Source organism: Dasypus novemcinctus, chromosome 25, assembly GCF_030445035.2.
Source record: "Dasypus novemcinctus isolate mDasNov1 chromosome 25, mDasNov1.1.hap2, whole genome shotgun sequence".
Lineage (NCBI taxonomy): Eukaryota > Metazoa > Chordata > Mammalia > Cingulata > Dasypodidae > Dasypus > Dasypus novemcinctus.
Window position 1 is genome coordinate 46,100,742 of NC_080697.1, and position 144,179 is coordinate 46,244,920.

General features: G+C 36.5%; 1 long non-coding RNA gene across 1 annotated transcript; it reads right to left on the reverse strand.

Moving 5' to 3' along the window:
- Positions 1-29,939: 29,939 nt before the first annotated feature.
- LOC111764822 (uncharacterized) lies at positions 29,940-111,284 on the reverse strand. Its single transcript, XR_009183481.1, has 6 exons — positions 111,178-111,284; positions 102,779-102,937; positions 44,172-44,273; positions 36,339-36,498; positions 34,283-34,346; positions 29,940-30,926 (listed from the first exon to the last, which is right to left on the reverse strand). It is a non-coding gene; the product is annotated as an uncharacterized lncRNA (long non-coding RNA).
- Positions 111,285-144,179: the final 32,895 nt, after the last annotated feature.

Consider the following 144,179-nt stretch of genomic DNA (forward strand, 5'->3'; position numbering starts at 1 on the left):
ACTATTTGCTCAAAGATGACTTGAAAATAATAATGTAATTATATTGCTTGGGCTTCCACAATGAAAAGTTTCTCTCTGTTGTTTCTATCATTATATTAGAGACAAGCTCTCAAAGCAATAATTGGTTGTAAATACAGATTACATTTCCATATTCTTTCTACTCTAGACTTTGTTTCCAATATTACTTTAAAGATACAACAGAAATCCACACAGAATAAAATTGTGCATTATTCTTCCAGTCTCTCAAAAATAAGAACTTCATTTAAACAAATATTCCTCAGAAAAAAAAATGAATTTAAGCATTGAGTCTAGGTTCTCTGAACCAGAAAGAGAAAGATCTTGATGTTAAAAATAGTAGAATATCCTTGGCAAATTTTCCACTCTAGAGCTTGTGAAACAAATTTTCAATGGAGCTATAATTTTGCTCTATTCATTAACACATCCTCTCTTTTTTCTGCATTCTCCCTCCAAATGGACAAATGATTGAGGAATATTCAACTTTTCGAAACTTTTATCTGTTCTAAATACAATCTCAGGAAAAGGTAAAGTAAAAAACATTGAGCAAATTAACAGATATTGAGGAGAGCCTTCCCTGACATAATTCTGGATGTTCCCAAAGTTGGCTGAGATTTAGTTGCAAAGCTAGAGACCATATGTTGTGAATCTTTCGTTTCAAGAGTTGAAAAGAGAAATAAAAGTGATGCACTTAGTATTTTATGCTCCTTAGACTTCCATTTGCATGCTCTTTATTCTTTATTATGCTACCAGGTTCTGTAACAGATTTTGCACAATTGTCGAGTCAATTTCCATCAGACCTTATGTCCTTTCTTGACTTAGTGTCATTTCTGGTCTTAAAGAATATTCCACATGGCATCCCCTCTAATTCACCTCAAGGTTTCCTTGTATTTTACTATATTTTATGTTGTATGTAACATTTTTCATAAATTTATTTCTGTATAGTATTCCATTGTGAGAATACAATGTAATTTATTTAAGAAATCTACTGTTGATGGACATTTGTATTGTTTTCACTTGGGGACTTTTAAATCTTACATGAATATATGTGTGCAAATATTTTGATGCACATATGTATGCAATTCTGGTAGGTTCACATTATACCTGGGAATTGAGTTCCTTGGTTATAGGGTATGGTATTTTCAACTTTAGTGAAAAATGCTAAACAGTTTTCCCACGTGATTTTGCCAATTTAGTCTCCCAGTAGCAGTGCATGATACTTCACATCCTCTCCATCAGTACGTATTTATTTATTTAGCTAGTTTTGTCACCTTTGTGGTACTAGGACTTTATGATTTTACTTAGTATTTTCTTGATAAATAACGAGGTTTTGTGCATTTTCATATAATAATTTGTTACTTGGTTGACTTGTTATTTATGTGTTAATATGTTATTTTGATATTCTTTTGTATGAAGAACCATCATGACTTTTGGGTTTTTATTTTAAATTAGGTTGTCTGTCTTTTTCTTACTGATTTGTAGTTCTCTTTATATTCTTCTTAAAAATCCTTTGTTGGTTACATGTATTGTAAGTACAATCTTGCATTTTAGTGCTCTTGGTGATATATTTGGAATGAAGTTTCTAATTTTATTTATTTTTGTTTTTTAAATTTTTTTATTGTACTTATTTAATTTTTTCTTTTTTTCCTTTCTTTTAAAGATTTATTTTTTTAAATTTATTTCTCTCTGCTCCTCCCCCCTCCCCCCCCCCATTGTCTGCTCTCTGTGTCCATTAGCTGTGTGTTCTTCTGTGCCCACTTGTATTCTTGTCAGTGGCACCAGGAATCTGTGTCTCTTTTTATTGCATTGTCTTGCTGAGTCAGCTCTCTCTGTGTGTGGTGTCACTCCTGGGCAGGCTGCACTTTCTTCATGTGGAGTGGCTCTCCTCACAGGGCGCACTCCTTGCACGTGGAGATCTGGTACGCGGGGGACACCCCTGCATGGCACAGCACTCCTTGCGTGCATCAGCACTGCGCTTGGGCCAGCTCACCACATGAGCCAGGAGTCCCTGAATTTGAACCCTGGACTTCCCATGTGGTAGGCAGATGCTCTATCAGTTGAGTCAAATCCACTTCCCTAATTTTATTTTTAACTTACAAATATTTACCTTAATTATAAATAGTGTTTGTATGCTATACCAATGTATGAAAACCTTCTCTTATTATAGTTTACATTGTAGTTTACACTCTCTGCCAGTACATTCAGTGGATTATGGCAGGATATATAATGTCCAGCATCTGTCCCTGCATCTATATCATATAGGACAACTCCAAGTCCCTAAAATGCCCCCATATCTCATTTCTACTTCCCTCTCCCTGCCCTCAGCAACTACCTTGGCCAATCTTTCCAGATGAATGTTACAGTTTCTTCCATTACTAGTCACAATAGTTCTACAGTAGAATACCAGTAAATTCACTCTAATCCATATTTTATTCCTCCATCCTGTGAACCCTAGGTTGGTGATGTCCTCTCCACCTCTATTGAGAGATGGCTTAGATCCATAGTTTTTTTTATCTGAATCTCTTCTTCTTTTTCCTTATATCCACTATTTTAGAGTTATCCCATAAGTTTTACTTTACTGTTTTTGCTATTATTCATCCCGAAGTGTTTCTAATTTCCTTTGCATTTTCTTCTTAGGCCCATTGGCTATTTATGAGTATATTGTTTAATGTCCACAAATTTGTAAATTTCCCAGTTTTTTTCTGTTATTGATTTCTAATTTCATTTCATTCTGGAGGGAATCTATACTTAGCATTATTTCAATCCTTTAAAATGTATTGAGGTTTGTTTGGAAGATAGCATATGGTATATCCTGTAGAATGCTCTATTTGTACTTGAGAAGAATGTATATTCATCTGGTGTTGGATGAGATGTTCTATAGATACCTGTGAGTACTCATTTGTTTATGGTTTTGCCCAAGGCTTCTATTTCCTAAATAATCTCTCTAGTTTTGCTAAAGGTTTAGATTGAACCCTTTTATCAGTAAAACTTTTAAGCATTGAATTAAACTAATCTAATCCAGTGTACGTGAGCTACTGTGTCAATAAATTGTATATATTATAAAAGCATTATAAAAACCCATAAATATATACTCTTAAGAAAGGGTAAGATACTAAATAAATATAATATATAGAGATGCCCTGATATTTTCTTCCCTATCCCCATGGACTCCATAAAAGACATCCCCTGGCATGATTCATCTTTGTATTATCCACAACCTGAAGTATATCACAAAAAATAGAAGGAAACTAATATTTGGTGAATGAGTTCCTGGATAGAACAACAATTTTGATTTGGGCTGGTGTTTCCTGGCGGGAATTAGAATAAAGGCATTCACAGATTTCAGACTGGATGTAACATTCATATACCAACAAAAAGTGGGGAGTGTCACATACTACACTCTGGGAGTTAGCAGTTAACCCTAGAGTCAGAACTGTGTAATCATAGTGCAGCCAGATGAAGATAATAGGGATTGTTTTTTGTCCCAGTGAGGTAGGGTTGGGAAGGAGCTCATGAAGGCTGCAGATTACCAAGAAATTCTTGTGGATTTGTGTCCACCAGGTTTTCATTACAGAACAATAATCTGGTCATTTTGAAAAATGTCCATTTGTTCTAACAAATAAATATTTGGTTCTAACAAATATAAAAGTTCCTTTTAATCAACCTTTGCTCTTTTCCTTCTCCCCTTAGCTGTCCATAATCCTTAGTTTCTGAACCAATACGAAGCAGCACCAATATCTAAATACCTGGAAAAGAAGTCTGGCCATCAATAGCACCAGGATGGGTGTCAAGGAGGAGCCTTGGTCTGCCCAGCGAACTTCTGAGTCATCACCTCCATCATATCTCTTTGTGTAGACATTCGTATTCTGTCACAGTATCATAAGTTCATTGACACAGCTCATTAAAAACCTGAAATTTAATCTAAAATTTAGGATGCTTCCTCTACAAACAATATACCACCACACCAACATGGCGTCAGTACAATAACATCTTTAAGACTGGCAAGATACAGGCCGTCTCTGAGGAGGAATATATAAGGAAGTCCAAAACAACAGGGAAGGTAAAATGAGAAACCAGAGGAGATTGAAGTTTCTGACACCTACATCCACAGCAAATATTAAACACAGCCCAACTACTCACCAAATTAACATAAAACCTTACACTGACATCCTAATTACTTCGGTTTCCTATTACCTGATACATTATGTTGGACTTTCAACAAAAATTTACAAAGTATAATAAAAGGTGAGAAAAAAATACAGTTTGAAGAGACAAAGTATGCATCAGAACCAAATTCATATATGACAAAGATTTTGAAGTTATCAGATAAGGAATTTAAAATAACTCTGATTAATATGCAATGGACTCTAATGAAAAAAGTAGACAACATGCAAGAGCTGAGAGGTAAAGTAATTATATAATGGGAACTCTAAGAAATAATTAAAATGAAATGCTAGAAAAATAAAACAAAGACCAAAAAATTAAAAAAAAAAAGAAACTCAAAATGCTAGAAATAAAAAACACTGTAATAGAAATTAAGAATATCTTTGATGGGCTCAGCAATAAACTACTGCATCAAGGAAATAATCAGAGAACTTGAAGATAAGACAGTAGAAACTTTCCAAACTGAAGTAAAATTTAAAAAGAAGGAACTATGACTTTGACCAAAAGAGAAAACGTTAAATAAAAAGTATTTTTATGGCTGAGAGATTTCAAAGTGAGGTGGGAGGTCATTCTGGAGGTCACACTTATGAAGGTCTCAGATAGATTTCACTAACCGTCACAGCAAACAAAGCTTCAAACAAGAGGGCCCTGAAGGCTCTGGGGACATCCAAACACAGGGGCAAGGCACAGTCTCATAAAATCAACAGCCCTCCCATCCAGCAGGGCATATTTGGGAAGATATAATAATCTATTTTCCCAATATAATATACTTATGCTCATTTATAATTCTCCTACTTATGATTCTTCTACTTCTTTTACTCGAACCTGTAATTTTCAACTTACTTGCTAAGTATATTTCTCAGACATTTTAAGTCTTCCGATTGTTCATCTGCTGGTTAAGCCCTGGAACCCAATAGGGTTGCAGCCAACTCCTACTCTCCAGTTCTTCAGGCGTGCCCTGGACAACTAACAAAATGATGACGATGGATCAGCCCCATCCCAAAAGCAAGAAGTATCTTCAACTGCAATAGAACAATTCCATTCCTCTGCCCCATGATATCTACGTTCCTTCTCAGCCTGAAGCAGTCTGAGCTGACATCATCCCAGATCCCTCAAGACTGAGAAATGAGCAAAAATAAAGGGTGTAACCACTGACTAAAGTGGATTTATTGTTATTGTAGTTAATAGATTGTGTTAACTGAGTACCTTGTAACATGGATATAAAAAATTTAATAAGAAAAGCATATGACAAAAACCAACATCATTCATGGTAACAACACTCAACAAACTAGGAAAAGAGAGGAATTACCTCAGTTTGATATAGAACTTCTACAAAAACCTGGTGCTAGCATCATACTCAATGGGGACAACCTGGATATATAGATTCAATACAATCCCAACAAGCTATTTTGTGATTGTTGACAAACTGATTGTACAGCTTATATGAAGGGCAAAATATCCAGAATAGCCAACACAGTATTGAAGAGCCCAGAAGTAGAACCTACAAAGAACACAGCTAGTGCACCTTGACCTAGTCTTTGTCTTCTGTAATTCACATTTTACTAGTTGTTCTGGTTCTTTGCTCCCATAAAGAAGCTTCTTACATCCCTACCTTCATGCCAATTCCCCAAGGCTCATTTCACCCCTTACTTCCTTGACTTGATAATTCTAGGTTATTCTTTGAGATTCAATTCAGATGTCTTTTCCTGAAAACCTTACTATTTGTCTCTTGTGGACTGAGAAAGCTATGCTCTCCACAGTGACTCAATAGTATACTGGACATATTTATATTATTGTACTTAATATGTTGTAATGTTTTTAGTTTTGATGACTACCTCATTACAAAAGCCTTGAGAACAAGAACTAAATCATATTTTCTCTGTATCTGCAGTGCTAAACAGACTGTCTAGCAGGCAGTAGGCCCTCACTCAACTAGCTGAATAACACTCTGCAATTATGCTCTTTAAATGGTTCCTTACTTTGCCTTATGTTTTGGATATTGTTTGTTTTGGTTTGTTTTGCATTGTTTTGTTTTGTTTGAGTAGCCTATTGCTTCTCTGGGGTTCTGCCTGTATCCAAATAGAACTTTAATTACAATACTATGTTTTGATCCATATACTCTATACAAATATCCCTCTTCTCTTAAGCTAAGTTCTATTGAAACAAATAAGTTCCACTTATTTGCAAGTAGTTTTAATCTTGAATTTAAAAGAAAATTTTAAAAAAATACTGCCCCTAAAACACATCCTGTGTCTAGCCAAACATGTTAACTTAGGTCCCTTTCTGGAAGCTTTTTGTTGAGTGTATGATTAATGAGCTGTTAGTAGTAAATTGCAAGCATATTCACACCTTTAGGTCAGATTATTTAACTTTCATTTTATTGACCTGGAAAAACTTAGAAAACAAAAACTGTAATTTCATATGTCAGATAGATATTGTTAACTCAGGAATGCAAACCTGAAAAAAAAGTGCTTCAGATTTCTATTCATCAAACATTTAAATTGAAGTAATAGCAACTTCACTTATGCTTCTTAGTTTTCATAAGGTGAGATTAAATGATTATTTTCAGTCCCTCAACCTATCATCTGTTTTTCCAAACCAAACTATTAGCCAAATCAGATAAATTAAGGCAATGTTGCAATGAGCTGCCAGCTGGCATTTGGAAGATTCATGGACCAAAGCCACCAATGGGTCATCTACAAAACTCCAAGTCAAATACAATTCCATCTTCCCTTGAAATGAGAAACGGAAGCTGGAACAACATGTGGTGGGAGTTTAGTGAGAAAGGAAGACTTGAGCTTAGGTACCTAAGAGCTTGTGTAGATGCTATCTTTGGACTCTAATTGAAAACAGATTCAAATTGAGGCCCTTGTTCTTCCCTCTTTATGACTTTAGGGGAAAGTTTCAGTTAAACCTTCAGGGAAAGAGTTTACACTTATACATCTTGGTCAATACAAGCAAATGCAAACACTGAGTGAGGCTGTACTCTCTGATGGAGGTGCTAGATAAATACTTCTTGAAATGACGCGTATGGGCTGGTTTGTATTTTAGACAATCTCTCAGTAAAATTTTAAATTTGATGAAGTCACCTATAATTATCAGTTACACTACTTAAACATCTTTCATCTAAACAAATCAAAATAAAACAGAAATAACTCCATCTCTCCATCCCTACTGTGATTGACTTAGTTGGAGGTCTTATTACTTTTTGCCTATATTTCTGCCAAAACCTACTAATTGGTCTTATTTCTTTTTGCCTTGCTATGCCAACCTTACCCATTAAAAAAAGAAAAAAAATCTGTTCTCTCTGCCCTCAGAATGATCTTCCTAAAAATAACACTTAGTCATTGCAATCCTTCTACATGTAAGCCTTTAAACTACATTCCCTGTCCCCAGCAGAACTTACCTGTGGCAGTCTGAGATGGTTTTATGAATCACAAGAAGAGAAAGGTAATGTTTTTAAATGGATCTATTCCTGTGGGTGTGATACCATTTGATTGCATCAAATTCAGTAGAGGGGACTTTGATTAGATTACTTGATAAGATCATTTTTGGGCTTTTGCTTAGACTATGTCAGTGGGGCATAATCCATGTTGAGTCTCTGTCCTCTTGCTGGGTCTGATGAAAATGGAAACAGAAAAAAAGACACCAGGCACAGGAAAAGGAAGCTGCCATTTTTATACTGCTTTGTGAGAGAGGACTAGAGGATAGCTTAAGCATGAAGCCCCCAAGAGGCTGAGCCCATGGAGCAGCTGAGACTGATAAAGGAGGCCCAGAAAGAGAAAAACCCTATGCCTAGCTCTCCACAGCTGAGCTCCAGGAGGTGACTATAGATTTTGGAGAGGAAGGTAGAGAACTCAACAGAAATCGGTGGCCATCATGCTTTGCCACATGCTGGGACAATAGGATCAACAGTAGCTGACTTTGGTGACAAAGTCTCTCTTATAAAACTCAACCCATTTCCGGTACTTTGCATTTGGAAAACTAAAACAAACCCAAATTTGTTAATATGAGCACCGATGCTGTTTCCTATCAGGCTGCAACCACCTGTAGGATGTACCTCCTCCCTCTTTTCTACTTGCTTGCTGACTTCTGAACCAGTTGCAATTCTCCAATGATGCCATGGCTTCACAGGTCTCCAAGTCTGTATCTACGTGTCACTGTTCTTATTCCTCAGATGTTTTGCTCACCCCTCTGTACCTGGTGAGTGCCTGCTAATCCTTCAAGGTCCAACTTGTGAGGTCTGAAACAGCTCCTCTAGAATGTCAATGTCAATCACACTGTACTTGTTCATATTCTGCTACTTCTATAGAGAATGAGACACTGGAAGGTGGGGACTGCATCCTACACATCCTTATATTTGCAACACTGACACACAACAGGACACGTATTTTTCTTTCAACAAATCTCTATAAACTACTGACAAGTCCAGATGCTGGCACCTGTCCTCTCCTCTGACAGTACAGTGTCCTCAAGGCTCACTTTCAAGAAAGTCTTCCATAAGATAGAGGAATTCCAAAATGAATTATTATTTTAATGAGAATCTTTAATAGACACAAAAAAGTTCAAGAAAGGATTTGCCATCGAAAACAACAGGGCCCACTTGATGGAATGGGGGAGAGTATGGGCCATGATGTGGACCATTGACCATGAGGTGCAGAGGTGCCCAAAGATGTACTTGCCAAATGCAATGGATGTGTCATGATGATGGGAAGGAGTGTTGCTGGGGGGGGGAGAGGTGGGGTGGGGGTGGTGGGGTTGAATGGGACCTCATATATATATATTTTTTTAATGTAATATTATTACAAAGTCAATAAAAAAATAAAAATAAAAATAAAAAAATAAAAAAAAAAGAAAACAACAGAAGCTGAATAACCTGAGTCTACCTTCTTGAACCTTAAGAGTCAAAATTATTCCACTCACCCCTAGTCATTAGGCTGTCACTGTTTGTCTCAGCAGCAGATGAACTGTCCCCTCCTTTCTAAAAGATGTTGTCCAATATTAAAAACAGTAGAGTTATTTATATCTGGCACGGGTCTGCAGAGAAATAAGGAGTTTCATTTTGCAAAATGAATCATGTATAGGCTCCAAACTGCTGTAACTTTAAAATCTCCTTAATTAAACAATCAGCTCAATTACATGCTTCTTGGCCTAATGCTTGGGAGACTGGGAACTGGAAGCCTCCCTGTGACCTCAGGCTGAACTTGACCTGCAGTGGCCAATGCCGTCCACGCTGTTTTTGGCTAAATGGATACGCTTATTTGCCTTTTATTTTTCATTTAAACTTACACATACTAAACCTGCCTGCAGAGATCTCTGATATGATCTATATATCCTATTTTTTTCCCTCAACCCACTCCCACACCAACAAACCACACACACACTTTTACCATTAGAAACAAGAAAATTAAACATTTAATGTTAGGGTGTTGGCAAAGTATTTAGGAAGATGAAGTTTTTAGATAAGAGCTAAATATAAATCCATAGTAGACCATGGGTTAGAGTCTTCTCTGACTTTATTTAAAATTGGCATAAGAGTAAAAGAAAATGGGGTTTCTGTCATCATTTGTTTTCATTAGGAAAATCTTATATCATGAACAGTTTTATCTGTTACTCACTGAATTTACATTTAATCTTTGGCAAAGGTGGTCAGACACATCCTATAGGTTGGAGAGGAGCTCAATATTCAGGAATAAGTTGATAATAAGTGACAGAAATTCAAAGTGCACATTTTCTAAGCAACTGGATAGGTAATACAAGGATGCTTTTTAATGGCACCTGGTTTCTCCTTTTATTTAAACCTGCTAAAGACTACAGTTGTGATATTATATTTCACAAATATATCAACATATATTAATATTTTATAAATTTATAGTTTATGAATTATTCGTATAATTATATATTTATAAAATATTTATAGTTTATATTTTATTAACATAAGCAAAAGTCATGATATTATACTATACATATCTACTAACATTTTATTTCATCTCCTCCAAACCACTTTGTGGAATCGATTATTTTACAGGAGAGGAAACTGAGGCTCAAATCTTGCCTTGCCCCTTGTTATGTAGACAATAAGAGCAAACTGGGACTTGAACCCCATGTTTTCTGATCCCGATTACCTCTCTTCTCTCACCACAGACTTGTTTTTCCCATTTGGTTTTTGTTGGTTTGTTTTACCTTCCCTTCTAAATTTAAGTACTGGACCACTGTTGGGGAAGCAGACTTCATTCCTTGAAAGAATAGATAATTTGTTTTGGTTACAGCTAACACACAATGATTATTTTGTTGTATTCCTGGTTTTGGAGAAACACAGTGTTATGGAGTAATTATGGCATATGTACAGGATGCCAAATCTGCACAAAATTTTGGCTGCATGCTTAGAAAATGTAGGCAAACTGGCTGTTTACACTTTACAAAGACGCCTGTTGGGATTCTTCCCTTTGAAAGAGGCAGGGTCATCTCAGTGCAGACCAGCCTCAAGCCAACCAAAGCCCTGACGGATTCAGAAGTCTGTAGAGAAGGAATTTGTAATTGCCTTGGAAGTGGCGTTAAACTCAGGTGACAACAGTGGCTTTATTTTGATTACCGAGTCAAAACCAAGGCCAGAGGAGGAGCTGGGCATGTCCACACTGAGGAGCTGCCAGACAGGACTTTGGATTGTCCTAGGGAAGGGGGCACAGGCCACGTTACAAAGAAGGCATCACGTGATTTGGCAAAGGCATGTGTCTTGAGGGTGGGAAAGCTGGGGTGACTGTAAGATAATGCCATGGTTCTTGGTCCATATCTGCTTTCAATTATGCTGATTTTGTCCATAAAATTATTCACAGCATCTAAGTATCAAACTCTATCCAGTTGTCTTCAATCGCAAAGAATACAATCTTGAGCCAGCTCCTGTTTTCCATTTCTAAAGGAATGAAAATACGTTTGGCCTCCATTTATGCAGGTCACCCAGATGTAGCAAAAGTCTATGAATCATGTAATTGCTCAGCATATGGCAAATGTATGCTGAGAATCTGAACAGCAACGGAGCTCTGCCCACGCAGCAAAGGAAAGGTTGATCCATTGAAGTGTGCAGCCTTGGTATCTGACCTTGAGTGTGGGAGGGAGATAAAGGTGTGTTCCTCTGTGGCAATTGTTTCATGACCTATCAAATGGGAAAAAGTACAGAGTTTAAAGCACCCAGTGGTGATTCTGGTAAGGTCATTGAAATAGGTGTTTACATATTCAATTAGCTATGTTAACTGATAGGAAAATCGCAACAGAACCCCAACAAAGTGTGGATTACAAATACAGGGAAGGTTTCCTCCAGGTGGAATTTCAGCCCAAAGGCTAAAATCCTAAACTCCCCATGCAGCTAATTCCAGTGAGTAGACTTCTTTAGCAAAGCATTTTTCTGTACACTGTGTGCTGGTAGCTTATGTGTAACAAAGAAAAAGAAAACATGTATGAAGAAGAAATAGTAATTCTTAGCAGGAACTTTTAGAAGGGAAGAAATATTTGTCTTTCTCTTCTGGCATTAATTTTCCACTTTAATGTTTTAAGAAGGATGTTTTTTATATAATATGATTTTTGGTCATATTATATCATAAATATAAATATTTCATATTTTCATAATATGAATATGATCAAAACATATGGATCTCTAGGTTATACAAGTTGAAGGATAAAAAGTGAATCAGTGGCTACACTATGCTTGACTTCCCTCAGTAACTTTCACTCTCTGTGAACCTCCCATGTGTGCTCATCCACACCTGAGGTTGGTAAACTGATGCCATTTTTTGAACAGCCCTGTTAAAACTAATTATCCTTTATCTTTTACCCATCAGTCCTATTTTTGCAACAAGTCTTACCCACTTTCTACATGGCAGCCCTCTTGTATTTGAAAGCAGCATCTTGCTCTGACCCCCACTCTGCCCCTCAAGCTTTCTTTGCTTCAAATCAAAACAATCTCCATTGCTTAGAGAAAATTCTAAGGCCTTTCATCATCCTGGTTGCTTTTCAGAACACATTCCAGTTTTACACTTCCTTTTTGAAATGTGTTGCTCCAAACTAAGCAAAATGCCACAGGTCTAATTTACTTCTGTTATAGCAGGTTAATACCAAATTAGATGTTTTTGTTGTCACATCACTGGTGACTCATAATAAATTAACTGTTGCTAAGCTATACCTCCACCTTTCTGTACTTGATGTTTGTCTTCTATGAGTAAGGCTTTGGCAAATTGCTGGGATTTTCCTTCTCTTATGGTAGCATACAACCCATTCTTTTCCATCCTGAGTATTACGAAATCTAATATTAAATGACTTTTATAGTCCAGGAAGATTATAGCACTAATACTTCTGTCTAATTCAGAATGATACCTAAGGTAGTTCTGACGTGACTTGTTTTTAGTGTTCTAAGGCCAGGTCCAAAGGATCACTCTTCCTTTTGGAAATTCTCACAATTATTGTGTGTCCAAGATCAAAGTCAAGTTCAAAAGTTTTTTTTTTAAATTGATCTTCTTTTCCTTTTTGAAAATCAAAAGAGAATTTATCAATTTCTAATTTTATTATCTAAAATACCTCAAAATAACTGATAATGGTCCAACATATTTGTTATCATCCAGACCATTGTGTGAAATTTTCTCTTTCCCAAGACTGGGTCCTAGGCAACAGATGGCACCCTTAAGCCAGATGGTTCAGAATGTTTAACAAAAAGTATGGTTGGGTGGAAAAAATATAATAAAGGGTGGTGTAGTACCCCAGGAAGAGTGGGGAGCCATTACTTCATCTGGGTAAGGAGGGTCAGGTGAAGGAAGCAATTTCTAGAACGCAAAGAGAAAGCTGATTGGAGCGGTGTTTCTGACAAGAACGGTGGCCTTTGGAAGAGAGATCCAGCCAACCACAGTAAAACTCAGCAGTGAGGGAGGGAGTTGAGGCCTCAATGCCCTAACCACAGTCTTCTCCTTCATCATGTCCATTCAGGGCCACTCACTGGATGAAACCCACCAGAAACCAGAGAGCAAAGTGGCCTGTTGTAGGCTGCACGGGCTAGCCTCCTCGGGCACAGAGCAGGGTGGAAAAGATAAGAAATGACCCCTGAGGAGGAAATGGATGATATATGGCAGACCCTCATAATTTGCCTTTCATTGTAAGAACCCATCATTTCAGACTCACAAAAATAGTTTGTTATTATCAACCATATAGACTCTTAGACTCTGGCATGTAAAGCCTCAATAATCAATTGAAAGAAATAATGCAAACATTCCCTGTGCTTGCAAGATTTTTCAGATACCTTCTATATAGTCTCCAAACATCCTTGTAAAACTTGCCTGCAAGTGCTATATGGAATGTGAATGTGCCAGCTCAGTAAATTTCAGCAAGTACCCCAAAATATAGAAAGGTAGTGTGAATTTGAATTAGCCACATATTTGTTCCTTCATCACATTTTTCCATTCTTCCTCACATCTCTGGTTTTTATCCTCCCTAGCATCCCTTTATGAATAAAAAACACAGTTCTCTTAAGCTAGAAGTCTATGGAGGGTCTTTTCCTTTTCTTCCATGTCACATTCTTTTAGATTTTGAAGACTTGCTACCATATTGTAATCTTACACTGTTTTTTGTCTTATCTTGCATATTTTCTTAAGAAATTTTCTTGCCTCTAAAACCCTCAAGCCACTACAATGCTTCCTTAAATATGCTTCCTTTATTTCTTTGTTGGTACAAGTTATACTGATTTCTGTCAGCAAAACACTTTAGCAAACATTGCTTGGATGTCTGAAATAGAGTTAGGTTGATGTGAGGATCCAAAGTGGAATCACCTTGTGGAATAAACATGTAAAAACAGTGAGCAAAGTTCTGGGGGAACCGAAATAAGTAATGTGGGATAATTTTTTACAATATATTAAAGAGTACTTAAAAAGCTATAATAAAAGAAAGGCTAGTGGTAAAGTCAGAGTGCATGAAGAGATTCATTCATTTATATGCTTGTGAAGCAAATATTTACTTCCTACAATGTGCTAAGGTCCTATATAAGATATTAGGACTATAATAGCAAGTAAAACACATACAAATCTCTGCCCTCATGGAATTTATGTTCTGATAAATAAGATGTGGATAAATGTTAAGGAGAAAATTAAAGCAGGGAAGTCACCAGAAGTGACAAGGACCTCTTCTAAATAAGACGATCGGGTGAAGTTCCCTTGAAAAAATAATGGTTGAGCAAAATTCTGTGGGTGGTGAGGGGGTTTGCAACAAAGAAAACTGGCAGACATTCCAGCAGCAGGAGTAGCAAGTTCAAATGTTCTAAGCAGGAGCTAGTCTGGTGCATTCCCAGTGGCCAAGAGGCTAGCGTGGCTCTAATGGAGTGCCCAAAAGTGGGGGGTGAAAGAGAGAGGACATTGGAGAAGCAATGGAAGACCAGGTCTTGTGAGCTAAATAGGGCTTCGTGAAGATTTTGGTCTTTACTCTGAGTGAGGTGGGACACTCTGAGAGGGTTTGGAAATGAGGGGCAACATAATCAAACTTGGATTTATAATCTCTCACTTTGGCTACTGAATTAAGAATAGATTGCATGGGGTTGTAGACAAGGACAGAAGTGATGAGAACCATTAGGAGGCAAAAGCAACATTCTGTATGAGAATGATGGTGGCTTGGGCCAGAGTGATAGAGGTGGAGGTGGTGAACGAAAGATTCTGGATACATTTTGAAAGTAAATCCAGTGAAATTTGATGTATGGGGAAAAGAAAATCAAGGATGACTCCAAAGTTTTGAAGGCATGGAGCTGCTATTTAATGAGATGATAAGGACTGTCAGGGGACAGTTTGGAAGGGAAGATCCATTTCAGAAACGTTTAATTTGAGTTTTGAGGTTCCTAACAGATACTGAAGATGTTGAGTAGCTAGGTACATACAAAAATATATGGTGATTATCTCTAATTATTGGGATTCATGGTATTTTTTTGTCTTTATTTTTATCTACATTTTCTGTTTTTTTCTACAATTACGTTTTATTAGTTGTGTCATTTAATAACATTTTAGAGCTGTTTTTACATCCCTGTAGAGTGTAATCTGTATGAGGGCCAGCCTAAAGTCTATTAATTTGATATCCTCAGTACCTGGGCCTCAAGATATATTTATGAATTTTTTTGAAAAATGAAAGTATTAAGTAAGCAAGGCAGGAAACACATTTGTTATTATATGATAGAGTGATTTTGTATAACAGTTGCCTAGTCCCAATAGACTAATCATGGTTTCATATTAATGCTCAAAAGAAAATAAATTTTGCCACTCAAAAAGTGAGTTAAACTTGGAGAGATCATCTTGTCAACCATTTAGTAGTTATATCTGGTGTTGGGACAGGATGAGACAAGGGGAATTAAAGAAGTCAGGATCAATTTTTCACATATCTGTCAACAAGATAAGCATCTTTTTCATCAATTTTAATTATTTGGGTTCTGAGTATTTCACTCTTTCAAAATTGATAATTGCTTCCATAGATAATGGATATTTTGAAGGTATCAGAGAAGTCTATTATTAAGGAGGAGACTAGAATATAGCATTTTTAAAGTAAAAACTAATATTATCTAACTTAAGGAATATAAAACTTCTTCAACCTTGAGAAATGGCATTTTTGAATTTTTCAAGATTAATTCTTTTTTTTTTTTTGCACTTGACACCTTTATTTCTTTAATATTTTCTGGGCATTTTTTAATATCCTAGACACAGTACTATACATTTTAAATACATCAATAGATATACTCCTCAAATTATTTTTATTAAGTATGTATTATTATTAGTTGTATTGCAAACAGTAATAAATCAACAACAGCAAAGTCCAGAGAAGTAAAGTGATTTATCTAAAGACATGTGGTGTGTACTTGGCAAAGCAGAAATTCACACCAACCCACGAGACCTTCAAGCCATGCTCTTAACCACATAATGATTCTCTCTCTCTGAACAACTCAAAGGCTATGTCCTCTAAGATCTCTTTACTAATTTTTCCAGGCAGAGCTTAGTTCTGATTTCCCATAGCACTCTCTGTACTCATTTGGGCATATACCATATTTTAACATGTGCAATAGTTATTAGAGTACATGCTTAAATCCCTAATAACTCTGTAAGTTCTTCAAGAGCATCAATATCCTCACATTCAATCTTGAATCTCCTCAAGCATGTTCTAATTAATTAATGTTTTTGCTTCTCTGGGTCATGTACTTACTAGTAAACTCTAACCTCTTTTTTGTAATTGTGTAAGTTTACTTGTATCTTATAGATGCTCTCTAAATGTAGACTTTGAGACAAATTTGGACTGAGATGGGTCATAAACAGTGGATTAAGTCTTCATGTTAGAAACCTATTCGACACTAGGGAAATTCCTTATAATTTTTCTCTTTTATTCTTAAAGTACTTTAGTAACTTCATCATGATTACAATAAAGGGTTTTTTTGGTTTGACAAATCCTGGACATGTTACTTAACATCTGTGTCGTCACCTGGAAAATAGAGATATAATAACAAAAAAATGTCTATTGCAGAAGATGATTGTGAGGATCTATCAGATTAAAACCTTAACATGCTTAGAACAATGCATAGTGCATATTGGTGGTCAATAAATATTTGACTAATGAATACATTAGTGAATGAAATATATTCAAATATGAGGAAATGCTCTTTTAAAGAACAAAGAAAAACAGAAGTGATAGTGTTTGTAGCAGCCATTTACCTTCTTACTTTGCCAAAAACATGAGACTAATGATTATAACAGAAATCATGCATGCTTGGGAATATATTATTAAACTTAAAAATCTAGTTGTAGAGTATTATATAGATGGGATAAAAATAGAGAGAGAGAAACTAGAAGCTAAATATAATATACATTTGCTACCACATTAAGTTTTCTCTTTGTCCTTAAAAAATGACTTAGTCATTTCTTTAAAAAAAATTTTTTAAGGAGGTACAGGACCTTGTACACAGGAAGCAGGTGTTCAGTCACTGAGCTATATATGCTCCCCAGTGAGAGCTGGTTTTTTTGTTTGTTTGTTTTTAGGAATTACCGAGGATCAAACCCGGGACCTTGTACATGGGGAGCAGGTGCTCAACCACTTGAGCTACATCGGCATCCCGGTCAGTTCTTTTTGATTGGTAAATTTCACATTTTATGCTAGCAGTTTCAGTCTATCGTGCTAGCCTTCACTCCTGAAACTTTAAGCAAACCTTTTCTAGATACACACATCTGATTTCTAAGGGACAAGAAGCTGTTTTTGCAGTTCCAATGATGTCAATGGTAATGGCTCCGTTATTTCTCACTTGATACACAACATCCAGCTGCTCGCACTTGGCTTTGGCCTCCTATCTCCAGTCTGCCACTGTTCCTTGGAACTGGTTTCCATATTTGGTTCTCTAGGATTTGTTTCCCTGGGTTTCCCAACAGCCTCCTGTGTGTCTCTGGCTTCTTTTGGCTGCCTATTAGGACATTTGCCTCTACACTGTCTGCCCGAAGTCCAGCACCAGCTCTTCTGAGTTTTCCTCAGTTCCCTAAAAGGTTGTTGGTGGTGTTTATAGTTGTGAGGTTAAGAGACCATGTGTTTTAGAAATACCAATTCCCCTCGGTCCTAATTCTTTCCTTTAACATTTAATGAGAGTTTTCAAGCATCAAACACCACTTTTACCCTGGTCAACTCTGCTACGTGGGAGTACATGGAAATGCCTTCAAGTTGAAGAAGATGCACTTTGATGTTAGTTCAGCATTTACCTGAGTGTTTTAACTTTTTATTCAATATATTATGATACTGAGTATCATCATAAAATTTAATTTTTTAAATTAAATTTCTACTTGTTTACCAGCTGAATCTTCAAGGAAAACTTTATCGCTTATTTCTGGCAAAAGAAGAACTTGCCTGTGGAGAAGACAGGTGTGAGCCTGGGAAATCCCACTTGACTGAGAATTAGTTATAGTTGGAGATTTATGTTTCTAGACCAGCTCTTGTCCCTAAATTCAATTTGGGTTACAATGGGATTATGTGTTTTGGAATTTCTCCAAAAAGAAATAAGATAAGAAGTGGGGGGACAGAGTGGAAGGGGTTGTTGAGTAACTTTAATTAACAAGGTACAATCTTACAATCTTAGCTGTACTGGCAAAACCTCTTTGAATACAACTGTTAACAAAACTCACTCCCTTCCCTCTTTTCTTTCTTTTTTATAAACTGCATAATTTTTGGAAGGTTGTAAATGATGAACATAACAAGTAAGAAAACTGTAAAAGAATATATTAATATTCAATCTATATTAATCATTTTTGCATGTACAGGTGGGAGTGAATCATTGGAAAAAAATACAGTTTCTGAGTAAGACAGATCTGGGAGTAAAAACTCATCCTGTTACCTAATAGCTGCTATAATCTTAGACGAATTTATTAAGCTTTATTATTAGCCAGTATCTGTAACTGTGAAGTAGAAATAACATTTACTTTGTTGGAAGAAGAAGGTTAGAAATTAAATAATGTATGCAAATATATTTTTCAATTTGTAGCTATTATTATTACCACATTTTAAGTCTGTACATTGTTGTTCCTTCAAATATGCTCCAATACAGGTGAAATATATTCTGGAGAACACTAAGCCAGGAGTAGATGCTTTCAGCAGAAGAAGAAATAAAGGAGAGAAAGAGTTTTTCTTTTTCTTTTTTTGAATTTCACTCTCTTTTGCTCTTTCGGTCACAATGAGCCATGTCTGGAGTTGCTTCCACTTGGTAAGATACCTCCTCCTTTAGAATCCAAATAAAGACCTGGGACGACTTGTAGAAAGGAAACATTATTGAGAGTAGGGCTGGTCTCTAATGTAGATCTTAAGGGAAAGGGTAGAAATAGCATATAGGTCACCAGAACATAGAAGGAGGATAGAGAATAGAAAGCTGAGGGTTAATCTCTGCAGAATTGTTAAAAGGTTGTTTGTAAAACTTTGGAAATGAATACAAATGATGAAAGCATATCATGGTGATGGTAACTAACAAAGCTATTAGATGCATGTAACAGTGGTTAAAAGAGAAAGTCTAGAAAGGAAGCTCAAAACGGAAACATGGGAATGTATAAGGTAGTAAAACCTCACATAAAGTACGGATATGGGTGATATTGCATATATAAGACTGTTTTTACAAAATATAAACACAAACGAACTAGAGAGCAAGAAACAGATTAGCAGCAATGTACGGCAGGATAAGCATACAGAGATCGAGAAGTGTTGAGTTTTCTTTGTTTTTTGTTTATTGTTATTATTGGAATAATGAAAATGCTCTAAGAATGAATGAAGTGATGAATGCACAAATATGTGATTATATTAAATACCATTTATTTTACACTTTGGATGGATTTAAGCTTTATTTTTTTGCAGTTTTAATTTTTTATTTTTCAAAAGATGTTTAGATTACATAAATGTTACATAAAAAGTGTAGGAGATTCCCATATGCCCTGCTCCTCATACCTCCCACATTTACTCACATTAGCAACATCCTTCATTAGTGTGGTATTTTCATTGCACTTGATGAACACATTTTGGAGCATTGCCACTAAGCTTTGATTATAGTTTACATTGTAGTTTACACTCTCTCTCACACAATTCTGTAGGTTATGGAAAGATATATAATGGCCTGTGTCTGTCATTGCAATGTCATTCAGGACAATTCCCATATCCCAAAAATGTCCCTGTATTATACCTATTTTCCCTCTCCCTGACCTCAGAACCTCCAGTGGCCACAACTTCAACATCAATGATATAATTTCTTTCACTGCTAGAATCACAATAAGTCTATAGTAGAATACCAGTAAGTCCACTTTAGTCCATAGTTCATTCCCTAATCCTGAGGATTCTGGGATGGTGATGCCCACTCCACCTCTAACTGAGAGGGGGCTTCAGTCCCATAGGGCGATGGATGGGACTCTATTGCTTGTAGTTGTAGACTCTCTAGGTTCCTTGGTATGGTGGTTGTCCATCATTACCTCCTTGTTCATTGTCCTGGGTGAGTCTAATGAACTGGAGAGTAGGTGCTGCAACTCTGTTGAGGCTCAGGGTCCAGCTGGCACATGGACAGTCCAAAGATTCAAGTATCTTGGATGTACTCCTACCAACTCCAATATACTATAGGTTCAAATAGAAGGGACTGAAGAACCATGTATAGGGAAACCAAAACTGGATCCAATTCTGTCACACTGGGAAGCACAAATCTCAAAGTAGGGCCCACTGGCAAGTCATCAAACTCAAACTATCTGCACTGACCATAGTGTATGGGTGTCACCAGAGCCCTGAGCCCTGCTATTTGGGGTAGTATCCAATCTGGCAGTCAATGAGATCCTGCTGAGACATGCAGAAGGAAAACCTCTGCAATGGTGTCTCAAATCACTTTGAAGTCTCTTAACCACATAAACTCACTTATATTTACATTTTTCTCTTTTTGGTCAAGGTCTTTTTCCAGTGACATTGCTACTTGGTGCTTGGTAGTAATCTCTTGGTGCCAGGGAGGCTCATCTTTGGGAGTCATGTCCAATGCTGGGGGGAAGTTATTACATTTATATATCAGCTTAGAGAGAGGCCACATTTGAACAACAAAGAGGCTCTCAGAAGGTAATACTTAGGCACCCCATAATACTATGCTAAGCTTCAATTTCAAAAGTAAAGGTTCATAAGCACAGTAATCAATATCAAGGGCCCATCAATGGACCATCCTACTTCACTAGCCATTGCCTCTATACTTGAGGAATTCTTGCTGATCCACTAGAGAATGTGACAGAACTCCCTAGGATGGGAATTTAACATTCGATCAGTTATTGTGTGAATCTCCACCCACTGCGACAATGTCCCATGAACATTTGAACAATTTTATATGCCTTATATGTATGCCCAGATGAACCTCCTCCCAGTGTCCCCCATCACTGACATCCCACACAAATGGTCCACCCCTGCCACAGTTGTAACCCTTCTGTGATCCAAAACTTCTTCAAAAATGAAGCCAATAAAATACCCAAATATAATTAATAATAAAATACAATAATAATGATAATTTTAAAATAGGAAATAAAATGCAAAAAAGATAAGAAATGAAAAAATAATTTTAAAATTTGGGGTAATAGAAAATGAAAATATATAAGTTGTTAAAAATATTTTGCCTTTCATCACTGTAAGATCTATTGTTCTGTATGTATAGTGACATTTTCTTTCATTTATTCCCTCAATGCCTTACTTCTAAAATTTTGTCTTCAAAGAAGTTTTAGGTCACAGCAAAGGCATGCACAGACTATAGGGACTCCCATGTATCCCTCACCCTCTCCCTTTCCCCCCTTCCCTATTAATAGCATTCTATATGTGGATGGTATATTTGTTACAACTGATGTACAAATATTGAAACATAGCTACCAACCAAACCATACACTTATGTAAATTTTAATGAAACTTAACCTGGCCTGTATCCATCATTGCAAGATCTTGTTGAACACTTCCATTACTCCCAAAATGCTGCCTGTTACATCTATTCTATTCCTACCTTCCCCTCCCCTCAGGACCCAAACAATCACCAGACTTCATTCTTTGCAGGACCAGATCATATTTACTTGCAAAAACACTGAGGGCTTGACTCACTGGTCTGTCCACCCCTACTGGGCACTGCCTATGCTCCCTAGAGACTCCTACCCCTCTGTTTGAGAACATATCAGGCCACCCCAGGATGGGAGTCCAACACCGTCCTGCTCATTATGTGGGTCTCCACCCACTGATATAACATACTATGTCAAAATGAACACTCACACAATCCCTAGAAGCCTTCCCCTGGTGCGCCCTGTCCCGAATGTCCCCCACATCCAATGCCTTATTGACAAAAGAGCAAAAGAGCATTCCTAACATTGTAGTTTCAACCATGTACCTACAAATCACCACTTTTCACCTGGCCCCTCCCATAACCCTCTTCCCCAGTTCCATGGACAGTCCAGCTCCACCTCTAAACCCTATCCTCCTGACATACCTGCACTGCCTAACCCAACAGTATCACTGCACCACAGTCATGACCCTACACTGCATAACTACACACTTTCACCTTATCATAGATTTTGCCTGTATGAGCACTGGCTTACAGCCTTCTTCTCCCTTTCTATTTCCTGAAAACCTATCTCCTAGATAGCTCTGTGATTCTGATCAATTTGCTTAAGACAAATCGGTGAGGTCATGTAATATTCATTCATTAGTACCTGGCTTGCTTCACGCAACATAAGGTGCTCGAGATTCATCCATGTTATCCAGTGTGTTAGTAATGTATTCTTCTTAAAATTGATTAATATTCCATTGTATGTGTATACCACATTTTATTTATCCATTCATCTGTTGAAGGGCATTTGGGTTGATTCCAGCTTTTGGCAATAGTAAATAATGCCACTGTGAACATTGGTGTACATATATTTGTTCATGTCCTTGCTTTCAATTCCTCTGGGTATATACCTAGCAATAGAATTCCTGGATATTATGGTAGTTCAATAGTTAGTTTTGTGAGGAAATGCCATACTGTCTTCCACAATGGTTGCAACCTTCTACATTCCCACTAGCAATAGATGAGGGTTCCCATTCCTTTACATCCTCTCAAACACTTGTAGTTCTGTTTTTTTTTTCAATAGCTGCCAGTCTAATGGGTATAAGATGGTATCACATTATAGTTGAATTTGCATTTCCTCAATAGCTATTGAAGTTGAACATCTTTTCATGTGCTTTTTAGCCATTTGTATTTCTTCTTTGGAGAAGTGTCTATTCAAATCACTTGCCTATTTTTAAAATGGGTTGGGCGGCGGACTTGGCCCAGTGGTTAGGGCATCTGTCTCCCATATGGGAGGTCCGCAGTTCAAACCCCCGGCCTCCTTGACCCGTGTGCAGCTGTCCCATGCACAGTGCTGATGCATGCAACGAGTGCTGTGCCACGCAGGGGTGTCCCCCTCATAGGGGAGCCCCATGCACAAGGAGTGCACCCTGTAAGGAGAGCCACACACAAGGAGTGCACCCCGTAAGGAGAGCTGCCCAGCGCGAAAGAAAGTGCAGCCTGCCCAGGAATGGTGCTGCACACACGGAGAGCTAACACAACAAGATGACGCAACCAAAAGAAACACAGATTCCCATGCCGCTGACAACAGAAGTGGACAAAGAAGACACAGCAAATAGACACAGAGAACAGACAACCGGGGTGGGGGGGAAGGGGGGAGAAATAAATAAATAAATAAAAATAAAATGGGTTGTCTGTCTTTTTATTTTTGAGGTGTAAGATTTATTTATATATGCTGGATATTAAGCCCCTATCAGATACATGGTTACCAAATATTTTGTCTCATTAAGTAGGTTGCCTTTTCACTTTCTTGACAAACTCCTTTGAGGTGCAAAAGTTTTTAATTTTGAGGAGGTCCCATTTATATATTTTTTCTTTCATTGCTCATGCTTTGGGTTTGAAGTTCACGAAGCCATTTCCTATTACAAGGTCTTGTAGATGCTTGTCTTCCAAGGTCTTTATAGTCTTGTCTCTTATATTTAGGTCTTGATCCATCCTGAATTGATTTTTGTGTAAGGTGTGTGATGATGATCCTCTCTCATTCTTTTGGATAAGGATATCCAATTGTCTAAGCACCATTTGTTAAAGAGGTCATTCTCACCCAATTGAATGGGCTTGGTGGCCTTGTTGAATATCAGTTGACTGTATGTGTGAGGAGCTATATCAGAAGTCTCAATTCAGTTCCACTGGTCAGTATGTATATCCTTGTGCCAATTCCATGCAGCTTTGATCACTGTAGCTTTGTAGTATGTTTTGAAGTCAGGTAGTGTGATTCCTCTGATTTCATTTTTCTTTTTCAATATGTCTTTGGCTATTTGGGGCCTCTTGCCTTTCCAGACAAATTTCATAGCTAGTTTTTCCAATTCAGTTAAAAATGCTGTGGTGATTTTTATTGGGATTGCATTAAATATTTAGATTATTTTAAGTAGGATAGATACCTTAATGATGTTTAGTCTTTCTATCCATGAACAGGGAATAGTCCTCCATTTATTTAAATCTTTTTTGACTTCCTCTAACTGTGCTGTGCAGTTTTCTGTGTAGAAGTCATTTACATCTTTAGTTACATTTATTCCTAGGTATTTGATTTTTTTAGTTGCTTTTTTAAATGGGATTTTTTTTCTTGATTTCCCACTCATATTGCTCATTGTTGGTGTACAGAAATGCTACTGATTTTTGCACCTTGATCTTATAACCTGTGACTTTACTGAACTCATTTATAAGCTTTAGAAGCTTTGTTGTATTTTTCACAGGGCTTTCTATGTATAGGATCATGTTTTCTGCAAATAGTGAAATTTTGACATCTTCCTTTCTCATTTGGATGCCTTTTATATCGTTTTTCTTGCCTTGGTGACTGAGCAAGTATTTCTAATACAGTGTTAAATAGGAACTGTGATAGTGGGCATCCTTGTCTTTTTCCCAGTCTTAGAGGGAAAGCTTTTAGAATTTCACCTTTGTATATCATATTAGCTGTGTGTTTTTCATGTATACCCTCTATCATGCTTAGAAAGTTTCATTCTCTTCCTATCTTTTGCAGTGTTTTGATTAGGAAAGGGTACTATATTTTGTTGAATGCTTTTTCTGTGTCTATAGAGATTATCATGTGATTTTTCTCTTTCAATCTCTTTATGTTGTATGTTGCACTGATTGATTCTCTTATGTTGAACCATCCTTGCATACCAGGATGAAGTCCACTTGGTCATGGTGTATAATTCATTTGATGTTTTGTTGAATATGATTAGCAAGTATTTTGTTGAGTATTTTAGCACCTCAGTTCAAGGGAATGGTTGGTCTATAGTTTTCTTGTGGTGTCTTTGTTTGATTTTGTTATTAAGGTAATGTTGGCATCATAGAATGAGTTAGGCAATGTTCCTTCTACTTCTGTTTTTTGGAAGATTTTAAACAGGATTGGTATTAGTTCTTTCCAGAATGTTTGGTAGAATTCACCTCTGAAGCCATCTGATCCTGGGTTCTTATTAGGGAGGATTTTGATGACTGATTCTCTCTCTTTACTTGTGATTGGTCTGTTGAGTTCATCAGTTGCTTCTTTCATTAATGTAGGTTGCTTGTGTGTTTCTAGAAATTTGTCCAATTCCTCTACATTACCCTTCTTGTTGGCATATAATTTTTCAACATATCCTTTTATGATACTCTTTATTTCTGTGGGGTCAGTGGTGATATCCCCTTCCTCTTTCTTATTGTGTATTTGCATCTTTTCTTTTGTTTTCTTTGTTAGTCCTGCTAAAAGTTTGTCAATTTTATTGACCTTTTTGAAGAACTAACTTTTGGTTTTATTTTTTCTAGTTCTTTCTTATTTTCTATTTCATTTAGTTCTGCTCTAATCTTTGTTATTTCCTTCTTTCTACTTCCTTTAGAGTTAGTTTATTGTTCTTTTTCTAATTCCTCCAAATGTGCTGTTGGGTTGCAGGTTTTGAAGCATCTGTTAGCAAGTAATCTAAGTTAATTTTTTAAAACAAATTTTAAAACAAATTTTTGGAAAAAGAAGAGACCCAAGAGAAACTAATACAAAAATAATGTCTAAATTTTCCATGTTCTAAAATATCATCTAGATGTTTGAGAGCTCAGTGGATCACTACTCTAAGAGGAGCTGGAACCAAACTAGAGACTTTGTACATTCAAGGTAGAAACTCCTCCACTGAGCTAAACTTTCTCATTGGGTCAGTTAGCGCTTCAGAAATCTCTCCAGTCACTTTCCCTTGGCAGGCTTGACTCTTTGCAGTTGGGTAGATTCCTGCTGGTTAGAAGACTGTCCCTGCCACCTTTCTATTCTTGTTGCCTTCTCTCCCAGGGCAGCAGAAACCAAAAGTCTGTGTGAGTGAAATCCCCCTCACCTCTCTTGGTCAACTTGAGTTCCCTTCTGAAATTCAAATGGGACCCTGGCTACTGAACTCACCACAGAAAAATGACTCTCAACCCTCTTCCAGACAATCCCTTCCTCCCAGGGAGCCCTAAATAGGTTCTTGGAAGCTTAGTGAGTGCTTCCCACTGCCTGCCTCCCTTAGGGTAGTTGATATTTTGATAGTTTTTAGCACCAGACTAATCAATTGCCTGACTCTGCCCTCTCCCAGGCCAAGTTCTCTATCCCAGGACAGTTAGGTAAATCAGACTGCCTCAGCAGATTCACCTCTCCCTTCTTCCTCATGCCACCTCCAGCCAGCTAGTATGCTACCCAAAGCACAAAGGGGGGGGCAGGCAACCAAACCCCCAGAAAGGAAACCACCCTCCATCCTTTGCCAGAACCTTCCCACTCTCACAGAAGGCTCCCTCCTGCTGGGTGGCCAGTGGGGAGTCAGGTCTGGTAGTAGCTTTTTGCCTTAGGGGTAGCTGTCCACAGGGGTAAAAATTCATGGTTTTACCTTGAGCAATTTATCTCTTTGTTCCGTTCCCTCCGGATAGATGACCTGAAGGCTTCTGCTCTGTGCATTCCTGAAATAGCTCACTCAGGCAGGATCTTGCCCTCAGTCAATCATTTTTTTGTGAGGGACATGGTGAGTGCCCATTTAAACTAACGCCATGCTGCCTCCTCTCCTCTCCTTCTGTTTTTCAGTCAGTTCATTGGACTGGGCCATGTCTTCCTGTTTCTTAGTATGGGTTGTAATTTTTGTTGGTGTCTAAGCAGTTTATTTTGATGGGTTTGTTCAGTCGATTAGCTTCTCTTTGTAATCTAGGGTTTTATTTTGTTTTTGTTTTTTTTTGGTGTATATGTATGGTAGGTTTTCAATTTGACACTTCCTTTCTCTCTTTCTATTTCTTTGTTTTGTCTATGCTTCCTTGGGAAAAAAATTAGCTCAGAGAAAAGGAAAGAGGTAAGAAGAGAAAAAGTATAATAGTAATAATAATAGTAAAAGGAATAAGAGGAACCAAAAAAGACCTAGGAAAATGAATAATTAACTTGAGTAAGAGGAGCAGATGAATAAGAATAAAAAAGTGGAGTACAAACAATGAGATGAGAAATTGAATAGAGAACAATATCTAGGATCAATTAAAAGGCCAGAATTTTGAGAAAAGAGGGAAAAAGAAAAGACAAATAGAAAAAAATTCAAAAATGAAAAAAAAAAACAGAAAAAAGGAGAGAGAAATAAAGACAAGGAAAATTGAAGACCAAACAAAAAGAGATGGAATGTAAGAACAACAGAAAATAAGATAGAAAAATGAAGGAAGGAAAAGAAATAGTGTAGGTAGACAAAATTGGCAAACAACAAAAAAAAGGGGGGGAAACAAAAAAAAGAAGAAAAAAAGCAACAGTACCTGATTAAAAAGGGGGGGGGGAGGGGGAAAAGAGGATAAAAAAGAAAAAAAGAACAACAAACAAACAAGCAAACAAAAGCCATGGAAAAACATCCTTCCCTTTTAGGCCCCTAAGGAGCTTCTCAGGCTGCTGGTGGTCATCAAGCAGTTACCTTGCAGCCTGCCCTCTGCAGATTTTGAATCAGGTTTTAGTGAGTAAACTAAGTTAAATTTTTTTTAAAGGATTTTTTTTTTTTTAAGAAAAATAAGAAATCCAAGAAAAGCTAATACGAAAAAAAAATGTCTATATGCTTCCTGTCCTAAAGTATCAGCTGGATGGCTGATAACCCAGTGGATCACTTCTCTAAGGAGAGCTGGAAATCAAACCAGGGACCTTGTGTATTCAGGGGAAGAACTCCTCCACTGAGCTAAACTTTCTTCTTAGTCAGTTAATCTTTCAGAAAGCTATCCATCCCCTTTCCCTTGTGCAGGTTAGAATCATTGCAAGTGGCCAGAGTCCTGCTGCTTATGTGCTTGTCTTCCCTCACCCCACCAACCCCCTTTCTATTATTTTTTAAAATAAAGATTTATTTATTTATTTTTATTTATCCCCCTCCCCCCATTGTCTGCTCCCTGTGTCCATTTGCTGTGTGTTCTTCTGTGTCCACTTGTATTCTTGTCAGCAGCACCAGGAATCTGTGCCTCTTTTTGTTGCATCATCTTGCGGCATCAGCTCTCCATGTGTGTGGTGCCACTCCTGGGCCAGCTGCACTTTTTTTTTTTTGCATGGGGCAGCTCTCCGTGGGGCTCCCCTACATGAGGGACACCCTGCATGGCACAGCACTCCTTGCCTGCATCAGCACTGTGCATGGACCAGCTCACCACATGGTGAGCTCCCAGGGCAGCTAGGAGTGACGATCTGTGTTAGTGGACCCCCTCCCCTCTCCTGGTCAGGTGAAGGTCCCTTCTGAAATTCAAAGGGGACCTTGGTGACCGTGACCAGACTCACTATAAAGAAACCATTCTCGACCCTCTTCCAGACCCTTCCTCCTCCCAGGGGACTCAAATCCTCCCTGGAAAGTTTACTGACGGTTTCTACATCCTGCCTCCCTTAGGGGAGTTGGAATTTTGACGGTTTTCAGTGCTGGACTAGTCAATTGCCTGTCTCCGCCCTCTCCCCACCCAAGTTCCTCTCTCCCAGGGTGGCTGAGTGCATCAGGTTGCCTGAGCAGCTTCCCCTCTCCCTTCTTCCTGGTGCCACCTCAGTGCTAGCAGGTATGCTCCCTGAAGTTCAAAGAGGGCCCAGGTAGTCAAACCACAGAAGGGCAACCCCTCTCCACCCTTCACCAGAGCCCTCTTCCTACCAGAGAATGTCCCTCCCACTCAGTGGCTGGTGGGAGTCAGGGGGTTTATGGAAGCTTTTTGCCTTGAGGGAGGGGGTTAGCCATCCACCATTTCCAGCCACAAGAAACTAATGGTTGTAACTTGGGCTTTTTATCTCTTTGTCCAGTTCCCTCCAGATTGATGCTCAGAAGCCTCCTGCTCTGTGGGTTCCCAAAACAACTCACTCGAGTAGGATTTTGCCCCTTGTCAGCTGTTTTATGTGAGAGAACTGGGGGAGTTCATATCTAAGCTGACAACATCTTGCTGGAACTCCTCTCAGATATGCTTTATTAATATGGATAAAAAAAATTGACTTATTTAAAAAAATCGCCTGCTAGACCTGAGAATTTACCGAATATTTTAAACCCAATGTTGAGAACTATGGGTCAGAAAAATATGTATGTATTTTAAACTATTACTGCTCATTGACAATGAACCTGATCACCCAAACTCTGATGAAGGTATACAATGACATGAATGTTGTTTTCAAGCCTGCTAACACAATATTCTTTCTGCAGCCCATAGATCAAGGAGTAATTTAGACTTTCAAGTCTTATTACTTAAGAAATACATTTTATACAGCTATAGCTGCATTGACAATGATTCCTCTGATGGATCTGGGCAAAGTATATTGAAAACCTTCTGGAAAGGATTTACCATTGCAGATGCTATTAAGGACATTTGTGATTCATGGGAGGAGGTCAAAATATCAACATGAACAGGAGTTTGGAAGAAGTTGATTCCAACCCTCATGGGTGACTTTGAGGCATTCAAGACTTCTGTGGAGGGAGTAGAAGTAAATGTAGTAGAAATAGCAAGAGAACTACAATTAGAAGTGGTGTCTGAAGATGTGACTGAATTGCTGCTCTCCCATGATAAAACTTGAATGAGTAAGGAGATGCTTCTTATGGCAGAGCAAAGAAAGTGTTTTATTTTTTTACAGGTATTTTAATTTATTGTATACATATTAGGTACACAATTAAAAAGAAATAAAAGTCCTAATTTCCAGAACATAAAACAAACAGAACAAAGATATTTGCTATTATAAATGGAATGGATAAATATAAATAAAATAAAATATGTGGTCTTCAATAACATTCAATTTATATAATAGTTTTAAAACTGATCTTTTACAATGGAAAATCACTGATTTGAAACTGTGTAGAATTAATAGTTTATGTATGCCATTTAAGCATTACTTCAGGACTTTAAAAAACAATTTTATTACTGGTATTTCTATGTGGGGAGAAGAGAAATGTTTACTTATCTAATGGCCATATTTCAGGAGACAGGATTTAACAGTAAAGTTTTTATATCATGTGGAAGAAAACAAGTTTAACTATAAGTTATTTTAGAAATGCTACCTAAACTAGAATATTTATTAAGTATTATACATTCCAACCCTAACACCATTCCAGTCATCTATAACTATATCAAATGAAGCTACGGAAGTTAAAAAAATTTTTTTTAGTTCATATTGGAGTTTATTTATTTTTTTGTCTTTATTCATTTTTTTAATATTACATTCAAAAAATATGAGGTCCCCATATACCCCCCACCTCCCTCACCCCACTACTCCCCCCATAGCAACATTTTCCTCCATCAACATGAGACATTCATTGCCCTTGGTGAATACAGTTCTGAGCACTGCTGCACCTCATGGTCAATGGTTCACATCATAGCCCACACTCTCCCATGTTCCATTCAGTGGGCCATGGGAAGACCCACAATGTCCAGTAATTCTTACTGCAGCACCACCCAGGATAACTCCAAGTCCCAAAAATACCTCCACATCTCATCTCTTCCTCCCATTCCCCACACGCAGCAGCCACTATGGCCACTTTCTCCACACCAATGCCACATTTTCTTCGACTACTAATCACAATAGTTCATGAATAGAATATCAGTAAGTCCACTCGAATCCATATTCTATTCCTCCATCCTGTGGCCCTTGGATTGGTTGTGTCCATTCCACATCTATGTCAAGCAGGGGCTTAGATTCCACATGGGTGCTGGATGCAATCCTCCTGCTTTCAGTTGTAGGCACTCTTGGCTCCATGGTGTGGTGGTTGACATTCTTCATGGAAGTTAAAATTTTAATTGATAAAAGAAATTCAAATTAATTAAAATTTTAATATACACTCTGCCACCATTTCTTACCACAAAGTACCTTCTTTTGTATAGATACAAATTTTACCTAGAATATCTCACTATTTGGCAATGCAGCATTACTGCATTTATATTAGTGACATTATCTGTGATTTAGAATTCTTTTAAAAAGTAGAGTGAAAAAGCTAACATTTAAAGAAACCTGTTTATACTCATAGAACATAGTAAACTAGCTGACAAAATTTCCTTACCTTAAAGAAAACCTCAATTTGTTGAGATTGACAAGGTAGGATTAGCTTTCTTAGATCTAGAAGGCCACTCCTGCTATAATGTGAAAGTAAGTTAAAGAGCTTACTGCCATGAATATTTAGAGTACTTGGGTACTTGGCTAACTCCAGACCTAAAAGAAATGCCTAGCCACTGCAAAATGAAACAAAATCCCCAGGCATGAGCCCCCATTCCTTATCCTAGCTTTATTTTTCTTCTACTTTCTCAGTATCTGAGTGCTGCATTAGAACGGCATACTAAAGCATCTGTTTTACAACTCTAACCGTTCCAATGAAGATATACGAGGATCAGCGTCTTTCCACATATCTTGCAGGTTGGAATTGTTCTCTTGAAGACATCCAGAACCTCTCACAGTGTTAGAAATTTCAACTCTTTTAAGGTAAAATTTGTTTCATCAAACTGCAACTTCTTTTATATACTTTGCAAGTATGGTGCTGTAGATATTATATTTAATTAAGCAATTCACTCTAGTTTCTCTTTTAAGGGATTTAATATCATTGATGAGTTCTTTTGGTTTGTCCTCTTATTCTTTTTCACAGTCCTGAAATATTACAGACCTATGTTGTTTATTTTCCATTTCCAGCTTTCCTGGCTCTAGGTTAACACCTATAATTCCAGTGTTGACTTCTTGGATTTGTTCCATGGCTGCACAAACCTCAATAGTTTCTCCCAAATTGACTTTTTATTGACTCTTCAGCTTTATAATATCTATAATTTCATGTTGCATCTCTTCAGTAGACTGAGCCTGTGGCAGAATGGTTTTCTCATATACTGTGATAATATATTCAATAGGACTCATGATTTCAAGAGATGCAAGGTATACCCAATATTTAACAAGTTTTTTGGCATCAGAAATATTTTTATCCAGGTCATTCAGTACAGTCAATGTTTCTTCTTTTGGGCATCATCATTTATTAATTAGATTCAGGAATTCAGAAAATGACTTGGTGCTTTTTAAGTAAATAGTCCTTGCTCATCTCCTGCCTTGGTAGTTCAAAAGCACCCAACTGTTTTTCATTTTGTCTTTCAGCTCCAGCTTGGTAAATATCAAGCAAGGAGACCTTTCCAGCACTCTTCCTTTGCTAGTTTTCCACTCAGTCAGATGCATTTTGCTCTCTTCTGTAGTTTCTTTGGGCTGAGTTAATCTACCAAGGTTTGCTCTTGCTGAAGTAGGTATTCACTGGCCAATGGCTTTCGACTTTTCTATCAGTTTGGTATTAGAAGACAAAGCAAACCTGGTAATAATTTCAGAAGCATGTTTCCTGAAAATGTCCTATTTCTTTTTGTGTCTTGAGAAGAGTTGATTTGGACACTAGCTAAACCTGTTTGTAATTGTAGTAATCTTTTTTGGTAAGTCCTATCTGGATTGCAACACTGGCAAAGGTTCTATTGATGCCCCTTTTACCCTACCCTGGTATTATAATGGTGTCTGTCCTGACATGTGCTCACAAATTTAGTTATTTGAGACTCTATCCCTTTTTTTTTAAAGGTTTATTTATTTATTTATTTCTCTTCCCTTCTAACCCCTGCCCCAGTTGTCTGTTCTCTGTGTCTATTTGCTGCGTGTTCTTGTCTTTGTCCACTTCTGTTGCTGTCAGCAGCACGGGAATCTGTGTTTCTTTTTTTGTTGCATCATCTTGCTGTGTCAGCTCTCCATGTGTGCCACGCCAATACTGGGCAGGCTACACTTTCTTTCTTGTTGGGTGGCTCTCCTTACGGGGTACACTCCTTGCGCGTGGGGCTCCTCTATGCGGGGACACCCCTACGTGGCACGGCACTCCTTGTGCATATCAGCACTGTGCGTGGGCCAGCTCCACACGGGTCAAGGAAGCCCCGGGTTTGAACTGCAGACCTCCCATGTGGTAGACTGACGCCCTAACCACTGGGCCAAGTCTGCTTCCCTCTATCACTTTTCACTCTCACAATACTGGTGTTTATAGTCTGAGGTTCTGTAGTTTTAGAGATTGTTCCAGGTTGAACTTGTAGGTTTTCTAAATGAATTAAACTTAGACTGAACGTTTTGGCTACAATAAGATCCAAGCATAGTTTTCTTGGGAACTTTAGCATCTTGCTTTGGTTTTCCTGTAGTCTTTTGTTTTCTTTTACTATTTTAAAAGTGAAATGCCTGGCTAAATGCCATACATTGATTTTGGGGATCATCTTTAATGGTAACAATGGAAGAGTTAGATTATTATTCTCAAAATTATGTGTATCCACTGCTATAATTTTTTCCATTCTTATATTATTTTTGCTTTCTGTAGGTCTATTGGAATTTTTGTTTTAAGTTTCAGAACCTTTGCTCCTTCTTGGACTTGATTCAGATGTCAACATTCTCCTGTCTCTACTGGATAATATCTGATCTTCCTCTTTATATACTAAAAGTATTTTTCTTTCTAAACTCAGGATGTTGCTTGAGTTTTTGTTTTCTTTGCTGCATCTCACAGACAACTGGAGCAAGACTTGGAGGGTATCACACAACTAGTTAGGTGTGAAGCTGGTGGGTCTGCAGGCCAATCAAAAGTAGTCTCTTGAAATGGCCTCTAAACCTGGTGAATATTCTTTAACATTATTGAAATATTAGCAAAGCATTTAGAATATTCCATAAAGGTAGTTGATAAAGAAATGGCAGGGTTTGAGAGGGTTGACTTCAATTATTGAAAGAAGTTCTTCTGTGGGTAAAATGCTGTCAGACAGCCTCCCATGCTACAAAGAAATCTTTCATTAAGGGAAGAGTCAATCACTGCAGCAACTTCATTGTTGTCTTATTTTAAGAAATTGCCACAGCTATCCCAACCTTCAGCAACCACCAACCTGATCAGTAAGCAGCCATCAACACTGAGACAAGACCCTCCATCAGCAATAAGACACATTGAATACTCAGATGATGGTTAGCACTTCTTAACAATAAAGTATTTTAATTAAGGTATGTACATTGTTTTTAGAAATAGTGCTATTGCACACTTGATAGACTACAGTATAGTATAAACATAACTTTTATACGCACTGGGAAACCAAAAAAAAATATGTATAACTCACTTTATCACAATAATTGCCTTATGCAATGGTCTGGAACCCAACTTGCAATATCTCCAAGGTATGCCTGTATCATGGAAAATAGTAATAAAAAAATGATAGTAGGTACATAAATTGCATACTAGGTAGACGACAAGAAAAATAAATGTTACCAGAATTAAAAAGGGGGAAGCGGATATGGCTCAACTGATAGAGCACCCACCTACCATATAGGAGGTCCAAGGTTCAAACCCAGGGCCTCCTGGCCCATGTGGTGAACTGGCCCATATGCAGTTCTGCCACACACAAGGAATGCCATGCCATGCTGGTGTGTCCCCGACGTAAAGAAATGCCACGTGCAAGGAATGTGCCCTGCAAGGAGCCACCCCACACGAGAAACAGTGCAGCCTGCCCAGGAGTGGCGCCTCACACACCGAGAGCTGACACAGCAAGATGATGCAACAAAAAAAGAGGTATAGGTTCCCAGTGCTACCGAGAATGCAAGTGGACACAGACCACGCAGCGAATGGACACAAAGGGAGCAGACAACCGGGGGGGTGGGGGAGGATGGAGGGAGAAGGGCAGAGAAATAAATGAAATAAATCTTTAAAACAAACCAAAAAAAGGAACATTTCCTAATAATAAAATATAAATTTACTAAGAAAATATAACCACCATAAGCATGCCTTCATCTACTAATAGATACAAAAATATGAAGCAAAACTTGATGTAATTAAAATGATAAATCACAGATCCACAATTATAGTTGAAGATTCTAATATCCATCTCTCAGTAATTGATAGAGCAATTAGACAAAGGAATCATCCATTATACAAAAAAAAAAAACCTAGGCAGCACTATCAGCCAATCTGACCTAATTAACATTTATAGATAATTACCTATATTTGAAAAAGCACCATTCAAACTGTATAAATAATTCTTAAATCAAAATAATAAAAAGTCACACAGTCTAACTAAAAATAGGCAAAGACTTGAAGAGATACTTCAATAAAAAATATATACAAATGATCAATAAACACATTAAAAGATGTTCAATTTTGTTAGTGATCAGGGAAATGCAAACTCACACTATCACCTGATTCTTGTACCAAGCCAAAAAAGTGAGCATAAAATCTAATATAGAGCTGATGCAACATGTAGGACCCCAACAGAGACAAATGCAAAATACCCTGTAGAAATTTTGTAAACAAGGGGCCATAGGACTCACCAAAGATACTCTCATACTGTACAATTAATTACAAACTTCAGAGGGAAATGATCACTAGAAAGAGAGTTGGTATTGAAATAAAGAGCTTAAATTTCTAAGAAAGCTACTAAAACATGGACTATATTTAAAAATAAGTACATAAAAGTGTTCAAAGAGGTTAAAAGTAATAAAATTCCTTTAACTTAAATAGGTAATTATAGGTGACAGACCATAAAGGAAGGAATCTAAAATATATTTTTAGGAAAAAAATGTTCATTTTTATTTTTAAAATGCATGAAAACTGTTGCTTTGCTTTAGAAATAACCAAAGAGAGAATTATTGATTTGGAAGGCAGTTGTGAGAAGAGCTATCAAAATGTAACATACAGACAGAGATACGGTATATGAAAGAGATGTTAAGAGTTATTGAAGATGAAATATCAGGTTCCATATACATCAAATAAGATTCCAGAAAGGAATATAAAAAGGAGAAATAGTGGTTAGAATTTTCTAGAATGAAGGAAGACATGATTAAAGGAGTACATGTAATTATATGTGTGAGCATAGTTATATAAAACACTTCTTTTCCTTCAATACATCAGTCTATTTTTAAAAAAGATTTATTTATTTACTTTCTCCCTTCCCTTCCTCCTGCCCTGCTGTTTTTTCTATCTGTGTTGTCTTCTCATTTTCTCTCTTCTAGGATTCACCAGGATTTGATCCTGGAGACCTCTGTTGGTGAAAGAGGTTCCCTGTCAATTGTGCCATGTCAGTTCCTGGTTTCTGCTGCACTTCACATTGACTCTTTCCCTGTCTCTCTTTTGATGCATCATCGTCTTGCTGCATAACTCACTTGCATGGAGCACTGACTCACCATGTGGGCACTCATGCAGGCACTGGTTCTCCATATGGGCACTGACTTGCTGCATGAACACACTTTCTCTTCTTCTTTTTCACCAGGAGGCCCCAGGGATTGGATCCAGATCCTTCCATATGGTAGGCAGAAGCTTTATCACTTGAGCCACATCTGCTTCCTATAAAATACTTTTATACATAAATATACTGCAAGAAAATTTTAGAATATCAAAAGAAAAGTGAAAATCTCGAATGGTGCCAGAGAATTAAAGAGATTATTTATGAAGAAATGAGTTAGGATAACAGTAGAATTCATATTGCCAATAATAGATACTAGAAGGTAATGTAATGATATTTTTAAAATTAAGAAGGGGGAAAAATAACATGTGATTGTTGTTTAGATGGTATAATTTTATACCCAACTAAATTATCATTAATTACCATCGATAATATCAAAATAAACTTAAACATTATAAGAGGGACAGCTAATTAAACATCCATTAATACTGCCCAAAGAATTATAGAAGGATGTACTTCACAAAAAATGAATTTAGGAAGATATTCTTGGCATGCAAGAGCTAATAAACACCTTAATAAATTGAAAGTATAGAGTAAAAATAATAAGTGGTAACTTTCAGGGATTAAAAAAGAAAGTAAAGATACTATATAAAAATATATAAGACAGGATGGAAGATTTTAATTAAAGCTTTGGAAAAAGAAAGGAGATACTGCTTAAATTTATTATTTGGTAATTCAAGAATTCTTGTTAATATTTATAACACTAAAGAAAGGTTAGTGTAAAGAAAGAAAAGTTGTTTGGCTACAGACCTAAAGCCAATTTAGAGATAAAATGGAAATAAAGAAAAATCATTTGAAAAGAAGCCCAGAAAGAGAAAAAGAAGTAAAATTTGAGAGTAAAATTTGTCAAAAACAAGTCCAAAATATTGTAGATAGAATTAAGTTCAAATACATCAATTTTACTAATAGGCAAATTAATCTATTAAAATAAAAAATACATATATAGCAGAAGAGCAGTCAAGTTTTGCTTTACTTTTTTTTAAAGAATGGTGGTGAATACTAATTAAATATTCACAAAAAGAAAGCTAGTATAGAAAGATTAATATTACATCAAATAGAATTTAAGGAATAAATAATAAACTGTAGCAAATATAGACACTGCCCATTGATGAAAAGAACAATATGGAGGTAAAACAACATACACTTCAATGCACCTAATAAATCACCTTAGATACATAAAATAAAATCTAAAAAACTCAACAAATCTATAGAGTAAGAATTGATTCATACTCTATGACCTTGAATGTTGAAATAGAGCTAAATGTCATAAGTTTATTGAAGACTTGAATATCATAAAAATAATTTATATATATTATTTTCTAGTATAGAGAAAATTTACCAAAATGTGAGCTATACTAGGTTGCTAAAAAAAACACAAAAAGGGGTGAGGTAAGAGTAGGAATCAAAGGATCAGTATGACAGAAGAAAACAAAAATTTCCATGCATTTGGAAACAAACAAAAAATAAATGGCTTTGGAATTAAATACGAAACCATTATAGAAATTATCAAATATTAGAATTGCATGACTTTAGAGGTACAGCATACCAAAGAGAGCAAACCCTATGAAATGAAGCTGGAATGGAGATGAGACGTCAATGTTTAAGGTCACAACTTCTATCAGCATGGATTTCTAAAGGACCTCACGGGAACTCACTTAATAAGATTCTGCAGGTTTTTTTACCTAACAGTGAGGAAAGTGATTGGGAGGAAGAGGAGTGCAACTTTACTTGGAATTTTTTGGTTTTTTTTTTCTTTTCAATCTGTATTCTATAAATTCCAGTCTTTTGGTTTTTTGTTTTGTTTTGTTTTGTTTTTTAAGGAGATACAGGGGATCGAACCCAGGATCTTGGACATGGGAAACAGGCACTAAACCACTTGAGTTACATTCACTATCCAAATTCTAGGTTTTATTCTATGAAAGGAAATATCAGATATAAATATGTCATAACAAAGTATTATATTTTTGAGTCATGGTAAATACTCTATTATCCACTATACTTTTCTATATTTAAAAACTTTCCTAAATTAAAAACAAAAACAAGAGTTTATCCTTGATGGAGAGTTTAAAGAAAATGTGACTACTAATTAAATTATTACATTTTGTGGTCTCATTTGCAGGGATTATGCTCTTCAAAATAATGTTCATTGAACCATTACTGCAATCTCCATCTTAGAGACAGGGAATAAGAAAATAGTCTATTTTATTAAAACTAGTTATGAATATTTAAAAATGATCTCATATCTCAATATGTGGACCCAGTGATAGATTATTCCACTTAATTCTCCACTAACTTTATTTCTCATTTCTAAATGTATTTTTTGCCTACTTTACTTCCTGAAATCCCCAAAATAACTGTTATTTTTTTCTTCCATAAATATTCTCCATTTCTTTTTTACTGCCTGATATTATTTTTTGGATAACTCTGCAGGAATCGTGTTTTGACTTTATTAGAAATACTCCATCACACCAACTCCTTGTGTAACTAAAACCACAGCAAAGAGATTGTCAGGAATTCAGTGAGCCTCTGCTAATTTAGACTTAAATCTCCTAAAGCTACATTTGAATTATGGATTTTTCAGTTAAGAAAAACGAAAGCCTGATAGCAAAAGATTTTTAAAACTTCTCATTAAAATACATTAAAAACAAGCCTCTCCTGTTACTTTTACCAGAACTGTAGTTGGTGTTGGGGTTTAATGTATACCCAGGGGACCTGAATCTCTGAACTGACCATGCGATAGCCAGGCCCTGAGCCTCAACAGACTTCAGCTCCTACACTCTGATTTATTGCACTTACCCCACTCAGCTAACATGGAGGTGAAGAAGGTCAACCACCACACCATGGAGCCAAGAGTTCCTACAACTGAAAGCAGGGGGATTGCATCCAGCATCCATGTGGAATCTAAGCCCCCTCTTGATATAGATGTGGAGTGGACACAACCATTCCAAGGTCCACAGGATGGAGGAATAGAATATGGATGAGAGTGGACTTACTGATATTCTATTCATGAACTATTGTGATTAGTAGTCGAAGAAAATGTGGCATTGGTGTGGAGAAAGTGGCCATAGTGGCTGCTGCGTGTGGGGAATGGGAGGAAGAGATGAGATGTGGAGGTATTTTTGGGACTTGGAGTTATCCTGGGTGGTGCTGCAGTAAGAATTACTGGACATTGTAGGTCTTCCCATGGCCCACTGAGTGGAACATGGGAGAGTGTGGGCTATGATGTGGACCATTGACCATGAGGTGCAGCAGTGCTTAGAGATGTATTCACCAAATGCAATGAATGTCTCATGATGATGGAAATTGTTGTTACAGGGGAAGGAATGGGGTGAGGGTGGTGGGGGGTATATGGGGACCTCATATTTTTTAATGTAATACTAAAAAAATAAATAAAGATGACAAAAAAATAAAAAATAAATTAAAAAATAAAAATAAAAATAAACTTTTATGACCATTTCTTTGCAGTTTCCAAACTGTTGCCTAATGATTGTCTTTAGGGAAACTCATATTCCTTATTTTACTTTTACTCCATACATTCTAAATTACAAAACCTGGCATTCTTTGGACACAAAACTTGTAAGCATTAAGCCCCAAATGGCAAAGATTGTAATGGTAAAACAAAGAATAGAAGGAAAAAAATATATCCCTGTTATACTGTGGGTGCATTTGTGTTTTTTCTTTTCTTTCCTTGTCATGGGTTGAACATCCAAGTCCAAACTAATGCCTTACATCCTCAGAGAAACACTTTATTATTATTACCTTCAATTTTTCAAGTGAACAAATAGTATTATCTTGGGCTAAGTAAGTTCCGTAAGTTTACTCGAATAGTAAATTGCAGGGCTGGGAATCAAGCAGGTTCTTTCTGCCTCTGAAGTTGATGCTTTCAAATGCAATCCTGCGCTGCCTACCTGTTACCAGGCCATTATGTGTCTAAAATTATGAGATTCAAAATGTATCCATTACATTTACGTAATATATGTGCTCTCTGATCCCTTGGGTCTTGATAAGAGGCAGAGCTATTCTTTCTTGTTTAATATGGTGGAGACTTTAACATTGGAAATAGATAAAGAAGATACCTTTCCCAGTGCATTTCTGAAACTATAAGGACAGTGGGTGCAGCACACTGATGGCGAGGTTGTGGGTAGTGGAACGTCATGGGGGAGATATAATTAGGGAGGTGGGAAACAACCAGTTTGTGTGCTACGTTACATTTCATACTAAGTCCATTTTATGCTAATGGAACCATAGGAAAAGAAAGATCAGACTTAAGAGTTTTAGGAAGGCACTATGGTATTTTTGTGACAGGGTGAGAGCAGGAGAAATATTCTAATTAGAAGAATATTATCTGTCATCTATGCTTGGAAAGGATGGGTTTTGGTTAATGATATAGTGTTAAGGACAGAAAGAAGGTGGCAATTTTAGGCTGCCTTTGGGAAGGCTAATAAATAGAATTGGTAGCTGAATAGATTATTAGAGAGAGAGAGAGATCAGAGAAATCCGATTTTTGCAAAATGGGTGGCTAAAGTGGCATTTGCTAAGAAGACATAGTAGATGTCCATTCTTACAATTCCTTGAATGACCAAGTCCTGGCTATTTTACCTGTCTTTGGCACAGCTGATAAGACAATTTCAGGGAATGATGAAACAGACAGACAAATGGACTGCCCGCAGTGGGAGTCAGCCAGGGTTTTGGTATTATATTATTTATGATTCCAAAAAGAAATATAGATCATATCTGTAAACTGGTCTGTTCCTGTTGTGTGAGAACCCTTTGATTGTATTAGATTCAGCTGAGACGTCTGATTAAATTAAGATTAGGACAATCCAATCACGTCATGATAGTGTGACTCAAGCATCAAATGCCAGCCAGCCTCCTTGGGATGATAAAATAGACTTTCACATGGAAGTAGACACACAGGAGGAGAGAATGATCCATAGACATGGCCCCAGGAGAGAAATGAGCCTGATAGTCTACAGCTGACCTTGTGGAGAGACCAAAGCACCTGAGACGGGAAAGAAATGAGCCCTGGGGAGAGTGCCAGTCTACAGCTGAGATCAGAAGAAGCTGGGACCACAGAGCCTTAATAGGAAGGAGGAACGCTGAACCCTCACAGACATGGCCCGCCATCTTGCATCAGCACGTGGCAACAGAGTGGGTGAGAAAGTACCTCTTATGGTACCTTGAGGTGGACCCTTTAAGGCCTGGTAGCTGTAAGCTTCTACCCCAAATAAATACCCTTTATAAAAGTTCTGGTACTTTCCATTAACACCCCTTTGGCAAACACAGAGAGAAGCAAAGTAGTTGTTTCCTGAATTATTCCTAGAACAAAACATGCAAAGCTGGACAAAATACTTGTGTAGTTCTAATGACATAGCTGTGAACCTGAAGTCATCATTTCAAGGGTTGTCCAATAATATCACTGTGACTATGGTGGAATATTGGCTAATAACAAAATATAGGGATAATGTAGTCTAACTCCTAATAATTTAAGTACAGCAATCAAACTGAAATGATCTAGTGTTTAAGCAAATAAATATAATTGGAAATTATTCTCCAATAAATGGTTTGCCAGATTGCTACCAAAAGAGAAAACAAAGAATTGAGAAGGTAATTTTTCCGTGGCATGTATATTTTTGCGAGATAATTTTTGGTTGTTCTACAATATCATCCAATGGCTCTGCAGCAAACTGTATTTAAACATGTTTAGGAGGTATTCTAAAATGTAAAATCAAAGACAATTTACATAGATGAATTTATAAGCCAGCATAATTTTAAGGAAAACAAAAAGAGGGAAAGAAAAGAACTGGATATTTATTTTAAACATTGGTCAACGGAGACTTGAAGGGGAGAAAACAGGTGAAAGCATCTCTCTATTTCAAGTCTCCACATATTCTGGCTATTATTAAATCTTTTTCTACTTTAATTATTTAAACTGACTTTTAATTTCAGCCTATGCCTTAGTGGGGTTTGGAGGCTGGAAGAAAGCCACAGCACAAAAGAGCTGTAGGCTATTTCCAATAATGTTGTTCTTTTGCCAAATCATTGTTTTTAAAATACAGTTTTTGGCAAAATCTATGCAAGTGTTGTTTTCCATTTTCCTTATAAATAGCCCTTGATGCTGCTTAAAACAAGTTCCAGCAGATTCTCTATGAGGTCTTTTTTCTAATTTGTTGTATGGCAATCTTCATTATTTATTAAAATATTTTGAAACAATGCGGATTTTCACTATGTTACATGACCCTGTAGACACATATGCCATCACAGTTTTTCAGAACATCTGTGGGCCTACTCCAGACCCTGTAGACTATTATATAATAGGGGATTCTGGGTAACTGAACTGGAACGTTGAAGGACTAAAGAGCTATTAGGCGAGTGTCACCTGACCCCTAACAGTGTCAATCCTGTTTCAATCCAGTGCTGTTGTCACTACACAGTAGGTTCAACACAGTCTTAATTAAATGCCGATATTGCTCATAAATCCATTTTGAAAACTGGGTTAAAACAAAGATCAGTTAATTCACTTTCACTTGCTGCAATGATCCATTTACTCAACAACTATACTTGTGGCTGTCATTGTTTAAGGTGTGGGGTATAGGGCAGAAAATAATTGAATATAATTTCTGCCTTCTTGGAACACACACTAAGTGGGGAAGATGGGCATTAAATAAGTAAACAAATAAGAGAAAAAATATTTTTAAGTGGTCATATGTGCTAGCAAGAGAAAGAATGGGTGCTATGAGGGATAGTAACAGGGGAGGCCACAATTTAATACCATCCCTGCTGTGCAAACACGTATTTAAATAAGTCAGAAACAACTACACACGAACCACGGCCTCTTCCCCCGCCACCATCAAGAAGGTCTCTAGCTGATCATTTAAGTTGTAGTCATGGCTGAATGGTAAAGGGCAGGGTAAAGGAAGTACACATAGGCTATTGAAGGTAAACAGAGAAAAGAAACAGATGGCTAGAGCTGGAGACTCAAAACACAATTATGAAAAGAATTAAGAGTCTCAGAGATCGAAAGAAAAAAACCCCAAAATAACAAAAACCATACTCCCTCCTTTCTGTCACCTTTGTGTAAGAGACAGAAAGATTGCAAAATACAGATTTAGAAGATCCTGTGGTCTTAAAACCTAGCCTTCAGGAATAATACTCATAGATTTTCTATTAATTGAGATCATCTCTGCAATGGGGCTTAAGAACATCTTTAAGATGGTGGAGGAGGTGCTTGACCTCAGTTTTTGAAATAATAGATACTCCTAATAGTATCTATTTAGATATTAATAGGTAAACAATTATTGATTTAGGTCCTTAAAGACAAAGCAGACAACTATCAAAAGTTAACTTGGGAAGTGGATTTGGTTCAATTGATAGAGCATCTGTCTACCACATGGGAGGTCCGTGGTTCAAACCCCGGGCCTCCTGTCCCGTGTGGTGAACTGGCCCCCTCACAGTGCTGATGCGCGCAAGGAGTGCCGTGCCACGCAGGAGTGTCCCCGGCATAGGGGAACCCCACGCGCAAGGAGTGCGCCCCGTAAGGAGAACCGCCCTGTGCAAAAAAAGTGCAGCCTGCCCAGGATTGGCACAGCACATATGGAAAGCTGAGGCAACAAGATGTCGCAACAAAGAGACACAGTTTCCTGGTGCTACTTACAAGAATATAAGTGGACTCAAAAGAACACACAGTGAATGGATACAGAGAGCAGACACCTGGGCAGGGGAGGGGAAGGGAGAGAAATAAATAAAAAAATAAATCTTTAAAAAAAACCCTTACCTTTTAAATGACCAAGTAAGATTCAAAGGGAACAAAGCCATTTCAGTGTTAAATGATGAAGGGTAATAGCACGCTTATAAAGTTAGGCATGACAATCCAGGCCTGAAAAGAATTAAGGTATATCTTAAAAAAACTTACATGTAAAAACAATTTTATTATTAAAAAGATGAAAACATAAAACTACATGCCTCATAATACAATAATACATTTTTCCAGTGATGGAAAAAATGATTTATTGGTCCTTCTATGTTTTTTTTTTCAAATGAAAACTTTGAAATATAACATGCATCATTTGTATTTAATATTATATTTCTAAATTTTACTTTTTTACCAGTATCCTGGAAAAATACATAAAATACTAGAACCAATAGAGAAATGCCATATTATTTTTGGAACTGAAAGAGATTAACAAGTGACATTATGAACTTACAAGGCCAATCAAGTTAGAAACTGTAAACTGCCAGCAAGTGGGACAAATACCTTAAAGAGCTATTTCCTATACTATTTGAAACCCAACCATATTTTCCCATTTCTGGTGGGGTGAAAAGATGTGCATCCCAGATTCAAATCATGGTTCCATTACTTGCCAGATAAGGTTTAAGTCATTCTATCTTTTCAAATTTTACTTACCAAGTGGAAATAGAAAGCTTATCTCTGTGATAAACAAATGATATGAGTTTTATAACTCACTTTAAGATGCCCACACATGCCCAGAGCAACTCAGCAACACGTAATTTGTTCTAAACACTCAGATCTTCCTTGAAATAAAACATTTCAGCAGGAAACCATAGAATATTTGGATTGCGATGATACATTTTTAGAACCAGTTGTGTGTAGCTTCAAAGTAATCTCAGTGTTTATGAATTAGGGACTGGGGAGGAGTAAGATAAATGAATCCACACTTATAGGCAAAATTTGGCCCAGGATTTACTAGGTTCAAATGCTATATACCACTTACTAGCTCTTTGACTTTGGCCTAGTTGCTTCATTTTGTAAAAGTGGAAATAACAGTAGCACTTCTCTCATAGTGTTGTTATGAGAATTGGTATGAATTAATATGTGGAAGAGACTTTGAACTGTGCCTATCTTTAAATAAACCTTATGTAGCCTTATATAAATGCTAACAACTAGCAATACTGTTAATTACTGTTAATTGTATTCTCTCTTTGAGGTAAAACAGAGGATTTAATACACATGTAAGTTCTGGTTCCTGCCTTTGAGTTAAAGTTAACAGGAGGGAGCAGATGCTGCTCAAGCTGTTGGGCGCCTGCTTCCCACATGGGAGGTCCTGGGATCTGCCCTGGTTTCCCCTAAAAACAAGGAAACATAACAGCAAGCAAACAAAGAAAAAGGCCAACTCAGTGGAGCTGATGTGGCTCAGTGATGGCGCGCCGGCTTCCCACATTAGAGGTCCTGGCGTCAATCCCTGGCCCGTACCTCAAAGAAAAAAAAAAGTTAAACAGGAAGAAGAAGCCATTTAAACTTGACAAAGTGACCAACATCAAATATCAACTGTCACGTGATAGAGAATTGTGAGGAGTCAGAAAACGTGCGCCACAATCCTGGCCCTGCCGTTAATCAGCTGTTTGGTCTTTGACTTATCATTTATGTCTCTGAATTTCTACTCCATAACATGCTAGGTTTGAACTAGAAAGCTTTTAAGGCTACTCCCAACCCAAGCAGTTTGATTTAAAATACAAAGGGAAAAAACTCAAAATGAAAAGGAACAATTACCATAGCTGGAGAGCAGAAGACTCTTTGGCATACTAGAGGAGATGGAGAGAAGGTGAGCTACTCTCTGGCCTAATTCTTTTTCCAGTCCTCCAACCAAGACTGTGTCAAAGGTTTAGAATAATTATTCCACCAGATACCAGAAAGAGTAACTACATGGAAAGAAAATCCTGTGCATGCCCTAACATGCTGCATTGTCTAATAGTGTCTCTCCCGAAGTTTGGCTATTTTGCACTTGGAATTCCACTGGATAGCAAAGAGACATGCCAATTCTCCAACGGCATATTGACTCAGGGTTGCCAAGAAATAGAAATTTATGATGATATGTATATTAGTCAGCCAAAGGGGTGCTGATGCAAAATACCAGAAATCTGTTGGCTTTTATAAAGGGTATTTATTTGGGATAGAAGCTTACAGTCACAAAGCCCTAAAGAGTCCAACTTAAGGTACCATAGGAGGTACTTTTTCTTCCAAAGTCTGTTGCCATGTGTTGATGCAAGATGGTGGTCTATGTCTATGAGGGCTCAGCCTTCCTTCTTCCCTCTTAAGGCCCTGTGGTCCCAGCTTCTTCTGATCTCAGCTGTGGGCTGGCATTAGGCTCATCTCTCTTCCTGGGGCTCATTTCTCTCTGGGCTCAGCTTTTCAGCTCTCTTCACAAGGCCAGTTGTAGACTATCAGGCTCATCTCTCTTCCTGGGCCTCTGCCATGTCTAATGAGCTGTCTCTCTTCCTCTGTGTTCTTCTTCTCTATGTATCAACTTTCATGTGAGAGTTTGTTTTATAAGACCAAGGGGGCTGGGACTTGATGCTCAGTCACTCTTATAATGTGGTCGAATACAATCCTAATTGTAACATAAATTAATCAGACGGCTAGGCTGAATCTAATATAATCAAAGGGTTACCAAGCCAGTGGAACAGACCGGTTTACAAACATAATAATCTGTATTTCTTTTTGGAATTCATAAATAATGTCAAACTGCCACGATGTGTAAGAGAGTCTGGGCAGCTGGGAGTGATTGCTATGAGGACCTTCAGCTCAGGGTTAGATATGAACAGCTGGAACAGAGCCCTCCAGCTAGGAGGTTGGTCACCATGAAGAAAGAGTGGTATCCTCATGAAGACATTAGTGAAGGAAGTGTTTTAATTGATGTGGAATGCATTGGAAACCTTCAATGTGGCATATGGGTGCAAAATACATTGGAGTCTGAAGATTCTATTCCTCACCTGGACTTCCATTCTCTTGATTCACAGACTGTCCCAACTTCCAATTTTGCCATCATTTCCCCTACCCCTCCTTCCAGGACCATATAATGTTCCTTATAGGAAAATCTTGCTGATTTCTAATAGGTGAAAAGAAAAAAATTCATAGAAATACTTCCCAGAATATAATGCAGCCAGGTACAGCATCAATCCAAAGTGATTTAGAAATTTCCCCTTTTTCCTGGAAAAGGAACCAAACACTGCCAACATTCCAACACTCCAACCAAGATTATTCTCTTTGTGAGTAGCCCTATAAACTTGTGTGTGCAGATGAAAATTGCACTTGGCAGACATTCCCAATACAGAACATTGTGTTGCTGCAATAAGCCTGCTATTTGGTATGTTGAGAAAGATGTGATTTGTTGTAATTATTTATGCTTTTGAATTGTAATGGTTCTGCTTTATTATTCTTGGCATTTACTAGGTTTGGGGTGTATATGATTCCATGCACACATCCAAATGTTTGTAAATGTTTGGTTCAATGTTGTTTCGGGAACTGGAAGAGAGGACTCATTTTTATAAAGGACAAAGGGAAAATAAATTGGTCTAAAAAATGTGTACACAGATATGCCTTTTTACTGGGCAGCCACCCATAAACCAGTGCTTATTAAGATGGACAGCTCTGAAAATGCTAGATGTGGGAACACAATAGGAACTGATAGTAAAAAACTGATTAAATGATAGATGCCAAAGATAAAGTATAAATGGAAACTTTATATCCTTCTATTAATGAATAGAAAAAAGAAAATGAAATGCAACATGAAGGACTATAGCCTATTTCTTGCCTAGTATTTTCACATTTTGTCTTAATAAAAATATTTTTTCAGGAAACAAATAGAATTGCCAAAAAAATCCTAAAATCAAAATTTTAAAAATTCAAAAATTTATGCAAACACAAGTTTTATAACATAAAACATTAAGCCAGAGTCCATAAGAAAGAAAAAATAATAATTTCATTATCTTAAAAATACAGTAGGCATAATATATTAAGCAATTTTAAGCAGTGGGTAACATTTAAAATTTGACCCATGTGTTAATATTTTTTACTTCATATATATTCAAAGACAAGTTTTTTTTTTTACACCTCTAAAGTTCTTAGTTATGGAGCTAATCAAAAACTACATATCACAATATTAAAGTTTTTTGTTGTTGTTTGTTTTTGATTTATCATTTTTAAAATTAGAGAAGTTGCAGATTTACAGAAAGATCTTGCACAAAATACAGATTTTCCAAACATTTGCCCTCATTTTAACATTAATATACTATTAGTTATGATCCAAAGTTTTAAGTTAGGGGTCACTTTTTGAGTTGTACAGTTCTATGGATGTTTTCTCCATTAACTTTTTGTTCTAGCAACATATCTACCATGTGAAATTTCTCCCTTTTAACCACATTCAGATATATAATTCAGTGGTATTAATTACATTCACAATGTTGCATTACCTTCACCTCTGTACATTACTAAAACTTTTCAATCAACCCAAACAGAAACCGTACCAATTAAGAATTAACTCTTTATTCTCTTCCCCCACCCCAGTTCCTGATAACCTGTATTTTAGTTCCTGACTCTATGAATTTGCTCTGTTATTTTATTTTATACTGACCATAGCTAAACTCCAGAGTAATTTGATCATGAATTATTATCTATAATTAATCATTAAATATTAATTATAAGTAACCAACCATCAACTAGTTATTAAGTGCTTAATATATTCTATACTCATTATGGAATGTGTGCATTATTTATGTATATATAATATTTAGACAATAAGTGCAATAAAGCAGATGACCAAAGACCAATTAAGAGCCTCATAAAGAAAAAATAATTGACCATTTAATTTAGTTTTATATATTTTTGTATTGATAACACAATGCTGTTTGATGAAGAGTACACTTCAGCTCTCCTTGTTGTTCATGCTATTAAGTAATAGTGCTAATAGTTACTCTCTGCTAAAGATTTATCATGTATCTGGTGCTATGGTAAATGTTTTATGTACATAATTTAATTTTCACAACTTCTATATTAAGCAAGTATACTAGGCAGTTAAAAAGGGATCCTTTTGTATTGAAAGGCAGAAGTTCCTAAAGGCTGAGAAGAGTCCAAGTTGTCCCTTATTTAAAGTGAATTTATAGACCCCTTATCAAGTGATTTTACACATGGTTCTGCTAGCATTGGTTATCTTCACTTAAAAGTTATATAAACAATTGAGAAATTCCCAGGATTGAATTCTTTGGAGAGACTCATCAGTGGAGACACAGTAACCCCATATCCGCCCACCCCAAGTTGTCAGTGAGAAGAACTTTTAAAAGAGAATCCAATGGTCATGACTCTGCATGATCTCTAAATGTTTTGAGGCAATGCTCTACCTCTGCCTGATGATTGGAAGGATTGCATTGCTGGTGAAGACATCTCTATGTATGGTGGAACAAAGACCCAGAGAACTTGGATGAATTCTGTGCAAGGAGCCAGCCTGGCACTCTCTTAAAAGGTGATTCTGGAGGTGCATATCCCCAGAGACCCAAGCCCTTACAAGGCCACAAGCATCAGCAGCAAGAAAGCATTACTTCTTTCCAAGGAGCTGGAGATCCTAACCGGGTGAGGACGTCTTGGAGAACCCCGTGAAGGTGACTCATAACAGTAATTAGGGAAAACGTCTTGGGTAAAACTACGATTCCTGCAAGAGCTGCATTGTGGAGCAAGGAATATTAGATCCACAAAGCTACGGAAAATGGGAAGAGGGGTAAGATTGTCCTCTGTTCACAGCCTGAAGAGTTTATTCAGAATGTTCAATAGATCAAGGACAACTTAGTTCATCAGTTTTAATGGAAGTATCTGCCCTCTCAGGCCCATAAGATTTTCCTATCACATGTACATGACAGTTTTGTCAAGAGAAAATGCCACAGAAATATAGAAATTTCCTGCATTAAGTAACATTGCTTTAATTAAAGTCGTTAATATCCAATAATACATTGAAAAGAGTTTGAACTCCTTGAATTAGGGCTGTAGAAATAATATACCACAAACTGAATGGTTAAGACAATAGAAATTAATTACCTTGCAGAGGAAGAGGCTAGCAGTCCAAAATCAAGGTGCCGGCAGGCCAGGCTCCTTCTGAAGCTGCAGGGAGAATGCGCCCTTGCCTTTTCTAGTTTCTGGTGGTTTGCTGACAAGCCTTGGCTCTCCTTGGCTTGCAGCTGCAGAATTTCAGTCTCTGTCCCCCCCATCACATGTCATTCTCCTTTCTGTCTGTCTGTCTGTTCAAATTTCCCCTTCTTATAATAGATTAGGGTCCACCCTAATACAGCTTCATCTCAACTAACCACATCTTCCAAGACTCTCTTTTCAAATAAGATCACAAGCATAAGACTGGTGATTAGAACTTGAACGTGTCTTTTCATGGAATATAATTCATCCCAAAGCACTACCCTGTAAGTGCATTTAATTTTACATGCTTTACTATTGCAGCAAGATGCAAGCAAAATCACCATACTTTCTCCCTGATAAATCATATAACCTTAATTCTTTTTTAAAAAAACTATGTTTATGGTAAAATGGAAATAAAAGTCATAATAATTTTCTTATTTTTCCTGTTACATTTTGCTTCGTTTCTGAATCCTGTGCTGCAAGAGGATAGGGACACTGAGCGTCTTGCTTCATATTAAATCTTTTCTCCCCAGTGTCTAGAATAGTGTTTGGGCCAAGAAATAGGTTTAGATATAGTCGTTTATTAAAAATTTACAATTATTTATTATTTCTTTCAAAGTGAATTTAGGTGAAGGAATGAGAGCTTGAAAGAGAGAAAGAAGAGGGGATTGTGAAAGAGACTGTACCAACCCTAGAACGCCTTCATTATTTCAACAAGAGAATTTGAAGTTTTCAGAAGGAATGAAGAGATGGCCACCATGCTGTAGGAAACAACCCCTGTGCTTGTTAATGAACAATAGACCTTGTGATCTTGCTGCTGAAGTCTTCATAGGTATTGAAAAATAATGCCTCTTTCCTGTAGAAGCAGAAAACATTACCAGTTTCTTCTAGGAACATAGACCTTCAATGAGTTTTTGCCAAATTAGACTGAAATACAGAATAAATTCTCAAAAAGTTTTTAATCAGATCCCACCAGGGGGCGCCAGCAAGCCTCCCAGGAGAATCTGGAATCTGAGATAAGAGAGTTGGCAACTCCTTGGCAAGGCTGGGCAAATAAGGAACGGTACAAAAGATTCTGAGAGTGAACCTACATTTGCTAAAACTCAGGACTGGCCAACCCACTGGGACAACTCCTGAGAATTATACAAGTAATAAATCACAGGGAAATTTACATCAGGTAAACTTACCCAGCAAGAAAAAGAAATTCTTCTGGGTGACACTCCTATGTTCCCATCCCACCCAATGAAATGCCAATCTTCTATTTCAGGGCAAAGGCTCAGAACTCTGCAGAAGAATCAGGAACAATGAAGAGAGTTTATATTCCAGAGTAAGGAAACCCAGCAATTCTGGGCGGGAAAGTACTAGCCCACTATATTCCAGATAGGATGAAATAAATATCACCTAAAGGTACATGAGAAAACTGAATACTGAAGTATAAAATAAGCAAAGTTATCCACAGTCAAAAATCATAGCTGGTTTGTGTGAAACCTAAAATGTGTATTCTGAAGAGACAGTCTCTTAAATCCAGCTACACATATTCTCATGAATTTGAAGCTTTGTTGGTATTATTGTAGCAATATAGTACACATGTGGAGGTAATCTTTTTAAAGCTTTCTTGGGTTATAATCATCAGCACAGGAGTCAAGGGTTGGAGAGCTGGGGCCCTGATTTGGACAGCAGTACTTTTTAGACTGAAAAATGAATTATACACTACCATCTGGAATAAAATAAAAAAAAAAAATCTTTGTGGGGATTAATTTTTTGAAACAAGACCTATGTGACATATAGTTACATTCTCATATCCTGAAGCATTTCATGGGAAATGCCTAATATATTGATGTGGAAATAAGATACTGCCAACACTCAATGATCCATATGCATGAAGAACAGGGGACAATCCAAACATGGGATGATCAAGCATCCTGTATACATCTTTGATTTAGGAATGCATATTATTTTGGCAGCCAAACTGTCCTCCAATCAGGTTCAATTAGGCTAATATTAAATATGTTTGCATTTTCTTAGTATAGAACAGCTGGTCGGTGTGTGTGTCGGGGGTGGTGGGAAGATAGAGGCTGTCTGAGGGTAGAAGGATCTCATATATTTATTATAAATTGGCTTCAGATAATCTTTAAAATATATAATGCACAGGTGGGGAATGAGAATTTACTACTTTTAAACATATATTTTTATCTCTTAAATCAGTTCATATTATCGTGCAAACTTCTATAGCAAGCTTTTGTGTTGCAGTTAGATTGGAGTGGTGGCCAGGTGTAGAGGGTTTTGGAAACCATTTCCTCACTTGCCAAAATTAGCTTAAGTCGAAAAACTGATGTCATTTGTTTCATTTGTTTCTTGTGAGAATTATTTTATTCATTCAACAAATACATGTTGTGTTAACTCTTTGCCAACTACTTGGGATTCATCATTGAACAAAACTGGCAAAAGTGTTGTATTCCCATGGTGCTTACATTCTGTTGGAGAGAAAGGTAATAACCAATACATATACCTAACCAATAAATCATATAGTATGTTAGAAGAGGAAAAGTCTTGCCATTTAAAAAAGTGAAATGAGAAAAAATGAAGGTGATTATAGAGAGTGTCATTTTAGAGGGGGTAGCAGGAGCTGCCTCCCTAAGAAGTGACATCTGAGCAAAGACATGAACAATGAGGCTATATAGGAAAGGGACATTCCAGTCAAAGAGAAGAGCAGGCGCAAAAGCTCTGATGGGCGGGTATGCTTTGTATAAGCAAAGAACAGCAAATCACCAGTTTGGTTAAAGTGGAGTGAAAACAAGGACTGCAATACAAAAAGAGATGAGAAATGTTATGGGTGTTTCATCATGAAATTCCTCATATAGACAGGAAAATGTGGACAGATTTTATTCTGGATGAAACAAGTGGGGTGGGAGTGAGGAGCCATTGCAGGGTTTTGAGCAGAGAAGTGACATCCTCTGACACATTTTCAAATGGATCATTCAGGCTTCTGTACTGAGAAGGACCAAGGGTAAAAGAAGGGCAAAAGTCCAAATGAGATTATTATGGTTCATACCAAGATGGTTTCAGTAAAGGTAGTGAAAAGTGGCTGGATATGGCATGTCTTTTGAAGGTAGAGCTGTCAGGATTTCCGGAAGGATTAGATTTGGGGTGTGAAAGAATGAAAAAGATTAATGATTAATTCAAAAATTTTCTTCTAAGCAACTGAACAAAAGTTCTTGCTATTAAATAGGGTCCTGAGAAGTGCTTCTGATCAGTGGACTGTGAGAGGAATTGGTTTGCTTTAGTTCCAGACCCCAGCAGTTAAAAGGCAGTTGTACCTTCTCTAACACAGTGATCCCCTTTCATTGTGACCTCAGAAGATACATACTCGAAATGGTGCAGCTACAAGATGGGGGACCTCATCAGGTTTGACCTCCACTAACAGAGCCTTCCCTAGGTTGTATTATACACGTGATGTGAACAAGGGATGAGCCTTTATTGTGTTCAGTTACTGCGATGAGAAGGTTACATGTTGCAACATCCAGCATCTAGATGGAGAAGGCTGTTGTTAGTAGAAGTGGGTTAAGTGGAAAGTTTAGACGCTCAGAAGATGACTATTGGACATCCAAATGTAGACATCAAATAGACATTTGAATACACAAATGAGAAGTTTGAAAGGACAAGCACTGTGTCATGGAAAAATGTATTTCCCCCACAACAGTAGAAAACTCAACAGATAAACTGAGTGCTTTTTTAGTATAAGAAGCTGATTTTCTGAAAAGCAATCCACACAATAAAATTAATGTGTGGAGGGAATCTATTCAAATTAAAATGACTTTATAATTTTAGGAGACTGTACTTTTTCTCAGTGACAAGATTGTATGCCTTGGTCAGTTTAGAAAATTTCTGGGCGATCGTGAATGTGGTGAGGCATCCCAGAAAACCTAGTATGTACAATATACAATGTAATAATGGGAAATATGAAAAGCCATGATCTCCAAGACAGAGGATGATCCTACGATATTTGGGCACACAGGCTCTTCAGATTTACAATGTTTTTAGTTTCATTTCTGAAGGGTGTTTCATTTTCAGCAAGCACCTGTATAAATAATTCATTTTTAAAAAATATGCTGAAAACAGCAACTGGACAATTGGCAATTTTGGAAGGAAGAAGTTGAACATGCATGCTTATGAAAAGCTCATATTGTCTACAAGTAATTTCTTCTGAGGATTTGTGTGATGCTGAATAGGTAGATCCTAAGTCAACTAAAGTCTTTTCCTTGAAGACTAGAAAAATACAAAATACGTTTAAATTGTGTTAGGTTAAATAGAAATGGAATTCATAAATGAATTCTTAGAATTTTATCAGTGTTTTGACCTGCTTTAAATAGGCCTGAACAAGTATCATATATAACACACCATATGAGTATATAATTTTATTCCAGCCTAATCTTTTAAAGTCAATTTATACTTTGTTTACTTTCATGTAAATTAAATATAAATGTGATTTGCTGATTCTACATTTTAAAATTCTTCAGGAAAAAAATGTATGCTCATAGGCATGTACTATGTATGAGAATGGTGTGTGCTCTTGTAAGGTATGATTGTTGACTGATGACACTAAATATACAAAATGACTCCTTTATCATATTGGAACTTTGTTCCCTTTGTAAAGAAGATAAAAGCATAAGCCCAGAAACTCAGCCAGGTTTGCATTTTAACATATTCTAAGCCTTTACTGGGGAATACAATCAGGCAAAAACTAAAGCAGAACTACTTTAACAACAGTTCTTTCCACCAGCTAACCCTAAAATTTAGAGTTTTCAATTCATAGCCCACAAAATAAGCTAAAAAATATTGTATAGAAAGATACATAAGGAGGAAAGGGAGAGCCAAAGTAACTGGGGTGTAAATATTTTTATACAATATGTAAATTTCCTATATACTGTCATCTTCCACATTAACAATTCAGATTCTCTACATACATTGACACTGGCTGAATGTGATTGCTAATTATATATTTAAAAATTCTTCAGAAAAAATGTATGCTCATAAGCATGTAGTGTATATGACAATGGTGTGGGCATTTTTAAATCATTCCATAGAAGAATTTTTATAATTTTATGTAGTTGTATGCATTTTTAAACCATTTTGTAGAAGAATTTCACAATATTTCCCCAAGAATCCACTACTTTTTTATACTGGCTTTTGTTAATACCAGCTCTAAGAACCTGTTTTGTTGAGGAAGGTACGGAAGTACCAACAAAGGAACATTTTTTTAAACTATGAAAACACTATCTTTATTAATTTTGTAAAATATGTAGAATACATTCTTAATTCAGTATTGTGTACTTATATTGATTTACAATTAAAGTTAAAACACAGAAATCACTTAGTGAACAGTGAAAACAGTATATTGATTCGTTTTTAAAACCATAAAACACATGCTTTTTCAGTGCTATGTCCTTGTTTTTTTAATATATTTTTAATTTTTTTAAAGATACTTAGATTACAGAAAGATTACATAAAAAAATAAAAGGGATTCCCATATGCCCCACTCCCTACTCCTCCCACGTTTTCCCACATTAACAACATCCCTTATTAGTGTGGTACATTCATTACAATCGATGAACACATTTTAGAGCATTGCCACTGAGCATGGACTATAGTTTACATTGTAATTCACTTGCTCCTACCCAATTCTGTAGGTTATGGCAAGATATATAATGATCTGTAACTGTATTTGCAATGTCATTCAGGACAATTCCAAGTTCCGAAAACGTCCCCATATTAAGCCTGTTTTTCCTGCTCCCTGCCCTCAGAACCTCCAATGGCCGCTGCCTCCACATCAATGACATAAGTTCTTCCATTGCTAGAATCTCAATAAGTCTATAGCAGAATACCAGTAAGTCTACTTTGGTCCATAGTTCTTTCCCCAATCGTGAGCATTCAGGGATGGTGATGTCCACTTCACCTCTAATTGACAGGGGGCCAACAAAGGAACTTTAAATGTATCCGTCAGAAAGGTAGGAAAAAACAGGTATGTCCAGTGCTGGAACCTGAAGGAAGTATTCCAAGGCTCTAAGGGCTGTTAATAAGTCAGATCCAGGGAAAACTGAGAACAAACGAGTTGAATATGAATAGTAAACATTCAAACACAGCCAAAGGACATGGCAGTAATAAAAATAATGACTCAATATGCATTCATTTTCTGGGAGAAAGCCTATCTGGCTTTGCCCACTGCCCTCACACTTTAGTTCTCTAGAGGTCACATTTTGGGCTGCAATGAGGCTAAAGGATTATATGAAGAAAGAATTATAGAGCAAACTAAAGCATTCCATAGAGTTTCCATTATAAATATTTAATGTTAATTGTCAAAAAAAAAAAAACCCACTTGGTTTTATTTTAAAGTCTTGAAGTCTTGTTATGCCCTAACATAAGGGTGTTTACTTACTCTGTTCTATCTACAGTATTTTTAAAAATAAGAAGTAGAATTAAAAAGCAAACAGAATAAAAACATTGTCTGCCTACTGGTTGATATAGAGATAAATGACCATGACTCCTCAAATAGTGTCCAGGCTACCAAAGAAAGGGAAAAATGTGTTCAACAATTACACATCACTTACACAGCAAATACCCATTACTAGCCTTCATTAGTAAAATGCATACAATTTGATCATCCTCTTTGACTTGTTACTAAAACAAGAAATTATTTAAAATGTGAAAAGGAAATGTGAAAGTATGGCTCCATTTAAGAAATTAAATGTAAATAAATGCTAGTCAACTTAAGGCTGTGCTTTATAATTTACTTAAAGAGGTAGCCAATTCCTCTTTCTCTAAAATAGGAAAGCTCTTCTGTTAGATTAACTTTAGGATATCTAAAGCATATGGCACTTCTTTTTAGTGAACAAGAAGGAATATATATTTCTTGAGTCACTTGCAAGGCTGTGTAGTCTTGAAGTACTGTTCAGCTCTTGTCGAAAGACCAACTGGGAGAGTAGTATATTAGGTAAGCCTTTAGGGACAAGCTAATCATTCATTTCTCTAGTTTTTCTGAGTTCAATCTGATATCAGCTTAAATCATCAGAAAGAAACTTATTTTGACAGCATTAATTTAGTTCCCCAAAGAAATGCTCTCACTGAATTACAGTTCAACATATGCTTTTAGATTTGAGGGTCTAAAAGAAGTAAGTATCCAAAAGGCATTTATGCTTCTGAAGAACAACTGTTGAAGAAACATTTTATATGTATATGTCCTGTATATATGAAGCCAAGTTATATATTTATCCTATAATTTAGGTCTTCATGATTTCTAAAAGGTTCACTTTTCTGAAACCTGCATGCTTCCACCAATAGCTGATACCCTTTTGTGCTTCTTTATTTGCCCTCTTTCTCTCTGTCTCTCTGTCTACTATTCACACATTCACCCATTCATTTATTCAACAAGCACTCACATAGTGCCAATGCTACTCAGTCAAGTGCTGCTCTTGGGACTGGTGATCCCAAGGAATGAAAGACATTCCTTTCCTTTGAGGAGCTCAGGGCCCAGTAGAGGAGGAGATGTGTCAGAAAAAGTGCAATGTTTTAAGTCTTTTAATAAACGGTTTTGGGACTCGGGGTAAGGATATCAGATAATAAAGGGAAAGCTGCAAAATGAGCTGTTTGACGAGACCGAGAAGAAGGAGAGGGCACAGCAAGTTCAGGAAACCCACAGGAACGAGGCCACAGAATGAGTCTGGCAAGTGCTCTGGGGCCTGGCTACCAAAGATGGAGCATACCCTGCTCAGAAGCATCATTGAATGGATTCACTGAGAAATTATCGGATCAAACATGTATTTTTAAAGAGAGCTATGGAATCAAAATCAGAAAGGAGAAACACTAGACACAGAAGGACATCCAGGTGCACGTTAGATTGATCCAGACCAAAAAAAAAAAAAAAAGAAGAAATCCCAAAATAAAACAATGCCAAAGACTTAAAGATAATTATGCTCCTTAATAATGATTATCTCTTTCCTGGCTTCTGAATAATACTCTTCTCTTTTCTCCATCTTCAATTTCTTTTAACTTTTTTCCTTTAATTGCATATATATAGGTATATTATACATAGTTTAAGCAGAAATCACCTCTAATATATGACTGAAATGATGTATAAGGGAATTAATGAAGTTTCAGGTAGATAACATTTTTTTTCCTCAGTGTCACAACAATTTTCTAGAACAATCTATTGGAAGGGCACTGTGCTTATAATGGAACTAAAGATCAGGATTAGATAAGAAATGACTCATTTATTGGAGTATTTGTCCCACAGTACACACATATATATTAAGAAAATGAAAGTAATCCTGTTTAAAATAAAATCCTGATTTAAGGGAACTGTAAGAAGTAGAATTTTAATTTATATTACTTATTAAGTTCTGGGATTTCACCATAATGTTATTGTAATGTGTTGTTTTGAGTTAAAGTAACCAGTGATTGGATATAAATATATACTTGAATTATCAAGAATGAAGCAGATAACATGCTAAGATAATTATTCTGGCCCTAAAAATAGCAGGATACTCTTCTTACTAAATCTTACTAAATTGCCTTTTTTTTTCTTTTTCACTTCTTCCATAAGTCACTCTGGACTAGTAGATGTTCAAGGGAGAGGAAAGTAAGAGCAGTGATTATCGCAGTCAAGTTACAGTTCCAGTCAAGGCAACTCCATTGTTTCCCTTTGCCTCTACCCTAGTAGCTACAGTGCGAACATACACACTTCATATTTGTTTTTCTCTCCAAAGAGCCATTTCTGCTTTTAAAAATAGGAACAAGAAAGGAGTTAGTTTCCAGAAAAGGCTTTTCTGGATGTCTTCCCAGCATCTGGCATTTTTCCCTCTTATTCTCTAGAGCTTTTTCCAGCCATGTATGTAAAATACCCATAGAAGTTAATGTTTGTTTCTTAATCAGTTTCTGGGGTGGGAAAATAAAAGGCCAATAGCAGAAGAACCTGAAAATCCTAGACAATGCACAGGTAAGTTTACAGTCCAGAATGGGGCACATAGAACATAGCACGGTATGAGGCTGTGAGTGGCAGTCTTTGTTGGATATGGTGTTGGGCAGCTGATAGGATTCATTGCTTTAAAGAGCCATTCCAATTAATAGACACTGAGCACCTGCCATATACCGGGTCCTGCCAAAGACAGAAAGGAAAAGTCATAGTCTCTACCCATAGGAATGTGCAACTGGTACGAAGGGGACTAAAGAATACAACTACATAAAAGTAGGCAAGGCTATGATAGAGAAATGGAAAAAATGCTAAACGCATCATAGGAGGTGAAGAACTCTGGCTGGAGGACCACCTGTTCAACTCATTGTTCACTTCAGGGAGTATTATGAGACCTTTAGTCCTTAGCACGTAGAAAGTGCAGTAAAATATTTGTGTCTGTGTCTCTTTTATGCATGTGGATAAGCATATATATGTATGTGTGTGTGTGTGTATGCATGTGTGTGTATACATAGAGAGAGCTTTGCTTTCCTCCTACCTCCTGAGTTGCTTCCTTTCAGTCTCCATTGCTGACAGATCTCTTCCCCATACCCCCTAAATATTGTCATCTCTTAGCAATCAATATTGAGTCTTTTCTTTCTCAGTTGATGTCCTTCGTCCTTTTTGGCTTTAAATGTAATGGATAGGCTATAACCCCTAAAGATTTGGGTTTTTTTCCCCTGCAGAAGTGTCTGCTGAGCTTCAGACTGGCATATCTGATTACTTACTTAACATCACCATCAAGATGTCTCAGAAGCATCTTTTCACATGCAAAATAGAATTTTTGAGGCCCCAGCCTCCAACAACTCCTCTGGTCTGTCCATATCAGAAAAAATGGCCATCCACACAATTGCTCTTGCCAGAGATCTGAAAGCCAAGCTTGATTCCCACTGTGCTGGTCTTCTTCTATTTGTAATATCTCCCAATTGAATTTACAGGCTTCTTTTCTTTCCTTGAAGCCCTTCCACCATTAGTGTCCCCAGGGAAGGGGTTAAGATCTGAGAGGTTTTCATCAGGCAGGAATGGGAAGTACAAAGGCTTTCTGGTGCCAGAGCTGGGAGGAAAGCAGAAGAGAGATGGAAAAAAATCCTAGAGAAGAGAAGTTGTATAAGACTCTTCTATATTGCCCTCTCTCAGCATTTCCCTTCCGCCAGTGCTTAAAAATTTCAGGGAAGAATCAATAATTCAGAGAGAATAGAATTTGCAGGTATCACATTGCTGAGGGAAGTGGGAAAGTTTGCTCCTCATTTCTCAAGGTGTAGCCTGGCACATTGCAATTTGCCATATAGAATTGTAGCCCATTCACACAGTAAAAGAGTGTCAAGGTAACAGTTGGGAGGTAAATTAAAAATGACCAGAGAGGTATTTAGCTCATGAACTTGAAAAGCAGTCTGGGTTCCCCTTGAACTACATTTACCTCAAGGGACACTATTTCAGAAAGGAATATGACCTATTTCAGAAAGAACAATTAAGTTTTGGCATTGGGCTTAGAAGACTGTAAAATCAGGATCTCCTGATCAGGGTCTACAGGAAAAAGCATGGAGTTTACAGGCAGGTGCCAGCACAGGTTGCCAGTACAATGCCTCTTGAGGAAAACTCTCTTTGGAGTTCAGCAGGATTTGGGATAAAGTCTTAATTTTCTTCTTAATGATTGTAACTCTCCCCTTTAAATATCCGGGAATGCATGAGAACAGCTAATGCTAGAAGTAATCTTCTCAACTTTTAGTCTAACTCAATCCTTCTCTCCCTCAAAAGATCAAACAACACTTTGGTAGCATATATAATTGTGAAATAAAAGACAATCCTAAAGTTTTCTGTACTTTAAATGGGTTGTACTCCTACTTCATTAATATTCCTGCTTCCAGCCCACCTTTGTGCAGACTCTATTGAGACACTGGGTAGTGAGTTTATTATTAAAGATCCATGAGTAAAAACAAATATCCAGCTAACCTGGAAAAATAATCTTCTCTAAGAAAATATTTTCTGCTGTGGGGAATTTTCACATTACCCTAACTTAATAGGTATTCAGTGATTATACTGCAGTTTTATGGTAAACTACATTGATAAACAAAAACAGAAGAAAAGACAAAGAATAGAGGTGCCTAGATAAACACTTAAAAAAGTGGGTTAAGGTGGGTTTAGGTTTTAATGGGTTTTAATTGGGTTAAGTTTTTTTTTAATGCATTCTTACATTATGATTTCAATGTAAAAACATTTAAAAGAATTTTAAAGCATAAGCTATGTAAATCCTTGAAAAGTTGCTGAACTTAAAAATTGTACAGAAAAAAATCCATTAGTACATTTTCCTATGCTAAATATATATACACACTTATACATATATAATGTATATTTTAGTACATGCTTCCCCACTCTAGCTTTTTAAGGGAATTTATTCTGTGTATTAACCAATTTGGGCTTAGAGTTGGCAACATGAAAATTCTTCGGAATCATGAGTACAGCTTCAATGAGAAGGAAAGAATGCTGGAAATTTAAAAGAAAATTTGAAATGAAGAAGCAAGAGTCCATCAATTTACAATTTTTTCCCCAATGTCCTCATTTTTTCACTTTTTTTTTTTGCCAGACAGCATAAATTTATCTTTGTTTCTTTCTTAATAGGTCTTCCTTTTTTCTTGATTTATCTCAAACATTCCCAGAGGATTTTTTTTTGTCTTTATTTATTTTTTTAATATTACATTAAAAAAATATGAGGTCCCCATATACCCCCCACCTTCCTTACCCCACTCCTCCCCCCATAGCAACAATCTCCTCCATCATCATGAGACATTCATTGCATTTGGTGAAGATATCTCTGAGCACCGCTGCACCTCATGGTCAATGGTCCACATCATAGCCCATACTCTTCCACATTCCACCCAGTGGGCCATGGGAGGACATACAATGTCCGGTAATTGTCCTTGCAGCACCACCCAGGACAACTCCAAGTCCCAAAAACGCCCCACATCTCTTCTCTTCTTCCCACTCCCTACCCCCAGCAGCCACCATGGCCACTTTCTCCACACCAATGCCACATTTTCTTCGGTTACTAATCACAATAGTTTGTGAATAGAATATCAGTAAGTCCACTCTAATCCAAACTCTATTCCTCCATCCTGTGGACCTCGGAATGGTTGTATCCACTCCACATCTATATCAAGAGGGGGCTTAGATTCCACATGGATGCTGGATGCAATCCTCCTGCTTTCAGTTGTAGGCACTCTTGGCTCCATGGTGTGGTAGTTGATCTTCTTCAACTCATTGTTAGCTGAGTGGGGTAAGTCCTGTTTGTACTGTTTAGACTTTCTTTTCAAAGTAAGTATAATTTTAGGCTTTGAACCCAAAACGTTACTCAATGAAAGACAAGATCTTTCACAAAAAGGCATTGTAAAAGGACAAAATGTAAATTCAATATTGGTGACTCTCATCTTGAATCATTTTCAGCTACTCATTCAGTTGTTTTCTCCTTTGCAAGACTCTAGGCTCTGTTAAACCGGAGGTATAAATTAGAATCTATGCGAGAAAATAATACCATTTGACCTCATTCCTATTATCCTTTTTATCAGTAAGTTATTCTTGTGAATATGGATATTAAAAATGTCATTGTATTCGCGATTATTTCTAAAATGGTAACTTTGAAGTTTTGGGGGGTATGGGAGAATACAAGACATTGCTTGCCATTTTTAGTAGCCATATAATTAAGGTGATGTACCCTGTGTTAGTCAGTGTCCTCCAGGGGAGCGTAGCTGACTAAATATACATGCAAATATTATGAGATTTATTATAGGAATTGGCTTATGCAACCCTGGGGATTGGCAAGTCCAAATTCCATAGGGCAGGCCACAGGTTGGGAACTCTAGTGAAGGTTTCGAAGAATTCCCTTGGAAAAGCTGGCTGGCTAAAGTAAAGATGAAATTCTTCTGACTGCTGAAATCACCAGTTCTCCTTGAAGACCTTCAATTGATTGTTTGAGACTTTTCCCGTTGCTGAAGGCAATCTTCTTCGTTGATGTAGAAGTAATCAGCCATAGATGCAACTAACTGACTACTAATTGAAATTCACAAAATACCTTCACAGTAACAATCAGGCCAGTGCTTTCTCTACCCAACAACTGGACACCATAACCTAGCCAAGATGACAAACGAACTTAGCTATCATACATAAAACGGATCTTTGCAGTATGGAACCACCGTGTGACAACTGCCCTGTTGGAAGAACATGGTCACACATTGTGAGTGCAGTCCCAGGCCTGACACAAATTGTCAGGAATGAAAAAGGAAGTAGTGGCTTCCTGGAGAAACTCAGTACTAGGTTAGTGCCTTCACTTGTGCCTTCATTTTCATTGATTGCTTTATTCATTTTTGTCATTTATTTGGTATTCCATTCATGTATGAAATAAACATGTACTGCTCTACTACTTTGAGCTACTATGATAATACAATTTAAAATTTCGAGTAGAAAGAAGTGTTTCTTGCCCACTTAAAGCCTAATTTCATTTAACAGCTTTAAAAGAAATTGTTTATCTGGGATGAGCATAAAATATGTCATAGTACCAAGAAAAAAAATTTTATAATAATTTCATTTTTCTTTCACCATTATTTTTGCATTCATTCATGTTGATATCTATAGATCTAATTCATTCAATAACGGATTGCTATAAATTTAGCACCATTTGTTTATCCATTCTCCTCCTGAAGAATATTTAGATTATTTCCAATATTCTATTGCAATCAACATGCAATTATTGAAGTAATTAACAAGTTCATGAAAAGCTCATTTCCAATAAAATTATTACCCTTATAAGAATAACCTAGGAGAAAAACAAATAACCAGAAAATATTTAATAAAAGGAACATTCTACAAGAAATCAAAGGCTAGAAACCTGATCTAGCTTCGCCTCTTTAAGCAATTGCTCTATATACCCTATTAGAGAACTGAAAGAAACGACGTGCCAGAGGGTAAAAAAGGTCAGCATACATGGAAGGTTGGTTATTGGCACACCCGCTCACCAGTGAATGCTGCGTCAGTCATTCTGCTTTCTCCATTACATGATCCCCTGAAGCAATGATGTTCCAGACATGTGAAACTTACTTACCACATGGTCATGTGTTGTGTGTGGGAGGTGGAGACTATAGGAGAATGATGCACAGAATACACAGGTAGAGCTGTGGGGTGATATGACACCTGGACACTGGACATTGCAGATGTAGGCTCAAAAAGGAGGGAAGGGGACTCAATGTGGACTGACTCCTTACAGCTTTACATGAGATGTTAATCTTGGTTTTCAGGGCCATGGCCATTATCAGTGAGGAGAAAACAATGCGTGTGTAGGACATGTTTGTCCTAGACAATATACTACATACTTTATGCCCTTCAAGATACTGAATCTTCAAAGCTCTTATTGAGGTATTACTATTTTTATTCTACATGAGAAAACTAACTCACCCAAACCATATACAAAATGTTTATTGAGTGTCTACACTTTGTTAGCTGCTCTGCTGGGAATGGGGAATCCACAAGTAAGCAACAACAAAAGGGACGATAATTAAATAACCACATACAAGTAAATAACATGGCATAGAAAGTTCTATAAGAGTGTCTAATTGTGGGACCTCTCCCAATCTGTAGAGTCAGCAGCTGTCCGAACGGAAATAATAAAGCTTCAAGTCTAGTTTATGGGACTTGAAAACCCATGGTTCTTTTTCCCTGTGACAGTGATTTTACTGCTAAATAAATATGTGGGTGTTAGGGGAAATAGCACGGGTCAGAGCAAATGATACAGAATGAAATCATTTCCTCAACAAGGTGGCAAAGCCAAGCGTGTTTTGTGATCAGACAGTTCACTGTTAATTGAATTCTCATGAGAGTGACTGATTCTTCTGAAGAATTTGGCAGACCTACACAAAACCTATGTTTACAATCAATTTCCATCTCTATGGGAGATCTGTAAAATAAGGCCTGACTGATATGCCAATTTTTTTCCTCCAGTGTAGTAACTGAGCGAGTGACATGAAGGAAGGTCCCTCCTATATGAGTTACCTGGCTTTCGTTCAAATCCGGAACCTCTTCCTGCTGTAGCATATGTATTACGTTTCTTGTTACTTCTTCCTACTTAACATCACACTGAATCGTGATAATCATTTTTATGACAGAAAAAGATTACTAGAAAATCTTTAAAATTGTTTACAATAAGCAAGGAGGTTATGCCCTAGGGACTAAAAAATTAGAAGGGAAGGCTTTTTTCAAGAAATCCAGTTAACACTTGCCGAGAAGGTACTATCTTTTGGAATGTGTACTAGGTGTTATAAATACAAAAGTGAATGAAGACACACTTTCTGTTCTTCAGGTGTGTGTTCTAGTAGGGTAGATTGACCAAAGCACTGACAATGTGGAGCAAATACTCTGATAGGGGTCAAAAGAAGCAGCTTCAAAAGCAAAAAGGGAGATGGCAGAGGGGTTTCAGGAGGAGAGAACTTTTAAACTTTGATTTGATAAATACACATAAATAATTTAAATGCAAAAGAACTTGCAGGTTGTTTTGTCAAAAAAATCAATGTTCCACAACTATTCGAGGTGTGAGAGAGTGACAGATTTGAATAAACAACCATTTTCACTATGGTACTGTTACTTTAGAGAACCAGAATTAACACTAAATACTTGGATATGTTAAAGCGAGGTGGAGTTGTGGTCAAAATATTGCTATGATTAGCCAAATATACAGTGTCAAAATAATGGTTAGTGCTCAAATCAAAGAAATGCAAATATAACTTCTTCTACATTAGAATGTGGATCTTGAAAAACAATGAATAAGGTGGTAGTGTACAAAATTAGTGTGAACTAGTATTTGGAGAGTAATAGCCATTAATTATTAAACTTTAGAAAATAATTATTCAGCATAGGTCCCAAAACTATATCCATGTAGTTATGGTAAAACTTATATTTCAGACCAATAGAAAAATGCACACTTTAATAACCAGCATTGGGAAAATCAACTTCCCTATTTAAAAATATAAGTCCCAAACCACACCACATACTATTCAAATGGATGAAAAAATATATGGGAATAAAAAGCTCTATATATAGTAGAATAAAATATTGAAAAAATTAATGTTACACCATCTAGAAGCTGTATGGAACAAAAAAAGGACTTACACAAAATTAAAAACCTTTGTATTATTGAAGAACAAGAAACACAGTGAAGGAAGCAGACTTGGCCCAATGGATAGGGCGTCTGCCTACCACATGGGAGGTCCGCGGTTCAAACCCCGGGCCCCTTGACCCGTGTGGAGCTGGCCCATGTGCAGCGTTGATGCACGCAAGGAGTGCCCTGCCACTCAGGGGTGCCCCCCCGCATAGGGGAGCCCCACGCACAAGGAGTGCGCCCCATAAGGAGGAGCTGCCCAGCACTAAAGAAAGTGCAGCCTGCCCAGGAATGGTGCCGCGTATGTGGAGAGCTGACACAAGATGATGCAACAAAAAGAAACACAGATTCCCGGTGCCGCTGATAAAGATAGAAGCGGTCACAGAAGAACACACAGTGAATGAACACAGAGAGCAGACAACTGGGGGGGGGGGGGTGAAGGGGAGAGAAATAAATAAAAATAAATCTGAAAAAAAAAACACACAGTGAAAATCAATTAACAAACCAAGAGAAAATGCATCCAGCACACATAACAGAATGAAACAGATAATCTCCAGAAAGTAATATCAAACAAAAAAAAGCCAAATGTATAAACTGAAAAACTAAGAAACAAAGAACAAGAATGGCTGATAAACATAAAGTAATGTTCAATTTCATAAAATATAATAAAAATACAGCCAATAATATAGCACCGTTTTTTCTCATAGGATTTTATAAAATCCTGTTTAAATTGTTATTATTCAGATTAGTTAAAATGTAGGTGAAAGAACATAATTATTTAATAGTGGAGTGCAAATTGGTACCAACAAGGAAAGACAACAGTTTAACAATGTCTATCAAATTGAAAAAGCATGTTTAGTGGCTGAACTAGCAATATTATCTTTTTAGGACTCTTTGCCTCTGAACCTGCTCTCACCTGCATGAATCTATGTTTATGACTGTTCACTGTATTATTAATTGATATTTTTACTTTTGGCTCAGTTGTATATACACTTGGTTTAAAACTTAAAACAGTATACAAAGTACATAATGAAAAGTGTTGCCTCACTGCACCCATAATGGTTAATCTCTACCCAGAGCAAGGTAACGCCTCTTATTAGACCAAGAGCAGGGTAAGCACTTTATTAGCATTTCCAGAGTTTTTACACAAATACAGTAAATGAAAATATATAGTTTTATTTCATCCCTTATACAGCATATTATCCTGTTTTCCATCTTATTTTGGACTTCTCTATCAGCCCAGAAAGATTCCTTCATTCTTCCCTAAAGTTGTTTAATGTTTCATTGTATGAATCAGTGCCTCTGAGTACAGTTATACGAGTTATGCATTTCATGACTCTAGAGAGTGATATTCACAGTCATATTATCATTTTCACTACAGCTTCCCAATGAAGCTGAGTAAGGTGAGTAAGGTGGAATTTTAAACTTTATACGAAGATACCACTGATCCGTCAGGACTGCTTTCAAGCTGACTCTTCTGTCTTCTTGATAAGTCTCCATCATTCTTTGAGCACTTCCATACTTTCTTACACAAGATGTACCACACTACCCTTGTACTTTCTTTGGCTTGCACTGGAATCAGCCATCTCTCCAAGGAGCTCTGGTTCTTTTTATTGGAGATTGGTACTCAGAAATCACAAGCAGGGGATTAGGTATACTTGTTGCTAATTGGATGTCACTGCTTATGGACTCACTTGGGAGAGAGAAATGGAAAACACACACACATACAAATCTGTATTTATTTCATTATCTACCTTTTATATTTATCTCTACATATCTAGGTATCAATGTATCAATTTACTTATCAATCATCTAGCTATTAAAACCAATTCAACACCATGGGGTTCATTCTAACCTACCTCCTTTCCACACTTGTCACTTCCTTTTCTGACAGCGAGAAACATGGCTTTCTTTATCCACAGTGTATTTACTTATTTGTTAACCCTAGAATACAAGTAAGATAGTTTCAAAATTGCTAACCCATGCCTCAGTGAAAAACAAACCTACAAACTCAAGTATATTTGTTTACAGTTTCCTATTTTAGCCTGATGGTATTAATTAACCCAAATAACTGTATTCAGAAGTTATTTGGGTTAATTCCTCCTTATCTCTCTCATTCCTGGTCCCTTGAGAATGATTATGTTACTCTTTTGAAATTCAATTTTACTGGTTGCTGTTTGCATTCCATTTGATTTTTTTCCCACCCATCCCTGTTGATTCTTAATGTGGTTCTAAAACAACTATATAAATAATCTATTCAAATAAGTGATGTACTTTTTTTCTGAGAGATAGAGTATGTGAAACTTAACTAGTTTTAACAAAATAACTGTACAAAAATGTATACTGAAAAAAATAAGATAAATGTGCCTGGACAATTTTTTTAAAGTAATGCTTCCATAATTTGTTAAGTTTTGTTTTGTCTGTTATCTTATTTTTTTTAATTGAAATAGAGTTTACTTTTTAAGAAAAGTGTCCCTCATTTATATTCTGTTCCCACCCCACCCCATCCAATACAACTTTAGCCATCCAACTCTCTGAATTAAAATCTCATTAGTTTATACTGGTTTATACTTTGTGTGTGTGTGTGAAGTTTTATACAATTAAACAGATGCTGTATATATCTCAATATCTTATTTTTACTTCTTCAAATGCAAATAATGGCATACTTTAGATACTCTTCTGCCATTTCTCCCAATTAATAATATATTCTGGAAATCACTTTATATAAGTTCATATAGATCTTCATTTTTTGCAGCACCACTGTCTTGCATTGTGTAGATGTAACATAATTTCCTCAACCACCATCAAATTTATGGGCATTTAGTTTATTTTCAATATTTTGCAATTTCAGTGAGGCAATAATTAATCTTGTGCATTTGTATTTTATATTGTTGGAGGCATGTCTTCAGGGATGATTCCAAGAATAGAGACTGTTGGGTCAAAAGGTAAATGCATACCTACTTTCAATAGATATTGCCAAATATTCCTTCAAAGTGGTTATGCCAGTTTTCTGACTAATAATAAATGACATAGCCTCACAAATACAGTGTGTTAATTTTTACCAAATTAATAGATGGGAAATGTTATCTCAGTGTAGCTTTGACTTGCATTCATCAAATTAAGAATGAGCTTGAATATCTTTTCATATTTTAAGTGCCATTCCCCTTTTTATAACAGTTTATTAAAATATAATTAACATACCATAAAACCCACCCCTTTAAAATGTATGAACTGATATTTTTTAGTATACTGAGAGTTGTGCAACCCTAATTAACCACATTTTCACCACCCCTAAAGAAACCCTGTATCATCAGCATTCACTCCTTATCTCTCCTTCCTCCCAGATCCTGACAAACAATAACCTTCTATACATTTCATATAAGTGAAATCAGACAATATGTGTTCTCATTTTTAAAGAATTATTTATTAGAGAAATTTGGGGTTTGCAGAACAATCAAGCATAAAATACAGGATTCCCATATACTACCTTATTATTAACACCTTGCCTTGGGGTGGTGCATTTGTTATAAATAATAAAAGATATGTGTTATTTTTGACTGACTTCTTTCAATTAGCACTTTATTTTCAAGTATCATCCATGTTGCAGCCTATATCAGTACTTGATTCTTTTTTCTTGTAGAAAAATATTCCATGCTATGGATAGACCACATTTTTAAAATTTATGCATCATTTGATGAACACTTGGGCTGTTTCCACCTTTCAGATACTATGAATAAAGCCACTATGTTTTTTCAGTAAACATATGTTTCAATATTCTTGTATATAGACCTAGGAATTGAATTCCTTTGGCCAAAGCCAAACTATTTTCCAGTGGTGGCACCATTTTACATACCAGCTAGCAATGAATGAGGTTCCAGTTTCTTCCCATCCTTTCTGAAACTCGTTATTTTTTAACTTTTAAAATATAGCTATCTAAATGATTTGAATTGTATTTTTCTAATGCTTAATTATGCTTAGCAGCTTTTCAAATGCTTATTGGATAACTGTGTATCTTTGGAGCAATGTCTATTCAAATCCTTTGCCCATTTTAAAAATTGAGTCATTTCTTATTATTTAGTTCCAAGGGTTCTTTACATATCCTATGATGCAAGTCTATTATAAGACATATGATATGCAAATGTTTTACCCATTCTTTGGGGTTTTTTTCCACTTTTTTTATGGCATCCTGTGAAGAACACATGCTTTACACTTTATGAAATCCAATTTATTTCTTTTCTTTGGTTGCTTGCGTTTTTGATATTGTAACTAAAGTATAACTGCCTATGCCAAAGCCATGAAGATTTATTCCTATGTTTTCTCCCAAGAGATTCATAGATTTAGTTCTTACTCAAGACTTATTTTGAGTTGTATGGTAGTTATTCTACAGGAGCAGGCTAGAACTGCCATATAAATTTGGTTCAGATGTAGAGGTTGAAAATGCCACACATGTATCAAGGAGATATGAAAAGGTTTATTACTCACTTAATGAGGCTTTATGGGAAGCCTGACAGGCTTCTGGGCTGATTGCAAAGTGGTTTGAGAGGGCAGAAATAAAAGAGCAAATTGGCTTTTATTGGGATGGGGTGGTGAGACTTGGGTGAGAGCTGCCATGTGCACACAGGCCACTCTAGCAACCTTGGGACTTCTTGCCATTATCAGAAAGAGCACTGGGGCTTCTCATCAGCTGATCAAGATAGGAAGCAAAGGTGAAGGGGAATGGTGGGCCTTGAAAGAGATCAGATGTCAAAAAATTGAGTCAGATTCTTTTTTATAATTCACCTGTGATGTTTGACTGATGATTGAAATGTGCCATTTCATTATCTGAATTTCAACTTATTTAAGTAAGCCATTATCATGCACTATAAGGCCTATAGCCTGTGACTAGTCAGTGTGATGAAAGCTCTACTGAATTCCATGTATAAGAACTCAGAATTGTGTATTTTGAGAAAGGAAGTATCTTGGTCACTATACATAATGTCTGGATCTCTGAATGGGGTAAGGCATGTCTTTGTGAGGCCTTTAATTTTAGGTTTATTATATGAAATGATATGTGTGACCTTGATTTGTATTTTGGATATCTGTGATGCAAGAGATTCCAAGAATTCTTTATCAAAAATGCAACAATTGTGGATTAAGAATTGTTGCTGCTGCCATTGGCCAGACCAGATGGCTTCAAGTGTCTATAAAATGTACAGATTGGGATGATTGCTGGCTGGGACATCTAGTGCTTGCACAACTGCCTGGATTTTGGCCAGCATAGCTGGCCAATGAATCTTATCATTGATCAGGGATGCCCCAGCTAGAGGGTCAAAAAAAAAGAGTAGCTCTCCAGCAAGAGCTGTCTCTTGTGATGATGATACTGTCATCAATAAAATATATAAATTTCATTGGCTGTTCACTTAGTTGATCCTAGCGGTTTTATGGATAGCCAAGAAGTCTTGGAGAAGGGTGCTTCCTCTGGCATCTGGTAAGGGACTGAGAATGGGGAGGACACTCTTTTCTGCAGGTAGCATATACCTGAGTACCCAGCTTTGGCTCTATCCTATGCACACAATTTCCATTTTCAGAAGGAACACTCAGTGGCCATGGTTGAGTCTTGATGCCATGACCCAACTCATAATGGGAAGCTGTGTACAAAGGTATGGGCTCAGGGTCTACAGAGTTTCTGTTTCCAGAGAGCCCAATACACAACCAGCATTACTATTATAATGGCATATAACATGGGGCAGAGGAAGGCAGTTTCTTGAACCAGATGTCCATGGGTAACTTGTAGCAGTCATAGGTAGTCCAGAGACTTTAGAACACATGAGAGGAAGTTGCTAAAGCCCCTTATAATAAGAAAGAAGTTTCTGTCGTGGGAGGTGGGAGAACCACACTAATGGTAGTGCTCATATTATAATTTGGACACATTCCAGAGCCTTGGTTGTAGGAGTCCCCATTTGTAGTGGGTCAATTTGCAAGTAACAGCATACGTGAGCCTAAGTAAGATTTAAAAATGAGTAACATGATGCATCCAGAACCAAAAAGGCCTAAAAGATTGTTTTAACATTGTGTGTGCTGAGAGTGGGTCAATAGCTTTTTTAGACAATATAAGGGATGGATCAGATCTCTGCCGATCAAATAATTTACAGGAATTAAATGGCTATGGGGCTTTGTACTATGTATGGGCAATTGTCCATACCCTTTTCATGAGCGTCTTGTTGTGCATTATTAATATGTCTTCAATGAATGTATCAAATGAATCTCAGAGAAAGAGGATGACATCAGGGTAATGTTTGATCTCTATCCTGGAGAAAGCTGAATGCCTTTAAGCTTGCCTTCATAGCTTGAGCATGATAGTAGGGCTACTGAGGTACCCAATGTATACTTGGGTAAAATGGATTGCATGCCCTCAGAAGTGAGGGCAAACTGCAGCTAAGAGCCTTTTGAAGTAGGCATTGGATATAATATACTAGTCAAGTTTATCACTGTACATGTTTATTAGCTGCTGATTGAATGGAATCATTTTCAATAACGTTGGGTAGAGAAGACTTACTGTGTAGCAGCGTAGCATTAAGTTCACACGTAGTAATCTATCATAGTGTGCTATTTGTTCTTTCCAGGTTTAATAGCAGGACAAATTGGGATTTCAAATGGGTTTAAATCCTTGAATGTCATGATTTAATTTATATTGAGCCTTACTAACTATTATAACTGAGAAGAGAGCAGAAGGTCCATGGGATCTCATTCCTCAAGCAAATTTTAAGCACAAAAGTCAATTTAATTTTAACTTATTACTCTTTGGGTCAGAGCATCTGTTCCCACTCTGGACTATTTTAGGGCAAGGGGTTCTATCACATGGTGAATTTAGGCAAGGCAATAGTTTCAACATTTTAAGTGAGACATACCTATTTTGTCCTCTATTTTTGATTAGTAACTCAGCTAAGATTATTGGTACCTTGTTCATAGTCAGTGAGATCCCCAGAAATAACTATAATTTGAGGACCATTACTGATTAAGACAATCTGTATATTTCAGCAGATGTTAATGTTAATCCAGAACTATACCTTTTGTTGTGTATTTTGTTACAATAAATTTAGAATTTCGGGTTGAAACAAATTGTGGACCTGTGTTTCATTTTTTTATTTACACCTCCTGATTCTTTTCTTTTTTCCTTTTGTTTTCCCTCAGTTTCTTTCCTTTTATTTTTTTATTATTGCTTTTTAAATTTACTACCCCCACCCCCTTGTTTGCACTCGCTGTCTGCGGTCAGCTCTCTGCGGCTGGTGCAGGCTGTCAGCTCTCCGTGGCCAGCTTGTCTTCACCAGGAAGCTCCAGAAATCAAACCCAGGGCCTTCCATACGGTAAATGGGAGCTCAATCACCTGAGCCACATCTGCCTCCCATTATTTCTTATTTCATCTTTTTTCTTTCCTTTTCTTTTCTTTTTGGTAGTCATAGGATATACTTTGGTGGGGTCCTCTATTCTGCTCATAAATATAAGATTCTTTCTCCATACAGTCTTAAATCAGCATCATCAGGGTTATGGGCAATGGTTATTATACTGTTCTTGGGGAACTCGGGTTTAAATAAGGTTTGAATTAATCCCTTTGCTGTTTCATGGGGTTGCCATGGGCATTTTCCCCTATAACCCTGAGGATCAGGATCTTTCTCAGTAACACAGCATGGACAGTGGCAATATCAGAAGCATTCTGTAGGGTTTTATTGAGTCATTTGTTTTTAGTGAGGACCTCTCAGCTTGCCACCTAGTAACAGTTTTTCCTCTATATACATAACCACCAAATGTACCCATATATTGTGCAGAGTATCTGCCTTCCCCCTTGAGTGCTCTGTAAAATGGGAGCCAACACCTGGATGAGACATACAACCCATGGTCTTAGGGTAAGAATTGTTCCCCTGGGCCTAATTTCGTTATGGATTGTACTGGAATCAAGAAACACAGTTCAGTCTGAGACACACAGATTGGTCCAGTATGGCACACAGGATCCAGGGCTATTTTAAAGATGATCATATTACCATACTTTTGTCTCTAAATGCCAATGATCAAAATTTCTAACTTGGGTTAGTTAAATCTGTAACAGAGGCTCAGTAGGACTCAGTAAGTGCAACACTAAACAGCCCAGTTCAAAGTACAAGGTCTCCAGCAGGCAGTGGTGCAGCTCAAAGAGCAGGTTAGCTAGTAGGCAGCCACTCCAAGCACAAACTTACCAGAAGGCAGCAAAGCAAATGAGTAAGAAAAAGCAAGAGAAGAAAGAACCTCTGTGGCATTGGTTCATCTAGACATCCTGCTCATAGCACCAATTGTGGTCACCCCACAGACGTGACTGCCATATTTGATTCAGACGTCAAGACTGATCATTCCACATTTGCATCAAGAAGATATTACGAAAAAACTACTACTCACATAATGAGGCTCTGTGGGGGAAAATAACAGATCCCCAAGCTGACCTTAAAATGATTTAAGAGGACAGGAAAAGAAAACTGGCTCAGTGTTATAGTGGTTAGGAAGTAGGTTTGGGGTAAATTTTCCCATGTGGGTAGGGCTTGTGTAGTGGAAACTTTACATAGTCAGCTTGTCCAGATGTAGGCAGAAGGGAAAGGAGAGTGGTGGGGCTTGAAAATGTTCAAAGTTAAACATGAAAAATGGAGTCAGACTTTTTTTTTTACAAGTTTGTTTTGTATGTGTCGTGAGATAGGTTGAACTTCATTCTTTTGCGTGGGAATATATAGCCGTTCTGGGTGTATTTGTTAAAAGGCTATTTTTATGCCCTGAATTGTCATGATACACTTGTTAAAAATAATTGACCATAATATAATTGTTTATTTCTGGACAACATTTTATTCCATAGATCTACTTCTCTATCTTTTTTACCAATTCCATATTGTCTTGAATACTGTAGCTTTGTAGTAAATTTTGAAATTCGAATTTGTCAAATACTTTTTTTACACCTATTGAATTGATCATGTGTTTTTGCTTTTTAAGTATGGTTATAGTGTAGTACATTGATTGAGTTTAGGATATCAAGCCAAACTTTAATTACTGAGATAAATCCCACATACCTGGTACTTTTTATTTGGCACATATTTCACTCCTCACTGTTGTTGAGAATTTTTATATGCATATTTATGAGGGATTTGTGTCTGTAGTTTTCTTTTCTTTTGATGGGTAACATTTTAATTGTCTTGTTGCTTCTGTTACTATATATTTTTAAAGTATTCTCTTTGTGATTTCCCAGGGAGGTTGCAATTAGTATACTAGCTTAAAATAATATAGTAAATATTAATATAATAAAATAATATAGAAAAGATTAATAATTTCAATAATATACAAAAATTAGTTTCAATAATGATCTGTGCCCTCCCCCTCTTTTTTGCTTTCATTATCACACAATTTACATTTTTATACATTGTAAGCCTATCAAAAGGTTGCATAATCACTGCTTACTGTAGTTATCTTTTATTTCAGAATGGAAAAGAGTTACAAACAAAAAAAATCATTTATGCTATCTATTTCTCCTTATCATTTATCTTTACTGGGGATCTTTATTTCTTTATGTGGATTTGAATTACTGTCTAACACTTTTACATTTCAGCCTGAAGAGTTGTCTCTAGTATTTTTGGTATGGTAGGATTTCTAACAACAAATTCTTTTGGTTCTTGTTTGTTTGAAAATGTCTCAATTTCTCTTTCATTTTTGACAAAGTTTTGCTGGAGAAGGAAATCTTGGTGTGTTTTATAGCAATTTAATTGTCATCCCACTGCCTTCTAGTCTCCTTGGTTTCTGATGAGAGGTCAGCTGTTATTCCTGTACCTAATGAGTCATTTTTCTTTTGCTTCTTTCAAGATTCTTTCTTTGTGGTGTTATAAACAGTTTGAGTATAATGTGTGTAGGTGTGGATCATTTTTAGTACATCCCACTGGGAACTCATTGAGCTTTTTGGATGCATAAAGTTTTACAACAAATTTTTAAAGTTTTTAGCCATTATTTTTTCAAATAGTCTTTCTGATCCTTCCTCTCTTTCCTTTCCTTCTGGGACTTCTATTAAATGCATGTTAGTACACTTGTTTGCTTTCCAAAATTCTTTTAGGTTCTGTTCTTTTTCCCTCATTCTTTATATTTTTCTTTCTCTCCCTCAGACTGGAAAACCTCAACTCAGATATCTTCAGGTTCACTGAGTCTTTCTTCTGCCAATCAAATCTGCTGTTGAGTTACTTTAGTGAAGAGTTTATTTCAGTAATTTAACTTTTCAACTCCAGAATTATCTCATTATTTTATATTTTCTCTCTATTGGTATTCTCTAATTGGTGATACACTGTTCTCACACTTTAAAAAAATATTTTGAAATGGTTTCCTTTAGCTCTTTGGATATATTTAGAATAGCTGATTTAAAGTCTTTGTCTGGTAAGGACAACATCTGGACTTCATCAGAGATTGTTGCTTTTGGCTGCTTTTTTCCTATGGATAAGCCACGCTTTCCTATTCCTTTGCATGTACCATGATATATTTTTCCAAAACTGGGTATTATAATATATCTATCAACTCTTGGAATCAGATTCCCTGCTCCACGGTTTGTTGTTGCTGCCTGTTTATTTAGTGAATTTCCTGAATGAATTCTGCAAAATTTGTACTCCCTGTGTTTTGTGCACTCTAAAGTCACTATTCAGTTAGTTATTATAGTTCATCAGCAAATGATTAGACTGATATTTCCTTAAAGTTCTTTAACCAATCAATCTCCAAACCTTTGGCCAAGGGCTTCTGTGTGTGTAATGGGCATGGCTTCAACACTGTTTTTATCTCTGTTTTAGCTTTCACTATCTCCTTACACAGTCATCAAGTTCAGTCAAAGGTAAAAGATAGGACCTTGTGAGTTATTTTCTTTTTTTTTTTTTTCACAATTGCTAAATGATGGAAACAACTTAAGTGTCTGTCAATTGATGAATGGATAAACAAGGTGTGGTATATACATACAATGGAACACTATTCAGCTGTAAGAAGAAATTTTGGGAAGCACATGATAATATGGAGGAAACTTGTGAGGTATTTTCTATGCATACAAACAGCCACACACATTCACATGTTTCTCTACATCCCCAGGAATATGTTGGAACATTTCAAATTCTATGGACACCTTATTCCCAGATATTCCTTTCAAGATTTTGGCAAACCTCTTGTTCACCGCACTGTTATCACTTCCTCAGTTAGCAGCATTTACAAATAAGTGACACTGATTGTTTTCTATAAATGCCCTGGGGATAAGATTTATCTCTCTGAGCACATTCTGAGTGTGGTTAAATAATGACAGAGAATGGGGCTCTTCCAGGGAAATGCCAGCAAGTCACATAGAGGCAATTCTCTGACAATGATGGCTCTTTTGGAGGAGTATGAATCCCAGGTCAATGTCCTACAGTTAATGCTTCATTTTTTGTTTTTATCTCTTTTGTGGTTACAAAGTTGCTGGTATTCAAGACTATTGTGGAGCCCAGGAAATCCAGATGGAGATTAAGCAAGTTAAACTGCCACAAAGCTTGCTGTTACTACCCAGATTCAGTAGTTTTTCTTGAATAAATGTTCTTCATATCATTGCAAATATTGGGTTAATTTTCAGAGTTTTGAAAAGTTGATTTTGATAAATTTTTCCAGTGTTCTAATTACTTTTATGGATGAGTGGGTATTCAAAGTTGTTTGGTCTGCAATTCCAAAAGTTCCTCCTAAACTATATTTTTAAATATCGATTTGAATTTTCTGCTCACCTATTTAACCCATTTTTCTAATGCCCCCTCAAATATGGAGAATCCTTTATGTTTTGGAGATAATTGGCTTTTATATGTGCTACATGCTACCAATACTTACCACTTGTTTGTTAATTTATTTATAATGTTTTTGCCATGAAAATAAAAAATATATTTTAAGTAGTCAAATATATCAATATTTTCTTTTACTGAATCTTAATTTTATTTGTATCTAGAAAATCTTGACCTACCTCATGTTTCACTAGCACATATATAGTTTTACTTTTTTACATTTAGATCCTTGATACATACATTTATAATTTATTCTTGTATAGTGTGAGATAAAAATCTAATTTTATCTTTGTTCAAACTAATAGTCTAGGTACTCTTTATTAAAAAGTTGAAATTCATTTCAGTTGTAAGATGTGATCTTTATCATGTGCTAAATTGCCAAATTTCTTGGTTTTATTACTCAAATTCTATTTCATTACATTGTTCTTTTTTCCTCCTATTTATGGACCTGTGCCACACAATTTAAATTATAGCATTTCCATGGAAAGCTTTGATGTCTGATAGCACAGGTAAATAACCACCAAAACTACCACCACCTACTGAAAATTGTATTTTTTGTTATTTTTCTGGGTAATTTTTCATGTTTGTTGTGATAAGAAATAGATTTCTATAGAAGCCTGTAACGTATCCTCTGATAATATTTTAAAGTTATTTTACTGTATTATATATAAGCACATATTTTATATATAAACATGTTCTAGTTTTCCTTATTTGAAATACCTAATGGTTTTTGAATTTGTTCATTTAAAAACAGGATTATCATTTATTAATGAAGGCTAATCCATTTTAAATCTCTAACTCATTAATTTCTTTTTTTCATCTGTGTTATCTCTTCCTTTGAACTTTTACTTTGATTTGCTGTTTTTTAATAATTTTGTGTTGAAAAGCTTATTTCTTTCCTTTATTTTTATTGAAAGAAGTATTTAGGGCTCTGAATTTTCTTCTGATTAGTGTTTTTACTATACCCACATAGTGTGCATTATTTTAAATCTTGAAAGGCTTTACTGGCTATAAAATTTTGCTTTACATTTTCTTTCCTTAAATATTTTAAAAATTATGCTCTATTATTGCCTTGCTAAAATCTTTTGCCTTGTAAATTATTTGATCTTTTGACCTAGAGACTTTGCAGACTTTTAAACTTTTTTGGAAATTGAGTTTTACTAGGATATGTCTGGTTGTTGAACATTTTGAGTCAGTTTTTTTAGTAACCTGATGGTCCTTTCAACATGTAGATTAATTGTTCCTTTTATTTGGGGCAAGTTTTCTTAGATTATAATTTTAAATATTAGTTCTATTCCATAGTTTTGTTTTTCACCTTAATGTATTTCAGTTATATATGTGTGTGTTATTTCATCCACTTTCTCTATGATCATATTTACTTCTTTATTATCTTTCTTAATTTTATAGACTGCTTTCTGGCTTTTGCTCAAGTCACCATGTTAAATTTTCATTTTAGTCTATATTCCACAGTTAGCTTTTAATTTGGACTTTATTTATGAGGTGATATATTTTTATTCCATTTCTTTCCTAAGTTCAGTAAACTCTTAATTCATTATGACTGTGCTTTTTCCCTTTCTTTTAAAATTTCAATTACTCTTTCTAGGATGTGTTTTAAACTCCATGTAATTATTTGAGGGCAACTAATTTAGTTTGGAATGTTAGGTTACTTTTATCTTCAGCTTCATGTTTCTTTTTCAGGAGGGAAGCGAGAGAGAACTAATTATTCAATAGCAGAGGATTATTGATTCTTACTAAGTTTACTGTTGTAGCTGTACTTGAATTATTCTATTTCTTTTATTCATTTTGTGGTTTTGGGCAGGTTTATATGATTGCTAGTTCAATAGCACCCTCTTCTGTCTGTGTAGAAAAATACAGTTTCTTTCATGGTCCTGCTGGTGGAGGTGGTGGCAGTGGAGGCATTGGTAGAGGGAGGGATTATTTGTCCTCTGAGTTTTCAGTCTCTTGTATCATGTGGGACCTCAACATTACTCTTTTGCTACTTATTCCCTTTGACACTAAACTTCCAATGAGTGCTTCTCTTTTACTCTTTTTTCTATCTTCTCCCCCAGAAGCAATGTATCTGGAAGAATTCCACCTCAAATTATATTCATGTTAATGTGCCTTCTCTGTCACCAGTTCTTTGAAATACCAGAACATCTTTCCAGCCTTTTTTATGTTTAGGATAATTTTTCTCCCTATGGTGATAATTTTAGGTCAATCTTAAAAACACACTTCTACCTCTCCTATTTTTATTCCCTGCAGTTTATCCAGAGTGCCAAAGTAGAAGTTACATGAGGGATAACTTCCTGAATTTGTATGGGTTTTTCCCTCTTGTTTTCTTCAGGTAACTTAAAATTTCAGCCATTCTGCATCCATTATGCTGAGATCATGTTTTCCTTTTTATAGACTTTTCTCACTGTTTTACATATTACAAGTCTATTTGGGAAGATGCAAATTTAAGAATATATCAGTATTCTCAGTTAGAGTATCTGTCAAATATTTTTTAGTAAACTTCATATATTACTTTTTAAATCGTAATTTAAATTTCATTTTTAAAAATGTTATGAAAATGCCAAAGGCAGGACAGATACCTCATAAAAGAAGAAATACAAATAACCAATAAGCATGTGAAAAACTGTTCAATATCATTAGTAATCTCAGTTGTCATATTAAATCAATAAAAGACCATTATACATATTTGTAAAGTCATTAAAAAATGTATTTCTCAGTGTTGGCCTCAGTCTTTTGGCCTAAGTCTTTGGGTAAAGAGGCACTCTTAAGTATGACTGTCGAAAGTTTAAATATATATTACAAATGTTAAAAATGCTGTTACATTTTATTCTAGCCATTTTACTTCTAGAAATTGTGATAAAATAATGTAATGAAGATTTATCTGTAAAGATATTCTTAGAAATATTGTGCTAATTAGCAAAACATAGAAATAATAGCTGATTAAATCAATTATTGCTCACATGATGCAATACAATGTAGGCACTACAAATGATATTATAGAAGAATATAATGACATGAAATTATATTCAGAAAATGCTTTTGTTTGCTAAAGGCTGCTGGGAGCAATGTACCAGAAATCAATCTCTCTGTCTCTCTCTCTGTCTCTCTCTCTGTCTCTCTCTCTCTCTTTCTTTCTTTCTTTCCACCTCCTCATTGTTTTGCACTTGCTGTGACTTTTCATCTTCTTTGTTTCTTTGGGTGGCACCAGGGACCGAGCCCGGAACCTTGGATGTGGGAGGGAGGCACCTGATTGCTTAACCCACATCCATTCTGTGCTTTGTTGTGTCTCTCATTGTGTGCTTCCTCCGGTGTCTCTTTTGTCATCTTTTGGTGTCAGCTTGCCATGCCTGCCTGTCACGCCAGCTCGCTTCTCAAGGAGGCACCAGGAACCTCTATTCCCTGCTTTTTGTTGTGTCTTTCATAATGTTTTTCTTCTTGTGTCTCTTGTTGCATCATCTTCGGTCAGCTTGCTGTCTTCTCTAAGAGGCACTGGGAACCAAACCAGAGACCTCCCATGTGTTAGGCAGGAGCCCAATCACTTGAACCACACCTGCTTCCCTATGTTGGCTTTTATAATGGAAATTTATTAAGCTAAAAGCTTATAGTTCTGAGGCCATGAAAGTGTCCAAATCAAAGCATCATCAAGAGATGCTGTTTCACCAAGTTGTAGCTGTGGGATATCAAACACTTGAGAGGGTATGGAGATCAAACACATGGAAGGGCACAGAGATCAAACATGTGGAAGGGCACAGCACTGGTCCACTCCTCTCTCCTTTTCCTCTAGGCCCATGGCTTGTCTCTCTCCTGGACTTGTCAACTTCTAGAGACCTCTCTCCATCTCTGCCATGTTCTTCTTTGTGTCTGTGGCTCTTTAGTCTGCCATTTATAAAGGACTCCATTAAGAGGATGATGATTCACCTTGGGTCCTGCAGTCTAATCAAAGATCCTTAACTGAAGTGATGTAATAAAAAAGTGCTCTGATCAAAAGTCCCCCTAACTCAATCTAATCAAAAGGTCCCATCTATAGAAGGTTTACAGGCACAGAAATAGACTTGCTTTAAGAACAGGATTTTTTTGGCATCCACAAATGTCTCAAACTAGCACAAAATATACAGTTAAGAATAATGATACAAAACAGTACATGTAGTATCATTTCATTTTCTAAAATAAAACTTTCTGTATTTGTGTATGCATCTGCATAAGAAACCAAATATTAACAGTAATTTTCCCATAATTATGAGTTTACTTTTGACTTTTGTATCTCTCTGTGCTTTCAAATTTGGTATATAAAATTTTTCATGAAAATACATTGATTTTTAAGGCAGAGACAATGAATTAAAAATTAGCAACAATAGCCAAAGCATTAGTCTTGAACAATAGACTGAAATAATTCTACTCTAATAGTAGTCTTAGCTAACCCTATAAATTTAGAGTCTGTGTCATTGTTGTTATCTACTATAAAAATGAAATTAGTCACATATATTTATATGAAAAAATTAAATATTTTAAAGCATTTTATATATTTTAATATACATAATTATTGCTATAAAAAGACCCTGAGTAGGAGGAATTTTTTAAAAAGATAATGAAATAAAAACAACAAACAACTGTAAGAATCAAATTTTTAAAAGGTTTGATAAAAGACTTTCAAGTAAACTTCATTTGGCAAAATTTAGAATGTTGATCACTGAAAGGAAACTTAAGAATGATCAGGTTACAAACAAAATAAACCCACCATTGCATACCTGAAAACAAGTAAGAAAAACTTAATTTTATATAGCTACAGCTATCTGTGTTGATATATTTTAAATATAATATGCATACTTATATATTTAATGCTAATATCCAGAAATTGCTGTATTCCTACCTACTAACAATATCAGATAGTTTTCTAAGAGGCAGCATAGATACTAACAGTGTTATGATTTCTTTTGATTTCTCCAAGAGCTGAGATGCAGATAATTAACCAAGAAAAGAAAAATCATTTATAGATGAAACAATTGATGTTAGACTTTTAGTCAAACATTTTTTTAATGACCAGCCATTTTTCAATTTGATGAGTTCTTTTATAAAATGTAAGGAAAAAGCAAAAGGCAGGAATTGCCCCAATCATGATTGTGGATTAAGACTCTTCAGGGCTTTACGAGCCCTCAGAGGCTTTGAACAACAAGCAAGAAGTAACAGAAACATCTTTCTCAAAGCTCCAGAAAACAGAAAAAGGTCTGCAGTAACAAGGCAAGTGTGAAATAGAGAAAAAAGCTACTTAAAAGCTGTGTGATCTCTGGACACCTGGCTAGCCCTTCCCTGGCTTGGCACAGAGCTGGCCCATGCTCCAAATGGATAGCTCCCTGGTGCTGGTTCCAGGGAGAGCATAAAAATCCAGGTGCATATACTGGGAGTGTGTGTGTCTTCCTGAATTTGTCTGGTAGTGGCCTGAGGGACTTGATATCCCTGAACCTGCCCTGTGTGTAGAAGGTGGCTCACTGAGCTCTCCTACAGAATGCCATGGGAAAGCAGGCAAGTCATGCTGCTTGTAGCAAAGGATTGCTGGCTGTAGGATATACAGTGCACAGAGCCTGGGATTGTGAAGAACCTATTTCCTAGGGAAAAGTAAACATTCAGGATTACAAAAGTAGGGGAATTCCTAGGGCCACACATTCATGCCACAACAAGTCACAGATATAGAAAGCATCACAGAGGTCCCTACACTTTAACCTGGAGCTATTTCTAAACTCACAGTATGAATAAACTCTGAAGGAGAGCACTTACATAGGTTAATCTGCAAAGACTGAAAATGGTGTTTTCTTTTTTCACTTCTTTCTTTTCTTTTCTTTTCTCATTTGAAAAAAATCTCCAGGCATTCAATGGAAATTCTGTTACAACAATAGCTGGATGCAAGCTTAAGGAACATATGCCTCAGTGTCTAAAACCCAGTTAAAATACATGAAAATATAAAAATGGCTAGGTTTCAACAAAAAGTAACAAAACATACAAAGAAACAGCAATCAATACCCAGGCAAAGGATAAGAGTAAAGCATTAGAACCTATTGATTAGGAGGACCAGACCTGAAACATAGCAGACAAAAACTTAATAAAATGGTCCTAAATATGCTCAAAGAGGTAAAGGAAAACATGGAGAAGGGACTAAAGAAAATCAGGAAAATTGTCAATGAACACAAAGAGATTAGCAATATAGACATAGAAATTATGAAAAGGAACAAAAAAGAACTGAAGGCTAGAGTAACAGAATTTTAAATAAAAATCCCTAGAAGACTTCAGCAGCAGATCAGAGCTGACAGAAGAAAGAATCAGAGAACTTGAATAAAAGACAGTTGAAATCATTCAGTCTAAGAAGCAGAAAGAAGGAAGAATGAATAAAAATGGACAAAGCCTGAGGAACCTATAAGTAGAACACCATCAGGCACACCAATATATACATTGTGGGAGTCCCAGAAAGAGAAGAAAAGGGCAGAGAAAATAATCAAAGAAATAATGGCTGAAAACTTCCCAACTTGAACAAAAGACATAAATATCCATACACATCCAAGGTACTCTATGAACTCCAAATAGGATGAACCCAGATAGACCCACATGACAGCATATTTTATTTAAAACTCTTATTTTCCAGAAATAAAGAGAGAATTCTGAAAGCTTGGAAACAATGTGTCATATACAAGGGAGACACAATAAAATTAAGTCCCAATTTCCCATCAGAAACCATGGAATCAAGAAGGCAGGTTATGACATATTTAATGAGTTGAAAGCAAAAATTTCAAACCAAGAATTCTATATCCAGCCAAACTCTTTTTCAAAATGAAAAGTTTTGAGGATGTTCCAGTATAATGGCATCAGTTTAGGGAACATACACAACAGAAAAGAAATAAAATAAGAGTAATGAATAATCAAAGTGAAAACTTATCAGAAACACAAAAACAACAACAAAATAAAACACTAGATTAGAGAAGAAGCTAATCAGCTGAACAAACTCATCAAGATAAACTGAAGCCTTGACACCAAAAAAAAAAACAACAACAACCCTTACTAAGAAAAATGAAGACATGGTCCAGACCAATTAAAAAAACAGGAGATGTGGAACATGGAACAACTAATCAGAGATGTCCAAAAATACATCATGAATCAATTTAATGAAGTGAAAGAAGAGATTAAGGATATTAAGAAGACTCTGGGAGAACACACTGAATAAATTGTAAACATACATAAAAAGGTAATGGGTATGATGTTGATGAATTGCACAATACAAGAAATAAGTAAACATACATAAAAAGATAATGGGTATGTTGATGAATTGCACAATACAAGAAATTTTTAAAATGCACTGGAAGCACATAACAGCAGATTTGAACATGCAGAGAAAAGAATCAGTGATGTGGAAGACAGGACAGCTGAAATGAAACAGGTAGTAAAACAGAGAGATAAAAAGACAGAAAAAAATCCAGCAGGGGTACAGAGATTTGAATGACAGCATGAAATGCACAAACATACATATTATAGGCATCCCAGAGGGAGAAGGGAAGGGAAAGGGGACAGAGGAAATTATTGCTGAAAATTTTCCAACCTTATTTAAGGACATGAATATACATGTCCAGGAAATGCAGCGCACCCCAAACAGTATAAGTCCTAACAGGCCTGCCTTCTCCAAGACGTATACTTCTCAAATTGTCCAATGCTCAAGAAAAAGAGAGAATACTGAAAGCAGCAAGAGAAAAGGAACCATCATATACAAGGGAAGCTTGATAAGATTAAGTGGAGATTTCTCATCTGAAACCAAGGAGGTAAGAAGGCAGTGGTATGACATAGTCAAGGTGTTAAAGAAAAAAAATTCCAGCCAAGAATTCTCTACCTAACAAAAGTAGCTAAAAAACAAAACAAAACAACAACAACAACAAAAAAAGAACAAGAGAGATCAAAATATTCACAGATAAACAGAATTTAAGAGAGTATGTCAATAAGAAACCTGCACTTCAAGAAATACTAAAGGGAGTTCTGCAAGGAGAAAAGAAAAATGAAACAGAAGAGAGAGTTAAAGAATAGTGTAAGAACAACTAAAGAGATAAGAAGAGAAATAAAAACAATATATGGCATACAGAATCCTAAACAAAATATGGCTAATGTAAGCAATTTGCAACAGTAATAATGTTGAATGCTAATGGATTTAACTCACCATTCAAGAGACACAGATTGGCAGAATGAAAAAGGAAATATGACCCATGTATATGATGTCTACAAGAAACCCACCTTACACCCAGGGATTCAAGGAGGTTGAAAGTGAATGGCTAGAAAACAATCTTACAAGAAATCACTAACCAAAAAAGGGGAGGAGTATCTATACTAACATCAGACAAAATAGATTTTAAATGCAAAACTATTGTAAGAGACTAAAACAGACACTATATATTGATAAAAAGAGGTGATCTATCAAGAAGAAAGAACAATCATAAGCATTATCCAACTAACCAGGGTACCTCAAAATACATGAGGCAAACAATAGAATGAAGCTGGAAATCAGTAAGGGACAGATAACCAGATTAGGAACAAAGATATGGAAGTTGAACAACACACTCTTGGACAAACAATGTGTCAAGGAAGAAATTAAAAAAGAAATCAGTAACCACCTTGAAATGAGAGAAAATGACAGCACAACTAACAAAAAACAATGAAATGCAGCAGAAGCTGTACAGAGAGGAAAATTCATAGCCATAATGCCTATATTAAAAAGAAGGGCTAAAATCAAAGACCTAACTGCACCCCTGGAGGAATTAGAAAAAGAACAACAAACGAACTCCAAAGGATGTAGAAAGAAGGAAATAGCAAAAATTAGAGCAAAAATTGAATGAAATTGAAAATAAGAAAGCACTGGAAAAAATAAAACCAAAAGCTGGTACTTTGAGAATAACAATAAGAAAGAAAAAAAGAAATAATTTGCAAATACATAAAGTAAGAAATGAGAAAGGAGATATCACCAATGACGTCACAGAAATAAAGAGTATGATAAGAGGATACTTTAAAAAAATATTATGCCAACAAGATCAATAATTTGGAGGAAATGGACAAATTCCTAGAAACAAAGCAGCAGACTACATTGACAAAGGAAAAACTTGATGAACTCAACACAACAATCACAAGTAACGAGATAGGATCAATCATCAAACCTTCCAATTAAGAGGTGCACAGGACAAGATGGCTTCACAGATGAATTCAACCAAACATTCGAGAAAGAGCTAACACCAATCCTGCTTAAACTCTTCCAAAAACAGAAGTGGGGGGAACATTGTCTAACTCATCCTATGATGCCAAAATCACACTATACCAAAACCAAACAAAGATGCCACAAGAAAGAAAAACTATAGGCCAATCTCTCTAATGAATTTAGATTCTAAAATCATCAACGAAACTTGCTAAGTGCATTCAACAACAAATTAAATGAAGTATACACCATGACCAAGTGAGTTTCATCCCTTGTATGCAAGGATGGTTCAACATAAGAAAATCAATCAATGTAATACACCACATAAATAGATCAAAAGAAAAATCAAATGATCATTTATACAGATGCAGAAAAAGCATTTGACAAAATAAAACACACTATACTGATAAATCTACTAAAAAAAATAGGAATAGAAGGAAATTTCTTCAACATGATAAAGGGCATATGTGAAAAATCCATAGCTAACATATTCAGCAGAGAAATCCTAAAAGCTGTCCCTCTAAGAACAGGAACAAGACAAGGATGTCCACTTTCAATACTCTTATTTAACACTGTGTTAGAAGTACTTGCTTGAGCACTTAGAGAAGTAAAAGTTATAAAAGGCATATAAATTGGAAAGGAAGTAGTCAAAATTTCACTATTTGCAGACAACATGATCCTATGCATAGAGAGCCCTGAGAAATATGCAAGCTTCTATAGCTTATAAATTAGTTCAGAATATCAGTCAACCGATATTCAACAAGGCCTCCAAGCCACTTAAGCAGGAAAGAATGTCCTCTTCAACAAATGGTGCTTGGAGAACTGTATATCCATATCCAAAAAAATTGAGTGAACACCATCTCACACTATATACAAAAATTAACTCCAGATGGATCAAAGATCTATATATAAGAGCAAGATCTTAAAGACCATGGGAGATAATGTAGTGAAGCATCTACAGGATCTTGTAATAGAGAATTGCCATCATGGGGAACTCTGCCACATTCTCTAATGGAACAGCAAGAATCCCCCAAGTAAAATTACCTGAAATTGAAACTTAGTCTAGTATTATAGGGTGCCTAAGAGTTGCCTCCTGAGACCCTCCTTGCTGCTCAAATGTGGCCTCTCTCTAAGCTGAAATCAGTTTATAAATTGCTGAGACCAGCTCAGCAATGGGTTTGCATGAAGGGAAGGTGACATAGAATTAAAGAAATAAAAGGACAGAAAGAAAGACACAAGAGAGGAAATAAAGATGGGACCAGGGGACTCACAGCTTCTGAAACAGAGAACCTCAACCCTAGTTTCCATATCATAATTATTTAGGAACTAACAAACAGCTGTTTGTTATCTACTATAGTAAGGGACAGGTGCAACATTTACAGTAATAAAGTATAGGTCATACAAAGTTCAAATGCCTTCTCATGCAAACATTTTTTTCATGCTGACGAGATGGTGTTCCATCTAGTCAAGGCCCAGTGATCCTAAACCCACATTTTTTGTCTGCATTATGGAAACATTTCCACTTCATGCTGCCTCCACAATAGCTTGCCCGTGGGGGTTATATGGAAGTCCTGTTATATGTGAAATACTCCAAGTATCTAGAAATCTTTTAAGGGAAACACTGGTATAAGCAGGAGCATTATCTGTTTTTAGGGAGTGGACAAGTCCCATTACAGCAAAGCAAGCTAACAAATGCTGTCTTATGTGTTGAGCAGTTTCTCCCATCTGAGCTATAGCCCAAATGAATCCTGAACAAATATCTACAGAGATGTAAACATACATAATTTTCCAAAAGAGGAGATATAAGTTACATCCATTTGCCACAGGGAGTTAGCAATTAAACGATGGCTATTTATTCCAGGTTCCAGTTGTTTTGGGTTATTAAGAATTTGACAGGAGGGACAAATCTGAACAATGTCCCTAGCTTGTGTCCATGTTAAAGGAAAATGAGCTTTGAGACCAGCTGCATTTATATGGGTTAGATTATGAAAATGAATAGCTTCTTGTAAAACAGGAGTGACTAATTTATCAGTGGCATTATTGCCTTGTACTAATGGTCCAGGTAAATTTGAATGAGATCGAATGTGAGTGATAAAAAATGGACTTTTTCTATTTCTAATTACTGTTGAAGTTTGTGAAAAAGCTTATAAAGAAACTGATTTATGTTAGGTTTGATAAGAGCTGTTTCAATCAATTGAGTAACCTGGACAACATATGCCAAGTCTGAAAGGATGTTTATGGACTCTGGTTGTCTTGAAAGCAGGAAGTACTGCTATTATTTCATCTTGCTGAGCTGAAAATGCAGGAGTAGGAATTTTCTTAGTTTTATACCCAGTATTCCCGGCTGCACCATTTCCAGACCCATCAGTAAATATTGTAAGGGCATCAAGTATTGGTTAAAACTTAGTTATGCCAGGTAAAATCCATTGAGTGCTTTTAATGAATTGTAATATATGATTTTTAGGGTAATGATTATCTGTCCAATATAATCAGCAAAGGCTATTTGCCATTGTATATGATTTTGCAGGCAAGCCTCAACTTCCCTGTGCAAAAGTGGAAGAATATGAGAAGGATCCTGTCTGTGAAGGGCATGAGTGCATTCACAGCCTTTAAGTATAATTTGGGCCATAAAATCCACATAAGGAGATAAAGTTTTAACAAATACTGTTAGGTAAAGATATCCATTCTACAATATGATCTTGCTGCCTAAGGATTCCCATGCGGGAGTGTAAGAAAGGCAAGATAATCAATTGCAGTGGCGGTTCTGGATTAATGCACTTAACTTGGGCACTTTGAATTTTTTTTCTATTAGTTTTAATTCCTGTTCTGCTTCTCTCATTAGAACCTGGGGCTGTTAAATTGAGGATCTCCTTATAATAGGGAAAAAGGTTTGGACAGTTCATACATGGAAATGCCCACTTTGGGCCTCAGCGAATTTATGTCTCCTAATAATTTCTGCAGATCATCCAAAGTTTTAATAGAGTCCCTATGAATCTGAACCTTCTGAGACTTAATTATAATTTTATCAATGATAGTCCCAAGATAAGAAATGGGAGTAACATTTTGAAAACTCTCAGGGGCAAGTTTTAACCCTGTTGCAGTTAAGTTCTTTTCTAAGGCATGATATGCTAAGACTAGAGTCTGGGAAAAGGGAGCGGCACACAACGTATCATCCATGTAATGTATAATATAACAAGAAGGAAAAGCCAGTCTGACTGGATTTAAGGCTTTAGCTACAAAATTTTGACATATGGTGGGGCTATGAAGCATTCCTTGAGGAAGATATTTCCACTGAAACCATTTTATAGGTTCTTTGTTATTGAAAGAAGGCACTGAGAATGCAAATTTCTCATAGTCTTGGGGAGCCAAAGGTATTGTAAAGAAATGATTCTTTAAATCAATAACAACAAGTGGCCAGCTACGAGGGATCATAGCTGGTGTGGGCAAACCTGGCTGCAGTGCACCCACAGGTTGAATGACTGCGTTTACTGCTCAGAGATCTGTTAAAAGCCTCCATTTGCCTGATTTTTTCTAAATAGGAAATACTGGAGAGTTCCAAAGACTAAAAGGTTCTTCAATATGGCCTTTGTCTAACTCTTCCTTAACTAATTTATGGAATGCCTCCAATTTTTCTTGGGTTAATGGCCACAGTTTAACCCAAACCAGAGAGGTTGTAGTCCATTTAAGAGGGATGGGCTTGGGAGGTTCAAGGAGGCTAGGCTGAGCAGTGGTCATTATGGAAAAGGTGAATATCCTAATCCTTTACTATTACCATGAGTGGTGGGATCTATTGATTTAACAGTTCCCTGGTGGTGCCTACCCAATCCAAACCCTGGAACAAGCCCTTGTTTCCTCACTAATTGTTGACCTTGTTTATTATATTGACTAAACTTGGGAATATAAATTTCAACCTGCCATTGTTCTAATAGATCACATCCCCAGAGATTAATAGATAAGTCTGCAACATATGGCTGCAGGGTGGCCTGTTGCCCATCAGGGCCCAGACAATGAAAAATTTGTACACTCTGTTTTAAACCTCTGGGAGTGCCAAGTCCCAAAATAGAAATAGATGCATCTTGTAATGGCCAACCAGAGGGTCAATGGTTAGAACTAATGATAGAAATGTCAGCTCCAGTATCATTAAGTCCTTTAAACTGTTCTGAATGGTTACTTCAGGAAGAGATTCTAAAATTTTTTCATTTAAGAATACTCCTGCTATTCCTGTACTTCCAAAATCATTTTTCCCTCAGACTTCCTCACTAGCTTCTACAGGAACATAAAAGAGCAACAACAATTGTGCTATGTGATCTCCAATATCAGCTTTCCATGGAACTGAGGTGGACATGATAACTTGAATCTCTCCTTGATAGTCACAATCAATTACTCCTGTACGCACTCTAACTCTCTGGGAGGTGAAACTGCTTCTCCTGAGGAGAAGTATGACCATGCCAGTTGGTAAATGTTCCCTTATTCCCATTTTTACATAGATGGGGGTATCCCTTGGAAGCAAGATAACAGGTTCTGCCATAGGGATATCTATGGGTGCACTTCCTGCCATGGCAGGGGATAAGTCAAGGGTACTGCAGAGTATTAGGGAGTGCCAGGATTGCTCTGCTGAACTGGCAAAACCCTTTTGGAACAGGGCTAGGAGCGGGCCCCACTGGAAGTTTCCCAACAAGGGAGTGCCATTCTTATAATAATTAGACCGACATTGGCTAACCCAATGATTTCCTTTCCCACAGCAGGGGCATGGCTCAAATGGTTTCCAAGTAGAAATATTCTGTCTGGGTGGCATTGTTTTTCACTCAGACTTTTTCTGACCATCTTTTCTCATGTGACCAATTTTTCCACAATTGAAACATTTTCCAGAGAACCTCACTGATTTTCATTCCTGCCATAGCCTGAGCCATCATAGTAGCATGATGGCTCTCTGTCACTACATCCTGGCACAATTTAATATATCCAGTTAAATCCACTTTACCTGTCATAATCCCAGTAGCTTTCTGACAAGACTGATAAACATTTTCATAAGCAATTAGCTGCAAAATAGTATCAGCAGTTTCTAAATTATTGACCTGTTTTTTGACAGCCTCTTATAACTGAGTGATAAAGTCAGAGTAAGGTTCTTTAGGTCCTTGTAATATTTTTTGAAATGACACTGAAGGCTGGCCTTTAGCCTCAATTTTTCCCTAGGCCCTTAAGCAACAGCAACAGACTTGTGCAATGGCTTGATCAGTCATTGTTAATTGCTGATCTACTCCTGCCCAATTCCCCACCCCCACTAACTGATCCAAGGAAATGGGGCTATTATGGGCTTCACTATGGGCAGCCTAAGTCTCTGCATGATCTATCTACCAGGTTTTTAATTGAAAAGCTCTCCAGACCCTAGGGTGATGTGTGCCAATGAAGACCAGTCAGCTGGGATCAGCCTAGAGCCTTCAGCAAGCCCCTGCACCATATCATAGGTAAAAGGAGAATTTGGACCATATTGTTGCACAGCTACTTTTAACTCTTTCAAAATTTTAAATGGGAAGAGTTCATGAGTGAACTCATAAACTCCATTCAGATTTTGAGGATCCACTCCAGGAACTACTCTTTCTCTTACGGTGACCGGAAAGGCCATTTGATGTGCCTTCAAGTCACCCTCCCTTCTAGCCTGTAAAAAGCCTTGTTGTAAAGCTGACAACTTTGGCTGAGTTTCTCTGGGAGAGGAAGGAGGTGTCAGTGGTTGGGGGGGGGGTGTGACTCTCTAAAGTCAGTTAATGAAGGAGCAAAAGGCAAAATAACTTTAGATTTAGTATCATCAAAAAATTCAGTGGGAGGATCTTCCTCACTTTCTCTATTTTCATTTTTCTCTTCCTCATCTTCTGTTTGCAAAGGTTCCAAAACATATTTAATAATCATCCAAGTGGAACAAATAGTAACAGGGAGTGGAACACTTTGTATATGTAATTTTTCTAACTCTTATCTTACTCTTTTCCAGTCTTCTAATTCTAAACTTCCTACTGTTGGGAACCATGAGCAATATTTTTCTATAATCGGTAAAAGTTCAAAATATGAGACTTGCTGGCCTTGGCTCCTCCTGCCTTGAGTAGTTGTTTGAGGAGACAGACATACGGGCAACATTTTATTGAACTGTCTCCATTTCCCATCATAACCTTGCTAGAATACCTGAGAGGGTTCTTATTCACCAAGGACTTGGAAGGCCTTCTAAACCACTCAGGGCTCTATGCCATGACAACACCTTTAATTTTGCTTGAAGCAATTCTTCTCCCCTTCATGCCCCACATTGGGCACCAGTTGCTGAGACCACCTCAGCAATGGGTTTGCATGAAGGGAAGATGATGCAGAACTGAAGAAATAAAAGGACAGAAAGACACAAGAGAGGAAATAAAGATGGGACTGGGGACTCACAGCTTTTGAAACTGAGACCCTCAACCCTAGTTTCCACATTGTATTTATTTAGGAACTAACAAGCAGCTGGTAGTTATTTACTATAATAAGGACAGGTGCAACATTTACAATAATAAGTTATACAGGTCAAAAAAGTTCAAATGCCTCCTCATGCAAAAATTTTTTCTTGCTGACCAGACAGTGTTCCATCTAGTCAAGGCCTGGTGTTCCTAAACCTGCACTTTTTGTGTGTTATGGAAACATTTCAACTTCAAACCATTTTCCTTACTGTTTTCCTACAAAAATAAATGCAATAACTTCCCCCAGCATGAGACATTACTCCTGGGGATGAGCCTCCCTGGCACCAAGGGATTACTATCAAGCACCAACTAGCAATGCAATTAGAAAAAGACCTTGACCAAAAGGGGGAAAAGATAAAGAAAAATGAATTTATATGGCTAAGAGACTTCAAAGTGAGTCAGGAGGTCGTTCCAGAGGTTACACTTATGCACGACTCAGCAGGATCTCATTGATTGCCAAAGTAGACACTACCCCGAATAGCCAGGCTCCTGATGGCTCTGGAGACACCTAGGCACTATGGTCAGGGCAGAAAGCTTGTTAGTTTGGTGCTTTTCAGTGGGCCTTACTTTGGAGTTTGTGCTTTCCAGTGTGACCGAGTTGGACTCAGTTGTGGTTTCCCTACACATGGCTCTTCTCTCACTTTTGTCTGAACTTACGGTTAGTGATGGAGTTGGTAGGTGTATATCCAAGAGACTTGAATCTTTGGGCTGTCCATATGTCAGCTGGCTCCTGAGCTGCAACTCTCCATTTTATTGGACTCAACCGGGACAACTAACAACAAAGTGATGATGGACAGCCATGACACCAAGGAACTGAGAGACTCTACAACTGCAAGTAAGGGAGTTCCTTCTATTGGCCATATAGGACCAAAGCCCCCCTATCAATTAGAGGTGGAGTGGACATCACCATCCTGGAATCCTCAGGACTGGGAATGAACAATGGCATAAAGTAGCTGTACTGTTATTTTACTATAGACTTATTGGATTTCTAGTGGAGGAAGAAATTATATTATTGACATGGAGGCAGTACCCACTGGAAGTTCTGAGGTCAGGAAAAGGAAAAATAGGTGTAATATGGGGGCATTTTGGGGACTTAGGAATTGTCCTGAATGACATTATAATGACAGACACAGGCCATTATGTATCTTGCCATAACCTACAGAATTGGGTGGGAGAGAGCATGAACTACAATGTAAACTATAATCCATGCTTAGTGGCAATGTTCCAAAATGTGTTCATCAATTGCAATGAATATACCACACTAATGAAGGATGCTGTTAATGTGGGCAAATGTGGGCAGTGTAGGGAGCAAGGCATGGGGAATCCCCTATATTTCTTATGCAACATTTATGTAATCTAAATATCTTTTAAAAAGTAAAAAAATTAAACAAAAAGTTTTGAAAAAGCAAATAAGTGAGTTTTCACTCTCATGTTCTTAGCCAGGATGTCCTTTTCATAATCCTGTTTTTTCTGCATATTTCTGTAAAATAGAAGATAAACATAAAGTAAATGATGTCTTTATTCTCTGAACTTTTAAAATATGATTTCTATGTCATTTTAGACATATACTTGTGCCAAAATAATTTAAGCCACACAAACCAGTGCTTCGGAAGAATAAAGACACCTTTGCCAAAAATGCAAGGGAACTAACTAAAGATTCAATTAAGGATTTGTGCTTCTCAAATTTTAAGGTACCTTCATATTTCCTATGGATCTTTTAAATGTCCGATTCATTCTCTATGCACTCTTAGAAGTGTGTTTGTGATATATGGCTATTTTCTAATGTACTGAGTAATCTAATAATCACTCATTTTATAAGGATCTAATTTTATCACTGATCACATAATCACTTCTACTAAGCCAAATCACCCAAGCCTACTTAGTTTAGGGCCACCTCTATCACCAGGGACACATCCTTGTCCTGTAAAGAGCTCAGTTACTGCACTGGCCATTTTTCAGGGTTTTGCAAGTTCGTGAGTTTCTGTAGTAGAGGCTGAGATGATCCCCACTTGAATAAATGGTATATAGACTAGGGCTTCCAGCTGCCTGTCCCTTCATAGTGGGTTTTTGAATGTGGTAGCTATTAACTACTTACTGACTTCTTAATAACTCAACTGCATGAACGACATGCTTACAATCCTACTCCTTCTTGCTTTATCCTCCCTGTCTTTCTAAAACCCCATTGTGTGACATGTCTGACTGCTCATCAGGCTCCAGAAATCTGACTTCACTTTGGCAATCAGTCATCTGTGTCCACATTACCTCCAGCATCCTTTATCTAATATACAAGGGACTTTTCCAGTGCTATATTCTCTCCTCAGTCTACTAAAAAGAGAGGTCTCCATTCTATTCTGTTAAACACAGACACACAAACACAGGAAGATGGAAGCAACTATAAAGTGTCAGTATGCACTTCACTGTGAGAAAAGGAATTCGTGTAAATTTTTACCTGCCTTTAAATCATCTGCTTATGACTTCAATTCATCTGTTTCCTTATAATGATAATATTTTGTATGACACATGAATTCAGCATATTAGTTGGTGCAAATAAGAATTTTCAAAAGGCATATGTATGGCCTCTTAGCAAAGAAGAGAGGTATACACAAAATAGAAAAAATAATCACTTAGAAAGTTACAGAACTGTGACAAGAAAACAGATTCCTATATATCTAGAATACTATCAGTTTAAACATATACTTTTTATTTCTCATTTTTACCACTCTGAAAAGTACAGAGAATAATGGAATATTCATATGCTAACTATTTGGAAAAAGTTAGAAACAAATATAAAAACAAATTAACATGCTTTTTTCTGATTTTATTTTTTCAGGGAAATAAAGCTATATTGATACTGAAAAAAATTCCCTCAATTATATTCCTAACATTCTTCCTCCAGAGATAATCACTGTATTTTGAAGTTGGTGTGTGTCTATCTTATGATGTGTTTTATGCTTTGACTATATATGTGAAAAAGAAACAAGATGAATGTTTATACAATTTACATGAAAAGTATATATATGTCTCTCTTTTCAACTTGCCATTAACCACTCAATTTGCTTTTTTTTTTTTTAAGGCTAATGCCTTTTTGTTTTATTTCTCCTAGGTTGTAATCCCCTTGGGAGCCTTGTAGCATCTTTGTATTTTTTTAAATTAAAGTTAATAGATCACAAAGAACATTACATTAAAAAACATAGAGGTTTCCACATAACCCACTCCCCACATCCCCACCCCCATCATTTTTGTAAATTGGAATTTTTGATGATATATACATCTAAAAAAATGTTACATTAATAAATGTAAGAGGTTCCTGTATACCCCCCACCTCCCCACCCCACTCCTCCCACACCAACAACTTCCCCCATCATTGTGGCACACTCACCGCACTCGGTGAACATATTTTGGAGCACTTCTGCACCACATGGATAATAGTTTACCCTTTAGTTCACATTCTCCCCCAGTACATTCAGTGGGTTATGGCAGGATATATAAAGTCCAGCATCTGACCCAGCAATATCAATTAGGACAACTCAAAGTCCCAAAAATGCCCCCACATCACATCTCTTCTTTCCTCTCCCTGCCCTCAGCAACTACTGTGGCCACTTTCTCCACCTCAATGCTACAATTTCTTCTATCACTAGTCACAATAGTTTTATAGTAGAATATCAGTAAGTCCACTATAATCCATATTTTATTCCTCCATTCTGTGGACCCTGGGATGGTGATATCCACACCACCTCTAGATCAAGAGGGGACTTAGATTCCACATGGATGATGGATGCAACTGCTTGCAGTTGTAGGCGCTCTTAATTCCCTGGTGTGGTGGTTGACCATCATCACCTTCCTGTTAGCTGACCTGGTACTGATACGCATAAATATAGATAATTCCTTTTTCACTACTATATAATATTCCATTGCATATATTTTAATATTTTCATCTAATTCCTTGCTTGTGGATTTTTAGATTGTTTCCATTATTTTTGCTTTCATAAACTATGCTACAAATGCACATCCATGACCTTGCTAATTGTGCATAGATATGAGAATCCCTTTATGGGTACAAGTGTTGAGTTGAGGGTGATATACATGCATGACTTTTGCAGATATTGACAGATTGTTTTCCAAATTGCCAATGTACACCCCTACTATCAGGATAAGAAAGTTCCTATGTCAGGGATTGTGGACTTGTTGCCATAATGCAGTATGAGGCTTACTTCTCTCAGGCCCAGGCTTATATTTATGGTCCTCAATCAGTTTTTCTGTAAGAGTCTTAGCAAAAGTATCCATGTCACATGACTGCTGTCATGGTTTCTCACATGACACTGATTGTTCTTTACCTGATAGATCATAGGGAGAATGAGCTTTCTCACCATTTCTCAGATATTAGGAGTCACATCTTCCTGTCATTAGAGTAGAGTTTATATAGATTCTTGGTTTTGGGTCTATAGTTTCCTCTGGGCTATGGTCAGAGCAGTGTATATGATCAGGCTTTTAAGCCAGGCATTTGGCTAAATACTACATTTAAATGTGCTCTATTTTATCCAGCATTTCTACACATTAGAATGAAGACCTGACATGTAACCCATTCACAAATTTTGTACTGCAAATGTATCATTTAGATCAGGGGTCAGCACCATTACTGAGAAGAGCAAAGATAATATAAATATTTTAGACTTTGTGAGCCATTTGGTCTCTGTTACAACTACTCATCTCTGCCATTGTAGCAAAAAAGTAGACATAAACATAACATAAATCAATGAGCATGGCTGCATTCCAATAAATCTATGGACCAGATCTGGCCCTGTTTTACATGTATCATCTTAATATTCTGTTTTTTAAAGTATATTGTAAGAGAGTATTGTTACTAAGAAACACCTGCTAAAGTAGGAAACATAGTCCAGCCATCACCTTTCAAGGGAAAGAATTTGGTAGAATTATATAAAGTTAAGGATATATTCTGTCTTAGCTAATTAAAAATGAAAAAGAGTTTGAATAATTTTCTCCCAATTATGTCCACCAAACCTGACCAACTTCTTTAAATTTCTTCAATAATCTGTGTGTGTGTGCAATTTGTAATATAACTGGCATGAGCTAATGAGAAGCCCTACCTTCATTTAAGCTAGTTTTATTTTTGCCACTGACTGCAGGTGACAGAAGTATATTTGTCTTTACAGGACACCATTCAGGGTGTGTTGATTTTAGGGTTAAGTTGAACCATTCTTTACATTCTTTGAAGTCATTCAGGGGTTCTGAAGTCTGGCATGTTCACAAGTTCATGAGTAAATGATTCTCTTCTAACGCTTGCTCTGCTCCAGTTCACACAGGAATGTTAAATTAGATCATTGCTATGCCACATCCTGACAGAAGGGGCAAAACTAACTAATTAGACCAAAATAAACTGTCTATATACTAACACTTATTTCTCTTAATTATAACCTAACACCCTTACAGAATCTGTGAAGGAAAGTCCTAGAATTTACTCTTCCTAGGGCTGCATGTATTTTATTAAAATACCATTGTGGAAGTCTTAGAAGTAATTTTTTTTAAAAAAATGGCTTTGGTGTGAATGTATTCATGACCTTGAGTGATGAGATTTCAACTTAGTTCCTCTTAAGAAAGTAAGTCATTGTAATGAAAAGATAACATGGCTTAAAATTATATGGATTTTGGCTTTGTATCCCAGGTCTGCCATGGACTATCCTTCTGACCTCAGGCAAGTAACTTAAACTCTCTGAACTTTAGTTGCCTCAGTTGTAAAAGACTTGCCTTGTCACTCCCAAAGAGGGCCCACAGGGATCAAAAGACAATCTTGGGAATTCATTATGAGAAAAGCAAAAGGGTTCCATCCACTATCCCCAACCCAGCCTCCACAAGTCCCAACAGTGCTTGCAGCCCTGAACCTTCTACCCAACACTGGCTACTGGGATTCTTCTCAGATCACATCCCAGAGTCCCATCCAGTCTCCTTTTGAATCATACAGGGAAGACTACAACACAGAGGGCATTTTTCCAAAAGTGGTTCCTGCCTTGGGTCTGTCTTCACCTCATGCTATTTCTAGGCCATCTGGAATGAAGCTACCTATTCTCTAATGTCCTGAGAATCATTCTCTTCAGAAAGAACAGAAAACATTCTCAGCCTGCAGATTTCATATCCTGCTTGCCCATGGCTTGGTCAAACGTGTGACCTGAAGGATTTGCCACTTCAACTATACCTCTGGTCCCTGATGTACTCGACCAGCCTGAAAAATGTAAGCACCAACAATCCACTGCGCATATCATCATACTCACACTAAAATGTACTTCCTCTTGTTCTTTCTTCTACTGATAGCCTTCCTAACAATCCCTGTTTCCCTATCTATTGAAATCTTTATTTTATGATCAATAAATTACCTCTTCAACACCAGTATTTTCATAGATCATTTCCTTTGCTCTGGCCTTAACTCACATAGTTTACAGACTAAGGATACTACTTCCCTAATGGCTTCTTGGGCACAAATTTTCCAAATGCTCCTATTCCACAAAGCCTAGAACTAATGTCCACATTTTCCCCAGTGCCTTGTTTGTATTCCAGTCATGTACAAATATCTCTTCCTTTGGGGCTTATACTGAAATCCTATACTAACCTCTGCCACTGTTCTATTGATCATCAACGGACCTTTCAATCATCCCTCATTCATGGAGGAAGTATACATGTTTCTCATTTGCCTCCTCTCTATGTAAACTCCTGCTATATTCATGGAAAAAATCAAGAGCCACTTGAGTGTCCCATTCATCATCCTAATCTTATCTTTCTCAACACCATTGTAATTTACTACAATTTAACTTCAGTTGCCTCTGAAAACATGAGCTCTGGAACATTAATTTCCAATTAGAAAAGTATAACCTATTTTAGTTTCCTAGGCTGCTTAAGCAAATGCAATGAAATGGGTCAGGTTAAACAATGGCAATTTATTTGCTCAAGGTTTTGAGGCCAGGAAAATATCCAAATCAAGGCATCATCAAGGCAATACTTTCTCCTCCAAAGACTGTGGCATTTTGGACCTTACTGCTCGTGATCCTTGGATCCTCTGTCACACGGCAAGGCAAGTGGTGGCATCTCCTTGTCTCTCTCTTCTTTTCTGGGTTTTATTGATTTCAGCTTCTTGCTTCATTGGCGCTCTCTCTCTCTCTCTCATGTCTGAATTCATTCTACTTATAAAGGACTCCAGTGATAGGATTAGAACACACACTGATTGAGGTGGGCCATTCCTCCTTAACTGATATACCCTCATCAAAAGATCCTGCTTACAATGGATACAAACCCACAGAAATGATTTAAATTTAAGAACATGCTTTTCTGGAGTACATACATCTTCAAATCACCATACTTCCTAAGTCCTTTCCTTTACTCCAGCTGTACTTATTCTCTGAATACTTGAACACTCCATATACTCTAAATCCATCACTCTATTCTCTAAAGCAATCACCTTTTTTATATATTCATTATGGATCCTTGGTTCACTGTTTCACCTATTCTCAAGCCAATTGTCCTAGAATAAAATAAGAGATTGTCTAGAGTACTGATTATGATCATGGCTTTGGAGTTGACTATCTGGATTGCAAACTTGGCTAAGCCAGTTGTGAATTGAATGGTTTGGGCTATTTTTTATTTTTTATTTTTTTTACCTTCGATATGTCTCAGTTTCCCAACCAGTAAAATAAAGATAATATTGAGAAGATTAAATATATTCATTTTGGTGCCTAAAACAGAGAACTTGTACAATAAACAGTAGTATAATTACCATTCTTCCTTTAATCAACAGGAGTATCAACTTTTACTAGTTCTACACAGAGATACTGAGAATTATCAGAGATAATTCTATAATTGGGCTGTGGCCTCTGAATGCAGCTGACCTCTTACTGTTATTAAGCAAACTCCTCATGCATCCCTGGTCATTTTCCTCACCCACTCTTTATGGGAACTATCCGAGATAATCACCACAGTCCTCAAACCATTTACTAAAGAGCCATCCTCTTTCTCTTAGCAGAGAGCTTTGTTTCTTTGCTCAGGTTCCTGACACTTTAAATTTCCCACTTCAAATCCTATAATCATGTCTATATCTGTGTCAATCCACTATTCTCCAATCCCAGAGGAAGAGACATCTCTTGTCCCATACAAAGATAAATTCTTCCATTTGAACCTGTGTTTCAATCTTCTCTTGGAACTTCTACAATCATTGGGTATTCCTTCTTTGGATATTGCAACCCCATCACCCTGCTCCACTGATTGCTTCCCCTTAAGCTACAAGTCTAATTAAATATATCACATCATGAAAAACAAACAAACAGGTAAGCAAACAAATAAACAGGATTTCATTGGACCAGGCATCCTTCTGTCACTATTTCTTATAGCTATACCACAGGGAAACAACATAAACATTTTCTAATTGCTCTTAGAAGGATTTCATTATATCGGGATACTCAAATTATCATAAAAAACTAACTTTTATGGGGTATATGGAGTAAAAATAAAAATATCTACAACAGACAAGTCCCCAAGGGAAGTTAAGTACTGAGGCAAGTATATCAACTTTGGCTGAATATGAATATAAAACAGAAGGAAGATATTCTAGTCATATGAGGCAAAAATCACTGTCATTTTATGCCCTTGAGAGTCAAAACATGTATAAAACCATATACAAGAGAATTGTTCTTCTACAATCCAGGACTCTTTAGAAATGTTAAATTATACCCTACAGAATGTCCCAACACATTAAGTTATCTTTCCTAGGGACCCCAGAAACAATCTTAATAATTGATGGATGCACTTGAGGGATCTGTATCTAAAGAGGTACAGTAGCTAGACTTACTATGTAGCTGAGCTCCTTTTGTTGCCATCATCCTCTCTGGAATCTGCTTGCAGGAACTGAAAAATCAGGGACATCCAGTACAAGATAGATATCAACAGTGCCTGGAACCAAAGGAGTGTCCAGGATGTTTATTTTAGTTCATTTTGTAATGATCTCATCCTGGAAAACAAGGGAAAATGACCACAAAGTGAAATGACTATGAAGTCAACCTATTTATGGGTATATTCATGAAATATTGGAATTTATTCCATAAAAATTTATGGTGTACCTGCAATGTGTCTGGCACTGTTCTACACAATAAACAAGACAGACAAGTCCTTCCCCTTGTAACTGATGACTCCTGCAGTCCCACAGATACTGCTCCTTATCTCTAGTTCGTATATTACACCTTAGTTCAGAGCCTCATCATCTCTCACCTGACCTGTTGCAACTGCCTTTTCAATTGGCCTTTATGCTTGTAGTTTCTTATCATGCAAAGAATAATTGCCTACTATTTGCCTCACACCATTTTAGGCACTGGGATGCAATAGTGAATTAAACAGACAAAAATGCCTGCCCTCCACATGGCTGCCAGATTTATTTTTCTTAAGTGAAAGGTTGTATTTTCTCTTTGCATAAAAGCCTTTGGTGTATCCCATTTGCAGTAAGTTAAGTCCAGATCCGATTTGACATAAGAGAACCCTCCATGCTCTGGCCTTTGCCTATTTCTCCCATGCAATACTCTGTGATCCAGCAATTCCAAACTGTTTTCAGTGTATCTAACAGACTGGGCTATTCCAGTCCTCCGTGAATTTACATTTGCTCACACTGATTCTGTCTCTTTTCTTGGAACTTCCCTTCCTCAAGTTCCTTTTTATATACCATCTCACAAAAAGGTGCTCTTTTTTTTTTTTTTAAGACAGCTTGTGCAACCTACTTTTTGAATAATTTACTGAATGACTGGATAAAACTGATTATAACTTCCTCTATGCTTCTTATCATATTCTTGAAACATTTTTTTACTCTGTTATTTACTTGTGGTCTTTGTCTACTGGACTAAAGAAAGAGATCATATCCTCTTCATTTACTTGGGTGTAAACTAACATCAGTTGTGACACAGGTTAGTGTTTATTAATGCTTGTTGAAAAACTGAATGAATGTTATTAGTTCAGGAGCATCCTATATGGATAAATCAGAGCTTAGACAAACTGGTGTTCTTCTTAGGCTTATGCAATTAGAAAGTTTTAGAGTAAAAATCTGACCCTGAATCTGTCTGACTATAAAATCAGTGGTTCAGAGGAATAGATTGAGCTTTTTACGTCACGTCTGCTAGCTTGAGAAACTTCAAGACAGATAGAGTTCTTGTTTAGACATCTGAATTCTGAAAGATTTAAATAACTCTTCTATTCACTTCAACTATCACACCGTTCACATATTTCCATCATCACACAATAGCTATCCAGCTTCTCCCAATTCTTTCTCTCCTTACATTTATCTGTTTCATTTACTATGTTTAACTAAATGAAATCTTAAGTTTAATAAACATTTGAATGCTGATTTTTCATGAAGAGCAGCACTGTGCTGTGTGCTCTGAGGCAGCCAAAGAAAACTCATACCCAAGACACTCATGATTATACTGCTATATTCTGCAAAACTGGATTCAAGTATAGAAAGGCTCTGTGTTTTGCATACAGGTGTAGAATTCAGTTCTTCCAAACATTATTGCAAGGCCTTTCTGTGATTCAGTCATTAACATAAACATTTACTGAGTGCATCCGACTGATTTTGAAGAACATGGGGATCAATGGCCATTTCCCAGCTTAACACCAAGTCGTCCAGTGGCACTGACTGTTAGAAATGGTTCACCATCTTTGGAAGGCGGAATAATAATCTTTAGGATAAGAGTGTCTGCTTGGCAGAAAAGAATCTGCCCTTTATTGGATATTTTCATGAAACCCCAAACAAACACTAAACTAATAAATTATACTCTTAAGTACTTTTATCATTTAAAAATAATTCTTTAACTATAATTAATTTCTTCTTTAGATGGAAATGGTTTATTTAGATTATAACCGAGTCCAGAAGCAGACTTTAAATCCTTTGAATTTAAAGAACATTCATGTGCCGAAGCCCTACTGCAATAATATGAAGAGCAATTACCATTTCTGAGATGATTATTGAGGTCTATGAGTATACTTTGTAATAAAAAGAAAATGGATTAATAAACAGCTATAAGACATGGTAGCGTTCAGACAAGAAATATATTATTTTGGCTGATATAGTGGGAAAAAGAAGGGAGTGCTTCATGGAGAAAACATCGTTTGAGATGGAAAATGAAAGAAAAGATAAATCGTAGTCAGAAAAGAATGGACAAATTCAGGAAAGTCCAGGGAATCAAGTATCACTGGCTAGGCAGAATTCACGAAAAGCTGGAAAGGAAGAAAGGCTTGGAACTGTTGGTAGAATTTGAAAATATCTTAGAAATGTCATTAGGAATCCAGAAGTTAAGGTCTAAGAACATTGAGCCTCTTTCTATTGCACGTGTCCTAGAATATTACTGCCTGAATATTGATGCCTATGCCCTAGAATAATTACTCAGAATTGCCCAGGTGAGAAGCAGTTTAGATGTAAATCAATGCCTACAATTTGGATGTTTGTGCTTGTGACATTCAATTTTGGGATAATGTTTAAAACTACTTATTTTCTATGTTTAAGCTTACTGGCTATGGCAAGATTCTCCTCCTAGAGAGGTTCCACATGTATATAGTTTTCAGCTTTCCTGGGGGCTGATATGCAGGCTCTTTGCAAGGCCTCCCAGGAGTCTTCAAAGCCAGCCTGAGTCTTGGACCTAGCCTGCTTTTTTAGTAATAACATCCAAAATTCACAATCCTAATTTAGTGAAACTCTACCCAGCTATTTCCATGTGTTTTTAAATGTTAACTAACAGACGGAAATTTCATTTTATTTATATATGCACAGCAGATAGCAAAACTGTTAAAGAAAAAGAAAAATAGACTGTATTTAAACTGACTGTGGACTGGTTCCAATAATGGAATCAGTGAAGAATCATTCTTCTCTTTACCTACAACTCACTAAAAGGAAAGAACACACAGCTTGTTATATCATGTTTGAGTCTTTTATTTTGTTTATTATTTATATGAGGCAGCCCAACGATCAATCTTGAGACAATTTTATCTGGGGTCTTACTTTCAGGCATATATTCATTTGAAAAAATGTTTTAGCTCTTTGGTAGTCCAGATTCAAGCAATGCCAATTATTTGGAATACAGTGTTAATTTTTAAAGTTGGCTAAAAAAACTTAGCCCCATCTTTATTATTTTATGTAAGATTAGGATTACCAATTTAACAAGCTTTATTTTCCTTCAAGTTTCCTAAATAGAAAAGGATAGTAAGTTAGAAAATAGGCTGACAGCAACAGTAGTTAACTAGAAGAGAGGGCAGAAAAGAAATGACATTGAAACTGGACAATGGACTAGGTCTAATATCTTTATGGTATGCTGCTACTCTGTAGTTTTGGTTTGTGATTGTAATAACAGAGATTCAGGAACATTTCAGTGTTGATGAAACCAGTATTTTTCTTAAAGCAGAAAAATGAGTCCAATAATTTAAGAGTATTTTTAAGAATGAAGTGCTTTAAAAAAAGACACTGGGTACACTTAAAGAAGTACTGCGATTATTTGAAAATTTTACTCTCCAGAAACATCTTGTTCATTGAAAATGTCAGATCAAGAGACTGTTACTGTACTTGGATGAAATTTTCCTAAGGTCAGAGGTTGGATGAAATTATTCTTCTCTGAGCAACTCTTTCACGCTTCTATAAGCCAGATTATTCCTTTTCAAAAGCCTCTTCGTAACTGTCACGTAGATGTTCACAGAGAAAAACAAAAATCTTTGAAAACTGAAAGATTTTACATCTATTCACAGCCACATGCCCAAATAACCCAAAATATCTACAGTATTAACTTGATTAAGAAGGCAGAGTAGAAGCAAAACAACTTTAAACAAAATCATTTGACGCAGGAAGTCCCAGTTCGTTAGGCCTCTCATTTAGAACCCTTTGATTGAGCTTCTGAGTTGAGAATCCAAGCTTTGAGGAACAACACACGCCAAAGTTAGACACAGCAGCTGTTCCTGTCTACTCTCCATTCATGGGAAACTACACTTGGTTTGATTGTCTTCTTCAATAACTATGAGAGGGATGTAAAACCAGTTTGAAAAAAATAGTAAAGAGAAATTGAGAAAAACTGCTTGGGCAGTAATTTTGTTTTGAGTTTTTGAAGAATTTTATATTATACCAGGAAATTCTCACTATAATCATCACACAAATCAAATGCTGGAATTCAAGAGTAGTTTTAACATATATTTAGACACTGAAAACTCAATTACTACTTTATCTTTCATTCATTTACTTTCTATTAAAATTTGTTGGAATGTATTAACACTGCATGTAAAGAAAAGAAAATTCACGTTTAGTCAAACCAATCTTAGAGTAAGATAAATGGATTATTTAAAGAAAACAGCAAGGGCTTGGTATTCATGTCAATCTATCCTGAGTGACGCATTTATCTCAGGAACCAGATTTATTACGTGAATAAGAACATTTTCATTCAACAAGCATACGTATTGGAAAGAAAACATTTATTTCTTCCAGAGATTAAGTATAGCATTTAAAAAATATTATGTCCATTGATAAATAAATTAGTACTTTAACACAAATTGATAGTGAATTATTTCTGGAAATGTACCAATGACTTCTCTATTCTGTTTAGTCCTTCCTTTTTTAAGAGACTGACATTTGCTAAAATATATATAATATGGATAATAATACTGAATTATGTATTTGCAGAAATGTGCTTCACCCCATACTGTCATCCGAGCCTATTTTTCAGTGTCTGGCTCGTCCTTCTGTAACAGAACAAAAAGTAATCAACGGCTGCCGCCCAGGGAATGGCCACAGACATTTCCAGATGCCCTAAGTGCCAGCCCCACCTCTGGGTCAAGGCCTTTAAGGCTGTTCATGATGAGCGTATTTATAATAGGCAGAGTCGTGTAGTGTGCTGTGAAGACAGAGAGCAGGAGACCTCATCTGACACACTGCAGCTGCTCAACTGTTGCCAGCTGCAGTCTCCTCATTTCACAATGATGGTGTCAGATAAGATGATTCCTCAGATTCCTTCCAGGCATAAGAGTCTGCTATTTTGTTTTACTGTCTTTGTAATTACAGTCTTAGAATTGAAATATTTTTTTTTTCTCAATGTGAAGTATTTTCTTGCAATACTGGACTTGATTGACAAAGCTACTCTTTATATTGTAAAATCAGGAAATTTAGTCCCCAGATACAGATATAAGAAAATGTGCCCTTCATTATTCCAATCGATTGTGAGGTCCTTAAGACCACAGATAGATCTTTTCATCTTTGTATGCTAGGACTTACATAAGTGCCTGGAAGAGAACACTTATTAAATTTGCGTTGAACTAATACATAACCCCTTGCCACTCAACAATTTTGCATATTTAAATATTTTCTAAATAAAGTTTGCATTTCTTAGAGTTGGATATATGTTTTCCTTTGTGAGCATCCACATGAGAGTCACCCAGTACATTTAAAAGGGCTAATCTGGTTTATAGATACATGGAAAGTATTTTTCCAATAGAATGAGTTCACCCGGCTCCTACCTTATTTATTATCAGGGTCAGAATTGGATTTATTTATTTCATAAAACTTTCTACATGATTGGCAGTTTTAAGATCAACAAAGTTTTAGAGGGAAAAACTTAAAAGTTAGTAAATATACCTGCATATATATTACATTATATATTATTATACTACATAGTATATATGAGGTATATTTCAGAAAATTATGTCTACATAAATTATTTATTAAAAAGCAAAAAGTTGGATATGATTGAGGGTCTGCCCCCCATGTATGAGGTCCTGAATTCAATCCCTGGTACCCCTAAAAAAATAAATAGCATAAAGTCAATGCCAAGCCAACAATTTAAAATATTTCCTTCAAAACTGGAAATCAGATTGCTTCATATTATGAATTACTTCAAAATGTAAATTTTGAAATGCTGGCTACTGAGGAAAAGAAAAAAGGCTTTCCCTATTATAATTTATAAAACCAAATAGCAACAAATAATGGCACCTCCACTGTCACTCAAACTAATTGATATTGGACATATCCTCCAGCAAATCTCTATCCCAAACAATTATAATAATATTGCATTGTTAAGAAGAACATTTCATTTGCTAACATTAGTTTGCCTGTAAACACCCATTATACATGTGTGCGTGTTTCTGTGTCTGTTTGTGTGTACATAAGCACATGTTTGTGTTGGATAGAGGTTTAGAATCCTGCGGAAAGTAAATTGTGTAATATCTCCTAGTAGTCATTGTCAAGAATACAGAAAGTAGACTGAATTTTGTTATGACAATATGAAAACCCTTCATCTTCTTCCCTTATATTTGCATGTCTCTACTGTAAGGGGACTAGCCAAGAGGGTCTGGTTGAACATTTGGTGATTATTAGACTTTAGAAACTAAATTATAAATTTGGCCTCACCACAGTTGAGATGACAGATGGGATTTAGATACATGCATCCTTGCTATCCATGTTGTACTACTAATGACTTTTTTTAAATTTATAAACTTCAAAAATTGCTTTTAAAGACTAAAGTATGATTACTCTCACAAAAGATTTCCAACTGCTTAATCTTCAACTTTGGGCTAGAACAAATAAGAATAAAATAATCTCTCCTTAAGAAGTGAGAAATACCTGGGTTTTGGATGTTCTCAAATGGCAAAGTAGTGCCATCACAATAGTTCCACAGTGAGAAGTAGAACTTGAAACAATGAGTATTCTAGAACATTCTCTCTGTTCTTTCAAAAAATCTATGGTCTTTTTGAGAACCTGCCCCAAATCACCTTGATCCCCAGCAGAAAAATTAGGATGGTGGCAATTATCAATAGATATTCTCTAATCCAGAAAGAGTATCAAATCAGAGTTGAGCTTTGCACACTAATATAGAAGACAACAGTATCTTTTGACCTCAAATCTACCCTCCTTTAATTGTCATAGGATCAAACTGTCAAAATGAAACCATGGCTGAGAAAGGAATCATGACTAAAAGTTAAGATTCAGACCAGATCCTGCTTATCAGGATTTCTTTCTTTCCCATATCTAAAGGTCTTTCTTGAGCTTGTTTCACAGGCAGCCAAACTCAGCTGTAAGCAGGCAACTGGAGCAAGCCTCGAAGCACTTTCCCCTGAAAGACCTGAGACACTAGGAACGAGAAATCACCTTCCTCGGAACCAAAATTACAGGGATGAGGAGCAAATAAAATGTGAAGAGTTCTTCAAAAGGAGGATAAGATGTGGCCCGCTGGCATACTTCTATCATATAAAAAAGGGCCTATAAACAATAAATCTGAACACCTGTCACTGTCCCACCTCCCTTTGGTTCCATCTTATAAGCCTCCCTTAGTTCTTGAATCAGGGAGACAGATTTGAGCTTGCCTTTTGTCTCCTGCTGGTCAACCTTGCAATATATCTCTTTCTGTTCTCAAAATCCTCGTGTCACAGTATCAGCTTCTGTGTGCATCAGGCAGGAAGCCCCTTACTAGGTAACAAAAAGATCATATAAACAACAGCTTCCCAAACTTGTGACAACATTGATAGGATTCACTGCTTTCAGGAAGAGGCAGTAATATTTCAATGTAGATCATGTATCAAAAATTCTAATTTTATTAGACATGATTTCATTTTGCCATACCTAAATCTCCAAGCAATATTTTGTTTTTTCCAATTTACTTACATCTTCCTTACATCTCAGAACTATGCTAATTTTTCACCTGAAAACTATCTACTGCTTAAGATAATCCAACCATTAGTTCATTCATTTGTTGTTCGTTGTCCTAACACCCTCTTCCTCTAGAAAAGTTTTATTGATCACCCCACGTAAAATTTCTGGAGCAACAAAGATCAAGACATGTTTTCTGCCCAAAGGAGTTCTGATTTAATGAATCATTTAATTACTTAATTGACTTTCTGCAAATTTTCAGATTTTTAAAGTCACCAACTTTGAATATTCACATGAGTCACGGATTCAAAAGGTTGTCTTTTTATTTAGACGAGAATTCCTTCATCACAAATTAGCATGCTAAAGGAGACACTGGAAAAGAAACTCTCTTCCCTAGAAAAAAAAAGAAATTGCATTGTACTATCTTAAATATTAAAGGTCATATTCTTCAAGATTTCTAAGAAATATTCACATCCTTTCCCTCTTGCCTTCCCACATGGAGCCCTCTCGGTGGTAGCCTCAGAATTTTGATGCTTGGAGTTTAAAGCTAAAAGAACATGACTAAAGTTGTATTTGTAAAGCAAAGACGAAGCACTTACTTAAATTGTGTGCTCATTTGTGAAGGTTTTGGATGGAACGCTGATGGTATTTACAAAGATGAAGGCCTCAGTGCCACCCTTTGATATCATTCCTGTTTCATTCTTTACAGCAGAAAATTGTGCTGAAAAGAATTGAAGAGAAGTTCTAGATGTCATATGGTTGTCTCAGAATGTAAGGAACAGAGCTGCAAGGGATTCTAGAATACTCTACTCTCCTTGTATTCAGTCTCCAAAGCAGAGGGAGACTTTTGGAAGTGGATATCCATGCCTTGTTGTTATTTTCCATGGTAGTAGCACTGCTTAATTGGAAACATCCTTTTCTTATCCACCATCACTCCACCCCTGTGAAAACAATTTGTTATGGCATATAAAGAAAATAGTTTATGAAAATGATATATTGCATCAGTTATAATAATGACATAATATGGGTGTATTTCTAGATTCATTTTATCTTATTTATTTATTTACAGAGTGCCTTTCATCTTACATAAAAAGGAATTACAAAAATTTAATTTTAAAAGTTTTTTAAAATTATGGAAATGACTCAATTCTATATTACCAAATACTCTTAATCTCAATTTTAATGTATTTTCTTATATAGAAATTGTAGAACAACATTCAGCTATCTTTAGACTAAATATATAAGACATCAAATTATGAAAGTGTCCTTATCCTAATGATATCTCTTGATTCCATACATGGTGATACTACATTAAAAAATATACAGCATGTGTGTATATATATATATATATGCATATATACAAATACAATTTTTGTTGAATTTCAAAAAATGGTCTCAAATTTCCCACATCCCACATCGGATAATATTTCTTGTAAGTTGGATATATATAACGTCTCTTTTTTTTGGAGTCCTGGGACAGGGGATTGAGCCCAGGACCTCGTATATGAGAAGCTGGCTGAGCTCAACCACTGAACCACATGGGCTCCCCGAGTTGCTTTTTTGTTTGTTTCCTTGTTTGCTTTTCATTTTTAAGGAGGCACCAGAAACCAAACCCAGGGCATCCCATATGGGGAGCAAGCACTCAACTGCTTGAGCCACATCTGCTCCCTATATAACCTTTTATAGTGGAGGAAGGTGAGGGAGATAGCTCAATTATTCAATATTCTGTTATGTTCAATTACTTACACATTTGTTGAATACTCCTTTGTGAAAGCCCTCATCAGGAACTATAAGAATGCAAATATGGGGAGTAGATGTAGGTCAAGTGGTTGGGCGCCTGCTTCCCCTGTGTGAGGTCCTATGTTCAGTTCCCAGTACCTCCTAAAATAAATGAATAAGTAAAACCAACTCTCATTGGTGAGTAGATGTAGTTTAGTGATTGAGTACATGCTTCCCATGTGCCAGGTCCTGGATTCAATCCTCAGTTCCTCTTTAAAAAAAAAAAAAAAAGCAAATATAAGTAATATGCCCAAGTTTCCAGGACTTCACTGCATTAAACAGGAAATCAGACTGATTCAAATACACATACAGAATAATACAAAATCTAACCTCTTAAACTGCAAAGTGTCATGGCAATTCAGGTAGGTAGAAATAATTTCTAGTTGCTGATATTTTAGATCATTTAACGGAAGATGTGACATTTTGAACTGAAAGTAAATTTGCCCCCTCATCACATCTCTTCTTCCCACTCCCTGCCCTCAGCAACTACTGTGGCCACTTTTTCCCTGTCAATGATACAATTTCTTCTATTAGTAATCACAATAGTTTTATAGTAGAATATCAGGACTTGGAGTTGTCCTAAATGATATTGCAGCATCAGATGCTGGACATTATATATCCTGCCATAATCCACTGAATGTACTGGGGAGAGTGTGAACTACAGGGTAAACTATTATCCATATGGTGCAGCAGTGCCCCAAAATGTGTTTGCTGAGTGCGATGAGTGTGCCACAATGATGGGGGAGGTTGTTGGTGTGGGAGGAGTGGGGTGGGAGGATAGGGGGTATACAGGAACCTCTTATGTTTTATATAATGTAACCTTTTTTTGTGATATATGTATCTTCAAAAAAATACAATTTACAAAAAGGATGGGGGTGAGGGGGTGGGGTGTGGGTTATATGGGAACCTCTTATGTTTTTTTAATGTAATGTTCTATGTGACCTATTAACTTTAATTTAAAAAAAGAAAGTAATTTTGAAAGATTTAAAGATGAGAAAGGTAGTGAAGTTAGAATTCCAGGTTAACATGGATATAATAATTATCATAAAATTTATAACTTGATTGTAGCACTATTCTATACATTATATTAGATCTTCATAAGAACTGTATAAGACAAAAGTTTCTGTAAATATTGAGTAGAAGAAGAAACTGGCTTAAGAAGTTGAGACTTTCCCAAGGTCACTTGGCAATTATGTAGAGTTACACAAAACTAGTTTTGGCCCTAAAAGCAAGGCGATGCTTTTTTTCCACACAGCACAGTGTCCTTTAGGAACAAGGATAAAAATAATAGCATTTGTCAGGAAAGGAAAACTGTATTTCTGAGAGACCCCTAAGAGATATATGCAGGGAAAAGAAATTGAAAAAGAGAAATAATAATGAGATGATTCAATTGAAGTTTCATAGTCACCAAGAAAGTGAAGTGCCAACCACTGGTAACCATAGAGGGCCCTTCATAAAGTGAGAGTATTATAAGATGAACTCACTGAAAACAGGATTCAGTTTGGATTGGGCTCACTACCTTATATCTAGCACACAGCACAGAGGAAAGCAGATAAGGATGATCAAAATACTAGTTGAATAATCGGATGAATACATGTTTTAGTTTCCTGGCTACTAAAACAAATACCATGCAATGGGTTGGCTTAAACAATGGGAATTTGTTGGTTCAGTGTTTTGAGGACAGGAGAAGCCCAAAATCAAGATGTCATCAAGATGATGCTTTCTCCCAGGAAACTGGTATTCTAGAGCTGGCTGCTGGTAATCCTTGGCCCTTGGCATTTTGGTTCCATGGCAATGCACAGGGAAGCCTCTCCTGGGTTTTCCTTTCTCTTCTGGATTTCATTGACTTCCAGCTTCTGGATGCTTCCTGTGTCTTTCTCTTTTGAGGCCTTCTCTATTAGTCCTCCAACCAGGGTTAAGACCCTTCCTGACTGAGGTGAGCCACACCTTCACTGAGGTAACCTCACGAAGATGTCTTACTCGCAAGTTTCACACCCACAGGAATGGATTAAGTCTAAGAACATGTTTTTCAGGATACATAACTCCAGACCACCATAATACATAAATTAATTTATTTGATGGGTTGACTGCTATAGACATAGGGCACTGACCTTTCAAAAAAACATTTACATTTCAATTATGTCTCATCATATATAGCAAAATACCTTGAAATGTCAGTTGCATGTGCTCAGTTGAGATGGATGGAAGGAAGGAAGGAAGGAAGGAAGGAAGGAAGGAAGGAAGGAAGGAAGGAAGGAAGGAAGGAAGGAAGGAAGAAAGGAAGGGCAAGCTTAGCACAAATTGCCATGCAGTTCTATTTCCCATTCAAAACAAGAAAATCATGTTCTGGAGTGGGCCTTAAATGGTATCATAGATTTGGAAAACATAAAAGAAAAAGTAAGACTAAGGCAAATGAGTTATAGAGAGACAGGTTTCCTATTAGTATAAGGAATATTCTATTATTTAAGAACTGGCCAACAATATAGTGGATACCTTGCAAGTTATACAATTTGTGATAGTCAATACTAAGCTATATTTATTAAGGATATTGTATGCAGAGAGGGTATGGTACTACATTATTTGGGAAGTTATGACATATAAATCACCAAACCTCTAAGACTTTATTATTCCATTATGTTTGGTACAAGCTTTGTAGGCCTAATTTGTTTTTGCTCATTAGTTTACCATAGCTAATGATCTACTCCCTGAGATTTATGACAGCCAATATCCTCAACCTCAGGAATTCTTTTCTCCCTTTTTAAAGTAGCAAAGAAGATATAATCAAACTGAAGTTGTCTCCACTTGGCATCATCACATTAGGTGATATGTGCAACAACGATTGAACTAAAGACTGCTGCCATTTGGAATCTGTTCACCCTTTAGTAGCATTTATTATCATGTTAGTTATAGTGCAGACAAGCAAAGGATATGTGTTTCACATGTTGTTGACTAAAGAAGACCAGCATGTGGTTACATGCTTGGTATGTGGTTTGCAATATGCTTGTAATCTAATAAAGATTTTTAAAATCCATGTGTTTGGCAGGAAGCAAATTTTCCCTTTTCTAAAGAAGGACAAACTACTGGTAAAATGTGGATGAGCGAACTGTTGATACTTTGCCTGTTAAAATTTTTCAGTTCTATAAATCGTACATATAACTAGCACAAAAATGGAATCAACTCAACTGCAGACATTCAATTCCTGTAACAAAACCATAAAAACACAACAGCATTTGTATCCTACCAGATAAAATGTGGGATTAGATAATTAAACAATATTTACTGAAAAGACCAGATATAAACAATTTAAGTTATTATATTAAATACATGATCCAAAGATATAATCTGAAATCTTACCAAAGCATCAATCATTTTTGAAGGCATCAAACATGCTTCCAACGTCCTTGATCCTTGATGACTTTCTCATTCAATCAAATTGTTCTGAATTATTTTATACCCTAACTTTTTTTCTGAATGATAATTAGCATCTTGCAGCATGGTGATGAGTACTTTGCCAAAGTGTTTTCCTTATTATACTACCATCCAAAGAATCTCTTGGTGCTACTGCTCCTATTTTTTTTTCCCATTCTGCCATTCTGTTTTGTTAGCTATCAATTTCTCCTCACCAGAGATCTACTCCAGAAAAACATGTGGTACTGGAAATAAAATAGGAAAGTCTTTAAAAACAAACAAACAAACATAAAACACATAAAACAATCCCTACCAAGAAGGTCTCCCACTACTAGCTTAATCACTAGAAGACATAATAAAAACAAAAACAAAACAAAACAAAATTTGTTTCTTAGCATATTTTTCCTTTCTTGAACTGGCCATTAGTATACATATCCAAACAGTTGGTTTTAACTTTTAATCACGGAAAAAATGGTCAACTGTCATCTAGACCATTTTCCCATTTCTCTAAGGGATTGTGCCCAAGTACTCCATAAACATAATGAATTAGTAAGCACACAATCATACACACAAGCACTTATCCACATAAACAGTTTCATGTTTCTCAGGTACATAACCCAAAAATATGTGGAGGTAGACATGAGACATTCTTCTGGCCAGATGTAGAGATATGGAATTTAGACCTTGAATGAATCCAGGTTATGCATATATTAGGAGATCTTACTTAGGAGAAAGTCACTGATTCATAATTAATCTCTGAGTACCTTGTCCCAAATGTTGGAGGGAGAATTAGTGTTTCCCAACATCCTGGATATTGCTCCCAAAGATGACTCACCCACTCCCTGTCCTCTCCTGCCTGTTTCCAAACCTCTGTGACTTCTAGAAGTGAAGAAGCAACTAGGGTATTGAAATATTACTAAACAGTAAGTGTTCAGTCAGCTCTCTTAACTGACTCTCTTCCCTAGCCTCTTCACTAGGCTCAGAGGGCAAGGAGGAAGGTTTTCTATGCCTAGGAGACTTGAGGGTCTCTAAATTACCCAAGAAATTAGGACACCAGTGGATGAAGAAAATGTGTCCACTGAACAGTAAAATATGAAGACAAAATTTTCTATGAGCTTAGGGATATGATTAATTATCAAATTGGTTCCTTCTACAAATAAGACCTCAATTCTATCACTGTGAATACACTGAAAATTTGGCAAGTGAGCAATATATTTAGAACATGTGAAAGAGCAGAAGCTTTGGGGCTTCCAAGCACCTTACCCACATTCAACTTACATTTCAGGATATATTTGTCATTCATGGCATACATTCACATGTCTCATAAACCATTAATAAATGTGAATCTGTTATATTTTTCACAGCTTGGTTAGTCAGTATCAGTCTCTGGACAAAAAAAAGAAAGACCATAGGGAAATAGAGACTTCTATGAATATTTACAAGTTCCTTTGAGAGTAAAAGAACTTAAAACTCTAAATGAATCATTGCCAGAATAGGTGAACAGTAGAAAATCCAAAATTTTCATAGAAACAGGGAATTGTCTTTTGCACTAGGAATGTATTTGTGATTTAAATAGGTTAGACAATTTTTAATCTTGACCAGAATAGGTTATTTCAATTTCTGCTCTATTGAAAATATGCTAATTTGCTTTGCTATACCAGTATTTAAAAGATGGAACTTCAAAAGTGATCTCCTGACTCTGATATGGAAATTATAATTTTCTACCTAATATTATCAATATTTATATATCTAATTTCCACATTCTTGAGAGTTTGAACCTAGCTTTGATCATCTCTGTATTTCCAATATCTGATATTATAATAAAAATTAGAATAAATTCAATATATTTGTGGAGCAATACCATATAAGAAGCATTGTTCTTGGCTTACTAGGACAGTTTTTTTGTTGTGTGCTTTGGAAAATTTTAAATAGTAGACTTAGTAAAGAGAATAGCTCAGTTTGAAGGTAATGATTGTAGTAGTTGGAATAGTGAATCATAAAACAATATTATTTCCCTCAGTTGTGTAACCAAAACTCAGTTTTTTGAGGAAAAAAAACATAGAGGAACAACACGTAATCTAATTCTTTGTTTTATTTCTTGTATTTTTCCCATGGTCCAATCTATAAAAGCTATAATTTTTGAGCATCTGGTATGGGTCATATGATTTGCACATTACTTCCTTTAATTCTGATGGCAGTGGATAGCAGATGAAGAAAATTAGGTGCCGAGAGGATAAATGATTTCTGTAATTTAAGTGCCAAGCTTGGATACCTGACTGATTTTATAAGCTTTCCCTTTTATCTATTCAAATCCTTCTAATTTTCAACAAATAATTCTATGAAGTTCTATCAGCCTGCTTTTGTCCACGGACTCCCCCTCCTGAACCACTTCTAGTTGGACCAGCAAAATTTTACACCTGATCACAAATCACATTGTATTGCTTGTTACTTCATGTGTGAATTGTATGTACATAGGATTAAATGTTGGCTCTGTGACATTGGGTGAATGATTTAATCTTCTTGAGTCTTTTTTTCATAAAGATGTCAATACCTACAAAAAAGGGTTTGTAAGGCATGCATGTGTGTCACATATCCTTAATAAACATCAAGCCCATTTTCCTCCTCTTTTCCTGAATGCATGATAGGTAAAAATAACATGGTGACTAATTAATTAGCAGAAAATAAAGACCTATCAGCACTCTCTATCACTAATCTCCACAGAGCTCATAATTCAAATAGCTGCTGCTGGTTCTATAAGAATTCCTCCCTAAAACATGTGCCAGCACATCTAATTCTTGGAAAGAATTTGCTGAATAATAGACCTTAGCATGATATGCTTTCTCCTGTACTCACACTCATAACAAGATTTTCAGACCTTTCTTCTTATGAATATTATGCCAACAGAGAAGTAACATGCTGAAATTGTTATTGAATGACAAAAGTACTAGGTAAACAGAGACCTGGGAAAATCTTCCTTCATATTCAGTTGTCAAGTTGAGAAATTTCAGGACCCAAGCCTTCAGACAGCAGGTCATATTAATCTGAAGGTTTGCCTCATGGAACTACTTAAAGACAGATGCTGGCTGCTCTCAACTTCCAAGTAGGTGGTACTTCAAGCCATACCAGCCAGAGATTTGCTGACTTTAATGGTCACAGAATGGTTTTCCACAAGCACATCTGAAGTTCAATTAAAGGATTGAGGTCACAAACACCACTGAGTCAGGGTTTGCACATGGTGTCTTTGCCAAGCAGAGATACTGGCAAATTTTCATTTCACAGAGCAGCCATTCCATGGACGTACCCGAGAGATTCTGGGCATTTGTTGCACAGATGTTTGGCTACTTTTCTATTTGCAAGAAAGAAAGGAAGAAAGATAAAAGAAAAATAAAAACAACAACCAGAAGAAAGCTTCTCTAAGGAAAATGTCCACATTCATTAAATAGAAAGATGAGCAGTTTTCTAAGCAAGCTCATTATTTAAAAGAATTTTTTAAAGGTAGTATAATACACATCGAACAGAGTTGAATAAAGTGCTGTATTTTTTTTACCAGAGATTACAGCAGCAAAGCTAATAGGGCACAAATCACATTTTGTAATTCAATCCACCTTATCAAATTATCATTAAAACCAAACTCCAAACATCTAACCTTGTTGCTCATTATTCGTGAACAACATTATGGATTTGAGTTTGACCTTTTCTTTCCAAGTCTTTGCTTTTTGTGCATTCGCAGCCAAAATTACTGACATCTCATTTTTTGGAATTGTTTACTTATGAAATGCCAACAGCATAGTGCAAGGAAAAGTTTTTGAGGTTCCATTCAGAAAACATGATGAATCTCCCATTAAGGAAAAAGAGGCTATTAATAAAAAGATGTGTAATTGTTGGATCAGACTTGACAAAGGCATATTTAATTATTAAAAGAAAGTGACAAAGTCCTAATAACTCCAATGCAATAGGTCTCCTGTCATCAAATATTCATTAAAATAGTACAACTTTATCAAGATTGTTAGAAAATGTTGGATTTCATTGCAATTATCACCTGATTTCCTCTTTTGTTCCCTCATTCTGAAACTAAATAGGGGCCATCTTTTGGCATTCTTATTCTCAATTCTATAAAACTAATATACCTGGGCTTTTCCATTAATTCACCTGCTCAAGAGGTATTTATTGAGTAAATACTCTGTGCCAGACACTGTTTTAAGAACCAGAAATACCAAAGGTATCACAATGGAGAAAAAATCCTGCTCTCATTGAATTGGCAATCTTGTGAAGAAGACAGACAGGAAATATGATAAGTAAAAACATGTGAGTGTTAACTAATGGGATGTAATTACAATATAAACCAGGAAAAGAAATAGGAAATATGGGAAGGCAAGTAATTTCAGACCAATTTATTAGGTTGGGGATTCTATGATAATAGACAATTTCAGGCATGTGAATTTTAAAATATTAAGATAAAGAAAACTATTGAACGGAAGGTTCAATGCGGATCAGCAGAATATCCATGTCTACATAAAATACCATGACTTTAAAATGCTGTTTGACCTAAAGTAAGGGGGAAATGGAAAGGAGAAATGAGTTTATATGGCTACGAGTTTCTAAAAAAGAGTCTGGAGGCTGGCAGAAGGTTTGCCCTCATGCACAACTGAGCAGAGTCAGAGAGACAGATAAAGCAGATACAACCCCCAGATATTGGTTCCTTTGAGGGCTAAAGAGACCCATGGGAGTTATGGTCATGGCCGATGGGGTTAACTACCAGGGCAGATGGCCCCTCTTTGGAAATGGTGTTTATGTGTGATGAATCTGGACTCAGATGGGATCTCCCTTCATAAGACTTTCATGCTAATGTGCTGGAGGTGCAGTTAATGTTGGGGTTTAAGATATATTTAGGGGATTTGAATCTCTGGACTGACAATGTGATAGCCAGATCCTGAGCCTCAACAGACTCCAGCACCTACAATCTGATTTATTGGACTTACCACACTCAGCTAAGATGGAGTTGAAGAAGGACAACCACCACACCATGGAGCCTAGAGTGATTACAACTGAAAATGGGAGGATTGCATCCAGCATCCAGGTGGAATCTGACCCTCCTCTTGACATAGAGGTGCAATGGACACAACCAATCCAATGTCCACATAGAAGAGGTGGCATTGGATTGGGAAAAGTGGACATAATGGACAAAGGGTATGGGGAAAGGCAGGAAGAGATGAGAGGTGGAGGCGTCTTCGGGACATGGAGCTGCCCTGGATGGTGCTTCAGAGGTAATCACCAGACATTGTAAATCCTCACAGGGCCCACTTGATGGAATAGAGGAGAGTATGGGCCATGATGTGAACCAATGTATATGAGGTGCAGAGGTGCCCAAAGATGTACTTACCAAATCCAATGGATGTGTCATGATGATGGGAACGAGTGTTGTTGGGGGGGGGGAGGGGGGGGGTGGGGTTGAATGGGACCTCACATATATATTTTTAATGTAATATTATTACAAAGTCAATAAAAAATAAAAAAATTAAAAAAAAAAAAAAAGAAAACTATTGAATATCCAAGTGTAGGGGTTGCTCTTGAGATGTTAAGAGTTCAGAATTCAGGAGTTCAGAAATAAGAAGGGAGTTCAGGATTTTAAGAATAAATTTGTAATCCTCAGCCTATAGGTGGCATTTAAAACCTTGGGACTAAATAAGATTATTAAACAAGTGACTGGAGAGAGAGAGGACAACAAATCTGAAGACTGAGCCTGGAACACGCTAACTCTAAGATAGAGGAGGTACTGAAGCTTTTATAAAGAAGGTGCAGTAATTGAAGCAAAAAGGATGTTCAATAAGGGGTAGGGTCCTGGAAGCTAAATGACAGAATTGTTTGCAGGTAAAGGAATTCATAAACCAGGTCTAATGCCATTGCTAAATCCAGTAAAATATCGTCTAAAATATTTCATTGGATTTAGTATTGTGGAGGCCTTTTGTGAAATTGATGAGTAATTTCAGAAGAGTATTGGGGCTGAAAACTTAATTGGAAAGGGTTAAAGAGAGAATGGGAGGAAAGGAACTTGAGACAAAGAGAATAGATCATTGTTTTGACTGAATCGTTTTTATTATAAAGATGCACAGAAAAACTTGGGAGTGCTTGAAGGGGTACACATGGTCAATAGTTTTATTTTTCTCTTAAAGACAAGACAAATTTTTGTAGGCTTGTTGATAGGAATCAGGGGGAAATGATGAATCTGGAGACATTGGGGAAATTGCTAGAGTGATGGCTTGAGTAGATGAAAAGAAGGGATTTGTTGAACATTTCAAGAATTTATCTTATAGATGACTGTACAATTTACCCGCAGTAACGGAATGAAAGGTAGAGAATACAGATTTAGAGACCAGTGAGGGTGAGACGTGAGTGTGAAGATACTGGATGAATTTCTTCAGTGAAAGTGGAAGTAAGGTCATCAGTTAAGAGTTAAGAGTCAAGAGTAAAGATGAAGAGTCGTTGGAAGTTTGAAGAAGGAAGAAAAGATATGAAATAGTCTAGGAAATTCAGATAATGCATATATTAGAGAAAAGTCATGTGATTGCAAAGCAACACTAATAATTCTTTTGAGAGTTTTGCTCTTTAAAGTAAGGCCATTAAACCCTTGTTATGCTTTTTCCCTCAATCTATGTTCAAGTGCTTGGGGATAAATTTAATGTGGAGAAAGCACTGAATTTAAGCCAGGACCCAGGAAGAGGTTTAGTCAAGCAAAGGCCCTGATGTGAGAGAGGGCAAATGGGTTAAGGGAAGAGAAAGTAAGGTGATGAAACATGCTATTTAAACTGAATTGGGGTGCAGTGAGGTCACAAATGTCTGAGCAATAGTGAAAAGATGAGTTCAATAAATTTGGCTGAGTAAGGTAGAATATTGGTTGGAGTTGGGGCATCATTAGAAGGACTTCATCTTATTTTTTTAATCATCTATCTTCTGACTCAGACTGGAACACAAGGTCCCTGTATATTCTGTCAACTCCTTTGAGATCTGCTTCATATCACATTTTTATGCAAACGCTTTCTATCCATTTCAGCTCTTGTATTTTGTATGTCTTTTAAACAATATTTAATAGTTAAAATTTTTCATATGAAAGTCTTATTCTTTTCTTTTCCCAGATGAAAACTCTCATGTATTGCATATTTAACCAATTTTAAAATTTGCTAATTTTCATTTATCTAAAACATCACCATTGCTCTAGGGTTTTGGGGGAGATGGGTCCAATAGTGAAATACTGGCACTTTAAATTCCACTAAAATAAAAGCTCTCCTATTGGAGAGGAGGGAGGAGTTGGGAGAGGCAAGGAAAGAGAATATGAATATTGTAAGGAAATTGGGGAGAAACGGGAAAGAATAAATGCCACAATACTAATTCATCCATATCACATAAACAACAAAATATTTCATTTATCCAGTTAATTAAAAACATCACTGCTTTCAGGGATCAACTCTCAATATATATTTATTTCTATAACCAACTACTTGAATCAAAAAATGCAAAAGTTACTGCCCAGAGAGCGAATATTTTTACACCAAAATTAAATGATATTCAGGCATAGAAAAATTAATCTTAAAATAAGTTACCCAGGAAATGGCCCTGCACTGACATGACAATTTTTTTTCATGAAAAACTAAGTCTGTATATTAAAGACTTACTATGTGTCAAATACTGTGCTAGCAGAAGGTGTTATATACCAGATGTTATTCCTGCCCTTAAATGGTACAATAAATTTCTAGTGTAAATAATTTATTAATTAACATTTATTCCAATTTTAGTCCAATGAAAAAAGGTTCTTGTGTCATTCATGTCAAAATTTACATTTTAATTGCTATATTCTAAAGGAATTATATCCCATTTCTTGGGTAAACTCTCTGTAGCATTTTCCACTATTGGTTCCCTCCTCTTTAAAACTTTTCTCTCTTGGAAGTATTAGCATCATTGTCTTTGGGTTTTCATTCTACTTCTCTGACAATTCCTTCTCTAACCCCTCACTGGTTTCTTCTTTCCTTGTCTACAGTTTAAATTATATTCTTCTGAGAGAACCAATCTATTGTTTTCTGTACTTCAACTTCTAAAATTGCCCTTGGCTGACCTCATCCAAACTTATTTCATAAAGAACAATACTATTAAATTTCCAGCTCAGACCTTTCTCCTAAATCCTTGTCCTGTACATTAATCATCATTATAATTACGTCATCATTATTGTCATCATCATCATCATCACCATCAATATCATCATCAACATTATCACTAACATTTGTATTTTTAAGTTTTCAAATCATGTTTATACACATTACCTCATTTTATCTTCCAAAAAATGATCAGGTATTATTTCCATTTGATTCTCCCAGACAGTGAACATTTATTTTAAACATTCTAGGATAGGAATGGGAAATTTAAAATGACACTACCTGTGGTTTATAGAGAAAATTCAGTCAAGTTTGGAAGGTAGACACATAAACCAAATATGATGAGAGAATGGAATACGTACAAGGAGACTGGCAAAATGTTATGGGAACACAGAGAAGGCGAGTCGAACACAACTTAGTTAAGAGGATACAAAGTGAACCCTCCTGGAGCTCCACCTTAGACACAAATAAGAGTTAACCAGGTGTGAGGATTTGGAGAAGGGATGAAAGGCATGACACAAGGCATAGGAGTGAAAAACGTCGAAGAGGATGAAGGCAGGTAGAAGCAGTCTGAAGTTCTCTGAACATAAAGTTCAAGGCCTGAATGATAGTTTGTGAGGTTGCAGAGATAAGTAGCAGGCACCTTAGCAGAAGTTCACATGGACCGTGCCAATGAGCTTAGGATTTGTCTATACATTTTAAGAGCTGTTAACAGTTTTAGGCATAAGCTTGACATGATGCTATTTCTGTGCCGGAAGAGCATGTGGTAACTAAGCAAAGGAAAATTATTAGGGGAAAAAAACCAAGGCATTGAGTCTACAGAGGGAGATGTTGGAATTATCCAGAGAGGAGACAATAAGAGCCCAAACTCAAACAAAAATAATGGAGATAAAAAAATATTGGAGATAGAATAGAAAGGACATTAGTGAGGTATAAGGGGGTAGACCAGCAAGGATTTGATGACTGCATCCCCGAGGATGTATTAAGAGCTAGGGGGTGGGGTTGAGGATGACTCCTACATTTCTTGGGTGAGTGAATTGTGATGATGTCATCTTCTTTAGAAGTATTCAATTTTAAAATGTTTCTCACCGGTAAAAATGTAATAGTGGAGAAAGGTTGCGGGAAAGCTAAATAGTTGAATTAATGGTGTTTGAAATGCCATCTCCTGTGAAGATGTCTACCTGGTAATTGAATACAAGTCTCTGAACCCGGAAGGAGATGCTAGAGTTGCATACAGCAGTATAAGAGTCCTCCAAATATGGATGTGATTGACACTGAGAGAATCGGTGAGAAACATTTTAAAATTGAATACTTCTAAAGAAGTTAACAAGCTAAGGATAAAATTTTTTACATTAGGTAGAAATCAGGTCAGAAATCAGTTTACAAGGATAATAGATAAAAGGAGCTAGGCATAAAGGTATCAAAATGATCACTTCAATGAAAAAAATGGCATAAGTAAAGGTAGAAAGACAAAAAATAAACAAGGAGTATTTAGGAGATAAGAAAATGTGTTTGGATGAAATAAACCCCTATAAAAAAGTTATAAGGTAAAACATAAACTACAAAATAAACACAATTATAATGGGGCTTGAATAAAATTTACTATATAAGAAGATGGAATCATTGAAGAATATTAAGGAAATTAGTTCAAATTAACATTTTAGAAAAAAATGTCATCTTATGCCTATACAAAATACAAATCAGAAGGGGTAGGTATAGATTCTAGCACTCTATAAGGTGGTTAGTAGAAGAGTCCAAGAATGTGGTAACATTTACCTACAAAATCTAGAAATTAACCCAGCCTCCAACATTCTCTTTCTCTTTCTCTTACTCTCTCTCTATGTACATGTGTGTATACATACATACACACATATAAACATATAACTACTAATATAAATATGTGGAATCATTCAATAATATACTTGGAATAATACATGGAATTGGTATTATAAAGACATATAATTATGAGCAGATATATTATTTATGGAATAGATACTTCAGGTACTACTAATTCACATCATTTCACATTAGTAAGACCCAAACCTAATCATCCCTTCCTCCAGGAAATCTTTCCAGAAGTTTTCTCACCCAACATTGCCATATGTGCTTGACTGTCTGGAATGTGAGGGACCTGCTGGAGGCACCCCTATTCTTTGCTCCATCATACTAAATAATATTTCATTTTTACTGTTTTCCTAATATGATGTGAGTAGGTATTACAAGTTCTGTTATATCTGTGAAGTCTTACAACATTGGTAGGCATCTAGCCTTTGGTCAATCCATACCCACTCAACAAGTATTCATTAAACACCTACTGAATGCCCAAAAATGTTAAACGAATGATTGAATAAACAAGTGAAGACTAGTTCCTTCTGACTACCTTAGCTACTGCACAGTACTAACATACATATGTAAATACATACATAAATAAATAGTATAAGCTCATGGACTAATGTGAACCCCAATGTAATGTTACTTGATTCTAAAAGATACAAAGAGGAAAAATAGCCCCAGAACTGGTTTCTTAAAATCTGGAGCAAGGATATAATCTAACACGGGAGTTCTATGAAAATATTTTAAAATTAATACAAGACCTTTTAGAATATTAAAATAGGCCTTTTCTTTTTCTCTTTTCTAGCAAAATAAATAAAATCAGTACTAACTGTAAGACCAAGAGGTCATTCTCCTTTAGTTTTTGACTTCCAGTCAGAGATTCTTACATTGATTTTTCCCAATCGATGTTCATCTCAGGCCACTGGAACAAGCATGTTCAGCATTTCCCTAATGAACTTCCACTGAGCTGAGCTGGCTGCTGCCCACTTGGCTCCTCAGACCCCTAAATGAGCCACTGAGTTATCTGGCAGCTGTCACACAACCTCCTTAATTCACATACATTTACACACACCAATTAGGTTATCTTTTCTTTGGAAGTTTTAAATAAAATTATAAAGCTAGGACATTCTAAATTTCCATTTTGTGAAACTTTAAAGATCAACCACATATGCTGTAACACACACTTTTCTCACATGGGTACACCATGTGTAATGAGTTAATATAAACTTCTGGGCACTTAGCAAGTACCAATTCTTGGGGGTGCCCATGAATTCATAGCCTCTGGTACTCTTCATAGGAGAAGACACTTTTGAACACTTTCTACATTTGGGGCATTGGGCTGTTTTATTAGTGGAAATCTTTACATAGGTATTCATAGATTATTAGAAAGTTACAGTTTCATAGTTAATAGGGAAGAAAGTTGATGTTAAAAGTGTTTAAGTATTTGTATTCAGATTCATGGGTAGCAGATAATAAAGATAGAATTCAGATACAGACTGTCTGATTCCAAAGCTCATACTCTCCAGTAGCATGGTTTTTCCTTAGGAGGGTTCACTCTCTAAAAAAAGTATTATAATACCAAGTGGACCATGTGACAGCAGTACATAAGGAACATATAGGTATGTCTCAAACATAGGAAGTGTTTTGTAGCACAAAGATATTTGAGATGAATTCTGAAAGACTTTGTGGAAGTTTGAGAGCTGATGGGTGGGATAGGAGTAGCATGTAAATAAAATGAGAAGAGTACTTGGGATCAGAATGAAAAAAGATCTTTTAAATGTGATAAATTATGGTATGTGTATGAAAAATAGGCTATTTTGGTGAGACTGCAACATAACTTGAAGGATAAATTGGACAAAATTATGCCACACCCTGAATCTACCAAATTTCTGACATTTCATATCTTCCTCTTCTCTGCTTTATCTGTTTGCTTTCCATTCAATTACTTATTTTCTCTCTCCCTCACTAGAAACTAAGCTACATGAAGGTATATTATTTTATCTGCTTAGAATAAAGAATAACATTTGACCATAGTAGCTATTCATTAAATATTTGGTGAATGAATAATTTTTAATTGTAGCAAAGAGGGAACTCTTTGCAATTTTTAAAGCAGGAACAAAATAGGAAAATACGTATTTTGCAAGTACAATGGCCAGAGGCAAGGAGAGCAGTCTGAAAGAGGTAGCAGTAGTATAAAGAATTCAAAAGACATAAATCTGAGAAATGGTTGCTCTTCTTGGCTGGAGTGTCAGTCCTTAATTGCATACACTAGATTTTTAGTCTATCCTTGGGCTGGCTAAGAGAGTACTTTGAGAATTTACAAATGTGTGTGATAAACCATGTTGATGAACTTTGAACTTTGATGGGCAAGAAAGAAGAGAGGCAGGGAATATTATTTTGTTTCTCTCAAAAGGCAGATTCTGGGTCAAGGATATAATATTAGAAGGATGACTTAAAATCATTTACAGAGTACGAGTATAGATCAGTAGACCCAGCACAGGGTTTGCTGAGAACAATTTAGGCTGTGTGGTGCTGTACAGAGAAGAGGATTGACTCTGTTCTTCTGGGTCTGAGTTTTGTATTGGAAATATCATACTTTAACTCACATTGCATTAGTGAGCCCCAGTCTTGTGACCCTATGTAGATGCAAATGGGGGCTCAGAAAATTTGTTCTTGGCTGGGCTATACTTCACAGAGACACCACCAGTTGGAGAGTCAGCTAAGTGCCTTCCACAATGCCACGTAAACATTAATGATGACTATAATGACGATGATGACTTACTTTGAAAAAGATGAAGTGTGAGCTATATTTTAGCACAGTTGAGTGACTTCACAACTAAGTTATAATATTCAGAGAATGTTGCTTCAAATTAATTGATATGATTATAGAATACATTTCTTCAAAGGAGAAAAAATTGTCTTTGTGGTTCCATCACCTACTTCATATTTTGAAGATGTATCATTAAGTTTTTATTGAGTGAAAGCAGAAATTTAGAAGATGCCTCAAAAATGTGATGCATAGTTCTTTGTCCTGGGGCATGTCTTGTAATTGTTTATGAGTATATTGAAAATGGGGAAAATGAATGGTATGTTAAACAAATTTTAAAATTATAGAAACTTAGGAAATACAAAAAATATCTTTAGCAAAATAACTAGAAACCCAAAGGATCACAACCAGTTAATTAATGGGATGTAACTGATAAGATGACATTAAGAGGATTCAATATAAAACCCATCATTTAGATTCAAAATTTTCATTTAAATCAGGAGAGGTACAACATGGCTTCAGAGCAACATGTGTGATAAAGTTAAGATTTTTTTATTTAACAATAATTCAATATAAGTTAATATAACTCCACGATTAAAATGGCAGTGTCGTTTAGGCATATCAATAGAAGTTTAGAGTTCAGGGGAAATAATGTGATGTTTTCATTATAGTTTCCACTGTCTCAACACAGAATATTCTGTTCAAAAGGATTTGCATAAAACTGCATTGACAAAAGAGGAAGGGAGGAGTCAAGATGGCAAGAAGACTAAAAGTAGTGTCAAAAATAAAATAAGATAAAATAAAATAAAATAAAAGTAGTGTTGATGATGATGGTATGACTTTAGGGAAAAGAAGATACATTGGAAATATCAACAATTTTCAAATTTTTGAAGAATGTAAAGTGAAAGAGTGTTAGATTTATTCTGCATGGATCTAGTAAGAAAATTTGGGATGAATGGAAATGGATGAAGTTATTCAAAACAAATCACAAAAAAGGAAATTATTAGTTAATTCTTAAGTGAAAAGATCTAAATGTATTGCAGTTTTAAAGACCTTATTTTAAACTGAATGCCTTCTACTCTTGCTCGTCTTCGTATAGACCCTGAGAATATTTCATTAGTGTCTATTCCATTTGGTTACATCATCATAACTCTAAGATATCCTTATTAGAATTATCATGGAGAAAAATATAACATATTTAGACAAATAATTTAACATAGCTTAACATGTGCTTCCCATTTTCTGTTATTATTTGTCATTAGTTAATATCCAAATAAAGTTTTATAGCCACACATATCGGTTCTAATAAATTCCTTTTGGGAATATAATTACTATGGTATTATTATTATTATTATTATGAGGACTCATTATACCTAGTCTTTTGTCTATAGTGTATTTTCTTTTTTTATAAAGATTTTTTTTTATTTATTTCTCTTCCCTACCCTTCCCCCCCATCCCAGTTGTCTGTTTTCTGTGTCTATTTGCTGCATCTTCTTTGTCCGCTTCTGTTGTTGTCAGCGGCATGGTAATCTGTGTTTCTTCTTTTGTTGCATCATCTTGTTGTGTCAGGTCTCGGTGTGGGCGGTGCCATTCCTGGGCAGGCTGCACTTTCTTTCCTGCTGGGCGGCTCTCCTTACGGGGCGCACTCCTTTGCGTGGGGCTTCCCTACGCGGGGGACACCGCTGCATGGCAGGGCACTCCTTGCACACATCAGCACTGCGCATGGGCCAGCTCCACACGGGTCAAGGAGGCCCGGGGTGTGAACCGTGGACCTCCCATGTGGTAGATGGATGCCCTATCCACTGGGCCAAGTTCGCTTCCCTATAGTGTATTTTCAAACTCAGAAAGATGTAGTTCTATAAAAACTACCCCAAAATAAAGACAACTTGTCTCCATCTTTAGTTCTCCATAAAACCAAGCTCAATGGCCTCTGTTTATATTATGGAAAATTCATGTTTCAGAAGCAGAATGACCTCTTTAAAGTACAAATTGCCATGTTGTATACCAAATATGAATCCACAGACTACACGACCATAAAGACTTGACTGTATAAGCAGATCTAGTGTATAATCAGGCTCATTACCAGGTTAGTAACAGACCACTCACTTCTCTTTCCTCGTGTGCACATACTTCATGCCCACTCTCCCACGTATATTTTTCACATGGTTCACTTCTTTATATGGTTCCACATGTGGCTCTGCTTAACTTTTAAATATCTCTTCTTAATCACAAAATGAAAGAAAGAGAAGTCCAGGAAAGGGCTGTTTCAGGCCCCTATTTTCTTCTCATAAATTTCATATACAGGCTGCTAGAGTCTATAAGTGATTATCCTTTTAAAAACATCAATGCATCTTCTTGACTACAAATGAGACAGAATGATTGTATATCTTTTTCCATTTGTATGAAAAAATCTAGTTAAACAAGCTCCCAGTAAATACTTTTTCCCTAGCCATGAGTGTGAAAAGGTGCCTAGGCTGTAGTGATTTAATTTTAGTCTACGTAATACAGACTTATGAAATAAATTTTCTTACTGGGAGAGGACTGGCCTCAATTCACAGGGAAAATATTAGACCTGGAAACCTGGTGCCAGCTCCATTACCTTATCCTGGGAAAAAACAGACCCTCTTTCAAAGATTTTTAAAAATTATTCTAGTCATCTTCGATACATGGATTAAAGCTATAAAACTTTTTTTCTGACCATACTAAACCTCAAAAAACTAAAAAATCACATATGCACACACAGTGTGCTGATCCACGTGTTCATGAACTTAGAACTTAGCTCTTGCTTTGCCCTGCTTGCACACTGGTATCTGGGGACATTTTAGGATAGACTTCCTTAATAACTAAAGATTGCTCACACCAATAAACTGTTGTAATATTGAAAAGCATTCATTTGCAACACTTAAAATTCATGAAAGCTGTTGGAGTTAAGCAATAATGCTATAGTATCCTCTATTTAACTCAGATAAAATGAGTCTCCCAGGGTGTTAGTTAGGAGGACAATGGCCAAGATGAACTTCCAGACCATTTTTATTTTCTACTCTTCTACTGTACAGTATGTTTTATGACCCAATGCCATACTGCATCTACAGGTGGAGGTAGATTAGTGGGTTTGTTTATGAAAATGGTCTGAATATTGGACTTGTGCAGATCTGTTCTATACCAGAATTGATAAATTGGTTGCACTTTGTCTTTATGTGAAATTAGTGTCAAAGTTAAATAATAGACTTTATTATGCTACTTTTGTAGGGTTTGTATTCTATCTTCCTTTGGCATTTGTGATTTTGTTTTTTAAGTTTTTAAAGTCAAGTAATATATGATAAGTAAAGCCTAGTCAATGACATTTATCTATAGGAACTAGAAGCATCAGATACCTTTGAAATCAGAATGTAAAGTGAGGCAATAAGTAGCAATAATAATCGAAAGCCATTTAAAGAGTGAATATGCCGCCCATTTTTATCCCAAAAGAGATCAGAAAGTTTCCCCTGGAAAGGTTTAATCAAATAGATTCTAGGCAAGGAAACCCAAAGCATAACTAAGGACTGAGGCAATATGTGCTGCACAAAAGCATTAGATTAGGTGAAGTTCTAAATTATGAGTGGGAAGGTCTCCAAGTCTCTCCTGTTTTCTGCTTCTGAAAAGCTGGCCACCAGCGAGATTACCTGTCCCCCGTCCCCACCTCCCACACCACACACGTGACAGTGGAGTGGGGAGTGCCTATAGGGCATGGGATGCTTGCCCAAGAGAAAAGAAGTTGAGAAACTGGTAGATAGGAGTCCCCTCAAAATAGATGGATCTATAAATGGTCAATTGACAGCAAAACCACAAATCCCACCCCTGCACAAAGAGCTTCTAATCATCATTTTAGTGCTCACAATTTAATATGCCCCATCAGCAGCTCATTGCCTCAGCGAGAGCAGTTGGTTCCAACTTCTATCTTCTTTCAAAATTCCCAGAATCAACTTTAGCCTACCTGTTCATGTTAAGACCAGCAGCCAGTCAGCACCCCTGGGTCTGAGCCCCAGCTCTCAGAGACCCCCGTCTGAACTTGTTTCTGACAACTTCAACACCTAGCCTTCGATTTTTTATTCCTAACATTGGTAGCTGCTTCCTGAAGTTATCTGAGTTACCTCAAGGTTTTTATTTTGTTCTTCCTGCTCTACAAAACTATGTCCATTTTCCTCTTTTAGATTCCCTCTGTCAAAATTCTTGTTTCCATTTCCATTTTTCTGACACTTATTTACTCAGTAGCTGAAATACAGTTATTGTCAAGTGAAGCTGGAATTGTTTTGATTATGCCATTGTGGTTTGTTATGCCTCATGATATAGTACCTTAAAAATAATTTTAAAAATCCATTATCTGGTTACAGAAAGAACACACTCTGTACATTCTTTTGAGTATCTACTAGTACTTACGAGCACTCTAATAAGCTCTTTTTTTTAAGATTTATTTTATTTATTTCTCTCCCCTTCCCCCCCTCCCACCCCAGTTATCTCTTCTCTGTTCATTCACTGCGTGTTCTTTTTGTCAGCTTCTGTTGTTGTTAACGGCATGGGAGTCTGTGTTTCTTTTTGTTGTCATCCCTCCGTGTGTGCGGCGCCGTTCCTGGGCAGGCTGCGCTTTCTTTTACGTGGGCAGCTCTCCTTATGGGGTGCACTCCTTGCGCGTGGGGCTCCCCTACGCGGGGGACACCCCTGCGTGGCACGGCACTCCTTGCGTGCATCAGCACTGTGCATGGGCCAGCTGCACATGGGTCTGATAAGCTTTTAACATATGCTGCATCCTTTACTCTCTATAAGATAATTTTCTACGCTGATTGTATAGGTAAAGAAACCGAATCATCAAAAATTTCTCATTATGGAAAAATTAATTTAGATCATTAGAGATTATCTAAGCACCAGTCTTGAAGTCTTATACCTCTAGAAATATAACAAGATATGTTTTGCAATATCAACAACAATAAAAAACAGAAGTTATATACAAAGTTAAAGGGGGAAAGAAAGACTAGGCAATTTTAATTTAAATTTCAAAAAAGAATCAAAGTTGATCAGCAAAAAATGCACAGTGAAAACAGAGTACTGGAGGCAAACATTGGCAAGACTGATCCCAGCACTCTCCAGTGGGAAAGTCCCAGAACATCCTAGGGTCCTCAGCCAAATGACACTTACCATTGTACTAAATTTATCAGATCATATTGGTCTGTGGTTTTAAGTAATGAGATCCTTGTTCTAATTCTACATTAACCCAACAAACTCATAATTAAACTTCAGGTCTGCCTCTAAAGAGAAATTATGGTGGCCAAGCTTATGTATGTATCTTGGCTTGTCTGACTTATTTTTTATTATAAATTTAGACTAGAGTTCTTACAAAGGGGTCCGTGAGTTTGAATTGAAATTCAAAAAAATCATTATTCTTGTGGGGACGTGTTGGTGTGGGCATGATATATTATTAAATAATACATAGTGTGGGCTTAATAAAGAGTCTGTGGTTTTTACCTGGCTGGCAAAGAGGCCCGTGGAACAAAAAGATTAAGAACTCCTGAAATAGGGCATACTGAGCTCAGGTGTCATCATGATCTGAATTATTAGGTTGGAGCATGTGACCTATTTGGTCCTAAGTGCAGATATAAATGGGTTTTGATGCAACAGCATGGAGAGACAGACCCACATGCTGGATATTTACCAGTACCTAAGAGGTCTCAGAAAACAGAGACCACCTCTAATCTCAACTCTGCTGGACATTTCCCACAACTGATGAGCTTTTCCATATGAAAGAATTACATTTTCCATGTATTGGAAAATACTATTGGCTACTCTTTTCTATATTTTACATGAATTGTAGAATCGCTTTCCAAATTCTACCAAAAATTCTACTGGGGATTTGATTTTTTCATTGAATTAATTAAATAGATTAATTTGGGGAAACCTGACAGCCTTAAATGGTGAATTTTTCCACTTAGTAAGATTTTCTGTTTATTTAGTTTCAACTTTTATGTTCTTAGACATTATAGTTTCTTCCTGTAAGTCTTGCACAATCTTGATAACTTGATGCCCAGATATTGGGGGAGGAGGAGTTGTTAAAAAGATTCTTTCCAGCCATTACAATTTCAAATTGAAAATAATTGCTCAGTTGATCTTTTAGTTTACTAATTTCTGTATATACATGGATAAAGCTTGTTACTGAGCAGGTGGGGGCTCAATAGTGTGTTTCTTTTCATTTGGGCAGCTTTTACCCACAGAGTAATCTTATGATCTCCTTGCCTAGAAGCTGAGTCAGGAAGGAAATGTAAGTCTCACTTTTCAGTATATAAACTTCCACTTATTCTCCATTTTCTTGTGGAATGTCCAACTTCAGCTTTACCAGAGTCCCTCTAGCTCAGTGGTTCCTAACCTTGGCAGCACATTAGAGTCCCCCAGGGAGTTTTAAAACTCCCAAACTCAGGCCACACACCATGCTAATTAAACAGAATCTCCAGGGTGGGACTCAGGCATGGGTAGTATTTAAGGCTCCCCAGGTGATTCCAATTGTGCAGACAACTTTGAGAAACAGTGTTCTTGATCCTTGATACTCAATGTGTGATCCTCAGACCTGCAGCAAAAATATCACCTGGGAGCTTATTAAACATGCATATTCTTCAATCTCAACCCAAGCTTATTGAATAAGAATCTGCATTGTAACAAGATCTGTATGTACATTAACGTTTGCAGCGTATTTCTTTAGAAATGAAAATTTCCGAGTACGATATCTCCTGTCTTCTGCTAAGTTGGAGAGGGTTAGTTGCCAGGTTTTTGTGGGTTGGAGAGGGCCTCTGGGGTTCTTTCTTAGACACACGTTCTCAAACTTGATTGTGCATCAGAGTCTTGCAGAGGGCGTCCAGGTCCTACACAACATCGTTTCTAATTCATGAACTCTAGGGTGGGGACAGAAAATTTGCATGTCTAATGAGCTCCCAGGTGATGCTGATGCTGCTAGTTGGAGATCTCATTTTACGAACTACCATCTACGGGACAAACAGTACTCCTGTTTTCAGTTTCAGTGGAACTCTCAGGTTCACTGCGTCTAACTAAAATTGCCAAATCTTTCTTGAGTCTTAATTGGGGAATTGCGTTGATTCCAGGTTTTCCCACTAGTAGCTTGACATTCTGTTCCTTCTTGTTTGCTAAATCAATTGTCTCTCCTCCATCTGTTTTTCCTTCCTTTTCCCATACCTTGTTCATTTCATTTCCAATTTCCTTTTTTATCCTAGGGTTTATTCCTTTATTATTATTTTTGTGGGATTTCATAATGGAAAAAGATAAGCATATTTAATTGCCTGCAATACAATTGAAGTGTTACTTTTTTGCATAGGATTTTATAGCTGTATACCTCACATATTGTTTGTTTTTAATATGTGATTTTTAATATATATAATAGCCAATAAAATCTCTCTGATGTTATTAATTACATTTATTTTCAAAACCTCTTTTGTGTGTTGTATTCACTCTCTTTCCTTGGGTTTTAGCTCCTTTTATCGTTAAATGTGATGCACCTCTTGTTTATTTTGTGATAGTTGTCGATTTGCATGCAGTTGTAGGAAATAATACAGAGAGTGGATGTACCCATTTTCCCCGAATGGCAACATCTTGTAAAATTATAGTAAAGTATCACAAAAAAGATATTGATAGTGGTATGGCTTCATCACCCAAGAATCCCACCTCTTGCCCTTTTATTACCACCCTGCTCTTCCACTTTAGCACATCCCTTACCCCTGCCGGGGACTAATGTGCTCTCCATTTCTATAGTTCAATCATTTCAAGAATGTATGTAAAGGGAGTCTCGCTGTGTGTAACCTTTTAGGAATGGCTTTTTTAACCTCAGAACAATTCTCTGGAGATATACCCAGGTAGATGTCTCTGTTAATAGTTCATTCTTTTTATTGCTGAGTAGTATTCCATGGTATGAACATAGCACAATTTGTTTAACCATTCATCCATTTAAAGACATCTGGGTTGTTTCCCACTTTTGGCTAAAGAATAAATCTGCTATGAGCACATATTTTCATTTTTCTGGGATAAATGCCCAAGAGTACAATTGCTGGGTCATATGCTAGTCGCTTGTTTAGTTTTATAAGAAGCTGCCAAACTATTTTCCAGAGTGGTTCTACATTTTGCATTCCCAACAGCAATGTATCAGGGATCCAGTCTATCTGCTTCCTCTTCAATATTTTTTGTTCCTTTTTTCAGTCTTTCTGATAGGTGTGTAATGATAACTCACCATTTTATGCTTTCCAAATTGATGATGGAGTTGAATATCCTTGCATGCCCTCTTTGCCAACTGTATATCCTGTTTGGTAAACATCTGTTCATGTCTTTTGCCCAGTTTCTAATTGAAGTGTTTGTTCTGTTACTGTTTCATCGTGAGAATTCGTTATGTGTTCTAGATACTAGTGTTGGGGGTTGAATCATGTTCCCAACAAAAGACACATTTAGATCCAAACCCCTGATCCTGTGGGTGTGAACTCTCTTGTCAATAGGACCTTTGAAGATGTTTTAGTTCAGTAGTGCTCAAACCAAATGAAAATGGGCTTTAATCTAATATAACTGAAGTCTTTATAAAGTGAAGGAAATTGGACACAGAAAAGAGAAGCCAGAGTGAACAGTCAGAAGCTGGAAGTCCACAGAACCCATGAGAAAAAGAAGATGCCACCATAAGCACTGTCATGTGACAGGAAAGCCAAGGAATTTCAAAGATTTCTAGCCAGCCAGAAGATACTGATCCTGGGAGGAAGCATGATTTCTAGCTTCTGTTGAGGCCTCCAAACTATAAACATGGAATGGATCTCTATTTGCTTAGGCCTTCTTTGATTTCTTTCATCAGCATTTTGTCATTTTCAGCACTCAGTTTCTGTACATGTTCTGCTCAATTTAAAACAAAGATCCTATTTTCTTTCCAGTGATTGTAAATAGTATCTATTTCCATATACTCATTGTTAGTATATAGAAATGTAATTGATTTTAATGTACTGACCCTATATTCTGTGACCTTACTCAAATCATGCATTAGTGTCACAAGGGGATTTTTGTGGATTCACGGGGACTTTTTATACAGACCATCATATCATCTGCAAATAGGAGCAGCTTAACTTTTCTCCTTTCCAATCTCTGTACCTTTTATTTCTTTTTCTTACCTTATTAAAGGGGATAGAACTATCTGTACTATGTTGAATAAGAGGGAAAGCATTCAGTTTTTCATCACTAATTATGATGTTGGTTATAGGCTTTTTGTGGATGCTCTTTGTCAAGCTGAGGACAGTCCTACTCTGTTGTACTTTCCTTTCCAAAGTTTTAACCTTCTGTTATCATAACCATTTTTCAGAGAATTTCCTTTAGTCATTCTTTAAAGGTATGTTTGCTAGTAATAATTCCCTTCTATTGCCTTCATCTGAGAAGGTCTTTATTTCCTCCTCATTCCTGAAGGATATTTTGACAGGATGTAGAACTCAGGATGGACATTTTTTTTTCTTTAATCATTTGAAAAATATTGTTCCTCTTCCTAATGGCCTCTATAATGTCAGATAAAAAAATCCACTGTTGTTCAGATATATGTTCCCCTATAAGCAAAACATCATTTGTCTCCAGATGCTTTCAATATTTTTTTTTGTCTTTATTTTTCAGAAGTTCAATTATGTTGTATTTTGGCATGGATTTCTTGGGGTTTATTTTATTTGGGTTTTCTTCAAGTCCTTGAATCTGTAGGTTTATGTCCTTTGCCAATTTGAGTAGTTTCCAGCCATTGTTTCTTTGGATATTTTTTCAGTCCTGCTCTCTGTCTTCTCTCCTTCTAGGACTCCAATGGTACAAATGTTTGATATTTTGTTAATTTCCCACAGGTCCCTGAAACTGTCTTTGTTTCTTTTAGTCTATTTGTCTCTGTTGTTAAGATTGCATTAATACTACTGATCTGTTCTCAAGTTCACTGATACTATCTTCTGTCATCTTCCTACTATTGAGCCTATCCAGAAAATATCTATAGTATATTTTTCAGTAGTATAATCTCCATTTTGATTTTTTAATCATTTGTATTTCTTTTCCAATATTTTTTCTTTTTTCATTTGTTTCAAGAGAATTCATAAATGTTTGTTGAAACATATTATGATGGCTCCTTTAATATCCTTGTCAGATAATTCTAACATCTAATTCATCTCAGTGTTAGCATCTATTAGCTGTCTTTTCCCATTAATGTTATAATTTTGGTGGTTCTTGGAAAGACAAGTGATTACCTGATTGTATCCTGGACATTACGAATATTATATTATGAGACTCTGGATCCTATTTATCTTCATTTTGTTAGGGGTCAGTCTCTCTGTAGTGTATCTAGGTCCAGGTATGTGTGTATAGCAGTTTGATATTATTAATGACTTCCAAGAAGAAATATTGGATTGTTTGTAAACTGGTCATTTCCTCTGGGCATGATTAAATTATGATTAGGACTTTGATTGAGACACATCAGTAGGAGGGTGGGTGGTGGCTCACAGATACTGTAGTTTTGAGCTGGAGCCCAGGAGGTAAGCATACAGAGGAGCAAAGCAGCTGAAACCCAGGGAGAGAGACAAAACTAGTTGCCTTGTGGAGTGAGGCAAAGCCTAGAGAGCCTCAGTCTATAGCTGACCATGTGGAGAAAACAGAGGAGCTGAGCCTAGAGAAAAATGAGCCCCAGGAAGAGAGGAACCCAGGAAGCCTGAACCCTGGCAAGAGGCTTTGGTGAGGGAAGCAACTTATGCTTTATGACCTGGTAACTATAAGTTTCTACCCCAAATAAATACCCTTTATGAAAACCAGCCAATTTCTGGTATTTTGCATCAGCACCCCTTTGGCTGACAAATATGGTGTGTATGTTCAACTTTCTGCTGTTTTCCACTAATAACATCTAGCAAAATGGGGCACTGACTTACACTGCCTTCTTCCCTCCAAGTGGAGATGTAAGATCATTGCCCTATTGGACCCTGTAGCCACCAGGGGAAGGGAAGGTGGAGAGCAGACTCAAACTTCCTTGTTGCTGCAGAGTGGAGATGGCATCTCAGCTCCCTGCTGGCCTCTGCTGACATCAGTGTTGGGAGAGGGAAAGGGTGGATGCCAACTGGTGTCCCTTCCTACCTTCCTGTTTGCCTGATTGGTACTAGATGGGAGTAGAGGCTCAGCTCCCTACTTGGCCTCTCTGACAACTGGGTTGGGGGAATTGGGCAGTTAACTATTCCACCTTGCTCAGGCCTGTTCTAACTTGTTGATACCAAGTGGGGATATAGATCAGCTCTTTACTGAGTCCCTGCTATCAGGGTGTGCTGACTAGCCCCACCTCACACATGCTGGTCAGATCTTGTTGCTGCCGGACAGGAATTGAGGTTCAGCTCCTGTTGGACCTTACTGGCACTACCCTAGCTAGGGAATCAACACACTGCGTATTCTGTTCGGGGGGTGGAAGATCAACTTCCTGTTTGATCCTGCCAACCTCCTCCTTCTGCCATACAGATTATAGAAGATGACAGTTTGCTTTACTCTTGGACCCACTGATACCACCAGCCAGAGAATTGAAGCTTTACCTGCTTCTGTAGGGTAGCAAGAGGGAGAGAATGGGAGATCATCTTCTTGAAGTTGTGGGCAGGGTGCTTTATCCATTGATGCTTTTCTGGAGTAGGGTGGATAGTTTCAAAATGGTTTTCTGTAGTGCACACTTTTTGCCATCCTTTGGTCAAGGGAAAGTTTTTCTTGGAACTCTCTATGTCTGTTGGGGGATCTGGCTAAGAGAATTCTCCCTTGCCCTGACAGGATACCAGGGGAGCAGTAAGGAAACTCGGAGAACTCAATACTGTGTTGTTCTTCCAATTCTAAGGTCTCAAGGCAATCAGTCTTCTTCTTGCCACCTTCCAGAGACTTCCTGTGCATTTCTGTTGTGTTTTATCTATGGATTTTTGGCTTGTAAGGTGGAGGGCATGGGAGGAATTAGACTACCCCATCTTGGCAGAAACAAGTCCCTATGCTTCTCTCTTAAGAGTTGGTTTGTCTCCAATGCTTATTTTCGAGTTTACAAATCTCTGTTAGTCCTTTGTGGGAGCATGTTCCGAATATAAGGCCTCATCTTGCAAGAGTATGGGACATGGGCAGGACATAGTTCCCATTGCACTGGGTAAGTTCACAGCTAGAATTTTTTTCTAGGGTACAGGGATTCTGTTTCCCTGCCATCCCTGGTTGTTCATAGTCTCATCACCCACATTTTTACTTTAACTTCTGAGGAAACTCTGTGAGTTATTTCTCCTTAGCTCAAATGAGGAATAAGGCAGGTCTAACCTGGCTTAACCAGACTGAGTGCCCTTACCTAATTTTTCACAGTAATGAATCCCTTTTTAACTCCATTCATCCTTGAACCTATCCTTTGGTGATTTCATCAAATGTTCCTACCTCTGTAGCAGTCTTTTATATGGATTTGGTGCTATGACTTCGAGAAGCTTAGATCTTTCCTCTCAAAAGATCTGACCTTAACTACATTCTCAATTTTGGAAATTTTTCAACATTTTTGGTATGCTAATGGCAATGTGTTCTTGCCTTCCAGCTCTTATCTGGAATTAATTTATTTTATTTTAGCTTTAATTTTCATTTTTTCTGTTTGGAACCAGGGGCAGAAGGGAAATATATGTGTATGCTTGATAAATCTTATACTTCCATAAACTCTTTCTTTAAACATATTTAAAAATTAGATTTGGAATAATGCCTGTAAGTCATGTTATAGCCTTAGCCTTTCAAACACATGAAAATATCTACTGAAATAGTAAACACAAATATGCAAATATGTCTTATTTGTCCATTGTTAGGGCCCCCAAAGAATTTTTCCAAACTACAGGTACATAATGAAATAAGATTTGCATTCTCAAAATACATATATATATATATATATATATACTACAACAAATTCTAATGCTGAGTTATTTCTGTAGTTCAAATATTTTGTACAAAGATATGTAGTTTAATTTTTTCAGTCTTTCTGACTGAGGAAATTCTTTGGAAAAAAGCATGAAGAAACAAACTAATCAGATAGTTGAAGTATGCTACATTTGAGAAAGTAGAAAATAGTAAAGTTTAGGAAGTATATTTTTGACAGTTCACACATATCCAAATAAGTTCAAGCCTTATTGACATGATCTATAGTGAAACGTGGAAAGTGTAATAGCATTCTCCGAAGAAAGAGCAATACATACATATATATACACACACGTATATGTATGTAAAGAGATTAATTATTGAAATTAGTTCACATGTCACATGACCACGGGGATTGGCAAATCCAAATTCCACAGGGTAGGCCACCAGCTGGAAACTCCTGGTGCAGGAGAAGTTGTGTTCCCAAGCAGAAGCTGGCTGAAGAAGAGGCAAACATTCTTTTTGTGACTTCTGAAAAGCCTCAGTTCTGGCTTTAAGATCTCCAGTTGAATATGGATGAAGAGAGTTCCCCCATTTCTGAGGGTAATCTCCTTTGTTGATTATAGATACAATCAGGTGTAGATGCAATCAACTGACTAATGATATAAATCCATGTACAAAATGACCTCACAGTAAGAATTAGGCTAGTGTTTGCTTGACCAAACAACTGCACAACATAACCTAGCCAAGCTGACACATGAAATTAATCATCACAGGAAGATATTTTAAGTGTCACTATAAAAACTGGTAATCAATTTAAGGAGACAGGAAGTAAATTTTGATTATGGCTATTCTGGCTAATTTTTCTAAAAATTTCAGTTAGCCTAGATGTACTATTAAAAAAATCAGAGTAATAAACCTTATCGTCGATTGCACTTGCAGAACACAATATTTTGCATCAATTTAGCACTTCCTAAGACAAGCTATAAAAATTGATTTGGGGCTCTGTGTAAAAGGGAGCAGATTTGTACATTCATCCATCCCTAAGCTTATGGACTTCATGCAGCTCTGTGGCTTTCCCAACTGCTACAAAAATGACTTTGGTCACAAATGTCAATGAAAATTCATAATCATCATAGAAAAAAGTGTTTCAAAGTCTTATAAGAGTTCCGTCTTCAATACAAAGAAGAGCATTTTGAATCATACATTTAGAGAAGCTCACTTAAGTATATATGGAGAAAAATAGTCACAATTCCTGATTAAGGTGAAAACCAGAAAATAACTCTTACGGTTACTAATGTTGGGCAAAAGTTATTATGTTCAGTACATTAAGGATAAATATTTAAATTCCCAATTTTTAAATTTATAACATAGAAATGTGTAAGGCTTACAACACCATTCTGATTTAAATTATGATTTGTTTCACTCGACCTATTCTTAAAAACATTTTAAAACAGATTTCTCTGAGGTATCTAACTTTACAGAAAATACTTACTTATAAGTTGAGAATAAAAAACTTAATTCTGGCATTGGAATTTAAGAATTGACAAGGCAAGCCAACTTACAACACAACCAAAGGCGTATCACTCTAAACCCCACTCCAAAGATTTCCAACCTGCCTAAGAAATGCTAAATAAAAGTGTTTAGGGGCCACAAAAAGCAGTGCATTTTTTAAATAATGTAGCTTGTAATATATGCAATGTTCTTTCCGTGTGACTACATGTTAAGAGAAATTATCTAAGATTAAAGCCTGTTCATACTGAACTAATGCAAAATAATGAAATATTGAAATTCTTTCCTTCCGTCATTTCTAATTTGAGGCATCAAACCCGTACATTAAGTTATTCCCTTCAGAGTCATAGGACAGTGTCTGGCTTACTAACTTCCTGCCTAATGGATCTTGATACACAAATTGGACTTTTCGGGTTTTATTGCCCCCTGAGGGGATTACTGTTGGATTATGTTCATTTATTCTTCTTCGTTCTTTATCTATTATTTACACAGGGAAATATTCCTGTTTTTCTTTTGAAAATTTTCAGTTATTCCTGGCATAACCAGAAGAATTTTAGTCAGTTTTATAAATTACCTATTACTGTACATTTCCAAGCCAATATGTTAGAGAAATTCATGTTGAATCTACTGTAAGTAATGATTTACACTGTACAGTAATTGGGCCTGACAATGGTGATATAGGATATTGCCGTTTTATTTCCCTGCTTCAAATCCTATGAGTAATATTTCCCTGCTTAAAGTCAGGAGCAGAGAATGTCCTCGGGAGCCCTCACAATGGTGCTGGAGCAAAGTGTGCAGCTACTGTTGCACACCCAAGAGCTTCATCCTCCTCATTACGTTCCCTGCAGTGTGATTCCAGAAATAACGCAGAGGCCAATCTCTCTAGAGGCAAAGGCTCAACTCCAGAGCTTCCTTACTTAAAGATACGTTAAACTTTGGTGTGTTGAGTCAACACTGTCTCTGGGTGAAGGTCTTTTTAGGGGACCTGCATTAATATATCACCTGTCTCCAAAGTGGGGGAATAAGCACCATTGGCGGGGGGTATGCAAAAACTTAGATGAGGGAAGAGAATATTAGAACAGCTATTTATATTTCTTTTATTTCCTTTTTATTAGTAAATTTTGTGGTATACATAGCATTTGTTGGTAGTACATACATATAATTTATAAATAAGTGCATTAGTATTATACTAGGAGCACGTTGCATCCAGTTTAGATATAAGAGAAGAATTATTCCCTTTTGCATACTCATATTCACATCTCTAGTATACCGT